A 144,179-nucleotide genomic window follows, 5' to 3' on the forward strand; every position below is an offset into this window, starting at 1 on the left:
TAAGACTGAACTAGACCTTAATGTAGATGCAAAATACAAGAAGAAAAGTGATGATTTATATATCCCAGCTGTGTGGAGGGAGCAACATGTGCAACTTCTAACTTCTATCCCCATACCATGACTCTTTGATTGGTAAGACACCTCTGCATAGCTTCCAAATGAAGATCATAAGGTGAGGGAGAATTGGGTTTCCAAATGGAAGACAATGATATGGATAAATTTTTAACATTTTAGTTAGGGTGTTTCTTGTTGCAATCAAATCGGTTTGCGGAGAAGTAACCTTCTTTTGATTGCTCTTTATTTTATGCTTAAAAGTTTGTAAGTTAAGGGAAAATTTGTAAAATAATTTGAAAGTGACTAATCATTATGTCATTCATAAAAATTGATATTGTTTTGTATGATTTTTTTAAGTTTAACACATGTGAAATGACATGGTTTTACCCTCATCCAAAGAAGAAATGTGTTACTTTCAAAATTCTAAATAAAATAAAGATCGGATTTTCCTTCAACCTGGCGCAAAGAGGAAATCCTTCACAAATGGCTATCATTGCTTTCAGATAAGTCATTACGAATAGTGAAGAGCATTTCAGACCTCCTAATGATCGAATTTTTATCCTATGCTGTAACTGCACGGTGCTGTACTGCATCGTGTGGCGTTGCAGAGGCCATGTACGCCATGTGGGGCCCGCTTTGCCACATGGCTTCTGTAGCGCCGCATGATGCAGTACAACACCGTGCTGTAACAGCAGAGGATAACGATTCTTAATGATCGCCCTAGATATATGGGTGAATCTTTCACCATGGGCAATAGAGATCTTTTCCCAAAAAATAAGGTTACTTCTTTTCCTTAATTTTTGTTACAATTTTTATCATTAGGCCTTTTCAAGAACTAACTGTTTTACACGATTTTCCAGTACATATGTGAAATGAAAAAGTGTTATCTTTGTTTACAGAATAAATGTATTATATTAAGGCAAATGTTAAGTTGTGTTATTGCGAGTTTGAAACATGAAAATAGCCTCTCTGCAAAGTGGGGTGTAAGGCTGCGTACATTAGCCGCTCCTAGACCCTGCAGTAGCGGGAGCCTCATGCACTGAGATGCTCTATTAAGGCAAAACAGTAAGATTACGACTTCTCTACCATTAACTTTAAAATTTGGTTCTGAAAAAGAGAAATTTCATTCGATTTGGAATAAGTTTTAGACTTGTTATTTCCACTTAAATCAAATTTTAACCGAATTATTGAGTCTGAATATGAACCAAATAAAACGAAATATAGCAAACAAATAGGAACCAAATAAAACCGTGCCAGTTTGTGTTTGAGACTTTGAGGTTATGAAAAGTATACGGTTTGATTTCGATGTTTATATACTATATCTTGAATTGAAAAGGACCGAAAAACTGGAACAAAAGATTTAGTTCGCAATACGTATAAATACGGATTGGTTGTATCATCCTTGGTCGGACGCTTTTACCCCCAAGATTCCAATACTTTTTGTTTTACTATTTTTGTCTTCCCTGGCTTTTGTATCAACGATCTGGTATTGGGCTGAGATTGGTATTAAACATGGCCGATTGGGTGAACTGTGGTTTCGGTCGGGCCTGATTGAGTCACTCCAATTCAAGGCCTTGCATTGTGACTGCCCAATTATATAATTGTGCCTGCATAGGGGATCTTTATCCTCTCAAGTTCCATGTCCGGTATAGTTCGTTCGGTTCCTCTCATAGGAGGGCAGAAATGATGACCTTACCCTTTGCCCGAACACACAGCTCGGGTGAGGTCTACCCCCCTCTTATTAGAGACACTAGGGAACTGTACCGGATAGAGAACCTGAGAGGATAATTTTCTGTTCCAGGCATGGACATGGTACAATTCGATCTATCCATTATTGGCCCATAATTGGAATATCAGTAATTGGGCTAAATGGTCTCTAAACGGGCTCGAACACCATATGCTTATGAACGGGCTCTAATGAGCTCATATGCTATATACTTGGGCTTATATATTCAGACATAGGCGGTTTAGATACTTGGTTGGTCGGATGGGTTTGATGGGTGGGGCAGATTTGATGGTAAGAGATCCAGGGTTTACTTAGATTCTGTAGTGGTGGGGTGTAATCAGGAATTTGTGTTGACAACTATATATATTCGGAAAATTATCTCCTCCACTTCCTTGCCCGTCCAATTCTTCAGTTTCTCTAATAGGGGGTAGTGGACCTCATCCAGATAGAGTGTTCGGGCAAAGATAGGGTGATCATTTCAACCCCCCCTAGTTAAAGAAACTGGGGAACTAGGCCGGGCAGAGAACTGGAGGAGATAAAGATCCAACAAACCCCATGGTTTCCATTGCGGTATCATGCTCATGATATGGTTCGGTGTTGTATCTTCTCGATCAGCTACCTATATATCTTCATGAACTCCCAGATTTTGAGTATGCAATGTTAATTACTATTAATTTGGGAAAGAGGAAGAAAAATAGGAGCTGACGAAGAAGATGCAACGCAGAACATATCTTGATGGCCGAGGCTTTCTCATCTTCTGTTTCCTAATTCTTCGTTGGATCATTCTGTTGGGTCCATGGAGAACTTAATGACTCATCAACCAGTGATCCCTTATGGGAAACATGTATGAATTTCTACTTATATTTTTCTGGTTCTCTGTATACCCTGCTTGCTTAGTAGGAGATAAAGTAAGATCTACTTCAATGGCTTCACCTGTTAGGTCTTGTTCCTCTGTTTTGGTGCAGGATGACCGGGGCGTTCTTTGGAGCCAGAAGCAAATGGCAAAGGAGGTAATAGAGCATGATAGTGGACATGGAGGCGGTGGTGATAGTGTGTGTATTCCACCAAATAGGTTAGGTTCCTACACTACTATTAATGCAGGGGAAATAGTGGAATATTGAAGGATGATAAAAGTTATTGGTCCAAAAGCCGTTGTGGAAAAATGTTCTTAATTAATTTAAGTTTTTCCTCAATTGGGCTTTTCCCATCCTATAGTTTGGCCGCCCATCTCTTGTTAGATGCTCATGATTTTTTCAAATTTCACGGGCTCGCTTTAAGAGTCTAAGGTGTCAAATTATGTATAACCTTAATTGTTTTGCTCTTTTAAGATAATACATGATTTTCCTCTAATGACGGTAATAATGTATATGGGAAAATGGGGGGCACAGGCCACCCCAGACACTGTGGAGGGTGAAATGCCTACCCTACCCCCATGAAAGGCAAAAATTCTGTCTTTGAGATGCCAGTGCACGTCCTCATTGGTTGCTACGCACACGTGGTCCCTGTAGGGGTTTCAATTTTGGACCAGAACCGACCCACCCAATAGTTTATTGGTCCGGTTCCAGATCTACCGATAAGTTATTGGCCCGGCTCCGGATCCACCAAGTAGGAACCAATGGAATCGGCATAATTGGAATAAATCCTTAAATCTATAAGACTCAAGATCATGAGAGCTAAGGTCAAACCCTTTTATTTTTTTAGTTTTTCAACTCTGGCTGTTACCACTTGTATCATATACTATTTTACCAAAGAATTAGCTATAAATTTTTAAGGTCCATTTGAGAATACTAACTTAAGAACATACCTTAAAATAATCTAAATTATGAGGGTGGTGGTGTTCCTACTTATTAATTAATATAAAATAAGAGGTAATATAGACTAATTATGTGATTTGAGGAAAAATATATGAAGTATATCTCATGTGATTGAAATTAGTGTCTTATTATATTATTATTAACTATATGTAGCATGTGTTAGAGAATTTTTATTTTAAAATTTTGATTAGACTGTTTGGATTGTTTAGGAGCTGGAACTGGCCCACCCATTAGTTAATGGCCCTAGATCTCAAGTTTGGAACCAATTAGCTTATTGGTCTGGTTTTAGTCCTGACCCCTCAGAACTAGAATCGTTAAGAAACCGGACCAATTACCCAGAACTGGACCAATTGACACCCCTAGGTCCCTGTGCACCCCACGGAGAACGTTTTCCACATGTATACTTGAAAAAATATGCATGAAAATAACATCTTTTGATGATAACATTATTAGGGGTGTCAAGCGATCGGTTTGATCGGGCATGAATTGATCTGTCTCATTTTCTGTGATGAAAACTGATTATTATGTTGAGGATCCACAATTAACTTTTGGGTTCTATAATCTATTAGTATTACACACAAGCCCTACGGAAGCTGTGACATGGTAGTGATCCATGGGTAAACAATTTCATCTGATTTCCATTGGCAGAAGAAGACAGCTAGCTGGTTCATGGCCGGAGAAAATCGACGGCAAATGAGGATGAGAAGCTAGTTGATGTCGTGAAGGGTCAAAACGGAATCTGTTGATATCGACAAAGGGTACCCGATCCAATACTAAGCATTAAAATCATATACTTAAATATATAGGAGAAAAAAGTAATATTAATTTCCAAATAGGTTGAGGTGATGAGGTCCTTAGGCTACATAACAGTCATGCTTATTTTTATGTGACTTCCACAAAATCAATCCCTGCCCCCAAGTGCCCAAGAGGTGAACCGAAAAATAGTCAGACATCTGAAGGCGCTTCTTAAGATGTTGTAATAAAGCCCCGTCTTGTTTAATCTCCGTAAGATATATAAGATATATGGTGCATGGCCTCTCAGAGACGATTGAGAGATAGAACTGTTAGAAATCTCCCCAATCCCTGATAATTCCAGTTTATTATTTTTATAATTGCCCGTACGTTGGACCCATTTTCCACAACCACCATAGGTACTAAGTGTCCATCATCTCACCAGCATTGGGTCAACAATCGGGATCCCTTACGGCCGAGCGGTCGGCATGTGGGCTCACCCAAACAGGGCATGGACCTCACCCAGGCAAGGTTCTCAAGTAGTGGGTACGTGGGGCAATCATTTTGCCCCTACCTGTGTGAAACCACACACTGGCCACTTGGCTGCCCGGCCATAGAGGATCCAAATCCTTGGGTCAATTGGTCCCTTCACCCCGTTTCTAGGCCTCTTTGATTTTTGGTTTTTGAGTAAACTCATTGTCCTAATTCCTTGGAGGGACGGTGTGGTTCTTTCTGAAAAATCCAGCAGATTTGGTGGGGTTTAGTAGATTCTGTAGTGGTTGGTTGAGAGTTGTTGTTGTTGTTGCGTTAAAAGAGGAAAGGGAATGCCGTTAACTTAATTGGCTGTTAATTACAAACCAATTCAGTGAGATAAGAATTGAAGCTGGACAGCATTCCATGTTGTCTATATATATAATAATTTAAGCTGGACAGTATTATTAATCACCCACACGCACAGCTCCCTGCGATTGAGTCTGCCTCTCGGCTTTCACCATCACCTTTCTTTCTTTCTAGCTACCATCACCAGAGATTGATCACCAGAGCCGCGCTCACCCATCGCCCCTCTGCTGCTGCTAAACTGTTGTTCATGATATGGTTTCATGTTCCATGTTCTTCCACTCCTTTTATCTTTTTAACTCCTATATATTTTTGGGAAAGAAAAGAAAATAGGAGCGGAAGAATATGAAACACAGAACATATCTTGATCCATCGATGTCCGAGGCTCCCAGATTTTTGGGTATACAATGTTAATTCATCCAATTCAATACCATTAATTAATTATTTGCTCTAACGATTTTTTTATTTTTTTTTATTTTTTGGGGGCAGGGCAATTAAATGGTTTTGATGCCCTAATTATTCGTTATATTTGGAATGGAATTTTTAAGGGTTTGAATATTTTGTTTGGGTAATTAATTAATTAGATTTTTACTATCTAATTAATTGCTTCTCGATCAAACTTGATTACATGGTAATCATCCCAATTTAGGGATCAATTAGAATAACTAATTACGAGGAGATATCTGAATTCTCCATATCTCATCTCATTATCACTGATCGAAGTTGTCAAGTTTTTTATTTTTATTTTTATTTTAATGTCAATCTATTTTCTTCTTTATTGATGGAATCTTGTTTGTGTAAAGAAGAGAAAAGGATGATAGAGAGGGATAAAAGGAATGGAAATTTAGAGGAAAACAACCAAAGTGAATTTGTTCTGCGACTTGTCACACAACTACGCAGTACCCATTTGGATTTTGATTTGGTTGGGGTGGGTTTGATGGGTTCGATGGGTTCGATGGTTTGGATTGGGGCCCGGGTTTGATGAGTGTGTCAGATTTGGATTTGGTGGGTAAGAGATGGAGGGTTTACTTAGATTAGATTCTGCATGTAGTGGTGGAGTACGTGTAATCAGGAGGCCGGGGAAGAGACATGATGAAGTGGTGTTGACAACTATATTATACTCACACCTACCTACCTACCATGATATACAGTTATACAGTTATACAGTTATACGGTTATGGGGTGGGGTTGGAATTTGGAAATAGAAATAATAATATTGTATAGGTTGGGAAGGAAGGAAGGAAGGAAAGATTAAGGAAGGAAGGAAGGAGGGATATAAATATATAATGCATGACCAAACAATTCAAACACCGCTGTTCCGTTCCGTTCCGTTGCCATTGCTCAAGATATGGTTTGGTGTTGTATCTTCTCGATCAGCTACTTACCTTCTATATCTTCAATTCCTAGATTAATTTGGGAAAAGAAAAAAGACAAAATAGGAGGTGAGGAGCTGATCAAGATGATGCAACACACAACATATCTTGATGGCCGAGGCTAGGCTGAGGGTTCCTCATCTTAATTTGTTTCCTAATCCTTCTTCTTCGTATTAATTGTGAGTAATTGCTGATCGAATTCAATACCAAATAATATTCTTCTATCTAATGATTTATGTTTTTTTCTTAGTTCTATTTTATATTTTGGGTACATGCAGTTTTTTTTGAATGATATATATTAATTAGCTAGCAGAATCTATATATGTTTATATATTATTATTAATCAAGAATACTAGCTATTAATATGTGGAAATTAAAAGGGTTTTCCCTTTCCCTATGAACTATAACGGAACAATGGCTTCAACGTACTGTTTAGGTCTTTAGGCTTCTCTGTTTTGTTTTTAGGATCTTGTCTCTAGCTGATTAATTTGGTGCAGGATGACTGGGCGTTCTTAATTTGGAGGCAGAGAAGCAAATGGGAAAATAAGGAGGTAATAGAATTGAATAGGAGAGAGAGAGAGAGAGAGAGAGCATTATCATGGACATGGAGTTGGTGATCATAGTGTGTGTATTCCAACAAATATGGTTCTGCTGCTGCTGCTAAACTAGTGCATGCTGTGAATTCCTTATAATTTCCAGGATATGCTTCCATGTTTCGTCTTCTTCACTCCTTTTATCTTTTGGGTTTAACTCCCAGATTTATATATATTTTTTGGGAATTAGAAAAGAAAATATATATATAGGAGCAGAAGAAGATGAAACAAACAACATTTCTTGATCGATCGATCGATGTACCAGACTGCAGCTTCCTCATACATCTTCTATTTCCTAATTAATTTCCTAATTCTGTGTCGTTAATTGATCCAATTCCATACCATATATTAAAAATCTGCTCTAATGATTTTTTTGTTTTTGTTTCTTTTTGGCAGGGGTGCCGCACATCATCAAATTAAGTGTTAATGCATATGAGGAACGATCTAATTAAGCTTCTCCTACGTACTATTATATCTTTTCCTATTCCATGTTAATCCTAATTAATTATTCGTTATATATTTAGATTGCATTTTTAACGCTTTGATTATTTTGTTTGGGTAACTCGATTTTAATTACTATCTTAATTGCTTCTCTAACTTGATTACATGCATGCTAATCATCACAATTTTAGGGATCAATTACAATAACTAATTCTTGGATTATTCTTGGATTATTCTTGAATCCTAATTAGGGTTTTCCTTTTCTCTGTAAACTAACGATAGGATCATGACTCCCTAATCAATCAATCAACCAACCAACCAAACAAGTCTGCAGAGTGTCAAAATTTCGATTGTTTCACAGGAACTCAGGTTACCGGCAAGGGTGGAACCCCACGAGACTATCTTGGACAAGATTCAAGACTCAAGATATATATATATATATAGAGAGAGAGAGAGGGATCTTACCTGACTTTCACCGGCAGAAGAAGACAGGCTGGCTCCTCGAGAAGATCAGCAACAGGCCGGGTGATGTCGTAAAGTTTCACAACAGAATCTATTGGTAGCTGTTTCTTACTGGACTATATCGGCTTGTTCAGTTCAGTCTGGTTGTCAACCGCTTCCATAATCCCCATCTCGAAACCAATCCAATAAAGTTCAGTTTGGTACAGGTTATTTTGTCATTTTTACCCGGTCGGGTTAGTATTTTGACACACCTATACATAATGATTTGTCACTTTCAATTTATTTTGAAATAATACCCCTGATTATAGAACTTTCATAAGTAAAATATTACCTAATTTTCACTGGCAAAAGAAGACGGCTGCCTCGTAGAGTAGATTGGCAGTAGGGTGATGTGGTGAAGGGTCAAATTGGAATTTATTGTAAGTTATCGATTTTTAATCGGGCTATATTGGGAAGATTGGTTTGATCAGATTTTCAACTGGTTCCACCACACCCCAGTTCAAAACCGATCCGATAAGATTCGGTTCGTTTCGATATTACCTAATTTTCACTGGTAAAAGAAGACGGCTGCCTCCTAGAGAAGATTGGCGACAGGGTGATGTCATGAAGGATCAAAATGGAACCTGTTGTAGTATCAATTTTTAATCGGGCTATATTGGTCAGATTGGTTTGATCCGGTTTTCAACCAGTTCCACAACACCCTAGTTCAAAACCGATCCGATAAGATTCTGTTTGTTTCGATTTTGGTTTTTTAGTCGTTCCATCGATTCAGGTTAAGTTTCATCATTTTCAAATTATTTTTGAAACCTAAATTTTCACATGGGATAATGCAACCTTCCTTTAACACACTTTTTTTTAAAATAAATTTTGATAGGTAAACACAAGTTATTAATTAATGTTAACTTGTCCATACCAAGGACTGTCTAATCAAAGGTACTGTTAAATCTTTTTTTTTTTTATTTTTTTATTTTGGTGGGAAGGTATTCTTAAATCAAATATCTAAAAATCAAGGTCTTCATGTAAAGGTGTCAAAATCAAATCGAAGCTGTAAACACAAGTTATCTATACTTGTATGTTAATATTATATTTGGATGAGATTTTGAACGGATTGAGTATTATGTTTGGATAAATTTTTTACTACTTTGATTCTCAATCAAACTTAATACATGAGAGAGAATCACAACAATTTTATCGGATCAAGAAAAAACTAATTCTTGGATTTTTGAATTAGTGACTTTGGATGAGCTCTTACATCTTTGCTAATCTCACAAAAAATGCAGGTGATGATCAAAGCCCATGCCAGAAGAGGGGTTTTCTTTGTGTGGATTCTCTTAACTAGGGATACATTTTTAGTTGTTTATGTAATAGGTTACATTAGCCACAAATAATGTGTTTGAATATTTTTTTCTTTTAATGGATAGCACATCGTGTTAGCTACTAAAGTTTTATAGCTCTTCTTTTCTTTATCATGGAACTCTTTTCATTTGTTATGATAAAGGTCAACATATTATTCATTCAAAAATTAATAAGTTAACCAATTTACTTGGTTTTATCCTAATTCTATCCCGTTTTAGATCATGTACCTTCTTGACGCAAATGGGCTTGGTGGGAAAAAATCAGCATCGGATGATACCATAGTTTGTTAGAGCCATTGTTTGAATAAGAGGGTTAATGGGGCAGTTCGGTTTGGGTTTTTTCGGTTTCAGTGTGAGTTTTTGGGAAGTTGAAGCCGAATCGATAAGGACTTTTCGGTTTGGATCGGTGTCGATTTGTGTTACCGGGTTCAACAACGTTCGGTTCAGTTTGGGCAGTGCTCAATTCCTTCATTAACCTTTTCAAATGGGCAGGGTAGGGTTCACTTTTTCCATTTTTTTGGGTTCGGTTTAGTTCAGTTCAGGTTCGTTCCTGTCGGTCGGGCAAATCGTGGCATCAGTTTAGCCTGTACCAAGCCATGAGCAAGTAGTATCAAAGCCCATAAACCAGGGAGGTTGGTGTGCCATCTCAACCAATTGCAGGGCCAAGCTCAACGCTCAACCTAAGGCTTTGACCCAGGCCTAACCCGACTCATGGGCTGAAAAGCGAAAAGCCAACCCAGACAGTAAATTAAAACTCAAAAACTTCTTTTTTGTCGTCCTGTTTTTGTGATTATTTGACCCAATTGATCCCAATTATATCCCAAGAATCACCTTAAAAACAAAAATCGAAAAATTATCTCCTCCAGTTCCCTATCTAGCCCAATTCCCCAGTGCCTATGATAAGGGGGTGCCCCATCCAATCAGAGTGTTCGGATAAGGGTAGGGTGTTCATTGCGCCCCCCTTATTACAGGAATTAGGGGAACTGAACCGAGCAAGGAACTGGAGTTGACAAAGATCCAGTGTGAACCTGAAAGCTTGCACCCAAGACCCTCCTAAGAGAATGGGCTTTAACGCTCCACAGTCCACACTACCAAGTGTTCTAGGCACTAGTTCATATTTGCCATTTTTTTAGTGAAGAAAACGTCACTTTAAAAAATCTTATTTTTGATTTCTAAAAAATCTAATTTTACATTATAAAAACTTATGGCATATACATCAAATATTAATATTTAATTAAAAAGATATGAATTGGTCCCATAATTTATGTGTGTATATTGTTGTTTTCTTGACGCAATGTTTTTAAAATCTAAACATTTAAAACTCTCATACCGTCTGTTTTCGTTTTTTTTCCGTTCTTGAAATGGTTAACCGTTTTTTTTATCGTTCCATTCGAAGTCTAAGCTATTTTAAACATGTCGTACCAAACAAAAAAAAATTACCGATCCCTTAGAACTGTGAGGCTAAGGTTGAGTTTGGATGCGAGGTGCATAAATTGGTTTTGTGGCTAGCAAATTAAACACAAGAGTTGTTGGGCTCCAAAAATCTGATCCAAACACAGCCTAAGAAAGCTTTCCCAGAAAGGAATAGCTGAATAACCAACTTGAGACATTTGAAACCAGGGAGGTTGGTGTGCCATCTTGTTAAAATCCAGCGAAGGATGGGTTCATGTGGAATTTGGAAGTGGTCTTGACTCTGTTGACCCAACCTTTTGAATAGTGGTTTACATTAGGTTAATTCCTAAGTTAATCTCCTGTTTAAGATATGATACTTGGCCATCAAGACATTGCATCACCTTAATTTCACCGAACATATCTAACCCAACCGCTTCCGCAAATAATTATCACCTCCAATTCGCTGCCCAGTCCAATTTCCTCCAATTCCTCAAGTAGGAGCAGAAATGACCACCTTACCCCACCTTGGGCAGTGTGTTCGGGCAGGGGGTAGGGTGGTCATTTTCACTCCTATGTAAGGAATTAGATGAATTGGAGCGGGCAGCGAATTGGAGGGGATAACGATTCACCGCTCCCATCGCCCTGCTGCTAAACTGCTGTGATTAATCTTTGGACAATGCAATAGTAATGCTCATGATTTGTTTCCTGGCATGTTTCGTCTTCTTTTGACTCCTTTTTCTTGAACTATCAAATTTTGGGTATGCAATAATATATGTATTCGGGAAAGATAAGAAAATAGGAGCAGAAGAAGAAGAAACACAGAACATATCTTGATGGCCGAGGCTTCTTGATCTTCTGTTTCCTAATTTCCTAATTCGTGTGGTTAATTGATCGAATTCAATACCATTAATTTGTTCAAATGATTTATTTTTTGTGGCAAGGCACTTAAATGATTTTGATGCATTTTTCCACACAAAAAATAAAAAATAAAAATACAATTATATCATCAAGTTTTAGATTGAAATATCATTGTGTGTTTGTGTTCTCTGCATATGAGAACGATCTAAGCTTCTTACTATTATATATTTTCTTTGCATGTTAAGCGTAATTATTCGTTATATTTGGATGTGATCTTAACAGTTTGATTATTTTGTTTGGCATGCGAGAAAATATTTTATTTTGTGACGAGGTCATGCTGAAATGTCCGGTTTTCCTATAAACTAACGACATGATCATGGTTTTCTTTAGCCGGGCCGGTTAGTCAAACTGATGCAGGCCAATTATTGACACCCAACTTAAAAGGGAAAACTCTAACCTGTCTCTAGTGAAGACCCCTTTGGCTGAACCATAGTCTAGGTCAACGGTCTTTAATATGGCCAACTCATATGGTGAGAGGCAAAAGGCCAGCTTAGCATGGTTTAAATTTGAAAATCTTGACCTCTAGTAATATATAAGACATAAAAGCAGAGGATTCTCTGCTTCAAATTATACTTTCTCCAATCAACCATAGTGGACTTGGACTGGACTCCGTTCTTAATTTGATTTCTACCTCATTTGGTTTTCCCCTTCCAATAGTTGCAGCTAATAAATAAATAAAAGGAGAGGCATGAGTATGTTGGCGGTATACCATAAGCTAGCACCTTATGTGTGTGTCTTTCTCCTCCCCCCTCCCCTTTTGAAATGACTCTCTTACCTCTTAAAGGCAGAAAGAGAGAGATAAACACATAGGATTCTAACTTTGGGTATACTGCTAACATACCTAGCCTTTTTTCATAGATAAATAAATTAAAAATATACACAAAAAAAAAAAAAAGTTTGGCTGCTAATTAGATTATGGGAGTCAAAATCTAAACCGAATTGGTCCGACCCAACACAACCCGATTGAGCTTAGTCCAAAGCGAATTGAACCCTTATTGGGCCGGGCTCGATTTACGATTTAGGCTACTATTCGATTTCGGCTAAATCATCGGGCCACGATTAGCCCGACCGATATGACCAAACCCAAACCAAACCAAAACTTGAACCCGACCCCCAAACCTTAAGAACACTATCTAATCCCTAGCGAAAACCAAACCTGACCCGGTTTTCAAACTGAACCAATTGTATGATAATACAAGATACACCGAACCTGAACTGAAACCGAAACTGGGCCAAAACCAAAAAGTCCTTATCAGTTCATTTTCCTTGAAATGCACACCACTGAAAAAACGAACCGAACCACCTGATTGACACCCTTAATTTAGGATGTACTATGTTATACGGTGGGTTGGAAATAGAAATATTGGACAGTAGGGCTGCAATAGGGTCAGATTGGGCCGGACTTTTCAAAACCCCGACCCAACCTTGACTCCCCTTAGTTGGGCCCAGGCCAGACTCGAACCTGACTCGAGGCTTAGAAAATCCAACCCTAAAACATCCTCAAGGTCGGGCTCGGCTGATCTTGATTGACCCTAATCATGGAGTGAGGGAAGGTAGAGATGCATGGACTGGATTGATTTGGACAACGTCTAGGAGAAAATTATCAATGTTACATAAAATAAAACTATTATTTTCATAAATAATATATTATAAGACAAAATATGTGTAACATTTAAAGTTTTTTTTTTTTTTTTTGGTAAACTGACATTTAAAGTTTATAATATATATAGTATATCAATATATATATATATATATATATATATTATAGTATAACTTAAAATAGTGTTCGATTGGGCCGGATCGAGCTCAGTCTGAGGCCTCAACCCTAACCTGACCTGACCGAACTCAGACTTGACCCGTCCTTAGGATTTGGTATCTCGTTCAGGCCCTGTCGAGGCTCAGGGCGAGCCAGGACGGATTCGGGCGACAGAGCCAAACTTGCAACCCTTTTGGATAGATTAGGAAGGATTATAGGAGAGTAGTGAAATCAGCTAGATTGAGGGGCAGAGCTGGCAAGGGGCTGTTACGCATGGCTGAGTCATGGGATGGGAGAGAATTGTTGCTGAGCGTTAAAAGAGGAAAGGAGGAGTGGCGTTGAGCTGGCATAGTTGAAGCTGGACAACATAAACAGTTTCCTGTAAATATATCCGGGATTCCACTTCCTTAATCTTTTGGAACTCCGCCTCCATTCCTCAGAAAATCCAATGCCGTAACTACATTAAGTAAACCCTTTATAACAGATTTCCTTTTATACTTTAATTGTCATCCGAAGCTATCGTAGTTGCCGCTGCTGCTACAAACCTTCTAATTACTACCTTCACTGCGATCAGATCTACCACCATCAATAACCATTACCGAGATCGATGATCACCTTCCCACCATCACCTTTCACCAAACAAACCCAGGGACAATAGTAACAAAGCTCATGATATGCCTTCCATGTTTCGTTTTCTTTTGAATTCCAATATCTTTGACTCCCAGATTTTAGTTATTATTTGGGAAAGAAAAGAAAATTGGATCAAAAGAAGATGAAACACAGAACATATCTTGATGATGGCTAGGCTGCTTCCTCATCTTCTGTTTCCTAGTTTCCTAATTTGTGTGGTTAAATTGATCGAATTTAAAAATTTTCTCTAATGATAATTTTTTTTTTTTTGCAGGGCACTTAAATGGTTTTGATGCATTAATTAATTCATAAAAAATAAATCAAAGGATAAAAACACCATTGTATTTTTTGTGTTCTGCATATGAGAACAAGCTAGGCTTCGATCTCTTACTTAATATATATATATATATATATATATATATATATATATATATATATATATATATATATTTTACATGTTAATCCTAATTATTCATTAAATATTTGGATGTGATTTTGAACCGTTTGAGTATTATGTTTGGGTAGATAATTTTTAATTATATATCTAGTTTTGGTGACTCCATTGGTAGTATTTGTCATGGTTCTAATTTATATTTTGTACATGCATTTTTTTGAATGATATATATTAATTAGCAGAATCTATATATGTTTATATGTTATTATTCAAGAATACTATCTATTGGGCTGAAAAGCGAAAAGCCAACCCAAGCCCTGTAGGGCTTTGGGTGGGTTCGGGGAAACCCTAGTTATGATGATAGTTAATTAAAACGGGTTTTAAAGACTTTTTTTGTCGTCCCTTTTTTGTGATTTTTTTTCCCAATTGATCCCAAATATGAAATATACCCCAAGAATCACCTTAAAAACAGAAAACATTTTAAATGAGTTTGTCTCTCTTTTTTTGTCTTTTTGTTGGAAGGTCCTATTCTATCCTATCCTATTGGGGAGGGAGAGGGGGAGGCAAGGGAGGTGTGAATCAGAAAATTATCTTCTCCAGTTCCCTGCCCGGCCTAGTTCTCCAGTGCCTGTAATAAGGGGAGTGGATCCCACCCAATCAAAGTGTTCGGGTAAGGGTAGGATGGTCATTGCGCCCCCCTTAATATAGGCACAGGGGGAACTGAGCCGAGCAGGGAACTGGAGGGGACAAAGATCTGGTGTGAACATAGAAGCTAGCACCCTATGTGTCTCTCTCTCTCTCCCCCCCCCCTTTGAAATGACTTCCTTTCCCTTAACTCTCAAAGGGCGGAAGAGAGAGATAGACACACTTGATGCTAACTTACGGTGTACCGTTAACATACCCAGCCTTTTCTCATAGATAAAATAAATAAAAAAAAGTACCCCAAAAAAAAAAAGTTTAACTACTAAATAGTTTATGGGTGCCAAAATCTAAAACAAACCGGTCTGACCTGACCCGATTGATTTTGATCCGAACCGAATCAAACCCTTATTGGACCAAGTTGGTTTATGGTTTAGGGTACTATTCGGTTTCGGCTCAATTTGGTCCAAAATTGACGTGCCATCAATTAACCCAACCGATAGGAACAAACCCGACCCCCAAACCTTAAGAACCCTACCTAATTCATACCTGATTTTCAAACCCAACCGACTGTACTAAACCCGATAACACAAGATAAATCGAACCTGAGCTGAAACCAAAACTGAGCCAAAATTGAAAATTCTTATCAGTTCGGTTTTCTTGAAACTCACACCACCGAAAAGACAGACCGAACCGTCGGATGGGACTCATGGGGGAGTGCGTTAAAAGAGGAAAGGGAGAGTGCCGTTGGCCCATTTTAAGATTACAATCTTCAATGGATACAAAATCTCGATGAAATTTTAAATGCTTTAATCTCGTGTTAACTCAATCACCATTTCTTTCTCCAAAGTCTGTAAAATCAATTGCTACAAACAACAAAACTATCTACCACTGCTCCTTCAGTGTGTATTTATTAGTATTCATTTCTCCTATTCTATCTCTCATTTTTCTATACCATAATGTTTTATGATATGCATCAATATTTATTGAAAAAAAGTCAAGTACTTGATACTATTTTGCTCATTGAGAAAGTCTCATTACCTTATTAAACCAAAATAATTTGGTCTCCAAACACTTAACAAATGCTTACACGTGCATTTGCTTATAATTAACATTATTTTGACAACACTAGGGTTTTTTTTTTTTTTTTTAAAGATACAAATTAGTTGAATTTTAAACTCCTACCACACAAAACAAAATGAAAAATAAAAGTAAAACTCTCTCTCTCTTTCTCTCCACCCAAATAGATCGGTAAAATAGTTAGTTTTGCCCAAAGGTGGAAAATAAGGTTTGCAAACTAAGGTATAAATATCAAACCCCCTTAAGCATTACTCCTTGAATCAACTCTACCAGGAATCCTCTGGATTGGGAATTGGGATCGAGTTTCACTCAAATAAGTTCAGGGCTTTGATCCCAGCCAGCTCATTTATCTTTCTTTTAATTTTGTAATTTTTTTTTTCTTTCAATTCCGATCAAATAACTAAGGGGACTAATGGGCTCAAGCAGGGATCTTGTGTTAATAACCTGTTCATTAGGCCTCCTTCTGTGGGGGCTGACGTCGGAAGAGTTTCGGTGGGTGAACCTACTGTGGCTCTAGAAGCAGCTCCAGCGAAATCCGAAAGTGAATCTATGGCGGCTTCAGAAGCAGCTCCAGAGAAACCCGGAAGTGAACCTACGGCGGCTCCAGAAGCAGCTCCTACGCCTGGAAGTGAACCTACGGCCCCAGAAGCAACTCCAACAATGCCTGGAACGACTTCACAAGGTACAGTGTTCGATATCACCAAGTATGGAGCAATTGATGATGGAAAGACGGATAATAATAAGGTACAATATTTTTCCCGTATAGGATACATAATCCAATCGACTTGATTGGCAATGGATGGCATCGCGACCAATTTTTTGGAAAACATACAATGAGATGGCATCGCGACCAATTTTGGAAAACGTACGATGAGATGGCATAGTGACCAATTTTTTGTAAATGTACGATGAGATGGCATCGTGACGAATTTTGTTTTGAAAATATACGATGAGACGGCATCGTAACCGAAAAGATGGGGTAATCGAGTGATCGAGCCATATGTGAGTATAGTAGGGATCGAAAAACCACCGGAGATTGAACTATACGTGAGTATAGAGGAGATCAGAGGACCATGGGAGGTCGAACCATACACGAGTATAGCGGGGATCGGAAGACCACGGGAAGTTGGACTGCACGCGTATATAGCAAAAATTAGGAGACCACGGGTGGTCGGACTATATGCGGGTATAGCAAAAATCAAACAACGGGAGATCGATCAATATGCAAGTATAACGGAGATCAGGAGACCACAGGAGGTCAGACTATATGTGAGTATAAAAGAGCTTAGGAGACCACGGGAGGTCGGGTTATATGCGAGTGCAATGGAAATTAGGAGATCACGGGAGGTCAAACTATAACGGAGATCAGAAGACCATGGGAGCTAAGACTATACGCGAGTATAGCTGAGATTTGGGAGATCACTGGAGGTCGATCTATACACTAGTCTAGCAAAAATCAAGAGACCACGGGAGGTCGGACTACTCGCGAGTATAGTGAAGATCGAAAGACCACGGGAAGTCACAATATACGCAAGTATAGTGGAAATTAGGAGACCACGGGAGGTCTAATTATATGCTGGTATAGTTAAAATTAGAAGACCACGGGAGGTCGGACTACACGCGAGTCAAGAGACCATGGGATGTCGGTCTATATGCGATTATAGTGGAAATCAAGAGACCACGAGGGGTCGGACTACACGAGAGTATAGTGGAAATCGGGAGACCACGAGATGTCGGTCTATGCGCGAGTATAGCGAAAATCAAGAGACCACAGGAGGTCAGACTATACGCGAGTATAGTGGAGATCGGACTATACGCGAGTATAATGGAGAACGGAAGACCACGGGAAGTGAGACTATACGCGAGTATAGTGGAAATCAGGAGACCACAGGAGGTCTGGCTATACGCGGGTATAGTGGAAATTAGAAGACCACGTGAGGTCAAAATACACGCGAGTATAGTGAAAATTGGGAGACCACGGGAGATCGATCTATACGTGAGTATAGCGGTATACGTGAGTATAGCAGTATATGTGAGTATAACAAAAATCAAGAAACCACGGGAGGTCGGACTACACGCGAGTATAATGGAAATCGGGAGACCACGGGAGGTTGATCTATACGCGAGTATAGCAAAAATCAAGAGACCACGGAAGGTCAGACTACACGCTAGTATAGTGGTGATCGAGAGGCCATAAGAGGTTGGACTATACGTGAATATAGCAAAAATTAGGAGACCACGGGAGGTCAGGCTATACGTGAGTATAGTGGAAGTTAGGAGACCACAGGAGGTCAAACTACATGCGAGTATAGTGGAAATCAGGAGACCACAGGAGATTAGCCAGTATAGCAGAAATCAAGAGACCACGGGAGGTCGAACTACACACAAGTATAGCGAAAATCAAAGACCAAGGTGAGTCGATCTATACGCGAGTATAGTGGAAATCAAGAGACCACAGGACGTAGGTCTATACGCGAGTATAGTGAGGATAAAAAAAAGACAATGATTAACTTGTACACGAGTACAAGGGGATCAAATTTGTAGGGCAGTCAAATTATACATGAGTATAGTGGGTTTAATGAATGATCAGGCTATACACGAGTATAATAGAGATTAATACGATCAAGTTACACAAGAGTGCAGAATTTTTAAAGGTCATTGATGAATTCAGTAGTGGTCGAATAATCAAAGATTTGGTCAATCCAAGCATGAGTGTGGTGGGAGTTAAATAATATGAGATCTAGTGAACTAGTTTTGCAAGATTATTGATTCTAGAAGAAGCTACAAGTTGGTGTACAAGTGGATGATTCTAGGAGAAACTACTATTAGCACAACGGATCTACATTCACAGGGCCCAAAGGGACTAGGTGTCACATGAGTCAGTGGTAGACCTTATAATTATCGGTCATATCATGACCTGTTATATAACATGATTATACAATATAAATAAAGCATTCTCTTCAAGGTTTCTCTCATTCTAAGAGAGATCTCCATCGGTGTTTGTACTCTGTTAGCTACAAGTTGTTGGTGCACAAGTGGTGTACAAGTGGATCAGTTAGTATTAGCTATATAAGTTGTAATCAGTTAGTAGCTCCATTAGTTAGTTGTTATATTGTTGGTTTGGGGTAACTCAATAGCTTATAAATAACTCTTATAAGTCATTAGAAGGAGTTGATGAAAATATAGATTTCTCTTCCTCTGTTTAACAGGATCTTCTTCTTCTACCTTCCTCCTAGGAGTTGAGCTGTTGTTCAACTATTCTCTTCTCTTTCCCTATTCTCATCAATTAAACACTAAACAAAATAAAAAAAACACTAAGCACTACTCTGACCCACTCATTTTCTTAAATATCTGTGCAACACCAAACGCCCTTCAAGATGCAAGCTGAATTTGCAGATCAGAAAGTTTAAAATCAGTCCATTCTTGCTTACGATCTTCAAGGGGAAGACTGCAATGGAGAACCCTCTCACACAACCTAGGAAAGTCAGCTTCTAATAGGTTGTCGTCTTTGAAGAACTGTGTTGCACATTCCCTTATATCAATGTAGTGCTTTGCTTTAGGATTTGCCTTGAGGCCTTTCTTTGTTATAAGCACCTCTATCTACCTTTCTATATTCACACCAACAAACAATGTTTTATGATTATTGAAAAATGACTGTAGAGGGGTACAGATTTTTTCATACTCATTAAAACAATATATAAGACACCTTGTGCCCACTGCCAATATCAATATTACTGGTAGTTTGTATTTTTTATGATCCGGGGCTGTAAACTTATGATGGACTGTAATTTCAACCACAATGCGTTTCGCTTTTACATGTAAATGGAGTGCGTGTCTTACCCACTTCTTCACTTGCTTCACATTGGTTGGAACGGTTGTAGAAAGCTCAATTCCGACAAAAAGCGAATACACAGGAGGTTCTTCTTTAAGCTTTAGCTCTTCTTTAAGCTTTGGCAGATTGAGGTTCGGTTCTTCTTCTTTAAGCTTTGGCTCTTCTTTAAGCTTTGGCAAATTGAGGTTCGGTTCTTCTTCTTCAAGCTTTTGCTCTTCTTCAAGCTTTGGCAGATTGAGGTTCAGATCTTCTTCTTCAAGCTTTGGCTCTTCTTCAGGCTTTGGCAGAGGGTTGGATGGAAGAGCCTTGCATAGAAAAGGCTTGGGTAACAAAGGCTTCGGAAGAAGCTTCTCTTGTTTTGCTAGAAGACGAACACCAAGCCCAAACTTAGTGGGTTTGAGGCATAATGGGAAGGATGATAAAATAGACATCATCTACAAAGAGATAATGGGAAGGATGATAAACTTAGTGGGTTTGAGGTTCGGATCTTCTTCTTCAAACTTAGTGGCTCTGGAATACCATCTCGGTCGCCCCAACCTGTCTATATATATACCAGTTATGAGTCTTATGACTAAGCACACTATATCGGTACTGAATACAGATTTGGTATGGTACAGGTATCTCAACATTGCATAGTGTAGACACTGAAATTTTGTCACTACCTTTGCCAAGGATGACGATAGGACACGGACGATGGGCGACGCATTTTTCCCTTCCTAGAATCCAAAAGACCTGGCCCATGGGCCCAAACACCTCCTGGAACCCAAAATGACTCATTTAGGCCCAAAAGATGAGATAAGGGGGACCACACTGTCCATGGCACCGTGGACAGTGTCCCACGGCCCTGTGGAAGTCCCCCACGGCAATGGTGTACGGAGCCACGCCGTCGCGGGGGTTTTTGAACGTTAGCCTACTAAGGTCGCCCACGGCGCCGTGAAGGACCTATCTGGGCCAGGATTGTGGGGCACCCCCCTATAAATAGGAGGGTCCCCCTCCCCTCATTTGATGGATTTTCAAGGGTAGGGAGACCCTCCTAGTGTGAGATTCATCCCTCTTTGTGCCAATTTTTCCTATTGAAAGCATCCATTAAAGTGAGGTTTTCATGTGTGGGTATATTCTTCGATTACCCGCAACTCCTTTCTTTCGAGTTTGTTATCCCGCCTATGCACCGATAGCAAATAGAACCCCCTATTACAACCGTCCTTCTGTCCGTTTGCTGACAACCAAGCCATCTAAAAGAGTCGTTACTCTGTCCGAAGAAGCTAGTGTCGGTCCATTTGTTCGTCTCCCTTGAGCCAAGGGACTACCAAGATTTGAGGTATATCGTCTTAAAGGTATACTTACTGCATTTTCATTGTTACAATGTAGTCCTTAATGTTTCACTGTTTTAATGTACACATTGTTGATATAAGCATAGCATACGTAATGTAGCCTCGCCATAGTGGAAAGGAGAATATTTGTCATTTAGTAGCATCTATAATAGAAAGACCGGCTTCCGTCGGGCAAGATGGGTGTCTAACACCTTCCCATGCTTGTAACCTGACCCCTTACCTGAATCTCTGACCAGACCATGTGGAGCACAATAGTCCGATTCCGTCCACAGCAGATAGGGCTACACCTATTGGGTCCTAGGCCCTAATCCTAGGTGGCGACTCATTATTTTTTTATATTTTATGATGCATGACACCAACCCCATGATGATGTGTCAAAATGATACCCCACCAAAACCAATAGCCTGTCGCCAACAAGGCTGTGGAATCCTCATCACAGGAGGACCACGGTACTCACACGTAGCTCGACCCTTACCGATATCGTATTGAATATGGATTTTGTACAGGTACCTTATACCAATACCATATCAAATCGGTATTAAAATAGATACAGTATGTGGTGTATTTTTAGAATTATGGTCCACATAACGATATCAAATATTGATTTGGTATGTATCTTATATCTATATAGAACCGAATAAATTTGGTATTCAATATGTCGATAATTCGGTACAGAAACGGTTTTGATACTCAATACACATTAACACCCTTGGTTATGACTTATTATTAGTTATGTTACGGTTTTGATACTCAATACACATACGGATCGTGATCGTCTAAGGCCTGCTGCCCGTAGCGGCTATAACAGCGCACTAATGAGGCGTGGCATAATGACCGCCTTACCCCTGCTAGGGCAAGGCGCTCGGGCCACAACAAAACTGTTGAGCTTTGGCAGTGTTTGAGGTGTACTTCATGTAACCCATGCATGTCTGGGCAACTCGGCAGTAGAGGATCTGAATCCTTGGGGAGGAGCCAGAAAAGTTGGCTCTGGCTCCTTCCCCTCTTGTCTATATGGGAGCTCAAAAGAACCTCTTCTTTGAATCCTTGTGAGAGTCCGACATTCTCTTTTCTCCTAGTTGACTTAATGTCCAATTTTCTATCCTTGTATGCATCAAATTAGGGAAGAAGCAAAGTGTAAAAGGGAAAGTAAATAATGGACGAATATTACACCAATTCCATTAAATAAAATAAATTAATTATTTTAATTAACAAATTAATCACAATACAAAATTACATAATAACCCTTTATTGTGAACCTTTGGCTTAATTGGCAATTAATATATTATTTATTCACCAAAAATTATATTTTCTTTGCCAAATCTATCAGATTCCAACTTAATTGGGTAAAGTTATGCAAAAGTTGAAATATTGACCGTATTCATAAATTACCATGTATGAAACATTTCACCAAAAGTAAAATATTTCAATTAAAAATAATTTGTTTCGGTATTCATTTAGCTTTGTGTTACTGTTACAATTTTAGGGTTCTGGGTTTAGGAGTGTTATCACTAGCTTTCAGGCTTTAGGCTGATTCTGTCGATTCTAGCTGAATTTGACTAAATCAAAATCGGCTGAGGTTTTAGCCAAATCATTTTTTATCTTCCCTTGAAACTACGTACAAGTTTCCTGCACCTCCTATTCATCCAGCCTTTCACTTCCACCTCCTCACAACTCTTACTTTACAAAAACACATTTCAAGTAAGAAATTCATCTCTCTCAATACCTTATACAAATTAAAATCAAGCTGTAGTTCTTCTTTTGTTATTTTTTTTAATTTCATGTATTTGTTTTTATGTTTACACATGCACATACACACAAATGCTTCAAAAACTCTAATCGTAGGCCAGAGGAGATTACTCATACTATTATCAATGACATCTTCCTTCGATTCTCGAACATTAAAAACAATGTTACATACATTAACTGCATTTGAAATTTCTGCGAGGGTATTCAAGTTAACTTCCGTGTTAGAAGACATACTTTCCATCACTAGGTGGCCCCTTTCTAATTGGGTAACCCTAAATTGTGATGGCTTCATTTGTGGAAACCTCAGAGACATGTTTTTGCCCTAGCATGAGTACTCAGTCTCGAATTACCCTTTGGATTGAAAATTTCACCATTCATACATACATCATTCAAGCTTGGCACATGGGCATATCCCACGTCATCGTCTGTTCTGACTCTCTTATAGCCATTAAAGGCATCAATAATGAGCATCAATCACATTAAACTGCTTGACACCTTTTAAAGGTCACCTTTGTGTGTGTGTGTGTGTGTGTCATGCATGCGTGCGTGCTTGCGTGCGTGCGTGTGTGTGTGTGTGCGCGTGCGTATGTGCATGTGTGTGCATTCATGCGTGCGTACATACGTGCTTGTGTGCGTGCGTGTGTGTGTGTGTGTGTGTGTGTGTGCAACCTAAACACAAATTGTTAATATGGAAGAATGCACAGAGATACTATTAACAAACAGCTACTATCTCTATCCTCCATGGATGTGTGTGTGAGCAAGGTAACAAATCGTGTGCAACCTAAACACAAATTATTAATATGGAAGAATGTACAGAGATACTGTTAACAAACAGCTACTATCTCTGTCCTCTATGGATAGATCTATGAACTGACAAAGGTTAGTTGCTCTAATGTAGCCAATGGAAAATAAGTTGTTACAACCAAAGTTTTAGTATTAGGAATCAGATCATGATCAGTCTCGACCGATAACAATTCAATACTGATTCAGATCGCCTTGAATTGGGCTAGATCGGATGGATGCAATCAATGGCTCAGTATATCCTTATCTCATTTAATCATATATCCCTGGAAATGAACAGGAGTATATCCTTCGAATGCCCAATCAGCTTAATTAACACATTAAATCAATTTTTGTTTTATTGTTGAATTAGGGTAACTCAAGTTAGTTATAACAGATTTTTTAATTGGCTGAGCAAAGAAAATAAGGAGCGGGCAAAACTATTACGGTGACTCTGTCTCCTACACCAAACAAAGATTTGAGTGTCTTCCCAATGGAGTTCCTCCTTTTTTTATTTCAAATCTGACGGTTACTTTAGATTGTCAACATGTTGGCAAACCTCTTCAGTATAGTACGTGCAACTCTATATCTTCCACTTGAGAAAGATAAACTGAGGAAGTTGTGGCCCAATCCAAAATATGAAGGGCTCCATATATCATTATCTCATTAAATCAGATTTTGAAAAATGAATAGGGATATATTCTTCTAATGTCCAATCAGCTCATTTAACACATTAAATCAAATTTTGTTTTAAATTAAGGTATAACTCAAATTATTTATAACAAGCGGTAAAAGAAAACTTTTTTAAAAATATATTGATTTTTAATTGATTGAAATAAGATATAAAAGAACTCAAATTTAATAGTGAGATTGATTTCTTCTATTGAGATTTTGTTAATTAGAGGCTTGATCTGTTGATTGGATTGGAAGCAATCCTCAGCCACAACTATGGGATCGGCTACACCCTTTACCTCCCATATTTGTAAGGGGATGGACCGACGGGTGCCCGATCGAACCCGACACATTTAAGCCCGTTTATGAACCGCTTGTTTTATCCCAATTACCCATAAATTTTCTATTTTATTCCAAATATACCTTTTCTTAATTTCTTTGATTAATTTAATCATCTTACATTATTGAGGCTATAAATAAAAGACTATGAGCCAAGTAAAAACATACAATTTATTGTATATTATTGTACTATGAAGTTGATGGGCCAAAAATTGACAGAACACCTATTCAAGGCCATTTATATTGTTCGAAATGCCATTATATGTATTTTCATTTAGATTGAGGGTCATAGAGCTCCAAATAAATTTGAGATTTTACTTATAGATGTGCATTAGCCCAATGAGAAACATACTCTCAAGTAAGTTCTTGTTTATTCACAAAGAATTGAATCTCATTAGGAACTACATGGACCAAACTTGCACAGTACGATTGTACCACATTTAATATGAGTCCGTTTATAGGCTTGTTTAGCCCGTTTATGACCCATTTAGTACAAGTCTGATTATAGATTGATACCAACTGACCGTTTGTAAATGGGAACATGCTTAGCCTATAAGGACTGATTAGCAAGCCTATCATGCATGGTACATGATCCTAAAGTAGAGGGAACCAATTACGCCCGACCGAAACTCGCCTGAACCGAACGATTGACACCCCTATTAGGAGGTGATTTGGTTGGGAGGGGTTTGATGGGTTCGATGATTTGGATGGGCGAGTTTGATGGGTTCGATGGATTGGAAGGGGCAGGTTTGATGGGTGGGGCAGATTTGGTGGTAAGAGAGGGTTTACTTGGAGAGTGTAATCAGGAGGGAGAGATATGATGAACTGGTGATAGGTTGTAATCGGGAAGAGCTGGAAGAGGCTGAGCTGGCAAGGGTGCATTGCACGTATGTAACCAACCATTCACCCATAAGTTTCCATTTTCGCCCCCATTTAGCCACTGAACCCACCTTCGAATGCCTCCCATTAAACCTCCTGCATCACCTTTTACCGAACAAACAAACCCGGCCAGCGGCTCATAGCATCTGTTTATACACACTCATGGTACGCTTTCAATGTTGGTTTCTTCTTCAGCTTCCTTTAATTTCAACTTCCAGATTTTGGAAAAGAAATAAAATGGAAGCAGAAGAAGAACCAACACAGAGAGCATATCTTGATGATGGCGAGTCTTCTTCTTGTCGGCAAGATCAAGAGAAGAAGAGCAAAGAGAGTGCTAAGATAGATATGGTGGAGAAGCACGATATTCGATCAAGGGTAAATTTGACCTCCCTCATCAAGTTTTAAATTAAAATTCCATTTGTGTTTTCGTGTGTTGAGCATCTGAGAATTAAATGATCTAATAAGCTTCTCCTAGTATATTATATCTTTAATTTCCATCCTAACAATCTGTCAAAGTCATGCTTTCTACGTGACTATCAGGCTGACACATGTCAAACCTAGAGAACTACACCTAAGATTACATGAAGTTGAGATTACCGTCTATAAAAAGGCAGTACACTCCGATCCAGTAAATCAAAACTATAAATGGACACGCCCAACCCAGGTAAAAGGAACTCTCTTAGCTCATTTTTCAAATTCTTAACTTTAGGGAGTTATTTGTTGCAGAGGTTTGACTTAGGCATCGGAGTGTACTAATTGGTTCAGGCCGGCACTCTCTTGTCTGATGTTGTCTATCTGCACAGGTTAGCCCGACTAGGTGGACCGCACCTCAGATTCTACTGCAACAAGTAAGTAGATTTTTACTATCTTAATTGCTTCTCAACTTTGATTACCTGATAACCATCACAATTTTAGGGATCAAGAAAAACAAAATTCTTGGATTCTTGCAGATGATTATTGAATCCTAATTAGGGTTTTCCTTTTCTCTGTGAGCTAAGGATATGATCATCAAGAACATGTACGAATGTGCTATTGCAGAGTGTAGAAGACTCCCTAATCAACCAACCAAACAAGTCCACAGAGACGACAATGGCTTCAACGTACTATCTTGGACAAGATTCAAGACTCAAGAGAGAGAGAGAGAGAGAGATCTTACCTGACTTTCACCAGCAGAAGAAGATGGTTGGCTCCTTGAGAAGATCAGCGGCAGGGTGATGTCGTAAAGGTTCAAAACCGAATCTATTGGTATCGGTTTCTTATCGGGCTATGTCAGCTTGTTCGGTTCAGTCTGGTTGTCAACCGCTTCCATAATCCCCATTTCGAAACCGATCCAATACGGTTCAACTTGGTACAGGTTATTTTGTCATTTTTACTCAGTCGAGTTAGGATTTTGACAACCCTATACATAATGATATGTCACTTTCACTTTATTTCGAAACGGTGTATACCCTTGATTATAGAACTTTCGAAAGTAAGATATTACCTGATTTTCACTGGCAAAAGAGGACAGCTGCCTCCTAGACTAGATTGGCGGCTGGGTGATGTCGTGAAGGGTCAAAATGGAATTTGTTGTAAGTTATTGATTTTAATCGGGCTTTATTGGACAGATTGGTTTGATCCGATTTTCAACCGGTTCCACAACACTCTAGTTCAAAACCGATCCGATAAGATTTGGTTCGTTTCAATTTTGGATTTTTTAGTCATTGCATCGGTTTGGGTTAAGTTTCATCATTTTCAAATTATTTTTTAAACCTAAATTATCACATGGGATAATGCAACCTTTAACACACTTTTTTTTTTTAATTAGTTTTGATAGGTAAGGACAAATTATTAATGTTAACTTGTCCGTATTAAGGACTGTCTAATCAAAGATACTGTTAAATAAATTATCTGGAAATCAAGGGCAAATTATTTTAATTTGTCAAAATCAAATCGAAACTGTAAACACAAGTTATTTATACTTGTATGTTAATCCTTAACTTGGTTATATTTGGATGGGATTTAGAACGGATTGAGTGTTATGTTTGGATAAATTTTTTATTACTTTGATTCTCAATCAAACTTGATACACGAGAGAGAATCACCACAATTTTATCGGATCAAGAAAAACTAATTCTTGGATTCTTGAATTAGTAACTTTGGATGAGTTCTTAGATCTTTGCTAATCTCACAAAATATGTAGGTGATGATCAAAGCCCATGCCAGAAGAGGGGTTTTCTTTGTGTGGATTCTCTTAATTAGGGACACATTTTCAGGTGTTTATGTAATAGGTTATATCAGCCACGGACAATGTGTTTGAGTATATATTTCTTCTTAATGGATAGCCCATCATGTATGTTAGCTCTTTTTTTTCTTTATTATGGAACTCGTTTCTTTTGTTATGGTAATGGTGAAAATCAGTAAGTTAACCAATTTACCTGGTTTTATCTTTATTCTATTCTGTTTTAGGTCATTTACCTTCTTGACCTAAATGATCTTGGTGGGAAAAAATCAGTATCGGATGGTACCATAGTTTGTTAGAGTCATTGATTTGTTTGAATACGAGTGTCAATCGATGGTTCGGTTTTGGTTTTTCGGTTTAAGTATGAGTTTCAAGGAAATTGAAACCAAATCGATAAGGACTTTTTGGTTTCAGTTTCGGTTTGGGTCGGTGTCGATTTGTGTTACCGGGTTCAATATGGTTCGGTTCAGTTTGGGCATGGCTCAATTCCTTCATTAACCTTTTCAAATGGGCAGGGTAAGGATCACTTTTTCCATTTTTTCAGGTTCAGTTTGGTTCAATTCGGTTTCGTTCCCATCGGTCAAGCTAATAGGGGACCGTCGATTTAGCCTGAACCGAGCCGTAAGCAAATATTATCAAAGCCCGTAAACCAGGGAGGTTGGTGTGCCATCTCAACCAATTGCAGGGCCAAGCTCAACTTGAGACTTTAACCCAGGCCAATTGTAGGGCCTGGAAATCCCAACCAAACCCGAACCATAGGCTGAAAGGCGAAAAGCCAACCCAAACCCTGTAGGGCTTTGGGTGGGCTTGGGGAAACCCTAGTTAGGACCCTAGTTAATTAAAGGGGAAATTTCTTAAATCCATTTGATAAGAAAAATAATTACAATATAAGTGGGTTTTAAATTCATTTTATATTCATTAATCTTAATTTTGAAAAGATTTACTTAATCGTTAGAGTTAGTCATTGGTCATGCCACCTAAAAAGAAAAACCTAGTAAACTTCCAAAATTACCCCAACGTCACCTTAGCAACACTCTTCGGCTTCTATTCACCCATGTTCCCCTTATTACTGGCACAGGGGGACCTGGAGGGAACAAAGATCTGGTGTGAACCTAGAAGCTAGCACCCTGTGTGTCTCTCTTCCCCCCCCCCCCCTCCTTTGAAATGACTTCCTTTCCCTTATCTCTCAAAGGGAGGAAGAGAGCGATACACACATTTGACGCTAACTTACAGTGTACCACTAACATACCCAGCTTTTTCTCATAGATAAAATAAATAAAAAACGCATCAAAAAAAAAAAAGTTTAATTACTAAATAGTTTATGGGTACCAAAATCTAAAACAAACCAGTCCGATCTGATCCAATTGATTTTGATCCAAACCGAATTGAACCCTTATTGGGTCCGATTCAGTTTATGATTTAGGATACTATTCGGTTGGCTCAATTTGGTCTAAATCGACGTGCCATCAATTAACCCAACCGATAGGACCAAACCCGACCCCCAAACCTTAAAAACCCTACCTAATCCATACCTGATTTTCAAGCCCAACCGACTGTATTAAACCCGATAACACAAGATAAATCGAACCCGAACTGAAACCAAAACTGAGACGAAACTGAAAATTCTTATCAGTTCAGTTTCCTTGAAACTCACACCACCGAAAAGACAGATCGACCCGCCGGATGGGACTCATGGGGGAGTGCCGTTAAAAGAGGAAAGGGAGAGTGGCGTTGAGCTGGCAGAGTTGAAGCTGGACAACCTAAACAGTTTCCTGTAAATATTCCGGAAATCCTCCCCCATTCCTTAGGAAATCCAATGCCGTAACGGCGTAACTACTTAACTTAACTCTGTAAACAGATTTCCTTTTATACTTTTATTTGTCATCTGAACCTATCGTAGTTGCCGCTGCTGCTACAAACCTTCCACTACCTTCATTGCGATCAGATCTAATCTACCACCATCAACAACCATTACCGAGATCGATCACCTTTCATCAAACAAACCCAGGGACGATAGTAACAACCCTCATGATATGCCTTCCATGTTTCGTTTTCTTTTGAATTCCAATATCTTTGACTCCCAGATTTTTTTTGGTAAAGAAAAGAAAATTGGATCAAAAGAAGATGAAACACAGAACATATCTTGATCGATGATGGCCGAGCGGCAGTTTCCTGATCCATCTTCTATTTCGTAATTTCCTAATTCCTGTGGTTAATTGATCGAATTCAATACTGCTCTAATTAAAAAAAAAATTTATTGCAGGGCACCTGGTTTTGATGCATTAATATTTATTCAATAAAAAAATACCACGATTGTTCATGGATGGAGGTTTTCACAGAAATACGGACAATTAAAAATAATATAGTCAAAGATCTTTGGTTGTAACTTTGATCATCTGTTTTTTTTTTTTTTTTTTTTTTTTGAAAAAATCATTTTGAACATGGATTCCATGAGTATAAAATTATAAACTAAAATCTTTGACAAAATAATGTAAATTAATTTGTTTTCAAATCATTTTTCAATAAAATACAGAGATTTTCATAATTAAAAAATACCTAATTGTGAAACCTAGGCCAATTTCAAGATGGTTTGACAAACTTTGACCCAATCAACCATTTCAAGGGCATTTCAGTAATTTATTAGATCCTCCTCCTTAAGTTCCATAAAACAATTCTTGATTGGGGCAATTACTATCACTACCTTACACTTAGCCTATATTTATTAAAACTACGTTACTTTAAACTTCTTTACTAATACTACCCTGGTTTTAAACTTTTACATCTCCTTCCACTCTCATGTTTTTAAATACCCAGATTGCCTTTCCTTTTCACCTAGTAACAAGCTAATCTATTCAACCTACCATTCTTCTTCTATTTTTTACTATTTTTATCATTAAAATAGTAAAAAATAAAAGCCCCTTCTTCTCTCTCCCATTTTTATTCCATTCGGTTTTTTTTTTTTCTTCAATTTTTCTATTTAATTAATTTGTTATTCAGCATTTCATCCTCATCATTCTTCTTCAAACAGATAATGGTTCTAAGTATCGGTATCGTATCGCCCGTATTGCGTGATACATACCGATTTTGCTAGTCACCAATACTGATATCATGTCGATACTGTATCGGTAGCACAATACGAATAAGGGGTAAAATGGTCAAAAAACTCATTTTTTAAGGAGATTCAGGGGTAATTTTATCCGATACAACCGATCCAGGCCGATACCGTATCGATTTTGAAGAATGGTGAGGATGAAATATTGAATTAAAAATTAATTAAATAGAAAAATTGAAGAAAAAAAAACAAAAAACGAATGGAGTTAAAAACGAAAGAGAGAAGAAGCAGGTGGGTGCTTTCATTTTTTACTATTTTAATGATAAAAATAGTAAAAAATAGAAAAAGAATGGTAGGTTAAATAGATTAGTAGGTTATTAGGTGAAACGGATGGACAATCTTGGTATTTAAAAACATGAGGATAGAAAGAGATGTAGAAGTTTAAAAGCAGGGTACTATCAAAAAATAAGTTTAAGGTAGGATAGTTTTAGTAAATATAGGCTAAGTGTAGGGTAGTAATGGTAATTTTCCCTTCCTGATTTCAAATAAGATTCCATAAGACCTCTAAAATGAGAGGTATATATAATAATATAATAATAATTTGTAGTAAACAAATATTTCAGGTTGTGGTTTATTTGTATTAACTTGGATAGATCTTCTCGATCATTGTTTTTTAGTGGGTTATAATCAGCTTGAGGTGTGCCATTTTGTAATTTATCAATTGTTCTATCATGTTTAAGACATTAATATGTGGATTAATAGTGAAAATCCTTGCACATATGGAGAGGATTTCTTATTGTATTTTATGTTTTAAAAAAATAGTTTCAAAACTTTTCTTTTTTGAAATGTTCTTTTTCAAATATAAGTTTCAAATATGAAAAACTCTTTCCCTCCACTGTATTTTGATTTTGTTAGAAACACTTGTATATGTGTGTGCATGGTGGTTTGAACCAAGGACCTTTTGTATAAACTTGTAAGGACACTTGGAAAGGCTTGAGTACCTCTTCAAGTTTAGTCCCACATTGGTTAGGGATAAGTAGAAAAGTGAACTAATATGAGCTCATGTAGCTTACAAGGGACATAGGGTTCTAAGGGAAGTCTCCCTGGTCCCATGTGAGGTTGGGGTCCAGGGTGCTTTTCACACGCACACACGCCGAGCCGAGCCTGGTCAAGGTTGAGGCAAGGCAGGGCTTGTGGACCTATATATATAAATAGGCTTTGGGCTTCAAAGCATACAATTCGTGCAAGTATTTTCTTATACTCTTCAAACAGTGTGTTCTCTGCATTCTGTTTGTTTCTTTTCTTCTTCTTCTTCCTTTCTGGTTACTGAGTAATTACCTTCGGGTACTCTGTATTGTAATCACTTTTGGGTGCTACCAATTGTGATTGAAGTAGTTTTATCTTGGAGGTAGAACGCCAAGGTCAACCCAGATCTGCACATATAGGGGGCGTTCCACACCTTAAGGAAAGTACTCTCTATACGACTCCACTTGTGTTCCTGTTTGCTGTTTTGGAATAAATAAGAAGACAATCATCGTTGTACTGTAAATTGTTTTATTTTTATATTTATTTTGATATTTCATTCGGGTATATATATATATATTTATATACAAGCAGATTCTGTCAAGTCTCATACCGATTGCCTAGAATCCTATTTCTAGTAGTCACACTTGTTGTAACTATTAGTAACTATTATATGGTTACTCCATTCGTGGAGGCATCATCCAAGCTTGGCACATGGACATCTCCGACATCATGATGTGTGATACCGGGATCGGTCACGGCCGATATTGAACCAATACCCATTTGGATCGGACAAAATCGGTCTATATTGGTAACAAATTACCAAAAAATAAGATTTTGTTGGATTGGTTTTCATATCGGCTAGTCCGCTAGTATTGGTAAAAAAAAATAGATTATGAAAAGTAAAAGTAAATCAAAAAAAATTGCGGCCGATATCGATCCGATCCTGAGATTACAAACCATTTTAGAATCATAATGACTGATACTGACCAATCTCTGATCCCAAAACTCGGGTGATCCGATCGAGTTGACCGATCCAAGGAACGATCCACTAATATTGGGTAGGATTGGTCATTATTCGAGATTGGTCTAGGCCGATACCGATTCGATCTAGACGATTTTGACCGATCCAATCCGAGATTACGAACCATGTGTTAAGGAAAAAAGAAACCATCTTATACCCAAATGCGCAGCGGAATGGATTGATTCAGGTTCTTTTGCATCCCAAAAATACCAAACAATACAAACCATAACTATAATAAAATCAGAGAGGTTTGCTAACCTGAAGATCTTCAAGTATTGCTCCTCCTCTAGACTACTTGACACCTTTTAAAGGTCATCTTTAAACTCTCTCATCACTTCATCAAGCTTAAATTTCATTTTTTGTATAGACAGCCTCCCCCATTGGAAGAATGCACAGAAATACTGTTAACAAACAGCTACCATCTTTGTTCTCCATGGTTAGATCTATGAACTGACAAAGGTTAGTTGCTCTAATGTAGCCAATGGAAAATAAGTTGTTACAACCAAAGTTTTAGTATTAAGAATCAGATCATGATCAGTCTCAGCCGATAACGATTCAATACTGATTCGGATCGCCTTGAATTGGGCTGGATCGGATGGATATGCAATCAATGGCTCCGTATATCCTTATCTCATTTATTAATCATATATCCCTGGAAATGAAAAAGAATAATGGCCAATCAGCACAATTAACACATTAAATCAAATTTTCTTTTATTGTTGAATTAGGGTAGCTCAGGTTAGTTATAACAGATTTTTTTAATTGGCTGAACAAAGAAAATAAGGGCCGGACAAAACTAATACGTATGGTGACTCTTTCCCCTACACCAAGTAGAGACTTGAGTGTCTTCCCAATGGAGCTCCTCCTCTTCTTGTTTCAACTTTGACAATTACTTTAGATTGTCAACATGTTGAATTTCCTCTTCAGTATTGCGCAACTCTAGATCTTCCACTTGAGAAAGATAAACTGATTGTGTGCCAATCCTAAATATAAAGGACTCCATATATTATTATCTCATTAAATAAGATTTATATTCTTCTAATGTCCAATCAGCTTATCTAACACATTAAATCATTTTTTTAAATTACGGTATAGCTCATATTAGTTATAATAGACGGTAAAGGAAAAACTTTCTAAAAATTATATTGATTTTTAATCGGTCGAAATAGGATTTAAGAGAACTCAAATTTAATAGCGAGATTGATTTCTTCTATTGAGATTTTGTTAATTAGAAGCTTGATCTGTCGATGGGATTGGAAGCAATCCTCAGCCACAACCATGGGATCGGCTACACTCTTTACCTCCCATATTTGCAAGGGAATGGATCGATGGTTGCCCAACCAAGCCTGACACGTTAAAAGACTGACACATTTAATTAAGCCCGTTTATGGACCGTTTGTTTTATTTCAATTACCCCATAAAGTCTCTATTTTATCTCAAATATACATTTTCTTAATCTCTGTGATTAATTTATCATCTTACATTACAGAAATTATAAATAAAAGACTATGAACCGAGTAAAAAACATAGAATTTATTGTATATTATTGTACTATAAAGTTGATGGGCCAAATAACAGAGCACATATTCAAGGCCATTTATTTTGTTCCAAATGTCATTATTTGTATTTTCATTGAGATTGAGGGTCATAGAGCTCCAAATAAATTTGACATTTACTTATGGATGTCCATTAGCTGAGTGAGGAACATACTCTCAAGTAAATTCTTGTTTCATCAAAAAGAATTGAATCTCGTTAGCAACTATAAGGACAAAACTTGCATAGTATGATTGTAGTACATTTAGTATGAGCCTGTTTATAACCCGTTTAGTACAGGCCCAATTATAGACTGATACTCGACCGATCGTTCATAAATGGGACCATGCTTAGCCTATGAGGATTGATTAACGGGCCAATCACGGTGCAAGATCCTAAAGTAGAGAGAACCAACTAGCTAGGCCGCCCGATAGAAACCGGCCTGAACCGAACGATTGACACCCCTATTAGGAGGTGATTTGGTTGGGAGGGGTTTGATGGGTTGGATGATTTGGATGGGGCGGGTTTGATGAATTTTTCTCCTCTCAGGTTCCCTGCCCGGTCAGGTTCGTAGGTTCTTGTCATAGGGAGGACGGGAATGATGCCCTCACCCCACCCGGGTAGTGTGTTCGGGCAGGGGGTGAGGTCGTCATTTCCGATGCCTTATGAGAGGAACCTATGAACCTGACCAGGCAGGGAACCTGAGAGGAGTTAAGTCCGGGTTTGATGGGTTCGGTGTCTTGGAAAGGGCGGGTTTGATGGGTGGGGGCAGATTTGGTGGTAAGAGAGGGTTTAGTTGGAGTGTAATCAGGAGGGAGAGATATGATGAACTGGTGATATATAGGTTGTAATCGGGAAGAGCTTGAAAATTGGGATTGGGTTGGAAATAGAAGGTTGGGATAAGGTTGGGAAGGAATGAAGGAGGGATATAATTGGAGAGTCGTGAAGAGGCTGCATGAGCTGGCAAGGGCGCATCACTGCACGTATGTAACCAACCATTCACCCATTAGTTTCCATTTTCACCCCCATTTAGCCACTGAACTCTCCTTCGAATGCCTCCCATTAGACCTGCTCCATCACCTGCTTTTACCGAACAAACCCAGCGGCTCATAGCATCTGTTTACACTCATGGTACGCTTTCATGTTGGTTTCTTCTTCAGCTTCCTACAATTTTAACTTCCAGATTTTGGAAAAGAAATAAAAGGGAAGCAGAAGAAGAACCAACACAGAGAGCATATCTTGATGGCCGGCGAGGCTTCTTCTTATTTACTAATTCGTGTCGGCAAGATCAAGAGAAGAAGAGCAAAGAGAGTGCAAGATAGATATGGTGGAGAAGCACCATATTCGATCAAGGGTAAATTTGACCTCCCTCAATCAAGTTTTAAATTAAAATTCCATTAATTTATGTTTTCGTGTTGTGCATATGAGAATTAAATGAGGGTAGATTTTTTACTCTCAAATTTGATTACATGAGAATCACCACAATTTTAAGGGTCAAGCAAAAACTATTTCTTTGATTCTTCCAGATGATTATTGAATCCTGGCGAGAATCAATAACTTTGTATAAGTTCTTGTTTAATTTAACTTAAACTTCCACTGAGAGTTCCATTGGTTTTTCCAGTCCCAAACATGGTTTGAGGAATCGATGTCAGTGGAGACCGATACTAATTCCTGATTGACCCGTATTGGTAGATCGATATGTTACAAGGGTAAAAATGTAAAAAAAAAAAAAAAAAAAAAAACTGATTTTTTGAAGACAAAAACAGGGTAAATTTGTCTAATCCAAATCGATGCGGACAGATCCAGGTCAACATGTTAGGGATGTAAACGGATCAGATTCGGCTCGGATAGTGCTATATCCGCATCCGCATCCGATTAGCTTTCGGATGGATTCGGATAGTGCTAAACGGATACGGATATGGATATGGATCGAATATTTCGTCCGTTTACATGTAAATATAGCTTTTCGGATAACTATAGTCTATCCGTATCCGTATCTGTTTAGCTTTCGGACAAATTCGAATAGTACTAAACGGATATGAACACAAATACGGAAACGGATTTATTCATTTACAGCCCTAAAACATATATGCTATCTTGTTAAAATCCAGCGAAGGATAGTTTCATGTTGGTATGTAGAAGTGGTCTTAAGTCTTAACCGAGTTGACCCAACCTTTTTTAGTTTCATAGACAAATGTGAAACTGGAAGTTTTTGTGCTCCTTACTTGGGACTGAAGCTTCCAATCTAGTTGTTGTAGAAGTAGAAGAAGAAGAAACAAAGTATTTGAAAATTCACAACTCTTAAAACTGAAATCTAATTTTAATCGTTCATTTGAGTCGTTGGAAAGCTCTTTTCTACTTTCTAATGGTTATTAAAATTAAAAACCCATTTCACCAAAAAAAAATAAATTAAAAACCCATTTAATTAAAAGTGAATTGCAAAAATTATTTTGAATATGGATTCCATGAGTAAAAATGAAATCTTTGATAACATATTAAGTAAATTGAGGGTGAGAGAAGGCTCCCTGGGCCTCTAGAGCCTACACGCTTGCACCAGCTAATGGAAGCACACATGCAATCATTGATCTAGATGGAATTTCTACCTTTTCATGGGGGTAGGACGGTATTTTTCCATGAAACAAGACAATACCGTGTCTAGGTGCAGTGGCTAAACGGCCAGGTAGCACTCTTTTTTACCGTAAATTGATTATGAAACATAGACCAATTTCAAGATTGTTTGAATAATTTTGGCCAAGTCATCCATACCAAGGCATTTTGGTAATATACTAGATCATCCTCCTTAAGTTCCTTGAAATGATTCTGATTTCATATGAGATTACGTAATACCTCTAAAACTATAAAATGAGCCACACCCATTTATCATGGATGTGCAAGTATTGATGTGATAAAATGAGGTGTTTATAATAATATAATAATTTATACTAAAATAATATTTCAGGTTGTGGTTCATTTGTACAACTTGGATATATCTTCTCGTTGTTTCTTAGCAGGCTGTGCATCTTTTTTCTTATTTCCATCTTTCATCCGTCATCTTTCATTTGTTTTTTTATTTTTTATTTTTCAGTCTCTTTTTCCATTTCTTCATTTTTCCTTTTTCTGTTCAAGCTTTATTCTTTTTTTTATTCATCCATGTAACCGACCCCATTAAGTTGGGATAAAACTGACTTTGTTGTTGTTCTTGTTGTAATTGACCAAAGGATGATGATGTATACCTATCTACCCTTACAATGAAAATCCTTGCACATGTGAGAGGAAAATTATCACCTCCAGTTTGCTGACCGGCCCAGTCCCCCAGTTCCTCTAATAGGGGGATGGTGGATCCCACCCGGGCAGGGTGTTTGGGCATGGGTAGAGAGGTCATTTCAGCCCCCTTTGTTAGAGGAACTGGGGAACTGGGCCGGTCAGCAAACTGGAGGTGATAAAGATCCCATGTGAGAAGGGTTTCTTCTAGGGGAGAAGGTTCGCTATTATTTGTACTTGAGTGGATTTTAGATGTTTAATTAATTATAAGGGATGATGTTTTTTGCTTGGGAGTGCACGGGAGCACAGGCTGCACCCAGACACATGGGGTGGGATGGATGCGTCATTTCGGTGAATCGAGGGGTGGGCCAATCCTTTTTCCCACCCCTATATGTCTGGGCACATCTTGCACCCCCAGTGTAGAAAACATTTTCCCTAATTATAAATTGATGTTTAACGTGAATTCATGTCACACAAGCAAAATGATTCAGGTCCTTTGACTATGCATGTAAGAGATCCCAAGTTCTTCAAGCCCCACTAACAACATTTTATTCACCCAAAAAAAGGGGAGAAAAACATACATTCATTGGATAAAAAAACAAAAGGTTATACCGAAATATATAGAATTTCTTGTACAAAGAATTCTTAACTAATAGTAGAATTTTAAATCACACTCTTCTAGAAAAGCTAACTTTGATTTAAATTCAAAAACACTCAATTAAATTAAAAAGAGAGAGGATAGATAAATATTATGAAATAAAACACAACAATTCAAGTGTTCTACAAAAGGGTATCATTTCTTAATAAGGGACTGGATTTGTATTTTATGATTTTGGGAACTGCTTGTTCTATTTCCAGGTGCCATTAGAGTTGCAGAGAGCTCTCAAGAGAGGGAATGTGAAGATAGTGAAGTAAGTGAACTTGGAAAATTTGCTCGATTGGGGAATTTCGTATCCTTGCCGTTGAGCGGGTTGTTGTTTCATCCGAATCTCAAATGAGTTTGTTTCACTGATCTGGGGCAAACAATTAAGAGCCGCACAATCGTTTTTGTGGACTTGTCACTTTCTAAAGGAAGCACTGTCATGCACTGTCAGATCTAAAAATTTGAGAGGATTTTTATCCCAAATACCCAAGGTCTATACTTAACTTTTCCAATCATTTATGAGGGAGAGAATTTTCCACTTTGCCTTCGAATTTTTTTGGTTGACGTGCTTGACTTGATTTCCAAAAGAATAAAGGATGTACCCAGTGCACAAGACTCCCACCACTATGGAGTTTGGGGAGGATCATAATGTACGCAATCTTACCCTTGCTTTCACAGAGAGGCTGTTTCTTCACTCAAACCCGTGACCGCTTGATCACAATAGAGCAACCTTATTGTTAAAAGACCGAAGTAAGAATCCTCCAATGTATTCAAAAGACCGAAGGTGAGAATCCTCCAATGTATTGCACCACTTACATAGGCCACCACACATGCCAAGATATGCTCATGAAGGCCCCCAAATTTTTCATGGATGGCATTCCTATACAGGATTTTCTACTGAGCTTTGAATCAAACCCTTCAACCAAACCAAAGCAGCTTCCCTTCTACTCATCCATCTCCTCTATCAAACAAGAACACAAGGAGGAAGAAGAAGCCTTTATTATAGATCCAAAGACCCATCATAACGACCAATCATCCTTGGAATATTTCCAATGGTCAGATCTACCATCAGTTAATGAGTCATCTAGACCAACATCATTAGCATTGTTGCCTTCAACTCCAGAGTCAGAGAATTATTCGGAGATGTTTCAGGCAGGTATTCATGTACCACCACCACCAGCTCTCACACATCGAAGAGTTGCAATGGCAGTTTCAGTTCCTCTTTTCCATTGGAGCCGATATGACGACCTGGGAAGTATCATCCCTTGAAGTATTAAAGGTATCTAGAGATGAGGGTAATATTATCTTTTTATTGTATTTCTACTACCGTCAACCAATATGGGTACGATTGATAGAATCTTTAATTATTACGGGAGACGATTGTTATTAGTTAATATGCAACGGAGGGGAGTGTTATTGTAAGAAAGTACAAGGGAGGAGAGTGTAATTTACTCTTAATTTTACGATTGTGAGAAGTGATAAGTATCGTTTATTTTAATTTTTCTTGTTTGAAAATTATGAACTCAGTTTATAGGTTCCTCCGACTAGACGAGAAGGGTATTTCGTGATCTTCAACAATAGAGGGTAGTAGATAATGTTAATATTCACTCTTTTCATAATTCAATCATAGCATTAAATCATCGGGATGAAGAGATTCTCTCTTCATCTACAATGAAGAAAAATTAAATCCTATAATTGATGGGATAAAGAACGTCACTTGGGCGCGCATCGCATGTTGCCCTTTCACCTAAAAACAGGCGCATGTGAAATGATCATCACACCCTTGATCATTTTTGTCATTTTAAGGATCAATTAATTTCTTTTTATATAAGAAAACACAAATAGTACAGAAGTATGAAGGGTTTCTTTAGGAGGAAAATTATTCTCTCCAATTCCCTAAAGCTCGGCAGTGCGGCAGTGCTAGGTGGAGATGCCGACACATGGTAGCTTGGATATCCAACAGTCTGAACTCATTGACTACGTTGAGCTCAGACCGTTGGATGTCCGAACTGCCACATATCGGCATCTCTACATAGCACTGCCGCACTGCCGAGTTTTAGGAATTGGAGGGGATAATAATCCTCTTTTGGAAACCCAACAGAACTTGGGTTTTGAAATTAAATTTGGGGCTGATATTCATTGTGCTGCAGTATAGCCAGCACCCAGACATATGGACTTACCATTCAGGGGGCAGGGTGATCATTTCACCCATCTCATATGTCTGGGCGCATCCTGGCACAGAAAACAATAACATTCTCCCTTAAATTTGAATTCAAAATTCAAAGGTCCACACGGAGTACTAGGAAATATGTACCGTTCTTCAATTGTTATCTGTGTCGTTTATTTCTTGGAAAAAAGTCTGAGGTGACAGCATGGGCTATGCCAACATCTCTCTCTCCTCTTTGCAGTTATTTACAAATCGTATCTCCTGGTTTGACTCCCCAACACTGCAAGCTCAAAAAACCTTCGCCTTTTTGGGAGAAAAGTTCTAAAAAATTCTCTGTGGAGGAGTATCACCATGAAATGATCACCCTACCCTTATAAAAGGAAAAAATCATACCCCCATTATGCTAATGTCCATATTCTCATTTGCCCTCGTGCATGCACAAGGCTCACGTTCTCCTATAGAGAATGTTAGCCTCCATTTTTTTTCACAAATGTTCTCTATCTTTATTTGGGAAGGCTTTTCCTATTATGTAGCAAAGGTTATGCAGGCATGTGAGAGCCAATGAGTACCTCTTATTGGTCCAATAAATAGATAACACAGAGGTCATTTCATGGGGGAGGGGGAAGAGAGATAGAGAGAAGAGGTGTTAACATAGCGTATACTCACCGGATAGGAAACATTCTCTCTTTTATTTTTAAAGTGAATGAAATGACGTACACATTGCCAATGGACAATGGTACATGCCGTCTCACATTTTCTCTCCTCCACGTGGGCGGCGTATAGATTCCTCTTTTTTTTTTTTATTTGGACAACCTTTATGTGTATCATATCACAAAAGAAATTATATAAATATACTATTTGTACTTATACATAATTTTAAAAATACTATATTGTTATAAATATGCAAGTATGTTTAATACCAATAAATTACAGAACATCCAGACATGTGATTCAATTGAATTTGTACTCTCATAGCTATTTTATTGTGAGAGACATTCTTAAGTAATTGTCAATTTAAATACCGGGATTCTATTATTTTGCACCATAAAACTAAATTGATTCATTGAAATTCTGCTAAGGGAAAGGTAATCTGAGCAAATGGTATAAAGGAGTGCACCAATAAAATGTGATGAATGGAATTGTATGTAGGAGGACAAAAAGATCATTTCATGTGAAAATGAAAAAATAGACACAGAGATGCCTGCCTCTAGTCCCCATGGTTTGAGGTATTGGATTGGATCGGCCGATTTTGGTTGGATCGGATCGATATCGGCTGAGACCGATCTCGATATCGATCCAATCTAACGGTATGGATAGGGGTAAAAATCTAAAAAAAATCCAGATTTTTTAATAAAAAAAACAGGGACAAGAGTGCCATATTTGCCCGAGTTTGAACGATCCCGATCTGTATTGGCCGATCCAATTCCAATCCGATCCAATTCAACTGATACCAAGATTACGAACCATGCTAGTCCCTGGTGACTCATAACATTTTCCCTTTTGTTAATTATATGTCCCTTGCATGTGATTGAAATTGATGGTTATAGTGACAACCATACCTAGAGGGGGAGTGAGAGCTACTTGTAGAATTTGTGAAAGGGGACCTCACGACTCATAGAAATCAGTAAAGACCACAATAATGAAGTGTGGGTCCCACACCCTATGGAGGGTTCAGATTTGTCCCCACCCATCCCAATGTGGGTAGGAGATCTGAACTCAATTATGAGCTTCTAGACTTCAACAACCATGGAATACCCAATTACTCAAGTTGAAATTAAATTTGACTACATAACACTGCCTAGTTAGTGTCTATATTTTGAAGGGAAAAAAAAGGGAATTAAAAAGAACCCCAAAAAGCAGTGTGAAATGACCATCCTCTCCCCATGAAAGGTGAAAATCTCACCTTTGTTGATGCTTTTGTGCATGTTCCCATTGGTCTTTGTGTTAGCGTAGGGGTCATGTTACCTTCCAAAGAACCATTTTTCAAAAAAATCTGATTCTTTCATGATATAAATAGGTTAAATCGACCTATAACCCAAGTAAAATTCTATCCATTAAAAGGAAGAAAATTGAAGTTTTTTTTGTAATGAGCTCCAACATCTCCTATATCATACTTTTCAGTTTAGATTCAAGTTTCACCTCTTTTGTTTCAGGTAGATGAGGTGACCTGAGCTCACTACGAATAGTATGAGTGGAAGGATCCTTTAATGTTGATTAATGCTCTATGTTGTGCTAATGCATTTGAAAGGAAAGAAGACAAAAATCATGTATCAGGTTTGGCTTATAAATGCATGGATATGGTGGTATTAGCCTCTCACTTTTTATATATAAATTGAGCAAGAGATCTCTATTTGGTCACATGGTCTCTACACAAGCATCTGGGCCAATGAAGGAGCACGTCTAGGTATCTACATAGCAGGGGGCAAAGGGTCATTTCACGGTGCCCCGTGAGAGGGTGTAGGAAACACCACCAAGTAGAGATCTTTTTCTCATACAAAATTTATGAGACATTTTAAAAGCATTTGTAGAACTTGGTGAAGAAAAAATTGTCTTTACTTGAGATCCTCACCTTAATGTGAGCCAAGTGCATTTAGGTCAAAATTTGAGAGGACAATGACACAACAAAATTTGTCTTCTATCGCTCATATCTTCTTACATGCTATCCCTCTGTTATTTCTACCTCGTCTTTATCCAATGATGTAGACAATTGGAGATTTTTCTTTTTCTTTTTTTTGGTGCAAAAAAACGATTCATTATGCCGAAACAAGAAGGGTGACAATTGGAGATGTTCAATCTCTAAAGATGGTAGATTTTCTACAAGATTAGTAGTCGAATTTATCCACTCTACTTTGAGGCCATCCATACAATCTAGAAACTCTTGTTGGTGATACTTTCTTTGAAAAGTTTCTATTCACCTAAAATTTTAAATGTTTTTTTGGCGTGTTTTATATGCAGGAATCCCAATCAAAGCGACTCTTTCAAAATGAATCCAGATCGATTCCCATTGTGTGTTTTGTGGATCTTGTGTCGAATCCATTTGACATATCTTTCTTTCATGTGATTAGTTTAAACATATTTGGGTGGCAGGCCCTTTGAGATTGAGAACGAAGTATCTCTCCCACTCCTCTCTGGATCGACTTTGCATCTCTTTCTTCTTTCATAAACAATTTGATAAGATTTCAATTAGATGGTTTTTTTCGGTTTTTATTATAACATGTTATTTCATTTGGCACCTTAGAAATAAGGTGATCCATGACTCTGTTAAACTTGATCCTATATCGGACTATCGGTCCTTAAGAATATTGAAACTTGGTTAAAAGATTTGAATATTCTACCCCCTTCCCCATCTATTCATTATGATGTTCTTACCTCTGATAGGTGTGGAAGTTCTTTATTATTTTGCTTGGAATTATTGCTTATATAACACCATCCTATTATGATTTGCGTACGGACAATTAATTCTTCCTTGAAGAGATCAAGATGAATGTATACTATTATGTTGGAAAGACATCTACTTTTAATAGCTGCAAGTTATTTGGAGACTAACCATTTTTTGGAACCAGAGCTATTTGGACTTGCACACGGACTCGCCCAATCTTCACAAAAAGGCTATAAGATCAAGGAAATTTGATGTTGCAACAAGGAACTTCTTGGTATAATTCTGTCTCCAATTACTAAAGGAGTATGGCCTTGGAGTCTAATCCCTCTTTTGATGAAAGTGATGGAGTCAAATTTAGGCATACCCATCACCACCACCAAGAATATTAATATTTTGGAGTTCACTAATTTTATAAAATGACATGCGATTGAATATAAACACTTTCTTTTATTATAATATGACAGGCATTGTAGAAACACTTTCTTCCTTTTTCATTTAATATCAACCTTTTTCTTCTTTCATTAAAAATAAAAAAGGTAAAGTCTCACGTAGCCTCATCCCAAAAGGTTAACCAACATGTATAAATCTATTGTAGCCCAGGTAAACCTCAAACAGAGGAACATTAGCTGTTCCAAACTTTGCCCCAGTTATAGGTATGGTTTAAGCAGTTCTCTTTCCATGGATGAAGGGAAATTCGATTCTAAAATTTTCTTAGAATAGTGTAATTTTAATTTATCCATCTCCTATCTTATCTGGTTCTCTGTGCCAAAAGATCCTAACTGACATGTTTATATTAGAAATGTGAATGGTGTCCCTCCTATATTATGTGAAATTATTAAAATAAAATTTAAATGGAGAAGTGTTCTTTGCCCGGAAGCGTGGCTCCTATGTCTATGTGAGACCCAATCAACGCTTCCCCTTTGGTTCAATCTATATGGGGACAGAGAAGTCATTTTACAGAGGAGAGGAGGAGAGAACAAACAAAAGGGTGCAAGCATGAGAGCCACGCTCTGAAGAGGAACTTTATCCCATTATAAATTTACATGCTTTTTATTTTATGGGAAAATAACGTTACCTGGTCACGTGACCCGTGTGGCTCCTGTGCCTAGACACAACATCACACGAAAGTACCGTGCTACCCCAATGGAAAGACGAAAATCTTGCTCAAGGTGATGCTTGCACATGCATTCTCATTGGCTAACGCGTGTGGGTTTTCAATTTTTGGTTTTGTTTTTTGCAAATAGGAATTTTATTGCAAAGGGGGGCAAGAGGAACACCCAACATCCTTAGAGCAAAGCTCAAGGAGTGAGGGAAAGGAAATTGGCCAAGTAATCTGACTTGCCACAGACATAGCCTTTCGAGCTAGAGAGTGCGCTACAAGGTTAGCATCTCTAGAAACATGTGAGAAAATACAAGTAATAAACTTAGAACTAAGGGCATGGATATCGTGGAGGATGCTGCGGAGCGAGATCAGAGGCAAGCGAAAAGGGTCTCCAAGGAGGGAGATTAGCTCCAGGTTGTCTGATTCTATAATGACCCGAGTAAAGTTACCCCTTCTCATTGCCCAGTGCACGTACAGGCTCTAGAGGCCTAGGCATCGAATGGTACGCTGTCAAGGTGCTCAGCTCTCTTTTTATGGAAAAGACCTATTAGCCCTCCTGTGTTCAGACCTGTGATTGGTGTATACCATTACCTTACCGAAAACTGACAGCATACCCAACTTTCTCCCTTTATTTATGTATTTGATTTGATTTTGAAATGAGGATTTTTAGGATTTAGACAAAACGCGCCTTGCCCTATACCCCACATACTGCCTTCCCTAGATGCAATTCCTCCAACTTTATTGACCTAATCCAACCCAATAACCAGGTTCACAAGTCGACTTGATCTGTAGAATTTAACCCATTACCCTAATTTTTCTTGCCTATATCTATCTATCTATTAATAATGAAGAGGAAGAAAGTGACATTTTCTTGCACCCAAAAAAAAATTAAAATGTAGAAGATCGAATGAAAAGGATTTGATCTTACCATGGCCCAGCTCCAAAAGACTCAACCACCACCTTAAAATAATTAAATTGTGAGTTTCTTATGAAATCCAATTCCAAATTCCAAATTCCAAATTCCAAATTCCAATCTTCGTCTTTAAGCAAATTTGACTGCAAGTGGTGGGATCTTAAACAAATTACAAATTGAATAAACCCACAATCTAGAAAGCTCAAAGAGAAAGAGACAGAAAGAGCTAAGAAACTTCCCGGATTTTCATATTCTTGAATCCTCCTCAGATGACACGGCAGAAACGTTTTACCCCTGAACGAGTGCAATGTGGAAAACTAGAAGTAGTGACCCACTTTGTTGTTGTTGTTCGTGTGTCGTGCAGGAAAAGTTAGAGGGAGACTGACTCTCAGAGAGAACCGAAAACAAAAGGTGGTAACCGGGGGAAGAACTAATTCCATCTCAGAAACTATTCCTGCATTTGGAAGCGTTTCCTCTCAAATGCTGATATTACAGTTTGTTTTCCTTTTGTCGAGAAGACCCTTTGATGATGTGGGTTCACGTTCCTGAGATCGCTTTGTTGAAGGTACATATAGTTGGATTGTTGTTATGGGTTCCAGTCCTGTTGTGGGTAGCAGCGGTAGCAGCAACAGTAGTATTTGCTGCGACATGAGCATGAAGTGTTGGTGCAGATGGAGATGGGATCACTGTTTCCTCTCCTCCACTTTTATCTTCTTCTTCTGCTCTTTTCTTCTATTAGGATCCACTGCCACCTTTTTCGCTTGGCTTACTTTCCCACCTTATGAACGCCCGGCTCTCTATTCGCTTGGATGTCAAGAAGATAATGAAGGATCATGGTCGATCGGCATCTACTATGGGGACTCACCCTTTTCTTTGAAACCCATTGAGTCTGTAAGTCCTCTCTGTTTATTTTTCTACTCTACTATTTTTGATTTTTTTTTGCTTTCCTATTTAGTTATTTATTTGTTTCTGGGTTTGATTGGATTTTCGTTCTTGTTTTCTGTCTGGGTTTTGGTCATTGGCTCTTTGGGTGGTGAATTTATTTGTTGATTCGGTATCGGGAACAGAAGAATGTGTTTAACGATGAGAGCGCGGCTTGGCCTATTGCAAACCCTGTAGTTACATGCGCTTCCTTGTCAGGTGCTGGTTTCCCTAGCAATTTTGTGGCTGATCCTTTTCTCCTTGTTCAGGTATTTATTTCCCTCTCAGGCTCTTCACTTTCCTTTCCTTTCCTTGGCCCCTTAAATTGTCAATGTTGCTTGTTTAATTATTTTGTTTCCTTCTCGGGGGGGCGGGGGGTCCTTTTTTTCCCAGTTACTGCAACTGATTAGTCTCTGGGGTGCATTAAGATTTCATCGTTTTCTGCAACTTTTTTAAGGAGCGATTTGCTGTTGGCAGATGTTTCCCTCTTCAATTCGTCTAGGAGTCAGGAGTGTCACTGTATATAGAGAGTACGATTGATTTTTAAAATTTTTAATTTTTCCTGGTTTCTGGTTTCTTGTTCTGTCTCCCATACATGATTCTGAATCAACCCACTTCCTGATGAGTGGTAGTTTTTTCTGATTTTTCAAACCTCATAAGGTACTTGTGGATTGTTGTGTACTACAAGTGTCTCAATTTACTACCACCCTTCCCTCCCCAACCCACCTCTGCATAATGGAATGAAGAGAGTAGAAAAGAAAATATGTAGAAGTTCTTGTTTCCCAGATGCTTTGATATGGATTTCTGGGTGTAAATAAAGGTTAGGGTTTCAACTTGTTGGAAGAGAAACGTGCGGCATGAGGATCCCAATTACTTGAGATTACAAGCCCAACATGTAGGCTTTCAATCAAAACCTTCTCTAATGACACCATGGGATTCTCGTCAGGTTTCCTTTGAGGAAGTTCCACACTCCAAGACCAGGGATTGTGATGGATGTCCCTTAGAGATACCTGCACACGGAAGAGGGACGGAGAGAGAAAACAGAGAGAGAGAGAGAGAGAGAGCCGCAGAGTCAGAGAGCGCCCCCCCCCTTGGAGCGGCTGCTCATATAAATAGGGGGGAGGGGCGAACCAGCTAGGGTTCCCCACAGCGGCCCCCTTCTGTTTGGGCGCTCATATTGGGCTAACCCCAATGTAACACTGGGTAAATCAAGTGTTATGAGAGGCTGTGCTGGAAGGACATGATAGATTTTCTTATGTAGGTTGTTCGAGTATTGTATTGAACAGAACATACTTCCATGCATATAAACCATAAGGAAAAAAAAATTGTAGTGCTGACGGAAAGCCAGACCCATTCAATGTACGTGAATATTGGTGGCTGTTATCTCTTCATGTAGTTCCCATGAAAAGCTTAAACAAAGTAGCTTTCTTTTTCTTACTGATATCAAAGTTCTTGCCTTTAGATGCTATGGGACAATCATCCAGTTCGAAGGCTAAATATCGGTCACTATTAATTATCCAGTTATAAGGCTAAATATCATTCACTATGTAGTTCTATTTGATCCTTGAGTGAGATTCTTCTCACTTACAAATGCATAGAAGGGATGAGATCATTTGGTAGAAGGATGTGGTGTGTAAAGTGGACCTTAAAAAAACATGCAACCTTGTTAATTGGGGCTTCTTAAACTATGCCTTGGAATGCATGGGATTTGGGAGTCAGTGGATGAGATGGATGAAGGGTTTCTCTCCCCTATGCACTCATCCATCATCATTAATGTGTCGTTCAAAGGCAAAAAAGAAGTTAGGCAAGGGAATCCTTTTGTTTCCCTTCTTCTTTATGATGGTTGGGGATGTCCTGGGAAGATTGTTGGAATGGAGAAGGAGCTGAATCTGATATAACAGTTCACATTGTTCAGGGGATTGTAGAGGTATCATACCTCCAAAATGCAGACCATATTATTATATTCCACAAAGCTCAAGCTGAATATGTCCAAAATCAAGAGGTTACTCTAAATGCTTTGAATCATTGTAGGAATGGAGATTAATTTGGATTCTTGCTTGGTAACAGGGATAAATATGAATATTGAGGTATGGGCTATTTTGTGGAGGTTCTTGGTTGCAAGGTGGAGTTGCCATATTTGGGGTTCCCTTTATGGTAGGCCTAAATCCTTGGATTCTTGGAACCTTGTGATGGATAAATTCTCTAAAAGAGAGGCATGTAGAAAGAGGAACCACATATTGAGTAGAATTGGATCTATAAATTTTCCTTGTGCCCCAATCGTTTGGGGAAACTGTCTTTTCTGCTGGCATTCCATGCCCTTAAGAAAGTAGTGAGGAATTTTATCCAAAAACAGAAGTTAGAGAAATGACAAAGGGTCTATCTTTATGTTTTTCACATAAAAAAAAACACCCTATGAAGGGCCTTTTGTGCAAGCGATTTGGGATATAGTTTGTTATCCAAAAAGAATTGGGTGAGTATTGGGAATTTTCTTCGAAGGAATGTTACGCTTTTGGCCTAGTGGCTGTGGAATTTCCCTATTGAACCCCACGACATTTGGTACAATTTTGAGAGCAAAGTATGGAGTTCACATGAATGATTTGCATTTTGCTACATGGATAGAATTACTTTGTTATGTCCATGAAGGAGCATAATTCAAATCCTTGCTAAGCTTGTACATCCATTCAATATTTTGTTGTCAGTGGAGATAAGCTTACGTTTCAGAGGATGGAGTTGCATCGCCCCTGTCAGATTTCTAATTTGTTTATTGCCTTTAATTATAGTGACAAGTCTTTTAGTTAGTGTTTTCTGCTGGTCTATGTTGAGGTTTTGGTATTCTCATATTTTTTGAGAAACTTGGAGGTAGAGGATGTCATATTACAACTTATCGACACTGTTCTTCTGTCATCTAAATATCAATACTTGGTGTGGTTTCGAGTCTAGAATAGAATCTAGAGGGCACAAAGTAATGTAGTCCTAGAATAGGAGATAATCCTACTAGGAGCCAGGTGAAATCAGATTCTGATCAGGTCTGCTGTTCGGGGCAGATTTGGGGCTGTTTAGGGCTAACCTAGGGTTTAGGCTAGGGTTATTGGTGAAAGTAATATAGGGTAATGATCAGCAGGTTTAGGGGGCTATTTTGATATAAAAAAATTAGGATTTTGGATCAGTTTAAAATTCCTGCAGAATTAGGGTTAGGGTTTCGGGTTTTAGAAACTAGGAAACAACCAAAAACTAGGGTTTTGAGTGGGCTGTGAGGTCTGGGCTTGGGATCGAATTTAGGGGACTGTGGGAGGGAGGTTCAGTCCAAATATGGGAGGGTTTTGATGGTTGGTTAGGTCTAGACAGGTTTTAGGGTTTTAGGTCTCAATGGTGATGAAGGGGATTAGGGTTTCTAATGGATAAGTGAGGCTGCAACTGAGACCGAGTGGGAGAGGTACTGTAATGGATCTGTGGCTAGAGTTTAAGTGTAAACTGATGAGGGAATAGGGCTGTAAAGACTATAGATGAAGCTAGGGTTATGGGATCGATTGGGGAAGGAGAAGGAATGAAAAAAACACAGAAATTAAAACTCAAACTCACACTGGAATCCACCGGCAGTAGCTTGAATGTTTGAAGGATGAAACCACCTTCGAAGAGAGATCCTCCCAGCCGTCACGGCGTAAAGAGTCGCAGGAATCCTCCCACCCTTCCACCTTAAAGTCCACAAGGATGCACACTCACACAGGGGAGCAAGGAACAGCAGCAATGGCAGCCACAAAATCTGTTTTTTATTAATCAAAATTCGTGTGGGGGAGCCTCCCACGGTTGCTTTATTTATAATTAAAGGCCAAAGGCCAAGTCCTAATACAATCTAACTTCCTCTTCACTTAAAATCGTGGGAGAGATCTAATGACAATCAAATTACTAATTTAAAACAGTAAAATATCCTAACTACCCCTAATAACTTAAAATAAGAGAATCTAACTTAAAAACAACTAATTTAAAGTAGATCCCATGTTAGCCAATAGGATATAAGGACCTATTGACCAATAGGAACACTTCACTTAAATTGGACCAATTGAACCAATTGGATGCAACCAATTTTAAACCGGTTCAATCTAAAAATAGGAAAATAAACTAAGTATTGGGCTAATCCCGTATGCAACCTATATGCCCCTAGTTTAGGCTCATTAAAGTGGCCTAATACATAAAAAACCCTTGGGAACAAAGGCCCAACATATATATAACCCAACCCTAGGCCTATTTCTAAAGAAATAAGCCCTATTTGGTGATCATTCTGCATCACAAAGGCTGGATCCACACTAATAACCAGTATCAGGTTGAAAAGCTTGAAGACTAAGGGGAAAATCCTGGTTTTAATGCAGTTCTGTAGGAAACTTAGTTATTCTGGTTGCCAAACTGTAACTGATACTGAGTAAATACTTATGAAATTTCAGAAACAGAAGGGGAAACTAGAGTCTGGAGAAATTCAACTGTAACTTGTTAAAGACTTGCTAGTCTGAACTGTAACTTTGGGCAAAGGGATCGTTATAACCTAAAGAGATATTCTAAACCAGAAAGCACAGTTTTATATGAGATTAGAAGGCACGATTGGACTGGTAATAGGAAAACCAGAAAACAAACTAAGAAAATCAGACCTGTTGATAGGAGTAGAATAACAATAAGCTGTAGACAGAATTCTAGAGAGAATGCAAATAGAAGATTAGCGACAAAGTTTTAGAGCAAATTAGTTGGTATTGGATGAGATATTTCAGATTTAAGCAAGCTGAAACTTGACCAAAAAATAGAGGTTCCACCTGGTATAGAAAAAGAAAACAAAAGCAAGAGGGAAGAAAAATAGGATAGAAGTGATAAGGCATAAAACCAGCTCACCAATCGAAAGCTGCCACGTGGCCGAGCCGAGGACAGTCCGATAACCGAACCGAGCCGTGCGGAGTCGGGCCGACCCGACCACCGACAGATCTGACATTCCGTCTCCTGTGTGCCGAGCACCCGCGCCGCGGAGCGCCACCCAGGTCGGCCAAGGGCCCCAGGGCTGACCTCACATCAGTAGGCCGAGGCCACGGCCACCCCAGGGCCGAGCTCTGAGGCCGACCACCGGGGCCGACCATCGAGGCCGACCACTGAGGCCGAGCCCTCCACCGAAGCTATCTTAACGGCCCGCCAGAAATCGCGGGGCCACGTCAGCACCATCCGGGAATCGCGGGATAAGGATCGAGCCACAATCCCCAACGCGATACAGAATAACACTTTGACATGGACTCTTACCTTAAAGAGAGGGTCCGACCCCGAAAATAACTCTCCACTCTGCATAGAAGAGCCTTACCAAAGAAGGACTCCTACCATACTAGGACTCTCCCAACCGCCTCACCCACACTCTATAAATACTCAGGTATGGAGCTCTGTTGCTTAGATTACTTTTTACTAGCTGTTACGCTGTTGCACTGGAGACCTGACTTGTGCATCGGAGAGTCCTAGGCCGGAGCCACACCAGCTCTCTTGCGCTTACTCGGTTTTTTGCAGGCTCATCCGTGGGCGATCCGGGTGACGGAGGTTTTCACACTCAACAAATTTGGCGCCGTCTGTGGGAACGACGTCAACTAGTCATCGTCGTTTCTGCCAATCCAAGGAGCGAAGACAATGATGGTGCAAACAAGATCAGGACAGCACGGCTCCGCCTCCCGCGGGGATGAGTCGCAACCTGATAGGCAAGCGAGACGTTCGCCACCCCCTGAAACGTCGCGGCAAGGCGCGATCGGAAGACCCCCATGAGGGGAAGGAGCGCGGGTGCCGCGGCTAACCCGATTCCCCCGGTGGATGGTGGGAATGGCGGAAGTGTGTTGGACACGACGGCAGAAGGACGACCGAGGGCCGATCCGAACCATCCAGGGTAGAATTTGCCGCTGCTACCACCCGTGTCAGAAAGTTTGGATCTGGAAGCCCCGGCGAACAACTGACAAGTCATGGTCGTTCAGCTTCAACTGCTGCACACTAACAAGATGTTGCGAACTCTCATGGGACAGATGGCCCAGGGCGGGTTGCTAGGCCAGCCACCAGTCGCACCCCCCTGGGCACCAGTGCTCATCGAGGGAAACTTGCAGCAGAATGCTGGTCGGCGTCGGGCCGAGCCAAGCCGAGCAGCCTCGTCTCATCCACCCCGTCGGAAAACTTCTCCCCCGCGTCCCAACAGGAGTGCTCGGCGGGATGAGCATGAGCATCGTCGGAGCTTGAGGACCGGGCGAGAGATCAAACCAGTGGCATTGGGAGCGAGAAGATCGGTATTTTCAGGCCGGCTCGGAGACGACGGACAGCAGAGGGCACACCTAGAACAATAGGAGGTAGCCCCCCGGCGCCGAAGCCCGCCTCTCCGAGAAGAGCAGCCGAGAAGCCCCCGCGGGTCCAATTTCCAGGTGGAAAGAAGAATAAGGAGGGGTGATGCTGACCGAGCCGACCAGAATGGCCGACCTCAACGGGATGACTGAGCGAGCCGATTCCGAGCTGAAGGACAAAATGGCCGACCTCGGCCGAATGAACAAGACAATTTGCACCAGGTGGATTAGCTGAACGGCCGAGCACCTGAAACTGAGCTGGAAAAGCGGCTACGAGACTTGGCGGAGCAGGTAGAGGGATTGAAGAAACAGGCGACCCCGGACACCTATTCACTGATCGGACTACAAAAATAAAGGTGATATCCAAAGCTGCAATAAACTATAGAATCATAAAGCTAATGAGTTACACTATGAAACTTTGAGAGAAGGTTATTGAAGCATGTTTGAGAAGAGAGACTCATATCTTGATTAACCAATTTGTCTTTATGCCAGGTAGATCCACCATAGAAGCTATCTACTTATTGAGGAGGCTTGTGGAAAGATATAGAGATAACAAGAAGGATCTCCATATGGTCTTTATCGACCTGGAAAAAGTCTATGATCAAGAGTCTAGAGATATAATCCAACATGTTCTAGTGAAGAGAGGGGTGTCAAGTAAATGGATGTCATTAAAGATATGTATGGGGGAGTGGTAACTAGTGTGAAATCTGTGGGAGGTTAGGGCAAGGAATTTCCAATTACGGTTGGATTACATTAGGGCTTAGTCTTAAGTCCTTACCTTTTTGCACTTGTCATGGGCGATATAACCAAGAACATTCAAGACGAGGTCCCATGTTGTATGCTCTTCGCCGATGATATTGTTTTGGTGGATGAGACAAAATTAGGGATTAACTCTAAGTTAGAACTTTGGAGGTCAACCTTGGAAACAAGAGGCTTTAAGATTAGTAGAATGAAAATGGAATATATGATGTGTAATTTTAGTCACACTATGATGGATATTGATATGGTGCGAATTGAGGAAAGAGAAATACCGCAAAGTGACTATTTTGGATATCTGGGGTCAATCATAAATAAAGAAGGTGACATATAAGATGATGTTTCACAGAGCAGTAAAGTGGGATGGATGAAGTGGAGAGGTGTGCCCAGAGTGTTGTGTGACTGACATATTCCTTTAAAGCTTAAAGGAAAGCTCTATAGGATTGTTGTTCGACCGGTATGATGTATGGGGCAGAATGTTGGGCAGTTAAGAAGTGTCATATTGATAAGCTTTGTGTAGCAGAGATGAGGATGTTAAGATGGATGAGTGGAAAAACAAGGATAAAGAACGGAATGAACATATTACATATAAGAGCATTCTTGGCAGTTGTGCCGATCTATGACAAGTTCCGAGAGAGTCGTTTAAGGTGGTATGGTCATATTCTATGGAGGCCTATGGACGCCCCTGTAAGGAGGAGCATAGTTGTCACGGCGTCACGACGATCCAAGTCGGTGGAGGGGTGTCACGTCGATATATCGACATGGCGAGCATGTCGACCATGTTTTATTTTTTATTTTCTCTATTTTTAATGTTTTAATAGATGTATACTCAAGCCATGTTTTATTTTTTCTCTATTGTTTCTCAAGTTTAAGAAGAAAATTCAGAAATCGAAGAGGGAAAGAAGAAATCGAAAGAAATCGAAGAGGGAAAGAAGAAATCGAAGACAAGAAGAAGAAATCAAAGAGGGAAAGAGAGACAGGAAGAAGAAATCAAAGAGGGACGCCATGGCGTAGGTCGCCATGCAACCTTCTCCAGTGCCAGGACGCCATGGTGACGCCATGACAACTATGAGGAGGAGTGATATGATTCCGATTGAAGGAGCTAAAGAGCTAGGGGCAGACCTAAAATGACCATAGGAGAAGTGGTGAGGAAGGACATGCATAGTCTAGGTCTTGTTCCAAGTATGACCTCGGAGAGAGCCACTTGGAGGACAAGGAGCCATGTAGCAGACCCCATTTAGCTGAGATTCTTCCGATGTGCTGGGCTGTGCCTCTTACCTCTTACTATCTTTCATTTTTTTTATGGATCCATGTAGCCGACCCCATTAAGTTGGGATAAGGCTGAGTTTGTTGTTGTTGTTGTAGTATATGTATATATATATATACATGATAGTAGGGAGGGAGCTGCTATCGGTTGCTAATGCTCTAGCAGTCTTTCTCTTCTTCTTCCTCAATCTCTCTCTCTCTCTCTCTCTGTCTCTACTTGCAGGTACTGGTTCCAGAGTCTGGGATTGTCACAGCCATATTGATTTCTGTGGTATAAAGGAGATATCGACCAGTTTTATTTAGAGGGGATATTTTCCAGATCTCGTGAGCCCCAGTGTGAAGACCAGTTTCTGCTGCTATAAACTAGCGTTCCAGTAGATAGATTTCAATTAGTTTTTGTTTCTATTTAGGATTTATTCAGTTATGTAATTGGACTGCAATCTAAGATTAGTTTCCATTATTATTGGGATTTTATTTTGAAGCGTTTCTAAAAGATTTGGCTTAGGATGTAATGGATTATAAATAAAGGATAGCTGCTGGATTTCAGCGGCCAACGATTTGAGAAAAACTGAATTTGGGTTTTGAGAAACCAATGATGGCTGTGGGATACTGTTGAGAGGTGAGATACCTATGCCATAAGAGGGTAAGAGGCCCAAAGGAGAGAGTGAGAGACTTGATCCAATCCTTTATCCCCTTTTATCTTCATTTTTTTTTTCAGTCTCTATTTTTATACCCTGCGGTATTACTGTGGTATAAATGGTCTGATTCCTTGCTCTGCTGCCGCATCAGTTGCTGGCTAGAGGAGACAAGTAGATACTTTGCAGTTCTGTTTTCCATGATGTTTTGCTGGGATTTTCAGACCCCTCGAGCTGCAGATCTAGCCTTCAACCGGTGCTATAGTTTTGGCAGTCAATTACAAACCATATATCCTCCCTTCAACAGTGACCTCATGTTCATCTAATGGCTTGATATTGCTATAATAAGATCCTACTTGGGGTTAAGTTCCTCGAGTCCTAGCCTTACATTACCCCCTGAGTAACATACCTAGGAGGTTGCTCCATATAAACCTCCTCCTCCAGATCTCCATATAGAAAAAATCAGATTTAGAATCAGAATTAAACAGGTTCAAGATTTAGAAACTCTTAAGGAATTAGTTTCCCAAATAGCAAGTTGCTGGAAAAAAGAACTCAGATTTAGTAACTTCAGGAACACAGTAGCTAAACCATAGAATAACAAGTGAAAATCCAAATTAGAAAATAAGAATGGAATTAATGACTAGGGAAGGATAATTAGTAGGTGAGTTTCAAAAACAGAAACTAGTGGAAAATTTAGAAATCAAAGTGAAACACTGCTGCCGCAGACTCAAGGGTATGTAAGGACTGCCCTTAACATGTGGAATCGATGGGAGAGAAAGATGAAATTGTCAACACTTGAACCTGCTTTGAAGAACTTGAAAAGAAGAAGAAAGAAGTAAGGAAGGAGATGTTAGGCTTCTCACCTAACTGTGGAGAAAGAATCTTACTAACTCCAGCCTTGGCATCCCACCAAGGTTTCCCTACTGCATGCCACAGTAGAGCAGTTTTGGATCCCACAAAACCATGCTCTGTCTCTCACAAAATTCACAAGCTCAAGACTAAATAATTTAGCAAAATGTTTGTAGTGGTTATGATCCCTACTCTTTATTTATAACTCCATCTAAATAAGCAAAATAGGAAACCTCTATGTATGGTAGGGAGAATCACTGACAACCTAAGTCTTCTTCAAAATAGAAACTATTCTTGAACTTTGACAAAATGGAAACTAACTACTTAATCCCATATAGGACTTGAATCCCTAATATTTTGGCTTATAGAATTTTTCCATTACAGTAGTAAACCCGAAAATATTAAAAGCCTATGGCCCATTCTTGGTTCAGTTTGATGGCTTTGTATGCTGCTGGCCTTCTTGTTCTTCTGAACTGCATCACTTCCTCTACGGTATTTATGCATTTCCGTATATTTCAATCATAGTTGTCATGGCGTCCTGGCGCTGGAGAGGGCTGCATGGCGACCTACGCCATGGCGACCCTCTTTGATTTCTTCCTCCCGACTCTCTTTCCCTCTTCGATTTCTTCTTCCTGTCTTCGATTTCTTCTTCCCTCTTCGATTTCTTCTTCCTGTCTTCTTTCCCTCTTCGATTTCTTCTTTCCCTCTTCGATTTCTTCTTCGATTTCTGAATTTTCTTCTTAAAACTTGAGAAACAATAGAGAAAAAATAAAACATGGCTTGAGTATACATCTATTAACACATTAAAAATAGAGAAAATAAAAATAAAACATGGTCGACATGCTCGCCATGGCAACGCCATGGCGGGCGACATGTCGATATATCGATGTGACACCCCTCCACCGACTTGGATCGCCGTGACGCCGTGACAACTATGATTTCAATTACTAAACCATATTGAGTCCATTTCTCTGGGAAATTCCCCTTCCATAAAAAAGCATGCTACCCTGAGATTATGTGCAACTACAAGTCTACAAAATCAAATTGGTTAAATTCATTGCCTCCTCTCTCCCCCCTCCCCCCTTCAAAAATGAGAAGTTAAATCCAATTTTTGAGGGGGGGAAAATGAAATAGGGGAAAAGAATCTGCGACTGGTACTAAATTTTGAATCAAATTGTTAAATCCAATTTTGATTCTGTAATTTTCCTGAGTCAAAAACAGTTGGTAAAAAGTTTTCTTAGGGGAAGAAAAAAAAATGATAAAAGGTTTTTAATGACATGAATTCTTTATGATAAATTTTAGTGCCTTAAGCATAGTATCTGAGATTGATGTAGAATTGCGTAATCATATTCAGCTATGACAAAAAGTGACAAAAAAGAGAAGAAAAAAAAGGATATAGAATGATACACTAAATAAAATTCTTTCTTTTTTCTAGATAAACAAATTCCCTATCTTACCATCTTTAAAACCTCAGATGTCTTTAATTATTGCTCTTCTTTCTTCCTCTCATCAACTTTTCCCGTCCTTGCTTATGTTTAAAAATCTGAAGCTATTTAATCTTATGAATGAATTAGCTCTAGGTCTTTGGTCATATGTAATTTCATTTGTGCCTTTTCTGATACATTTCTTAACACCTCTTGCAACTGAACTGCCAATGTGATTCAGGGGGATACACTTTATTTGTTTTATGAGACCAAGAACTCTGTCACCTTGCAAGGAGACATTGGGGTTGCAAAAAGTATGGATAAGGGTGCAACATGGCAGCAATTAGGCATTGCCTTGGATGAGGATTGGCATCTTTCTTATCCTTATGTTTTCAGCTACCATGATCAAGTAAGATGAGAGCCTTTGGGTTATTTGTCTTAATTGCCTGGCTCTTGTTTTTCAACTCTTGATAACACTGAGGTTTTGTATTGGCAGATATACATGATGCCTGAGAGCAGTCAGAAAGGGGAGCTCCGCCTCTATCGAGCTATTAACTTTCCTCTGCAGTGGACACTGGACAGGGTTATCATGAAGAAGCCCCTAGTGGATTCCTTTATTATAAACTATAAAGGTAATTACTGGCTCTTTGGGTCAGATCACAGTGGTTTTGGTGCGAAGAAGAATGGAGAGTTGGAAATCTGGTATGGTAACTCACCACTGGGTCCTTGGAAACCACACAAGCAGAACCCTATTTACAACACTGATAAGAGCTTGGGTGCTCGGAATGGAGGCAGGCCATTTATTTACAATGGAAACCTCTACCGCATTGGTCAAGATTGTGGTGAAACATATGGGCGGCGAGCGCGTGTCTTCAAGGTGGAGATTCTGAATAAGGATGAATACAAGGAAGTTGAAGTTCCACTGGGCATAGAAGAGGCTAAGAAGGGCCGAAATGCTTGGAATGGTGCTCGTTACCATCACCTAGATGTGCAACAGCTAAGCTCGGGAGAGTGGGTTGGGGTAATGGATGGAGATCGGGTTCCTTCCGGAGATTCTGTTCATAGATTCATCCTTGGTTCTGTTGCAGTGGCGGTTGTAGTTGTACTCATTGTACTAGTAGGGATGTTGCTGGGTGCTGTTAAGTGTATTTTACCCCTGAGCTGGTGTCCCCATAGCTCAATGAAGAGAAGTGATGCTTTCTCAACCTGGGAGTGGGAGCGCTCACATTTGTTCTCTGCCAAGCTGAGGCGATTCTTTACTCGTGTGAACAGAACAAGTACAATTATCAGAGGCCGGATAAAGCCCAACACTTGTGCTGGAAAATTTGTTCTCTCCTTAATATTTGTGGTAGGAATGGCACTAACATGCGTGGGGATCAGATATATATACGGTGGCAATGGTGCAGAAGAAGCCTACCCATATAAGGGTTCCAATTCGCAGTTTACACTTCTAACGATGACTTATGATGCTCGTCTATGGAATTTGAAGATGTATGTGAAACATTATTCAAGGTGTTCATCAGTAAAGGAGATTGTTGTGGTGTGGAACAAAGGGCCACCTCCTGAACAAAGTGAGTTGGACTCTGTTGTGCCAGTTAGAATCAGAGTAGAGAAGCAGAACTCGCTGAACAATCGATTCAAAGTGGACCCACTGATAAAAACGCGGGCTGTTCTTGAGCTTGATGATGACATCATGATGCCATGTGATGATATTGAACGAGGGTTCAGAGTGTGGCGGGAGCATCCTGATAGGATAGTTGGGTTCTATCCACGTCTCATTAATAGGAGTCCATTGAAGTACAGGGATGAGAAGTATGCCCGAACTCGTAAGGGGTATAACATGATATTGACAGGGGCTGCTTTTATTGATAGCAAAGTAGCATTTGAGAGGTACTGGAATGAAGCAGCAAAGTCAGGGAGGGGGTTGGTAAATAAGTATTTCAACTGTGAGGATGTGCTTCTGAATTTCTTGTATGCAAATGCCAGCTCGTCACAGACTGTGGAGTATGTAAAGCCAGCATGGGCAATTGACACATCAAAGTTCTCTGGGGCTGCAATCAGCCGGAACACACAGGTGCACTACCAAATAAGAAGTAAATGCCTTCTTAAGTTCTCGGAGATGTACGGGAGTCTGGCAGATCGGAAGCAGGAATTCAATGGTCGGAAAGATGGTTGGGATGTATAGAAGTATTCTAATAGCAGGTCATTAACCACCCTTTTTTTTGCCATTTTTGTTTCATATTCCTTTTCCTTGTAGTTTTGCCGTCATTTTTCTTTTGTAAACTTTTCTTTTTCTTTTTTTTATTTCCCTCTAGCCAATTGTGGGTTTGGGCTATATATATATAGCTTAGGTGTAAGCAAGAAGAATCTATAGGTGTTTTGGCGAATTTGCAACTCTTGACTTATAATTCAGGTTATTAGGGTAAATACTATGTATGATTGGAGTGGGCTAAACCCTAAACCCTAAACGACAAGAAGGTTGTTACTAAAAAAAACTGGTCGTTTTGAGGATCTGCAAAAAACTAGGACTGATGTGAAGCAATTACTTCAACTGGAGTCCAACCAATGTGGATTCAGGTGGTTTCTTTATGGTAAGCATATCTGGAGAGGTTTTGCATGTTTAGGGCTGATGCTACAAATCCAATCCTTGGATAGATAGATAGATCCAAGTGAAAGATCTACTCAAAAGGACTTTGGGCTATTAGGATAAGATACATGATATACAGTTGCAAAAATATCATTTTGTGATGTACAGTAGTGGGGGTTTTTTTTTTTTTTTTTCAGTATAAATTTGAACTCATTTTACACTTCTTATCTTGCTTTGTTGGGGCTAAAACTTGACCAGAGACATTGGGTGTGGTGCTCTCTATTTCTGTTCTCCAATGGATATTTCAACTCTAATGAGGCTTCAAATATCAAAATATAAAGCTGGTTAGCTTGATTAGATAAACTTATCTGGCCAGCCTAAAAATCTGCCTCGTGGCATGTTAGATGGGGTTCAAATTTGTGGACAGGTTGATCCCTAGGTCCTTGACTCACATACCAAGTTTCAGCAAAAATTGAGTCAAGTAGTAAAATAGAGCTTTGAAAGTCCAGGACAATGGGAGAGTGCATAGTAGCAGCTTTCAGCTTAGAAATTAGCTACATCCACTGATCCATTGCTGCTACAAGCCGAAGGAGTTGATTGGAGGAAGGATTAAACTATGGAGAGTTTTCTTTCATCTCATAATAAAGGAAACGCCAACCCATCTAGGGTTGTAGGGTCTTTATTGATGGTGGCAACGGAGTGAATTGCCATTAATATGCCAGATAAAAATTTCATGCAAACGAATTTCGATGACGGTAACATGGGAGAGAAGGTTACCTAGAAGTTACAGATGGTGAGTTCCTCCAAAGGAATGTAACATTCAATGATGATCTCTGTCAAATGCTCCCTCTTTAATGGTTGTAACCCAAGCTTGAAGAGACACACTCTCTCTCTCTCTCTCTCCCATACTAAAGGATAGTCATTAAAATTATTCTTAATTGAACAAAAGGATAATTCTACAATGGTGTAGCCAAAAAAATCCTTAACGGTAGAAAATTTTTATTACATTTTTCCCCCTACAATCTTTTTTTTTTTTTTTTTTTTTTTTTTTGGGGTTTTATGTTAGTTCCCCCACACAACTAAAATTCACAATGGACTTTGCAGGAATGGAGTTAAATTACTACCATAAACTATAATCCATTGCACATTAATATACGAATATAATGACCAATGACTTGACCCAAAAATTTCAAAAACACTTTTCAAATGATATTTATTTAATATACTAATAAAATAAATTTCCTTTTTGCAAACTCTTTACAAAGCGAGTATCCAGCCCCAGATTTTGACAAGTTACAATTAGACAACTCACTCACTTGGATGTTCTTCCTAAAAGGGCAATGGAAACTATATTGAACATCATTCACATTCACATTCATACGTTGCATGTTGAGCGAATCAATATATAGTCAGTCTTGTCGGTAGGCATCAACCATTAGCACACCATTGACGTACAACGCATAAATATAACAATAAATGCCTCTTAGGTAAAGGAAGAAAATTGTTGTAATAATATATTGTAAATATTATTGAAAGGAATGTAAACTTATCTGTAGAAGGAAAGTGCTTTCCTCCACAATATCAAAACGAATTAGAACTGAGATGATGAAAGTTGATACGTACCAATGGGCACTTTCCTTAAGACCATAGATGCCCCTATCAGCGCAACTAGGTATATGTGAATTGGCGTCCAAGATACAACAACCTAATGACTTATGATAGTAGTGGTGTACTCCCTTATTGCAAACCCCTTGGAGTCCTATAGGGTTGTGTTCAAACTCACAAAGGAAAAATAGAGATAACGATAGTACATGAAGGAAACCAATGTGTAATTGTATCGAGGAAAAGAAAGGCACGAACTAGAGAGAGAGGGAGCTTTGTGAGAGTTGTCACTTCATAATGACCTTTCTAAGGCGAGCGGCACCCTTTATTTATAGAGGTGAAAGATCCCTTGAAAGTGCCTTTACAAAAGGGTTAAGCCCTTCAAGAAACTAACAGTTACCAGCATCATTTCAGGGTGGCCAACGTTGATGATTGGCCAACCAATGCCGACGTGAGCAGCCCGTGCACTGGATAGAGAGCAAGACAGGTCGGTAGGGGGTCTAACAAGCTCCGACATTTCACAGCCTTGCCCAGCCCCGTCCCAACACGACACGACATGACCCAGCTTGACACACATGATAAGCATCCTGGACCACCCCAGACATGAGGAAGAAGAGATACCTCTCTTCAAGGAACACTATCCTTAGATTCATATTCCTACATATTAACCATTTGACACTCTCGTCCACTTTTAATGTGAGACACATCTTTCCATACAAAAAATTCCTTTCTCAAAAACAATTCCCAAAACTCAAAAGCTTGTGTGAGGGAAACACAAAAAGCCAAAACAACAAAATATTTTGAAACTTATTTTAGTACATTATTTTCCAACAAAAACAACGATTAGATATTCCAAATTGACGATGAACCATTTAAGAGTCTCACAGATCAATGTTTAACACACAAATGTGTCCACCTCTATATTTTCATGTCTATCACTATTGGAGAAATATACAATATGACAACCTTAGAACAAATTACTTAAATCTATCCATAGTTGTGAACAAGTAAATGATAACTTTTAGGTTATTATACATAAAATGATAATTAAGCATATAATCATAAATTATAATTAATTAATTTAATCAAATTAAATAGGGTTTGATAGACACACATCATATCTCATAAATTCTAACATTATTACTTCCCTCTGTATGTTGGAATCACATCATCTACCTGAAACCCCGGCCATAACTCGCCCCATGTGTTTGGGCGCAACCTGCACCCTGATGCACTCCCAGACAAAGAACTTGTGCCCATATAAGGGATATAGATTAAGTATCATATTTATATTTAATACATTTCATTGATTGAACATATGGGAGGGTTTTCATGCAAGACCACATAAGAAGGGATCCTTATCCCCTCCAGTTCCCTGCCCGGCCCAGTTCCCCTAGTGCCTGTAATTTGCTTAGGTGGGGTCCACCCCCTGTATTACAGGCATTGGGGGAATTGGGTCGGGCCGAGAATTGGAGGTGATAATTTTCCCATAAGAAGGGGAGAGGGTTACGATGCATCAAATAGTGGGCTTTTAGTCATTTCAGCCCCCAATTGTCCCATTCAACCGTGCACGGTGTACGATCATGCACCAAATCTTTTTCTTATAAAAAATTTTATTTACATTTTGTATGAGAAATATCATAAAATGATAAAAAACAGGACAAAGCCTGACCCACCTTGAGCCCAGCCGGGCTGGGCCTGGACTAAGGCTGAAATATCCCAACTCTGGAAGGGAAATATACTATATAGAATGAGCAATTTGACATTTTCAACTGCAACTGTGGCCTTGGAAAGTTCTCTTTATGAACTTCCATGGCCAGGTAAGGTAGGTCTAGGTATGGGCAGGCAGGTTGGAGACACAATGTGGTCCACCACGTACGGCCAGAAATCTCGGAGTTCGGATGTTGGAATCCATGGCCGAAGAGCTAAGAACTGTCGATCGAACAGACAAATACTTTCTATAGGTATAGAATAACAAGACCTTACTATAATACGATTCCTCATTTCCTTGGTAAGATTTGAAGATTAGTAGAATTTTAAGATCTACTGCGATTATTTCCTCTCGTATCCGCTTTGACTGGGCATGGACATTCTCAAGTTTAGGGTTTTCTTACCTGGAAATTTTACCAAAAAAAGGAAAAACAGAAAGAAACTACTATTTGAGAGCCAGAGCCAAAGAGAGAGAAAGATGGAGAGAAGCACAGGTGGCGGAAGAGGACTTGGTTTTTGTTTCCCAATCATGAGCAGCGAGCGTCGGACCAAGCGAGCGAGCGAGCTTTTAGGGTTGGGAAAATGACCTCCATCATTCATTCCCATGTGCTTCCCGTCCCCATAATACCTCCCATGTCATCACTCATCCATCCATATCCATTCATCGTTTATTTATTATTATTATTCTTTTAAAAATAAAAAAAAAGAATTACAAGAATTCGAATGGAAAAACCATATTTTTAAGGATTTAAGCAAAAAAAGGAAAGAGAACAAATACTTCTTCTTCTACTCTTTCTCATCGTCACCATTTTTTTTATTTTGTTCTTTCTTCTGTTTCTGTTTCTTATTATTCTCTTTCCTTCACAGATTCTGAAGGGTGAAGCTGTTGCTGCTTAAAAATGAAAAACAAATAAATGTTGGTGTTAGGAAAGGCGGAAAAAAAATAATAAAGGCTGAGAAGTATTTTTTTGGGGGGTGTAAGAGACAGAGAGAGAAGCTGAGAAGTGGCAGATGGAACACGAGAGCTTTTTTATCGCTTTATCAGGCAGGCAAAGAAGGGAATCTGATGGGTTATTGTGGTGTTCTCGTTGACCGTCTTCCCTTCGTTGGAGGCCGTGACGTAGAAGCAGCCCCTCCTCTCGCCCACTCCTCGCAAAAGAAGAGGTTCTCTTCTTCTCTCCTTTCTAGAGAGACAGAGTAATTAATTTAAAGAGTGAGAAAGAGAGAGAGAGAAAGAGAGGCATAGGTTGATAGGGTGGTGAGATGTTGGCATTGGTTGTTGGTGAAGGTGGCAGAGCAGCAGCTGAAACAACAATGGAGAAGGATTTCGACTCCAAGCTTCGTCTTCAGAACTCTAACTCTTCCGTTCAGCGATCTAAGAGCTTCGCGTTTAGGGCCCCTCAAGAGAATTTTACCATCCAAGACTTCGAATTGGGAAAGATCTATGGCGTCGGTTCTTATTCCAAGGTTTCCTCTCTTTTTCTCTCTATTTGATTATAATTGGCTTGATTTGTGGGTAATCTCTAATGGTCCTCTCTTGATGAAATATTGTGTTGGTATCTTCACCCCTGCGCCCCCCCCCCCCTCCCCCCTCTCCCCCACCCACACACACACCCACCTTTTTATTAGGTACCAAGGAATAAGAAGAAAAAACCTACTTCTTTTGTTAGTCTTTGATGAATTCAGGTTTCTAGTGAGAAAATCCATTATCGGCGCCTGCAACTACGACCATATGCCTATGACCAAACCATTCATTTTTTTTGGGTGGGTGGATGGGAGAGGAGGCGGACACTCCATGGTTTCCATGATCTATCCAGTTACACCAGCAGGTTTTGAAGATTCCACCTTGAAGTAACAACAAACCAATTGCCTTTTGCCATTGCTCTGCATTTTTATTTTTTTTTGGGTGGGTGGACGGGTGAAGGATCCATAAGCTTAATATGATACTGCCCTCCTGGTGGTATGCATGATCAGTTTGACATCATTTTGTGTCTCATGGAATCGTGGAAGGAAAAATAAAATGGTTGGGAAGGTTTCCACCAAAGTCTGATAAGATTTTATAATGAGATGGAGGCTAAAGGAACTGGGATTGAAGTATTTTCTAGCGGTTGCTGCCTGGAAGGAAATTCAAATCTATATTTAGATTGGTTAATATAGGTTATGTGGCCTTTGAATTACCTACATTTCCCAATCTTGATAAAATTTGAAACTTCTAGATCTTATCTAGGTTTTCAGGATTTGCTAAATATCAATTATTTTTAGCTATAGGTCATAGAAGGGCTGTCTACTAATTTCACCATAACGGCTTGTTCGAAATCATGATAGCCAATTCATATTCAATTTTCGAGATTTAAGGAGTCAATTCAATTCACAGTTTTTAGGAAAGATGAATTAAGACATCATTAAAATTGTTATTTGAACTCTCAATAAACCTTAGGCAGTCCCTGTTCCTTGGAGGAACCAAATAAATGACTACTGGAATTGGGATCTTGGGCATAAAGATTCCACTAACTTGTAAAAGTGGGACTAAACCTTGGGGATGCAGTAATAAATCTAAAAAATTATTCCATCGAACATAATCTCAACATTTAATGTGTATTTCTGAATAATCTCATTTTTCAATGAGTGCTACTCTACTGTTAAGTTTGTTTCTCCAAAAGATCAGAAAAGCAGTACTGAAATCACTAGCAATTTTCATGGAACATCGCTTGGGTTGAAGAAAAGTATTCAATGGGCTAAACTTTAACTTTAATGCATCTTATGAAGTTTGAAATCTCATTCCAACCAGAAATCTTTTAAGCCCATATCCTTCGCCAAAGAGATCTCTTCGGTGTCTTCGCCCAACCTTCTGAGATTTGGAACTAATGTTCTTACCAAAGGAATCACTCTAACCGCCTGCTTATGAATTACCATCCACCATTTTTCTGCATTTCCTATTTCTTAAATTATATGGACATCATGAACCCTTATTATGAGTATTGTGCTTGTGAAGGTATTCTTACCTATTGTAGTCCTCATTCCTCAATTCCAGGGTGGCCACTGAACTTTGGAGAATTTAAATGCTTTCCCATTTCTAATGTGGTGACTTGGAATTTTCATTGCTCCTTCCCAAAAGTAAATTGTTTGTTAATCCTGAAACCTGTTATAATGTTGGATCATTGGCTGCTGTTTAGATGCGTCGGCTAAAGTGTTTGATCCCACTTATTGTGATATTTTATGGTTTATTTTTTTTTTGAATTTTAGTGTGAATATTTAGTAATCTGTGATCAGGTTGTTAGGGCAAAGAAGAAGGACACAGGAAATGTATATGCTTTGAAGATTATGGACAAAAAATTCATCACAAAAGAAAATAAGACATCATATGTGAAGCTGGAACGTATTGTTCTTGATCAGTTAGACCATTCTGGCATTGTCCGGCTATTCTTTACATTTCAAGACACCTTTTCTCTGTGTAGGTATTTTTGTTTTTTTAATTTAATAAATATTTCATGTTTTCCATGCTTGATTTAACTTCTACTACTTTCTTTCTGAACCAATGTCTTTGTTTCAAATGGACCTAAGCTTGTTTACTTTGTAATATTTGGTTACTTTTTCCCTTTACTTTATAATCTGATTGTCCTGATTCATTGTTTTTTGAAGATATGGCGCTTGAATCTTGTGAAGGTGGAGAACTTTTTGATCAAATAACCAGGGTAAATAAATTTAATATACTGTGAAGCATTTATTTCTTCCATTATTTTGATGCCTGCCGTTTTTGTCCTTCCATGGCATCTGATTAACTTTCAATGGATGCAGAAAGGTCATCTGTCAGAGGATGAAGCTCGCTTTTATGCAGCAGAAGTTGTGGACGCTCTTGAGTACATACATGGTGTGGGATTGATCCATCGAGACATTAAGGTACTTCCAGTTACTTGTTCATTCTGTCTCATGGCATGTTGAGCAGGCTAACATTTTTTTTTTTTAATGACAGCCAGAGAACTTGCTACTTACTGCAGAAGGACATATTAAAATTGCAGATTTTGGTAGTGTAAAGCCTATGCAAGATAGCCGAATTACTGTCCTTCCAAATGCATCATCGGGTAAGGTTATCATATTATCCTGAGGAAATCATTTAAACTGAATTGTTTGAGTGATGGTTTAATATTTCCTTATGCACCATACAGATGATAAGGCTTGCACCTTTGTGGGAACAGCTGCATATGTCCCACCTGAAGTACTTAATTCTTCCCCAGCAACTTTTGGGTAAGGGACACTGTGGACATGCACACTACATATCAGAAGTTTTAATTTTTAGAAACTGAATAAAACTATTCTTTTTCTTCATATATATATATATAATAAAATCTCCTTTTATATAGAAAATATGGTTTATATGACATTTAATGTATTTACTTATGTCAAAAACAGAAATGATCTTTGGGCTCTCGGATGCACTATATATCAGATGCTTTCAGGAACTTCTCCATTCAAAGATGCTAGTGAATGGCTTATTTTTCAAAGAATTATAGCCAGAGATATTAGATTTCCAGACTACTTCTCTGTAGAAGCTAAAGATCTTATTGATAGATTAATGGTAAGTCACAAGTTATTTGCAGATTGGGTTTGATTTCAGTTTGAACTCGTTAAAGCCCATGGCCTAGAGTTTTAATCCTGAACCAATACTTATTGTCTATTTCACACCCCCCCCCCCCCCCAAACAGGGGCGTTGTGGGGGGGGGGGGGGGGAATAGGAAAGAAGACCATGATATTTGGTATATTGTTGTGGAAAGCTTGCTTTTACTGACCAGCCTTAGCAATCATACCCTGAACATATTTTCTGTAACTTTTTATTGTTTTACATTGGGATTTTTTTTTTTACTATAATTTCAAAGCTACTTTTAGGAAGTAGTATTCTACTATTCTTTTTTTGTCATATTTGTGAACCATAGGTTGTACTGCTGTTTGAGGCTTTTAGCAATGTTGCTTGAAAGGTCTTTTTTACTTACTCATCTGTCATCACATTTTGCTACTTCTTTTATGCTTTTGCCATTCCTCATTGAATCTGTATAATAAGATCTGTCTCCGAAGATACGGTGCCCCCATATTCCATTCACACTGTAGTTAACAAGTTAGCCTTATAGAGAATCCAGTTAGCCAGAGAGAAACCAGAATCAAAGCACACAAGCTGATTTGGCTATGAGTGTCTAAGACAACTTATCCAGAGACGAGATGCTATTAACCAAACTTCTGAACTCAATAATACGTATCCTAACCTGGTTAAATTAATGCAGAATGTAGGTATTAGTTCAAAGTTATAAAAGGAAATATGATGAGAGAAGAGAAGAGAAAGGAATAATAAGAAGAAGAGTACGTAGGAATGCTTGGGGAGAGAATCGATTTCTCCCCTATTTTTACTAACTTGTGGATGCCATGTAAAATTACATCAATACACCCACACGAACATAAGAGTACCTAGGGAGGTAAAAAGTTAAATACATACAAGCTTATTTAACAAATTACCCACAAGTAGAAGGGCCAAGCCCAGGCCCAGGCCCAGGTCCAGCTAAGGGATTCCAGCCCATTAATGGGCTTAGTTCAGCCCATCTGTGGGCTTCGTAGTTAGCTTGTAAGATTTAATTTAAGTTTTCCTAGTTGAACTATGTTTCTTTTCCTTTCTCTGTTATGCTTTGTAATTAGCAATAGGTATATTCTCATAGTCAGACTAGGATCTGATTTCCTAGTCAGATTAGGGATGGATTTATTTTTGCTTTTATATAAGCTTGTAGAGCCAGGAGCTCCATACGATTGAAGAATAATTGGAGTTTGTTTCTTCGACCTAACTGTGCAATTCAGTCATGGTGTGAAGAGCCCTTAGGACAGTGGGATTCTGGTCCAGTAGGTGGGAAGCCTTGGTTATCTTCTTAGTTTTTTCTAATACTTTGTTTTATTACAATTAACGTACTGGTTTATCATCCCATCGATTGGCATACTGTTCTTAGATTTCATTCTTTGATTTGCTTTAAATATCATCCTTAAATCTGTTCCTGGTGTTTCAACTTCATTAAATCCTGATTAATACAACTTGCAATAACCCTGTTTTTAGCCTGCTTTCTGTCAAGTTTGTTTTTTCACCTGAGACAGTTTTACTTGTCAGTTTCAGTTGAGGCTTTGGGATATTAAAGGGTACTCCCTTACTGACTTACGACCAGGATTTTATCCTGATCTGAGTTCTTATTTTAGAGTTATCAAAATCTCCTGTTTCAGCAACTGTTCTATTTCAGATTTGAAGAATCCTAAATTAATTTTAATCCAGCCTTTTGATTTGATTTACATTTTGGGATTTGATTCAATGCCCTAAGAGTGAAACTCGATTTGAATTTCACCTTGATTTGAGCTCCTGATTTGATTTAATTTGAATTCACCTATCTGCTGAATTTCAGTTTCAGATTTAAACTTTCCTAATTACTTTTAATCCAACTGTTAGATCCTTAACATCTTCTGAAGGATATCTCTACTAGTTATTTGTGATTGTTTCCTAAAGTTTGACCTTCATCTGAGAAGGTTGACTTTTTGGCTTGGGTTCATTTGGGTTCATATAAGGGTTGTGTTTAGCCTGAACCTGTTGAATTATTTATCCACCCATGTCCCCCTTTGGATAGTCCGCCGTGTTAGAGCTCCTGTTTAATAAACATATTGTTTCCTCCCTTTCCTACAAGGTTGGCCTTTTAGAGGAAGCGGTTCCGACATGGTATCAGAGCAGGCAGGGGTCACGGTATCGAGTCCCCCTGGGAGCGGGCAGGTGTTGAATTATTTATCCACCCGTGTCCCCCTTTGGATAGTCCGCCGTGTTAGAGCTCCTGTTTAATAAACATATTGTTTCCTCCCTTTCCTACAAGGTCGGTCTTTTAGAGGAAGCGGTTCCGACACTAGGGTTCATCCAACCTTACTCCTCCTCAAAAGACCATAAAGAAACAATTTATAATATACAATGACTACCATAAATATAGACCAAGTCCAGAACCAAATCCCCTTAATTTGGAACCAAAATAAATTGAACCACCTAATTACCTATTGGACAGAATATGGAAGTCCTCACTGAATACTATCTTCAAATCATGAACTTAGGACTAAAAAAGGTTTTAAAAAAAAATTTAAAACCTTTTGGTTGCTAAGAAATAGGGGAAATTCTGATGAGCCTTTTTATGTACCCCACTGTGATATCAGGCCCTTCATCCTTCCCGAAGTACCTGTGATATGCATAACATGACTTGGGGTCTCGGTATGGGGATGTGTATTGGATCCTTAAAAGCCGTACTTTTTGTTTATCTAATTTATATTTTGGATGTAATAATTATTAGGGAAAAGGCTCTCTGAGCCGCTGAGGCAGGGTACACTAGCACCTCTGTATCGATCTCTCTTTCCTCCTAACATGAAATGACATCGCTGCCCTTCCATATACCATACTGTTTTGTCGCACCTCATTGGTACACTCCTCTTTGCCGCTTGCTCAGAGAACCCTCTCCCTAATTTGTAGATGCACGCAATATAAACTGTGAACTTGTATTATTACAAGTCATTGTTCTTTTAACCTGACACATGCAGCATAAACTGGGAACTTGTATTATTTCAAGTCGTCGTTCTTTTAACCTTAAACACATGCAGCAAAACTGTGAACTTGTATTATTACCAGTTATTGTTTTTTTAACCTTAACCACTGGTATTTTTAGTACACTACCCCCTATTTAGTTCTAAATATCATGTCGTAAATCGAATTGCATGCTAGATTGTTAACTTGTTTGCTCCTTCAACACTTTATAATTTTCATGTATGGTGTTTTCATGTGCTCATACCATGTGTGGAATCCATATTAGCTCAGACTCCCTGTTCTAAGATTTAATACTCTAATATATCAGACTTCTACTCACATACATACCCATGCCAAAATCCACATGACGTTAATATACCATTTAGAATCTGTCTTTTTTTGGGGGGTGGGGGTGCAGTGTCAAGTTTTATGTGTCTTTTCCCTCCCACATTGGATTTGGATTTTGCGAGGTTTTCTTTGTCCTGTTTCACCAAAATTTCGTATTAAGGTATAAATGGAAGAGCTTGCATTTGTTTTTTAGTCTTGAAACAGTTGAATCTTCATGGGGTTTCCAACCAAGGTGTAATCCCTTCTTTTTATAAGTCTCACCTCTAGTATGACACTTCCCTTATTTGCTTTATATTTCTCGAAGTTAATGCTTAGTCCATTATTCACAATGGTCCACTTTTTTGGCTTAGGATTTATTCTGTAAGCATTTTATATTTTGCCTTATGGTACATTAGAGTTAGTTTCAAAGACCTTTCTGCTTGGGTCATTATCCAAACAATTAAAACGAAATTATAGAGTTATGATATATAATTAGTTGTAGGTTTAATGAACTTTGCTGCATTAATACAGGATATAAATCCAAGCAAAAGACCAGGGGCTGGATCTGATGGCTACGCTGCACTCAAGATGCATCCATTTTTCAGGGGAATCGACTGGGAAAATTTAAGAAACCAGACTCCTCCAAAACTTGCTTTGGAGTCTAACGTATGATACTGTTTTTGAACAACTATATTGAAAAGGGGTACACGTTTACCTTTCTTGAACTTAGGGCACCTAGCAACTGCTAGGTGTCCGAAAGTGATTGAAAGTGCATGTTTGCATTCTTTTTAGTTTCAGACTGCTGAGGCTGATGATGTTCAGGAATCTTCGTGGAACTCTTCGCATGTTGGGGATGGTTCAATGAGAGCTATCGAGGGGACTGGTGGAGCAACGTCGTCTTCTGAAGCAACTAGTCATGTGACCAGACTTGCTTCCATTGACTCCTTTGATTCCAGATGGTATTCTCCCATCATGTTGCTTTTTTTGTTTTTTCTTTGGGGTTTCTAGTTTATTGACATATTACATGTTCTATTTGAGGTTTTTCAAGTTACAAGCAACTACATATGTAGATCCACCTGAATGGATGTCAAGAATCAACATATATGATTAGATTCTTTGCACCTTTGTTTTTCACTTCTGCCAAATTTCTCCTTCTTTGGTGCATGTAGCTTGGTATCCACGAGTTCAGTATAAAATTCACCAACAGGTGGGTGGGGGCATGAACATAATATTGAGGTGGTATGTAACTTATAGCTCTATTATCTTTTTCCTTTTTCTTTTGCCTGCCCCCTCCTGCCAATTGCCAAACCCTGCTCCAGGAGGGGAAAAAAAAGAAGAAAAAAAAGGGAAAAAGGTAAGAGGATCAGCCCCTTCCCCCCCCCCCCCCCCCAAAAAAAAAAAAAAAACATTTATTCTGTTTTAGTAGATTTTCTAGCTTTGCATAAACGCATTCATTTTCTTTATCTTGTTACCAAATCCAGCTTTGCTTAAACGCATTCGTTTGCTTTATCTTGTTACCAAATCCAGCTTTGCTTAAACGCAATTGTTTGCTTTATCTTGTTAACAGGCAGCAGTTTCTGGATCCTGGGGAGTCTGTTATTATGATTTCAATGGTGAAGAAAATACGAAAGCTAACAAACAAGAAGGTGCAGCTTATCCTCACTGACAAACCAAAATTGATTTATGTGGATCCTTCAAAGATGACAGTAAAAGGGGTCAAAGGGAACATAATATGGTCCGATAACCCCAATGACCTCAGCATCCAAGTATCAAGTGCTTCAAACTTCAAGATTTGTACAGTAAGATACTTTCTTATGTCAAAATTTGTACAGTAAGATTCTGTCTTATGTCTTTCTTTCTTCCCATGAATTTTCTGTCCACTTCATCTGAATTCGGTTTGTGGAATGTTCAGCCAAAGAAGGTGATGTCATTTGACGATGCAAAACAAAGAGCTTATCAATGGAAGAAAGCAATTGAGGGACTTCAGAACCGGTAATTTCTGGTTGGTGGCTTTAAGAACATATTCTTTGGATGACAGGAGATTGAGGAGGAACATAGGGATCCATAAAGGATCAGGTGCTTCAGAGAATTTCCTTCCTTTTTTTATTTGAAGAGAAATAGAGTTGCGGTGTTGCCATTTTAAGATGTACCCCGCCGCCCCCCCCTTTCCCTCTCCAAATTGTGGCAAGGGCCAGGACAGGTTTGCTAGAATCCATCAATATATGGTTTCATCACCAGAAGCTATCACCAGAAGCTCTCACCAGAAGCTCTCATCATGCATTGTTGGGGGTTGGGGAGGGATTGTGTACATCTAGGTGACTCATCGTCTATTGTAGTCGAAAGATTTTTGCCAGCAATGAAAATTTCTTTGCTTTGAAAACATTCATGTAATACAAGTTGAGCTTTTTATATTTCTCTGTTGAGCTCTTGGGGATCTACACTAGGATGCGTCAATTCCAATTGCTTGCTAATTCATGTGTGTGCTTGATATGACATTGCTTTTACATAAGATGGACTTAAAAAAAAAGGCATACCCAGTGCACAAGGCTCCCGCAGTTTCTCACCACAGCGGGGTCTGGGGAGGGTCATAATGTATGCAACCGTATCCTTGCTATCATAGAGGCTGTTTTCAGACCTGAACTTGCGACCACCTGGTCACAATGGAACAACCTTGCCGTTACATAAGATGGACTCATGACTTAAAATTGTCAGCCGATTACTTCTCATCCTAAAGCCAATCTAATGGATGCATTCTTTGCATTCCTTCCCGAACTGGTTAGAACTCTCTGCAGACTTGGGTGAACGTATGGATTTGTAATGGTAATTTACAGATTGCGGATTTGGCGCAGGGTCTATTTGGGTGGTATAATGTTTGTCTTACTGTGCATCTTTTTGTGTTTATTAGTTATCGTTTGATTATGTGTAATCAGCTATTGTGTTGTTAAGCAGCAATGGGTTCTTGTCAATCATCTCCTGTCAGTGGGTGAGAGACAATGATCTGCTAAGAAGAATTGGAAATTTAGGCTGTGTTTGGTATGCATTCTTGGAATAGACATTGCTTTTTCAAGCATAGAATCTATTCTAAAAATATATACCAAACACAACCTTAATTTGATAAGAATTGTGAATTCAGATGGCCATCCTGCCTCATCTGCAAAAAATAAAAATAATAATAAGTTTTCGTTTGTCGGGTAAAGGGACTGACCCCAGGTGTAATCACGTAGGATGAACCGGGTAATCAAAATTGGTATAAAGCTGGATGTAAAATGATGTTGGGCCTATCATGTACATATATATATAGGTGTGTTACTATGGGGGTTGAGTTTACAAAACATCAGCTGACATTAAATATTTGCCACCTAGTAGCTCCAACGTGTTAAAATTTGATGGATAGGTTGACCCCAAGGTTCTTTGATCACATTTCAAGTTTCAGTTCAATCAGAGTTCACCAAGTGGCAAAACAAATTATAAAACTTTAAGAATACAAAGAAGGTACGGATCCACATCCTCTACTTCCATCGGTGTACTTCCATCCTACTTCCACGACTTCTCAGCACGCCATCTGTCTTTTTGACCATCCAACGGCTTGTATTGAATTAAATTAAAAAATATTTTAATTCTGAAGAGACTCTCTTTAAAACGGTTTAAACCCCTAAACCAAACCCACTAATCGAACCAGATTTCACTCAAATTAAACCCACTTCTAACCGAACCATTTTCACTCAAACTAAACCCATCTCCATTTCACTCATCCCCATTTCATTTAGAACGAAAAGCCCTCAAACAAGATGTTGCAGAACCTCTCCATCGCTCCATCATCTGGCTACCAAACTGAGACGGAAAATGGCTCCATCTTCGACCGACGATAATAAACAGAAGGAAAACTCAACATAACCTTACTGGCTCATTGGAAAGAGCTTAATTCCTGAACCACTCTCAGGCTTCAGTCCATTAGAGCTCTAGAGTCTTTATTTCTTACCGAGCGAAACGCGAATTAGCACTTGGGTTGTTGGATTGTAAAAGGAATTAAAAATGCAAAATCAAAGATGAGACGAGGAGCAGCAGCAGGAGAAGAAGAACGGTCTACCGCAAACCGCCTCAGACCTGTTCATATAGGGTAAAATGGATAAAAGAAAGAACAAAATCAAAAATCAAAGCAGATGATGAAAAAAAATACAGAACACTGTAAATAAAATCTCCATCAAGTATTTTCTTGTTTCTTGAATTCTGGGTTTAGTTCATCAACCATAACAGGGTAGTTGGGGCTGGAGAGATTTTCACGGTTTCACCTCATTTGGATCTGTTTCTGTGCTTCTCTGCTTGCATTTCCATTCGTCTCAAATTTTCTTATCTGGGTTTTCTTTCTTTCTTCTCATTTTACTGTTTCCTTGAGTTACCATCTAAGCTATTTCCTTTTTCTGCTTTTTACCTTTTTGATGTGTTGAATTTTTTTCTCGTTCTCTGTTTTTTTCTCCATCCTCATCCAGATAATTGTTCATCTTTTCTGATCACAACTTTCTATTGAAATTTCTTAGGCTTTTGTTTTGTTTCTGCCCAGTTGTTTCCATCATACTTTATTTGGGTTCTCTTCATCTCTTTTATTAACAATTTGAAGATTACGTACGGTGTTCTTCAATCTCCACCATTCTTGTCAAGGTCTTGGCAAACGATGAGGGCTTCTCTTAGACCTCAGCTCAGACTCGTTGCTTCCCAGAACCCCATTATAGTCGACAGTTTCGTTGTTTTAAAAAAAGGAAAAAAAAAAAAATGTAATCTTCCAAGCTCCTCTCTGATTTTGTTCGCCGGAAATTTCAAGTCCTCTCTTCCGTCGGAGACGATATCACGACCTAGTTAGGGTTCAGCGGTTCATCCCTTGGAGGTTGCGAGATTCACCCAGTAGACCCTTCTTCTCCTGCTGCTCGTTTCATCTTTGAGCCAGTCGGGTTGGGTTGTTTAGGGGTTAAGGGTTTGGTTCAAAGGTTTCATCTGGTTTTGAAAGCATTTTGAATTTTTTTGAATGGTTTCATTTCTAGACGTTGGATGGCTGTCAAGCCACGTGGCATACTGAAAAATCGTAGAAGTAGGATGGAAGTATAGCAGATGGAAGTAGAGGATGTGGATCCAAGAAGGTACATGAGTAAGTAGTGCATGGACTATTTGTTGTCGGGTGCGATTTCAGAGACTACCAAATCAAGTGAAATAAACCCCTTACCCTACCTGCCTAGGCTAAACAGAATTAAAATCTCTTCCCTTAACTGTGAAAAGAGAAGTGCGTAAGGCAGGTGAACCGGTTTACTTGCAGTGCTCCTTGGAGATTAGAAGCTATAATAAATCTCCTCTTTTTCTTTTGTAGGATAAAAATTGCTCCTTTTACTTGCATATTAGGGGCCTTCCACTGGGTTTTTCAGTCCTTTTATTTTTTTCTATACGATGGAAATGTTGTTTAGGTTTCTTGGAGTGTACAAGGAGCTTAATATGTTTCAAGGTGTTAAGTGGCTCGCAGTGCGCCTGAAGTTATGCATCTCCTTTTTGCTAACGATACTTTATTTTCTATCGTATCAAGAGAGAGGATATGCTGACCATAAAAGTCACTGTAGATTTTTTTTTGTTTTCTGGTTTGTCAGTGTAACTTATCAATTTTAGTAAAAGTGAAGTGTATTTTAGTAGGAATGTTCTCATAGAAGAACAGAGGTCTTTTAAGTACGGTTTTGGGCATTAAAATAATGTCAAAGTATGTTAATTACTTGGGAACTAAGCTCTTTCATCCTAGAGCTAAATCTAAAGGGTTGAAATATTTAATTGATAGAGTGGAGAACCGTTTGACAACATGAGAAGCAAGTTTGTTAACTTATGCGGGTAGAAGTGCAAATCCAATGCCTTATTTTCTATGGGAAAAATATCTCTACTTGGTGGTGTTTTCTCCACCCTCTCACAAGGTACTGTGAGATGATGCCTCTGCCCCCTGGGTAGACACCCAGACATGCTCACCCATTGGCCCAGATGCTTGTGTAGAAACCATGCGACCAAGTAGAGATCTCTTGCCCATTTTCTATACCCCCATACTAGATGCAATGCTTTTCTTTTCCGATAAGTGTTTATGACAAATTAAACTCTATTTGCTTGGAAGAATGTCTGCTTGCCTAAGCACTTTAGTGGTCTCGGTCTAAGGAAGTCTAAAACTCATAATAAAACCTATTAGTCAAACTGGCTTGGAGGTTGTTGAACACTGACAATGGTCTCTATCTTTAATCTTGAAGGCTAAGTACTTCAATTCTAAGTCCCTGTTAGATGTTTTGGTTCATAGAAATAGAGGTCTTGGATGTGAAATAGTATGGTTAAAGTATTACCAATCCTTAAGGAAATCGGGTGTATTAGAGTTGGAAATGGGAGGAGTACTATATTTTGGAAGGCTACCTAGATTCCTTCTGGGGAAGGATTCTGCTAATCTCATGTTGCTCCTTCTAATAGATCGGATGTTAGAGTAAAAGTGTTCATCATGATTCTTGGAATCTTCCTCCTTTCAGTAGTATCCTGCCTTATGATTATGTGTTTGCTATTAGTAATATGGGAAGTAGTTTTCTGTACGGGAGTGTAGCCTATGCCAGTACTCTCATGTGTCTATCTCTATCCTCCTCAAAACAAAGGGGCAAAGATGTCTTTTCATATGGGGAGGAGAGAGATAGACTCATGAGAATGTTGGCGTAGGCCACACTCCCAGACAAAGTTCTTTTTCCCTAGTAATATAGTCTTACAATCTTTTACATGTTAGAAATGATTGTTGATTATTCCACAAAAGGACGATCATTCAAGAAATTTGGGGACTAAGTGGGTCGTATGCGATATTAAGTATTCCTATCATTTATTTGAAGTCAGCACATAAAGGTTTGTTTTGTGAAGGATGACTCATTATGATACATGAAAGGAAGTATTTTTTGTATAGACATATACCGCCATGATTCATGGGTTGAAGCTTTCATTTCAATAGTAAAATACTCCTTAAGAGTTAAGATCTATATGATCATACATTAAGCCTATAACTTATACCGTTTACTTGGCATGTGATAATATAGGTCAGGTGGGAGAATGTAAGTTGATATGGCCTACATTATTACATCAGTAACCGTTGTTTACGCAATTGTGTGGGAGTTTCCATAACCACTGGTAACCTCCTTGATGAGAGGGAGTACCCAATTGAGTTATAAAATGGACAACGGATTTCTGGCTTCATCTGACAAGATTGCAGAAGAACCTAGACTCCGAATTTGCAAAGTTACGTTGGACAGCATGAAAATTTGCCCTGTGCACGCCCTTCATGAAAGCATCAATTAGGTGGGTATTTCAGCCTTTCATGGGGCGGGCAGTCATTTCACCACCCCCTCTATGTCTGGAACAGCACACTCCCCCATAAAATTCTTTTTCTTTTCTTTAGATAGGGGTGAGAATCGCCAGAAAGAATATACAAAACCTCAGCCATGGAGAGTAGTACTCTGATACAGTATTGGACTAGTGATGGGGAATGGAGTGAATAACAATGAGGTTCTTCACCTTATTCCTTCACCAACCAATGCAATTTGGCCATGGACCCTTGTGCCGCTTCTTTTGAAGGTCTTAGAGTGTATTGTAGGAATCCCTATCTCTCTAACCAATGATAAACAGTATTTTATGTTTTGTTAAACTTTTATCTCAATATCCTGTGAGCGGAAGGCGTAATATTGTATTTTATGGAGACATTATAGACATACTACTATCCAAAAAAAACAAAAAAACAAAACAGTGAATAATGTCATATCACTATTTTAGCTATCGGTGACAGGGAGTGGGGACTGGCCTATATTTAGTGCCGCAGTGCAGTACTCTGGTGCAAAGACCTAAGGCAGCCAATTAAGCTTTGGATATGTATTGGAATCCGTGTGTTTTGAAACATACTTACAACCCAACCAGGAATCCCAGATGTATTGACACTACTGAATTTTTTTTAGTTTAATGGCATCAGAGTTGAGCTGTGTCGCACATATCTCGGCGCATGCCTAAGGATGTATGTGGCACAGTCCAACGGCTGGCAGCACCCTGGACGTGTTAGGCTCCCTGGAGACGAGCTAAATTATCAGGAGATAAAGTGTTTGGCGTCACCAAACTGATATAGCTAGGCTGGCATTGGAGTGTACCTAAAAAGAAGAAGAAAGGAGGAGAAGCAGATCCAAGAAGTACTGAAACTGGTAATGAAAGGTTAGCAGTCCTAATCAATCTTTGGATGAGCAGTTCAGAGTTCAAATTGGTTCCAAATTTAGTGTTTTGCTCTTTGTGATGATACTATGAACAAGGGAAATTGCTCTTAATTTTTAAGGATAATCAGGCAATACAGCCCAGTAAGGTGGCAAAGCTAGATTGTAATCATCTACATTGAAGAGATGGTTGCACTCTTCTATCTCATGATGGTCTGGGTAAATATTTGTTCTTCTTGTTTCAGCTACTTCTGCTACTATGCCATCAGCTGACTTATTAGTGTTGTTGTTGTTGATGTTGCTGGAATTGCAAATCACAGTTGCTGTACTCTCCACTCTTTCTTCAGGGAAGATTTCTGTATAACCTGTGGAGCCTTGCTTCATTGCTGCTGCTAACCTAGCTTTCAGTCTTATAACCTACACAGTTACACAGTTTGGAAACATTTATAACAGAACCCCATAAGAAAGAAAAACAAGTAATCTGAAATTATTATCAAAATCTAGATTACACTTGACTGCTTGGATCAAAACCGCTCACTGAACCACTTCATGTCCAAAACAGAAATGGTTGGAGCCTATCAAAGGCGATCAAAACCAAATAAATACGTTTGAGATTTGGAACATAAAACTAGATTGAACCATACTGGCCCTTTACTATAATCTGAAAAATAAAAGAGCTTTCTCCGCACGAGGCTCCTACTATTGCAGGGTTGGGAGAGTCAAATTTAGGCAACCTTACCTCCTGTTGGAGGAGAAGTTGTTTCAAAAGTGTCAAACTGGTAACCAACAGGTTGCAATAGCACAACTTAATTGTTGTGCTAAGGCTCAAATTCGGCTCTCCTCCAGCCATGGAGGGAGCTGGAAGATCCAGCCCAATCAAAACAGGGATGTTTGGGTCATTTTGCAGGAGCACCAGACCCAAATACCCCTGTTTTGATTGGGCTGGATCTTCCAGCTCTCGCCACGGCTGGAGGAAAGCCAGGTCCCCAATTATGTTTGTCCAATCATCTCTGGATGTGAATAGCCTGATATAGAGACTTAATAGGTACTTGGGCTCCCTCTCCTTAACAGCTATTTTAAGGATGAATTCTATCAAATCCCTAACACGAGGGAAAGCTGAGATTTCAAAATATGGCGAGAGAGAGAGAGAGAGAGAGAGAGAGAGAGAGAGAGAACCTCTTCTTGGAGTTTCTGCTTTTCTCTAGAGATGGATTCATAGTCGAGCTTAAGGGCATCATAGACGTGCTGTAGCTGCTTTGTCTTCCACCTGGCACGCCTGTTTTGGAACCAAACAGCAACCTGACGAGGCTGAAGCCCAAGCTCCATTGCCAACTTCATCTTCCTCTCAGGTTCCAGCTTTATCTCTTCCTGGAAACTTCTCTCTAACATCTCTATCTGATCATTCCTCAACCTTTTCTTATTCCTCTCCATGTTTGTCTTCTTATCATCACAACTCCTCTTCTCACTCGACTGCCTTTCCGACCTCAACTGATCTGCTTCTGAACCAAACTTCACTTCCTCTGCTCCTACCAGATCAAAACACAAAGTTAGATACACATTGAGAGACAGACAGAGAGAGAGAGAGAGAGAAAGAGAGAGAATTCCATGACCCACCTGGAAATGGAACATAGTCATAGTTGTAAAAGAGAGTGAAGGTGGGCTGTGCTGGTTGGGATGTAAACGGTTTATTAAAGCTTCCACTCCGGGCCATTTCTTGTTTGTCCTCCTTGGCCTATCTCCCTATTAGAGCAAAATTTAGCTTTATCTATATTCTTCTATAATAGCAAGCCTAAAGAGACAATCTATCGAACAGGTTTTGGAAGTTGAGGATGAGAGATTAAGATGTTAAATAGATGGATATATGGAGGGAATGAGACTGAGACACGGCAAAGGAGAGAATCCCCCCAGAGCCAGAGAGGTGGTCAGGGTTGGGGGAGCAAAAAAGGTCCATAGCTTCTGAGAATACATAGTACTGTACCTTGTGGTCTGAGAAGAACTATGACTTTTACCTGAGTTCCTATTTTTCTTTCTTTCCTTTATCTGCTGTTGTTCACGCGAGCGAGCGAGAGAGAGAGAGAGAGATCTTAGCACAAGTCGCCATCTGGTCCCCTGTTCCCCAAAGCTCCAAGCTCCACTGGACCTTCTCTCTCTCTCTCTCTCTCTCTCTCTCTCTCTCTCTCAAAACCATTACTTATTAGAATTAAGGGGTGAAAGGAAGAAGCTGGGCTCATCCTAAAATTGTAGATTATTGATCCAAAAATAGTGGGGGACAAAATGTGTCAGTGAATACAGAAGCATCTCACTCTGTCCTTCTCTTCTATTTATGAACCTTCAGTAATGCTCTCTCTCTCTCTCTCTAAAATTTGTGGTTGTTAAAGAGTTTTATTCTTTCTTTGGTGCAAGGATGTTAAGAGTTTTGGATCCCAATGAATGAGAATTCAATACAAAAAACTGGGAAGGTGGAGGTTTCCTTGAATCAAGAGGCATAAGGGCAACAGACCCTTAATTAGTTGAAATTTCAGAAGGGGTTGAAGGGTAGAGTAGAGAGTGGGGACTAAGGAAATATATATATATGAGATCTCATTTTCAAATCTGTAATGTGAGTTGGGACCATCCATGCATGGTTTCTTAACTCAGCTGCTACTCAATTAAATTGCCCAATTGACAACTCTCTCCTGGCTTTTACAGATCTTGGCATATTGTCAGTTAAGAGTTTGTATAAATAGAATAAGAGAACCCTATTAGGGTTGGGACTCCACATGTGATACCAATAGAAGATGCTATTAAAAGACTCAAGATAATAAGCTCATCTACATTGCTCAACCTGTTAGAGGAAGTGAGTATCCAAATTTGGCAAACAGGTTGTTGGACTCGAGATATTTTTCCTTGTATTTCAAATGTTACATTGGACTACCTTCTCAGGCAAAGTTCTACAATTTAATGTTTTCAAAGCGGATTGATGGCCTAAATATCTGCTACTTGACAAACTGGATCCAGATATGTTTCGTAAAAAGAATAATCTTCTTCTTTGAGAATCATCGAAAATGAAAAGTGTTCAATTGAAACATGAAAACATGACTGAATTGATCCTAGTTGCTTTTCGAACAGAGTGGAAGAAAAGAGGAGATTCTCGAACAATAAAAAGGATCCAATGACTTTGAAAAAATTGAATGGGGACCTGTACAAAGTGAAAATCTCATGAACAGCTCTATAGAGTGACAGTAAGGATGATTTATTTGTCAAATTTTTCACTATCACCCCTAAAAAAAAAACTCTGCCTTATGTAAAGTTGTGATAGTAGAATAAACCTCTGGATTTGAAATCATTGTTTATATACCTGATATTAGCCATAATTCACAAGAATGTTCTGTAGTCTTAGTAGGAGGAATGGTTAATGATTTACCTAGCTTTTATTCCTTGGAGATAAAGAGGGTGGCTCATCTTCTTAGATATATATTTTTTTATATATGTGTGTCCATCACATCTATTTTATATTGAATTTATCAATTCACGTTGATATGTTATGTCTGATGGTTATCCTAGGTATGATGTAAAGTGTTCACAACTAGGAACATAATTGGACATTTTGTTGTCACACCATATATTCTCCGAATGTGTTGCAAAATATAATTGTGAGCATTCATATGGTATGTGTGTTGAATGTGATCATATGAGATTCTTGTATGAAATAACGCTAGTTGTTTGAGCAACAAGAATCTCTGGTAGTTGTTTTGTCCCTATATATAAGAGATCTTTACCATTGCAATTGTGCATTATGCATATGTGGTGTACCAAAGATTAATGCTTACATTGACTACATATTGGTGTACGCTCAGCGTATAGTGCTCCATTGTAGATGAAAGAGATGTTCAACAAGATATCCACTTCCTAAAAAGGAGAATATCTCAAGAGAGTTGTTTGACTTATTTAAAAATATTTTATATTCGTTTCCATACAGTAAAACGCTATAATATTGGTTGTTCGACTGATTAAGGATTTCGGCGATGTAAATTTCCATACAATAAGTCCATTATGTGATGTTATACAGTAGAGACTAAAATTGTAATAAAAATTTATATCAATTGGGAGTTAAATGGTTACATCTTACATGCATTGTCCTATGTGTTATAACCGACAAGTTGTGAGATCGCCATTTTGAATCACACCACTTGGTCCGATCACAAACCGTTCGATTAAAAGATGCTTTTTTAAGAATATGATGGATATGTGAAACCCTAGTAACTCTCATGAATTAAGAATTCAAAATTGAGTGAGGATTACAGAGGGAGAAAGAGATACTATCTTCTTCGTTAGGGTTTCACCATTGAAGGAGCTTCTTCCATTGGGCAGTCGTAGGAATAAGTGTTGCTTTTCATTAGAGGATTTGCCTTCGTGAATCTCAAGGTATTCCTAACCCCTATTTGTTCGGATTGTTTTGAAAGCTCTCCAATGCGCATAGGGATCAAGTCCCAAAAATATTTACATGGCAACTTCCACCACCAACACTCTAATTGAAAAAAAAAAAATGACAGATTCCAGGTATACGAGAAGTATAATTTATAGCTTCCTTACACTTTTCAATCGCATTTTGACTAACGGGTAGGAAGGAATCAACATATGTGTTCTACTTAACACAATCTCGGCGAAAGCCACACCTCAGAAGAACAATTTTTGAATCACTAATAGGAAAGAAAGGTACCTCCCCTCTCCACCTAGTAGGAGGTCGATGCTAAAAAAAAAAAAACAGTGAACCCTTGTTTTGGTGTCAGAGCCAGATAGCGATGCATACATGCAGATAAAATTTCAGTATAAACTATGCAAAAATGAAAATTTCCCATATAGTTCATTGTTATTTCGTGAGGCATTCTACATCGATGTAAGGGTGTTAATCAGTTAGTTTCCAATTTTTTGGTTCAGTTTCGGTTTGGTTCAGATACAATATGTATAAATCAAAATTGAACCAAATCTGGTTGATTTATTCGATCTTATTCTGTTTCATTCGGTTCATACACGGTCTCAATAATTCGATTCAAATTCGATTTAAATGGAAATAACTTGCTGAAACAAATAAAGTTGATAAGAAAATTACAACCTATAGAAAATACACTCCTATAATGTCAAATCTAATTAATGTCTTTCATCCTTTTTTAGACAACTCAACAAACAAACCCATATAGATAATTTCACACATCTGAAAACAACTTGTAATTTAAATGACCTGATATATCCTCCATGTTAATTAAGTACTTTCCCGAATTAAACATAATTTAGTTGACATCCTTCGTTAATTTCCCTTTTTTTTTTTTTTTTTATATTGGTTTCCATTGTTGATCTTTAGATGAATCTGAACGACAATACAAAAAAGCAAAGAAACAAAAAAAAAAGGGAGTTGCGTGTCTGCCTTTCCTTTGCTGGTAGAAGAACTCTTTCCTCCTTTTCTATTGTTAGTACGAGAGACAGTCTGCTAAAAGCACGTCCAGAGAAAGGCAAAAAGGTTAAGAAAAACGCCCGTGCATGCCTTGAGACAGAAAGGCACCCTAACCCTCCCCTTAATCCTCGCTAAAAAGTTCACTTCTTTTCCTGTTTACCATCAACTTCTGTGTTGTCTCTCTTGCACAGTTGCTCACTTTATTAAGGGAGAATGTTTTCTATGCCGCAGAGCAGGCTACACCCAGGCCCATGGGTAGTCTGTATAGGGGGGGCAAAGTGATCATTGCGCCCACCCCCATGTGCCTGGGCACAGCTTGCGCTGTGGCACAGAGAACAGCACCCATTTTATTAATTAGAAAGCTCGGTCAAGGAGGGAGAGTTTCTGTTGGCTTCCCCCCCCCCCCCCCTTGTTTCCTTCTACTACTTGATTGTGTTTTGATTTTCATCTTTATCAGATTTGTAGCCCACCCCCTTGAGTTCGATCATGTTCCCATGTGGGAGGAGGGGGACAGATCTCACCCTCTATGGGGCATAGGATTCACCTCTGGCATATAAGACCCACACCCTATGGAAGGTATAAGATCTATCGATCCCCACCTGTCCCCATATGGAGACGGATCCAAAGAGACCCCCTAAGCCTATAACTTTTACTCTCTTTTTTTTTTCAACTCGTTGAAGAGTTTCAATATTTAAAATATGATAAACAAGAAAAATTTTCTATGGGAAAGTGTACCGCCCACGCTCAAAAATAGAGAAAGGTAAAATGATCACCCCACCCCCTATGAAATGCAGAAATCCCACCTCCCATGATGCTTCCGTGCGTACTCTCATTCTCCCCCTATAGTAAATTATTATTGTCATAAAAGTGAGAGCATTCATCCCCCACACCGCCAGTGTGGGAGGAATCTCCCATACCACACTAATGGCAATGAGGAGTATTGTATCATCCACATAAAGCCCATATGGTTAGGAGCTTAGGATAAGAGAGAAAACAATTAAAAAGAAACCCATATGAGAGGCAATGGTACACTTGTAGCTTGGGAAACATTTTCCTTTAAAAAAATGTATTGAATAAAAGTTTTTTTTTACATTTTCTGTTTGAAGAGAAAAAATCATTTGAGCAGTCTACTTTGATAAGCTTGTCAATGTGACTTCTGGATAGATAGTACATGGTCTTGATTAGTCACATGTCAAATGTCAAAGCCAAAGTCGAAATATAATTAAACATCCTCATGTGTATTTCATGTCCATGTATGCCAACCATATTACTCCAATCACTACTATGCATTCTCCCATGGTCCTGAATTTTCAAATCCCTATTTTGCCAATTGGCAAACTCTATTTGATCTAAAACTTTACACGTGAATCAAGAAGAACCTTTGGGTTTACCTGTCCACAAAATTTGGTTTTCATCAGATTTACCACATGATTGATACTTAGATCTCCTTGATAAGGTTATTAAGGTAGCGCATTTTGAAAAGTTTAACCAATAAATATATTTTTTTTAAAATTACTAACAAAAATTATTAGTTTTATAGCATTAGTCATATCTAAGTATATTTAATTTAGGGTGCATCTTATTGTCATCAAAATGGTAAAGTAAAAAGGTGTAATCTTTTTTTTTTATTAGTCCTTATTTTATTCCCAAAGTTATTTAATGTAAGTGTAAAAATGTGGTTTCAGAATAATTTGAAAATGATTTGTCATTATGTAATTATTAAAAGCTGCACATTTTTTGAATAAGCATGTGAAATTAAAGAAATACCCTTATTAAAAAAAATTATCATACCAAAAGTTATAAGAAAGTAAGGCTACTCCTTGTTTTTTTCCGTCAACCTTGGTTACAAGTTTTTCTTTAATTTATTTGTTACTGTAAGTATCACCATTACCTTTTGAATGAGCACTCTTTTTTCTATTGTACAGGTAAAGAATCTGAGTAACCTAATTGAGTAGAATATTATGGTTTTTTTTTTCTTGCCCAATGCTCTATTTGTTTGGATGGACAATGGCTGGAAGAAAAACAAAAAACCAAAAAAAAAAAAACATAAATTTACTCCTTAAAAAAATTATCATCCAATTTTGGTAAATGAAATGGGTCCTGCTATATGTATCCCATGTTTACATCCAAACAATAAAGCCTAAAGCTAGGTTGTTTCCAAGTAAAAACCACATGAAAGGAAACTTTTTTAATATAATTTTAATTTTTTCAATTATATTTTACTTGCTACATGTAAAGGATTTTACCTAGAAACAATAAGAATTCTATCTGAAAATTAGGGAGAAGGGTCAACATGTTGCATGTTTATATTGGCATCTTCCATGCCAAGCCAAAAACTGAGAGGTGAATTCGTTAAATGTCGATGTGCGAAATTGAGGGCCAACATTTTTAATGAAGAGAAAGAGGAGAGAGTGTCCGTCTTTGTGATAGGTCGTGTACAACAAACAACATGATCTTCTTTTTCCCTAAAAACTATTGCAAGAAATGAGTGTAAATTTTAAGTGAACAAATTGGTACTTTTTGGTTTTCTTCAATAACTTTGTATCCTTCTACTAAATTCCCAAGATTGGTCACAATATGTTTAAATTTTTAGGGTTCCAGATATATGGGCTATATATGTACACGTACATAACTGTGCGTTTTTTTTTTTTTTGGTTTTCTTCAATAACTTTGTATCCTTCTATTAAATTCCCAAGATAGGTCACAATATGTTTAAATTTTTAGGGTTCCAGATATGTGGGCAATATATGTACACGTACATAACTGTGTGTGTGTTTTTTTTTTGGTCAGAATATAACTATGTGTGTTTACCTTTATATGTTTTCGGAGTATATGTTCTTTAGCTGAAATACAAAACCTGAATTATTCAACATATTTATAATGTTTTATCTTTGGAAATGTCTGACAGACACCTCTTTTGGTGTATTTAGAATATATATAAGCTTCTTTTGAGTGTCCCTTGTCTTATTCGCAACCGTTCTTTAGATCATATTTAAGAACAAATCCTAGACAAGGTATTCTGATGCGACGTTAAATGTTATTGAGATGCATCGACACAACATTTGGAGAATGTTAAAGCAGAGACTATGGGAACCCCAAGCAAGCTCAGGAAACCCTGTAGCGTCGTGGTAGTGGTGGTGGCTGCCACTCTCTTGCTATCGGAGAATCTCCTTCCTCCGCAGCTCCATCATCTTCCGATGTGAGTTTAAGTGCTGAGTCAACACAAATTTCAGGCTAGCAATGGGGCAGTACTTCATGACCAACTGACCCGACTTGTAACATACACTATGCATGTTGTATAACGTCATATCCCTTTAAGCCTCAATGGCACCGTGCAGGATTTTCATCCTCTCAAGTGCTGTGCACTGCCTAATAGGGAACTGAAGGGGGCAAAATCCGTACACCACACTTAAGAATCCAAACATAAAACCATGGGCAGTGACATGTTTTTATCCTTTCAAATGTTGGGTGAACGGTTGGATTCTCAAGTGTGGTGCACTGGGCACACTTGAGAGGATAAATTTCCATCCCGTGCATCATACGGTATCTTCTCCTATGCAAAATGCATGTACTTGCACACCACCTGACAATGATGGAGGAGACGACTGCTCTGCCATCATTACTAACTCTAAATATGGAATGATTTGGACTTAATAATAAAATCATATGTGGTAATGATTATAAAAAAAAAATTATGATTGAAAATTTCACTTTCTTCCCTTCAATTTCTCTTGCAAGACAAAGAGAGTCATGAAAAAAAAAAGAGAAAAGGCTTGAAAATAAGTCATGTGAGTTTTCTCATAAATAAAAACATGTGGATTTTAGGGTGGGAGAAATTCTATTAAACATAGATGGTCGATTGACAACGAAGTTGTTGGGGATCTGGCTCTGCTCCAGCCGTGGCGGGAGGGAGGATCCAGCCCAATCAGAAAAGGGTTGTTTGGAAGATTATTTGGGGCCCTACTGTGAAACGACAAGATTTTAGCATCATAGAAAGAAAGAATCTATTATATACTAAGAGAGCATGAAAAAAGGGTTACAAATTATTTTACAACTTCAGGTCTTAGTAAAACACAAAATCCTTTTCTATTGATATTTTTACTTGATATTTAAAAATAAAGTTTATTTTAAACAAAAGTAAATCTTAATCATATTTTTATGAATCGAGTTTTCCTTCAACTACAGTGAATGGGAATCCATTTACCATGGGGTTTAGATGCATGCAAGGGATACCAAGAGGGTATTTTGGGAAATATACTAAAACCCTGTAGAGATTTATGAACCCTAGGTTGGTATAGTGAACGTTACAACCCGGTGCAGGAAATCTTCTATTTTTATTCTATAATATTTTGCTACAAAATAACCTAATTATACAAGGGGTAGAACTCATCAAAAGAACTCACCTTGATAAGCACTCAAATATTTTGTCATGACAGATATGATTGGACTCAAATTTTGCAAACAAGTAAACCCCAAGGTCCCCTGCTCAAATGTAAAATATAGTTTAAACAGAATATGCCAAGTGGAAGAATAGATGTTTGAAAATCAGGGGTACGGAAAAGTGCATAATAGTAGTTCGAATACTATAGCATGCATGTACATACATTGGGATGTCTGCCAATAGGCCCAATACACACGCCATTTGATTGAATTACACTGAAATTTGACATGTGACTAATCCAATGAATTAATTAGTTACCTTTGTTTGGTAACACAACACCACTCTACTGGAGATGCTATTTCAAACAACTTCAAGTAAATGAATTTTCAACAGTTCCTCTTGCTTCTTCCTTTGAACTCTCCTGCCAAAACTTAACCCTCTCCCATTTCCCAATTGATTCTCAAGAAGACTAAGTAACAAACAGATAGGGAATGCACCAGAGATCACTCATCTGTTCTTTGCCAATGATACCCTTTTGGTTTGCAGGTCAATTTTAGAGGATGTTACCACCCTTAAATCCATTCTTTCACTCTTTGAAGATCTATCCCGTCAACAAATCAATTTCTTGAAGAGCAACATTTACTTTAGTGGTAACACTCTTGACACATTGAGAAACTCCATTAAGCAAGACCTTAGAATTAATGAGATGGATTCAAAAATCGAAGTATTTAGGATCCTTCTTGTTTCCCTCTTGTTTCAAAAATTAATACCATAATCACATTGTTCTACATATGCAGAATCGCTTATCAGATTGGAAATGCAACCTTCTCTCTAATGCAGGTCAAAGTATTCTGATTAAATCAGTTCTCAATTTCATATCTTCTTATCTCATGTCATGGTTCCTCTTCCCCAAAATATCTATAAAGAGATTGACTACATAAATGCATCGTTTTGGAAGGAAAAAAAGAATCTGAGAGAAGCCTTAATCTTATCTCAGGATCATCTTGTTGCATTCCTAAATCTATGGGTGGATTAGGATTCCGCAAATCTCGTATCCATAATAAAACCTTCCTTTTAAATCTCAGTTGGCAACTCATCTCCCAACCTGATGCTTTATGGGCAAAGCTCCTAAAAGCCAAATACTTTCCTTCATCTTCCTTACTTGATTCCCCTCAAACCATTGCGCGTAGGGATCTTGGGTTTGGAACAGTCTACACTCCATCATTCCTGACCTGCATACCATGATCCTGTTGAAAAGTAAGCAATGGGAGGTCTATTAACATCTGGTTCCTAGATTCCTTCCCTATAAAACTTCGAAGTCCCAACACCCAAACCCCCCCCCCCTACCTCTCTTCTGTCAATTCACACCCAACCATTCTTATGGTTGAAGATCTTCTCTTTCATAGAGAATGGAATCAGACCCTGATCCGTAGCAGCTTCCCTGGGAGTATAGCTGAAGTTATAATATCTATCCATATTAGTAACCATTCCTATAATGATTTCCCCTTTACCCCTCTCACCATGAAGGCAGTAGCCTCCTACCTTTCCAAGTGTCACAATCACTCATAATTGTGATAGAAAAGTTTGGAAGATTATTTGGGGCCTCAAAATCCACCCAAAATTTAAGATGTTTGCTTGGAAAATTTTAAAGGTAGAATCCCAACCCTCCTAAATTATCTTTTCTCCCAAATACCAGTGTAACTTGCAAATTTTGCAACTCTGCCTCTGAATCAAATTAGCACCTCTGTCTCCTGCGGTTTCTCCAAAAGAATCTGGGCCTGAGGACCCCTTGGATTGTGCACAGAATTTCTCCATGCTAACAACCTTTATGATCTAATTACTTCCTTCATCCATTAACCAAACACCGACCATAAAGACATTAATCTAATTCTAGGCGTTACTTCGATTGTACATTTTATTTCATGTGGCTATCTAGGAACACTTCCAAAAAGCCCAACCAAAGCCATACCACATTCTCACTCTCATTAACCGCTACACAGCCTTCTGACACCGTTATCTCAGATGGGAGTATCGACCACCAAACAAAAGGTGGTTGGAAAGCTGTACTTATATCTAACAATCATATTATCCCTGCCCACATGAAATTTGCCCATACATGTTCAGCCCGGGAAACTGAGGCTAGAGGAATCAAACAAGGAGTCACTGGTGCATTATCAATGGGAAGACAAGGAGTAGAAATATGGGCGGACTCTAAAGAACTGGTCAACTGGCTTCTACAGCCAGACCGGCATCTTTGGCCATGGAAACTCTTCTCTTTGCTTTATGATATTCAGTCTATTATTAGTAATTTCTCTTCGGTTTGTATTTAAGAAGATGGACAGGAACTGAATCTTATTGCTCACAAGATTGCTCTTACAGAGAGATACTATGGTCAGTCTTTACCTTTCTTCACAGAGAGAGGGAAGACAGTGGACCTAGTCGAATAAATCCTCTCAAAGTTTGAGAAAGTGAAGAAAAGGTATCACCTAGCCCCTTTCCTCTTAGATTTAGAAACAGGCGCGCCTGCTTCCCTACCCCCAACTTCTTCGTCCAATGCAAGAAACAGGGGTTACTCCTTGTTCGGATACCAACACAGATCTGAGTATTGGCCACAAAGTGGAGCATTATTTAATAAATGCCTGATACGGCCCGATCTGTATCATATCAGTATCGTTATTGGCAGTGACAGATATGGCCACTGACAACAATATTGATGCCTATAAACCTGGGTGAGACACCTGCTTACCTTTTTTTTCATCCTTCTTTGGAGTAATGTTATGCCATTCAAGATGTAAAGTCAGCATAAGTTTCAGACCCTAAAAAAGAAAGAACCTATAATGATTCCAACTCCCTCTCCCCAGAACCACCCAACCACAACCCCCTCCCCCCCCAAAGAAAATAGAAATTAATTGCTTTGCTGAAAAACCTATTTCAGAAGAAAAACTTGCAACTCAGGATGCAGATTGGAGTTGAACCAGAGACATTAAACTAGGCTAGAATCAACAGAGAAATCTGTTTTTTAAGTCAGAATCGATTTCAGAAACAATTCCAACAATCAGTTCAAGTTGAACTAGCCTCCAAGTCCAGAGCAGGATCTGATTCAAGGATCAATGACAAAACAAAGTAACAAATTAAAATTTTCTGCAAAAAAATTTGATTGACAATAAACCAGCTGAGGAATTGGAAAGGATTCATAGGATCAAAAGAAAATTTATCCGAATTGATTGAAAAAGAACAGGAGAAGACTGTTGATCATCAACAGCATGTAGGCAAGGCCATCAGAACCATACCAAGGAAGTATTCTCCACAAGAGTCATAAAGGTATGAACCATTCCATTAATTTAAAATAAACTGATAATAATGCTAATAATAGCGCTTTTTTTTTCTCCACTCTCCCCACCCCTTATTTTTTTCTTAAGAGCTTTTATTGGACGAATTCCTTCTCTAACTTTAAATCCAACTCCTAAGAAGAATCACTACTACAGTTAAATAAGCCCTAATTAAAACTGAAACTAATCCCAAATCGTTTTCTAATCAAATCCAATTTGACCTAATCCCCAACAGGACTCAGACATAAACCAATTGGGCCCTGAAATAAGTAATAATGCTATTTTCCATCTGCACCAATTGCCTTACAATATTGCTGCTCGGTTCTTGTTATACCATGGCATTCCTGAACCTTCACCAAAATGACCCAAATTAATTAACCAAACCTCAATTGAGTGTATCCTAAATTATACCATGTGATTCCTGAACCTGTGATTATTTGAAACCAGAGTCAATTCCGTTGATTTACACTCCATGTAGTAAACATTGCAAATCCGACAGTACATATTTTTCACAAATTCATATTATTATGAAATAAGAACAGAAACATACCTCAAATGCATCCCAACTAAGACAATGTATATACTTAAGAGAACATTCCTGCAATCCTGCGGCAAAGCGAACTCATTAACTGAGCATATTCTCTTTATCTTATCTGGAACACTAACAAAATAAACAAGAATGGATCAAATACAATGAGAAGAAAGAGATGTTACACAACTACAAGGACAAGCAAATTAGAAAAAGGGAAAGTAAAGACACACAAGATGACATTCTCCAAACACCAAATCCTTCACAAGTATGAGCTGTATCACACATCCATATTAGGATCTAGGCAATACATCGTGTGCTGGCTGTTGCTACATGAAAGCTTTTCTTCTCTCTTCAATTACTAGGGAGAATAAACACTGAATCTACACAGAGCCCACCTTTGGAATGTGTACAATCAATCTGCTTCATGGAAAATCTGACTTCTGTTGCATCTTCTGAATCTCTGACAGTAAACTCACCTACCTTGTACTCTATCCAATACCCACGCTTGTGGTTGCCATTTGCATCATCCATTTCAGATTCATCCAAACAGCAATTACATGCTGCTTGCTGACCATCTGAAGTAGACAGTTCAAAACGTACAGGCTTTATATCCCAACCATGAGTGTGTTCAAAACTACAGACACGTCGACCCAGTCGTTTGAAAAATTTTCCAAGATGAATCCTGAATGACACAGTGTATACACCGGCTGGGAAAGGAAACTTGACCAAGCCATCTACTTCAAACCACCATACTTGCTGCAAAAAGGCCACTACATGGAACCTGAAAATGAATTGGCAATACAACGGCAAGTCAGCCATGTAACAAACTCCTAGACAACCCAGAATAACACAGAAGGAAAGATAATATATTCCAAACTGATAAATATTGTTGGCCATTAAATTCAATGGAGTAAGATACAGAAGGAACACATGAACATAAAAAGCAACGATCAGTCGAGTGATAAAATGACACAGCTTTTGATAAATGACAAAATGTCAAGTCACTTTCAATTATTTTTTAAAACCTTTTTATACCCCCGACTTAAAGAACTTTTTAGGAATAAGACAAAGGGCAATTACACGAATGTGTCAAGTTCTACATACACCTATAGAGGTGTCATCGAGACAGTCCCTTTTCAAAATATTCACATGATGTGCATGGAAATGGTGAGTTGGCCAACCCGTTTTCATCTTTACCAATTTCATGGCATCTATAGGTCCTACTCCACTCAGTTTGGCCTTCTCCAAGGAGGAAACTTGTGGAAAGACTGACTCGTGGCAATTCTTTAGATTTTACATGAGATTATTCAAAGACACTACCACTCTAGATAAAACCATTAAAATGGTCTATTGGGATGCTAGATTAAATCTTCAAAAAGGATATACCAATTGATTGTATGGAGTATAGACAATAGGCTCTGGGGCTGGATTGTTAATTCATTCTCTAGTGCATTGTATAATTCTACCTCATGCTTCACACCCAGCAAGTAACCAGAAAAAAGAGAGTTGCATTTGGATCTAACAGTTCTTTTTTATCTAAATATTCATTTAAAGTTCTTTACTCAAACCCTCAAAGAAATCTCTTAAGACCATCTGGAAGCCCATTGTTCTCGTCAAATCAAACCATTAGTTTTGTGGAGGTTACTCATAAACAACAACAAAGAACATAACAATGGAGTATTTATATCCATATTTGCTATACACGTGCATGGCAACAGAGAGCCAGCAAAGTGTGCAAACAAAATCCTATGTTCAAACCCTCAAGAGGAGTACCTCTTTCCATTCCAGATCATCTGAATTCCACTGTCCCTCCCTAAGTTAAAGCACTTTGCAGACAGGAGGTTTATAGTGAAAAGTTACCCAAGGGAATGCAACAGCAAAGGTGAAAGTACAGTTGTCTCTCTCCATGGCTTTGCTCAGTGTGCATGGGGTGCTGGAGTTGGCCAACCAGTTCTTCACCCAGAGTGAATTTGTGGCATCAATGTGGACTTCTCATTTCTATACCTTTTATTCTCGGGCTTCTTTTTTTTTTTTTTCTCTTTTTGTCTAGTAAATTGTTAGTAGATAATGTGAAGATGGTCTCTGTAAGCAAACATTCACCGCTTTCGCTGAAGGGGAAGTTCTTGTGGGTGTTGATTCAGGGCCTTCCTTTGGAACATATGGAAAGCAATGAGAGGCAAGGCTGTTCAGAGACATTTAAAGATCTAGGCCATGCCTCATCAACAAAATCATTATCAAAGAGGTCCATTTGGTTACTAAAGTGAAACTTTCAAGGACATTCCCATTTATACTTAACAAAACAATATACCTATCGTTAGTGATGTTGAAGGCTGGGAATGAAGCAAACACTTCATCTTCCTAATGTCTTCTCCAGTTGTAGCTCATTGATCTCGAAGAAAATAACAATTAAGCTTAACTTTGGTGGCACTCCAGGTCGATCATGGATATAGGCAAGTATAAATATCCATCTAAAAGGACACATAATGTAACTGTGACAAACCCAGAACCTGGAACCAGTACCTGCATGTGAAAGAGAGAGGAGAGAAGAGAGAAAGAGATTGAGGGAGAAGAAGAGAAGGGACTGTCATGAATAACAGCCGATAGCTTGGGACACAGTCCCCCTCATCGTATATTTATAGAATCAAAACTAATTACAAAGGGAAGTTCAATCTAGTCTAACTCTAATTTAGGGAAGAATACGACCAAAGATAAAGATAACAACTAATCACGATAGGGACAAACCCCCTTATCATGACACATATCTGAACACTCCCCCTCAAACTTGGAACAACATGAATAGAAATTAAAAGCAACACCAGTCTTGAATAGCAGCAGAGACACCAGTGAGCACGGAGAGAATTTCATTCAAGTAGCAATATCAACTCCAGCACACCAATCATTAGCAACATCGATAGACAACAAATATTGTGTCGAATAAACCCCACATAACCATCAACAACGAACAAAATATGCTGTAGTGAGCATTAATCCACAATCCAAAATATCATATCAGTGATGAGCACATTTATGTGTGAAATCTTAGGGCATAAAGCATATATTTTACCACATTGGACAAAGTTACTCGGTGCTTTCTTGTGCTTTTCAGGGTTTAGGTGAATTCTTGTAAAATGGAGAAGATAATGCTAAGAAAATGTTTTTAAGCTGTTTAGAGGTGTTAATGGCTTGGATGCGTAGCCCATCGAGTCAGCTTCGCAACGGTTCAAACGGCACTTGATTCCGAGTTGAAACGAAGAAGTTACGGCCATTTCCGTAACGAAACACGAAAATGGTCTATAGGGGTTTATTTATAATTATTGTAACCCAGGGACAAAGTCAAGCGAAAGTTTGGATTCCAAGGGCCTTAACGCAATAACCAGAAGTTACATTTCCTGTACCCGAAAGATTCCATTTGGAGGGCTCTGGACAATCCAACTTCAACTTGAGATATCTTGGGCTCCCGAACTCCAAATTGGACGAAATTTGGGTCTATTTTGGGTGATTTTTTGTAAGGAACACAATGGTGAGGCCTATATAAGCACCCCATGCTCCACGTTTTCTGAAGGACAGAATGAGTATTTTATTTATTCTTGAAGGAATCCTAGTCATCACCCTTTCTCTCTCTCTCCTCCAACTTCTCAAAGGCACTTCTGGAATTCTACTTGGGATAAATTTATTTTGAAAGATATTCTCTCACCTATGGAAAGTTTAAAAGTCAAAGATGCTTTGATTTTATTGCTTGGAGAAGATATCTACAAAGAAAAGGAAGCACTTGTTAGAATTAAAAGTTTACTTTTCTAGAAATAGAAGGTCTATGTAAACAATCTTCTCTTCTTCTTCTTTCTATTTTTTTCTTTTTTTTCTTAGGATTCAAGGCATTGTAAAAGAGGAAGGAGAAGAGAATATTCTCTTTTCTTAGGGAATATTTCTCCTACACTTCCCTCTTCTCTCTTCTCCTCTCTTCTCCTCTCTTCCCCCTATAAATACCCCTTTTGCCCTTTGGCTTGTAACAAGTTAGTTTTTTAGTTCAGTTTTTAGTTAGTTTCTAATTCAATTTTAATTCAGTTTTTAGTGTAATTTTTTGTTCATTTACTTAGTAAAATTTTCTCTTCTTTTCCTATTTTTGGCTTTAGTTCTTAGTTTGATTTCATAAGATTAGCTCTTTCAAGTTCTTAATTTTGCTTTCATAAGATTAGTTAATGGTTGTAATAGGATTAATTTATGCTTTAATGTCTTCAATATGGTTGTAATAGTTTCAGTTTTAAGCTTCCTAGTCTAAGCTCCTATGTTGATGACAAGACTTGGAGATTTAGAAGAGGAGGCCATGGTAAGTTCATGCAATTATTCATTCAAGCTTCTTCAATTAATCCGATTCAAGCACATCTAGGTTTGCATTCTCTAAACTCTCAATTGCATTCTCCCTCTCCTCTATCTCATTCTTCTCCCTCTATTTTTTTTATTTTTCTTATGTGGTTGTTTTGTTTATGTGGATATGGATGTGTGGCTGCATTTTTTATTACTTCCAACTTGCGTTAGTATAGGATTTTATTTTTAATTACTCTCAATTTGCGTTAGTTTGATAGGTTAGATGTTCATGTGTTAGGACGCCAACTTAATCCCGTAGATACGTAATTTGTTAGATGCTTGTGAGTTAGGATCCGTTAGTTTAATCATCATTAATTTAGTGCTTAAATTAATTTGGTTCACTTTGCATTACTTTTAAGTTAGTTAAATAGAATGGCGTATATCTCCTCGTGTTCGACCCGTAGCTACGATTGACCCGTACGCTTGCGGTTTTATTTTAACTCAAACAATCAGCACAAGCAACATCATAAACTCTTCACAAGGAAGGCAGGTAGTAATCTGGTAAAAAAGACAGATAAAAGGTCAAGCATCCAACAACTACATCATAAGCTCTTCTCTAGGATGGTAGGTAATAAGATTCACAAAGAAGACAAAATAAAAGTGCAAAAATAGATGCACTTATGAGCCCCACATAGAGGTCACATACAAAATTGCAGCATAGGTCGTTGTGAACCACTGGAAAAAGTGCAGTATAGGTTATTGTGAACCAATAACAGCATCAGGTTGTTGGAGACCAAATAACTCAACATCAGGTAGCTATGAACCACTCAACATAAGTTTACTGTGAACCACTCAATATAAGGTTGTTATGAATCACTCAACATAAGGTTGTTGTAGACCAGACAAATTGAATTTGCATTGTGGCAGAATACCATCGTCATAGATAAAATTGTTGTCGAGGACACAAGAAGATGACGCAAACAAATAATAATTTTCAATTGATGACTTGAGTAAAGGAAGTAATAAAGAATATTCCACCATCATAAGGCAGCAATAACCAACATCACATAAGCCCTATAATCAAGAGCAACCGCAAATAAGATCACAATAAAATAATATTCAATCTCCCCCTCACGGTAGCCAATAAAATACTAGATGGGCAAGCAAATCTGCTCAAATAATCTCCAATAATAGCAATAACAACCATCACTCCATGCAAGTATCCTCGACACGTCAGTGTGGGTGTCAATTGTTGGGTCAGTCTCACCTTTGTAGGAGTTCAGCTGTTGGAGGATCTCACTATTGACCACCAAGGTAAAGATAGGATAGAATCTGCAAATTGGTGGCGATCCCAGGGTTTGGAAACCCTATTCAAAATCACTATGGACCCACCATAGCAAGAGAACATTAAAGACAAACGTTTAATGGCAAAATAGTAAATAAGTTGAAAGTCCTAATAGGCATAGTTCGAAAACTTGTTTCGTTTCGGTGTTTCGGGCTAATCAAAATATCCGGGCGAAATTTTGCATTTTTCTGTTATGTTTCGGTAGGTCATTTCGGTGGGTTTTAGGCCAAGTTAAGACCGGAAACTTCATGGAAACCGTATTTTAGGCTATATAAACACATTTAAATGTTCAAATTGCAAAAATAGTCACCCAAAATGGTGTTTTGGATTTGCACCATTGATTGGAATGTATGGTCGAATCCTAATGTATAACTTAGTTAATCACACATACACATTGTTTAAGACAAAGTACTAGAGGACATAATAATTTAATGATTAATAAGCAATTTAAACAAGTAAATTGACTTGGAAGTTGGAAACATAAAGTGAATGACTTTTAAGTCATAACTTAAGTCATAATATTAAGTACAATAAATAAATAACAAGTTAAGAAAATGATATCAATATGACAATATCCCCAAAGTCCAATACAAGTCAAGTAGGCATCTAGTGACTCAAATGTTTACAAATATTCTAATAATAATTACTCTGACGTCCAGGATCGACCCCACTCATAGTCCGATGGAGCCGAAGTGCATTGTTCTCCGACTGCAGGACATATGAATGCCACGTCATAGTATGAGAGAAGTGAAAGGACGAAGAACAAGGAGAAGTGAAAGGATGAAAATCAAGGAGAAAAAAACCCAAAAAACCAGAGCTTGTTAAGTCTCAACCGAAATTTTGACCGAGACTAACGAGTTTTGGTATTTATAAAGCTACTTTTGAAAAAGGAATCTCGATATCTCGTGAGATTTTGATTTTGTCTCGAGATATCGCGAGAAGGTCGAAATTTCGATCGAGTTTTTGCATTTTTTTTATTCGAGCTGCTGTTTCGTTTCGGTCAGGTCGAGATACTCGAAATATTTGAGATCTCAACCGAGATTTCGGGAGATTTAGTACTATGCTAATAGGATGGCACTACCTTAATATTGGAAGATCAACTAGGAAACACAAGGGGATTGCAACATATGGGGGGAAGGACAAACTTGGAAACTAAATAAAAAATAAAGATAAAGTGGAAATAAAGGGCGCTAGAGGGGTACAAAAGGAAAATAACCTTTTGGACACACCAACATGGATGACATAGAGAGGGAGTAAATTTTGGTAAAAAAAAAGGAGGGACTTACTGTGGGAAGAGATGGTGTTGCTGATAAATATCCAGCGGGTGCTGCTTGTGTCGTTTAGGCAAATCAGTAGGGGAAAATATAGGGCAGAAGGGAAGGAGGAAGAATAAAGAAAGGGAAATAGAGAGATTGATAGGGGAGGATGATGGATCCTTTGCCTCTGATACCAAATTGGTGAAGGGCTGGTTAGGAGAAGGGGAGAATTCTAAGACGAGTCTCAGAGTTGCAGGGGAGGGGAAGAAATCACACAATCACACATTCATGCAGAGCAAAACCCAATACTTTTCTATTCAATTCTGTGTGTCTAACGTTAGGTACATGCAATTATATAAAGGAAAATAACAAGACTCCCAATTAGAATCTAAAACTGAAAAATAACATGCAAACCAACTCTAAAACTAAGTAGCCTATTCCTACATATCAAACTCAAACAAATAAAAGGCTTAAAGAATAACTAAACTACTTCCAACCCTTATTGGAACAAATACCCGGGTTAGACCGGTTTTGTTTGGGTTTGGCCGTTTGGGATTCCAAACTCAATCATGCTGATCCAACCAGTCAAGTGCTACTGCATCACAATTAGATGGGATAAGGTTTGGTTTTGAGTTGGAGTTTAATTTTCAAGAGGGGGGGGGAGGGGAAAGTCTGAAGTTACTAAAGAAAATAATGATAGGATCATAGGTCATACTGTCCAATATGACAGATCCCTCACCGTTCCACCTTAGCTAGCTCATCAGCCAAAAAGATTCTATATCAAGAATTCATGGTGCTTTCCTCCATAATAGTTTGCCTTTGTCTATCTACAGGTCACATTTCTGTCCCCTCAGTATTCTCTCTTTCTCATCCAATAAAATATCCATCATGAGCCATCAAAACAGAACTGTGGGCGAAGATCATTGAAACCCATTTGAGAAGAGAGACTCATATCTCAATGAATCAATTTGGCTTTATGCCAGGTAGATCCACGACAGAGACTATCTACTTGTTGAGGCTCATGGAAAGATATAGAGATTGCAAGAAGGATCTCCATATGGTCTTTATCGACCTAGAGAAAGCCTATAACCGAGCCCCTAGAGATCTAATCCAACATGTTCTAGTGAAGAGAGGGGTGGCGAGTAAATATGTGGATGCCATTAAAGATATGTATGAGGGTGTGGTGACTAATGTGAGACCTGTGGGAGGTCAAGGCAAGGAATTCCCAATTACGATTGGGTTACATCAAGGATCAGCCTTAAGCCCTTACCTTTTTGTGCTTATTATGGACGATCTAACCAAGAGCATTCAAGACAAGGTCCCTTGGTGTATGCTCTTTGCTGATGATATCGTTTAGGTAGATGAGACAAAAGAAGGGATTAACTCTAAGTTAGAGCTTTGGAGATCAACCTTGGAAACATAGTTGTCATGGCGTCGCCATGGCGACGCCATGGCGTCCTGGCACTGGAGAGGGCTGCATGGCGACCTACGCCATGGCGACCCTCTTTGATTTCTTCTTCCTGACTCTCTTTCCCTCTTCGATTTCTTCTTCCTGTCTTCGATTTCTTCTTCCCTCTTCGATTTCTTCTTCGATTTCTTCTTCTGTCTTCTTTCCCTCTTCGATTTCTTCTTCGTCTTCTTTCCCTCTTCGATTTCTTCTTCGATTTCTGAATTTTCTTCTTAAAACTTGAGAAACAATAGAGAAAAAATAAAACATGGCTTGAGTATACATCTATTAACACATTAAAAATAGAGAAAATAAAAATAAAACATGGTCGACATGCTCGCCATGGCAACGCCATGGCGGGCGACATGTCGATATATCGACGTGACACCCCTCCACCGACTTGGATCGCGTGACGCCGTGACAACTATGCTTGGAAACAAGAGGCTTCAAGATTAGTAGAACGAAGACGGAGTATATTATGTGTAATTTTAGTCACACTATGATGGATTCTAATATGGTGCAAAGTGAGGAAAGAGAGATACCTCAAAGTGACTATTTTAGATATCTGGGGTCAATCATAAATAAAGAAGGTGACATAGAGGATGATGTTACATAGAGAATTAAAGTGGGATGGTAGAAATGGAAAGGTGCGTCTGGACTGTTGTGCAACCGACATATTCCTTTAAAGCTTACAGGAAAGTTCTATAGGATTGTTGTACGACCGGCCATGATGTATGGGGCAGAATGTTGGGCAGTTAAAAAGTGTTATATTTATAAGCTTTGTGTAGCAGAGATGAGAATGTTAAGATGGATGCATAGTTGTCATGGCGTCCCAAGGCGGTAGAGAAGGTCCAAAATCAAGGCGGCACCAACTAGCTGGCCAAGGCGTCCGACGCCTTGACAACTATGGATGGATATGTGGGAAAACAAGGAAGGATAAAGTACAGAATGAACATACAAGAGCAGACTTGGGAGTTGCCCCGATCAAAGACAAACTCCGAAAGAATCGTTTAAGATGGTTTGGTCATATTCACCGGAGGTCTAGGGATGCCCCAATAAGAAGTGATATGATTTCGATTGAAGGTGCTAAAAGAGCTAGGGGCAGACCTAAAATGACCATAGGCGAAGTAGTGAGAAAGGATATGCATAGCTTAGATCTTGTACCAAGTATGACCTCTGACAGAGCCTATTGGAGGGCAAGGATCCATGTAGTAGACCCCATCTAGCTAAGTTTCTCCTGACATGCTGGGCTGTGCCTCTTCCTTCTTACTATCTTTCATCTTTGATTTTTCTATTTATTTCCCATTTTTCATTTGTCTTTTTCTTTCCTCATTCCTCATCTCTTTCCCCATCCCTCTTTTCCCATCTTTTCTTTCCCTTTTTGGCTTTAACTCTGTTTTCCATACTTTGTTATGTTTGGATCCATGTATAAGTTGGGATAAGGCTGAGTTTGTTGTTGTTTTTGTTGCATGAGCCATCAAAACAAGAAGGGCCACACACACAGACACAGAGAGAGAGAGAGATCAGTGAAATGACATACAAGTGATGGCTTTTGCCCATACTAAGGGCACCTTCAGACTAGCTCCAGTTTTTGTCCCAGAATCAGTAGCCGGTCCAAAAAAGCAGTATGCTTGGGTAGCTTCTTCACCCTGGGTCTAGAAGCCACGGGCCCATAAGCCACAATCCAGGAGATGGAGGGCAGGGGCCACCTCAACCCTCTTGAGCCCATCAAAGGCATAAAACTAAAGAATCTGGCAGGAAGCTTCTTCCACTCCTAGGCAAGATTTTTAAATCTACTTCTCCAACATCAGAATCAGGATCTAAGATCCTATCCGGATCCAAGGATATGAGAAGCAGGAGCTTAGCCAAACATGCTCTATGAAATACATTTGGAAAATAACCAGAAAGTTACCCCAAAGTTTCCCAAATTCCCAATACAAGTCAAGTAGTCATCAAGTGAACTCAAATGTCTACAAATATTCTAATAATAATTAATCCACCGTCCAAGATCGACCCCACTCATAGTCCGATGGAGCCGATGTGCATTATTCTCCGACTGTAGGACATATGAATGACACGTCATAGTCTGGGAGAAGAAACGAGTGTAGTCATTCACAGTTGCCATGTAAATTGCATCATCAACATGCTAAAGGTAACTATTGTTGCAGTTATTAGCCAGGGAAGTACTGGTCTCTCTTTCCCAACTCCGGCGTAGATGCGGCGAAGATTCGATGAACAAACAAAAAATCAGCAAGAATGAGTAAAGAATGAAGCAAAAGGACCAAAAACTCGAAAAAATGCAGTCTTGTGAGCTCTTGGTCGAAATTTTGACCGAGAGTCACGAGACATGGTATATTTATAACGTGACTTTGTAACATCTTGCCGAAATATCGGCGAGATGTTATAAAAGCTCAAAATATCTGTCGAAATATTGCATTTTTTGGTATCGAACTTGCATTTCGTTTCGAGCAGGTCGAGATACTCGAAATTCTCGAGATCTCGACCGAAATATAACAAGTTTTTGTACTATGGGCGATGATTCCTTCAATCTGAATCAAATCACTCCTCCGTACTGGAGCATCCAAAGGCCTCCGTTGAACATGGCCATGCCACCTCAAACGACTTTCTCGTAGCTTATCATGTATCGGAGCAACTCCCAAATCAGCTCTAATATGATCATTCCTTACTTTATCCTTCCTAGTTTTGCCACTCATCCATCTCAACATCCTCATAACCCAGTCTGGAAACCCAGGCCCAGAAGAACCAGATTCAAACCTGGGTTATGGTCTATTTAGAGATATTTAGTATATCGGTTTCTCCATCTCAACACAGCCACTGTACCAAACAGCATCCATTGATCCAAAATGAGCCAAACAAATAGCTCCAAGTCAAAGGACAGAAACTGGGGAACGCTTGGCATAGAGGTCGAGGATGATAGTTAATAATGCTTGTCCACTTCAATCTGAACCTGGTTAGAGCAAGCACAAAGAGAAGGTGTAACGCGAGGATCGTAGATTCGACCGACATATGCAACTTCTGCAGCAATGTCAGTTTCTCCATCTCAACACAGCCACTGTAATTAGATTTATCTTTATTTGAGTTATTTTTTAATTCTTTTTATTATGTATGCTTGCTTAGACATCGATCAGCAGTAGGAGATTGAGTCCAATTTAGTGTCAAATTCTGTGCTCAGATTCCAGTAAGGTATAGGCAGTTTTGAGTCCATATATGTTATGTAAGGCCTCAATTCTAAGATTATTGGATTGAGTGAAATTTTATAGTTTCGTGAGCCGCTAAGAGCTGCTGTTCTTGCTGGTACTGAGCCAATATTACCCCCTCGTCACTCTCACTCTGCTTACTTGATTCAGGTCAGGAATTTCCTTTTCTCAGGTGCGATTGTTCTTTCATCATTCATTCATTCTTTTTTTCTTACTTGTTTGTTCTACCACTTTCCTCTCATATTTCTTCTCCATCCAAGTTGATTTTGAACACTGCAGCAGTTCCTCTTCTTTTCTAACGCTAGCGGTAACATGAATCTGAGATGAATGACTTGCCGATCCATCATAGTCAGTTTACTCTGAGATTATGGGCGTCAATTCACCACCTTAGGGCGCCCAAACCCTAGGTGCTTGTTCCCAAATTCACTCTATTGTGAGATCATAGCTGCAACCGGGGCTGGGTTTGAGTTTTACCGCAAGGGGAAATTTCAAAGAATTGTATTCTGTTGTCTGATCCAATATTTGGTTGGTTATTGCCTTCATTCAATAGGGCCATGGACTGTGATTCATTACCTGAAATCTCAAGTTAATTCGTGGTCTTGTGAGTGAGATCTCCCATTCGAAATCAAGTTTGGTTTACCACTGGGGAGTCATTCGTGAGGTTGAAGATGGATCCCTAAATTACCAATAAGGACAGAATCCATCCTAATTACACAAAGCTCCGTTCTTTTATATTTGGGCGTACCCAGTGACAAGGCTCCCGCAACTGCGGGGCCTGGGGAGGGTCATAACGTACGCAGCCTAACCCCTGCTTTCGCAGAGAGGCTGTTTCCACACTCGAACCTGTGACCACTTGGTCACAATGGAGCAGCCTTTACCATTGCACCAAGGCCCACCCTCCCCTTTCTCTTATATTGGTTTCGGTTATATTCCAGGATTTACTGAAATTCCCATTTAATCCTTCCCTCCAATCTTATTTTTCATTTGGTCCTTGTTTCTATTCACCTTACCCAAACAGGTCACAAACTGTTCTGGATATTTACGAAACTTCCACTAATCATTCAATTTGACTTATTTGTCACTTGAGGACCCATAGTGACCAAAATTGGGGTTTTGGAACCCAAGGTTGCATTATAGGACTGTAAATCAGATTAGAGAAATTTAATTATCAGATCAAAGATAGTTCTGATTTGGCTCAAACACTGGTCGAAGGCCTATTTCAGATTGATAAACAGTTCTGCAAAGTTTGATTAAAATCATATGGCCAGATTCCAAGTTACGAGGGTTTCCTACTTGGAATAGGAAACTGAAGAACCAGGCAGGAACAGAATTCGATTGCAGGATGTTAATGGCTTAAAACAGAGATCATAGTCTGAAATAATATCAGTAATAGCCAGAGGACAGATCTAGAAACAAGTATTGAAATCAGATTCAGAAAACTGAGAACTAGAAGAAGTAAAGTAGCAGTAGGACTCCAAGTTTGAATGAAAAGCTCAGATTTTGAAACCATATTCAGACTAGAACTTAAACCAGCAATCAGAATAGATAGAAAGATAGTATTAACTTCAGGAAACAGAAACTAAAAAAAAAACGAGAGAAAAGATATGTGCAGGGTTTAGAAGTTTCAGATCTGACCTGTTAACTGTTGGCGAAAAGAAAAGGGAAGAGACGGTATGAATCAGGACTCCCACCTGATCCTCTAAGCTGGCATCCCACCAAACTCAAGTTTGGAATCCCACCAAGCCTTCTACTGAATCACCACAGCAGAAAAGAACTTTGAATCTCACAGAACCAAAAGGCAAAAGCCATTTTTCATTCATCAAATTTGTGTGCCTTAATGGCTGGTTATATAGATACACACACACACACACAGAAAGAGAGACTCAAAATATGATTCCTGACATGACTAGAAATAGCCTAAACCAACTTGCAATCAGATTAGTTACTGAATTGACCAATAAAAGACTTAAAATAACTCCAAAACTGACTCAAAAACCTCCAGCTGCGTTCGGAGTTCCTAAACCAACTAGGACTTGACATAATTATCTATGCATAACAAGACTGGACTCATAGATTACTAATCTAGCCTCAACTAGGACACACACAAAAATAATCAAAATAGGAAAAGAAACTGAAAATATAACTCTACTTAAATAGAACTTCATAGACTACCGAAAAATGGAACTCCGTAGTAGAATGGGTATAGGATTACTAGAGAAACTAGGAATTCTGAAATTTGTGAAACCGCAAGCTATTCTTCTTCCCCTGGCATTGCTACTGGTGCCTAGATACTGCGTCACTTCTGCTTTGACGCCTCAAGGCAGGCATTATGGAAAACACCAAGAGGCTTATGGTACACACCAAAGATTTCAAGTCCATGATGTGCATGTATCATCATATCCTTACCATTATCCCCAGGATATAATTTTGGGTTAATGAAGCCTATAGGACCCCAGTATTTCATGGTTTCGAGGCAAGCCCATGATAAGAATGCCTCAAACTATGAAAAGCTGAGCAAATGCTTTACAATACAAAATAATGTCATTGCCATCATAGTAATACTTACAATTTATCTTTTAAAATCATTAATAGAGCACCTCAGTTGTCATGAATCTCTTCAATATCATTTGTTTTGTCAGGTATTTTCTTTCATATTTGATCTTTGACCTTCCTAATTTGTAGAAGAATGCCATATAATTTATGCACTTGTATATTTAAAAGCTATGCTTTCAATGCTCATGCCTTTAGCATCTGAAAAAACAGAAAAGACCCCCTTCAGAAAACCAACAAAGAATCGAACACTCCCCCAGGGATGGGGGGTGGAGGGACCCACAGGTAATCAACCAACCCATGATCCACTTCAAAGAGGAAACACATATTTGTAAGCTGCATAACCCATCAATCGCTGGCCCACCATGAGAAATGTATACAAGGCAATCATACAAAGGAACAAAATACAAAGCTCGCATTGGGATGCCCTACAACTTTCTAGTTTGTAGCTGGAAATTTCTTGGAGGTGTCAATTTTAAATCTTAACCTGACTAGCCAATTCACCTAAATCCACCCTATCTCGCCTACCATCTGTACTTCATACTAACTCAACATGGCAAGTATTCAAAAACTCCTTCGTTATCTTCCCTAGATCTATATTCTACAACTTGCATTAGACAGCTTCATCCATAATCTTTAAAGACAAAGAGGGGGGGAGGGGATAGAGAGAAGCATGCATTCTGTTGCCAACCAGCATCCTTCCATCACACCAAATGATATTAACTTTTTGCTACTATCATTAGCATCTTAATTAAGGGCATCTACACCAGAAGACTTGAAAAGGGCTCCTCATAGATGGATTGTAGGACTGGCATATGTTTAAATGACCTCTTTCTAGCTAAGAGGATCTTCTGATCAACCTACAAGAGTAGAACCCACCATTAAGCTTCACTATTGTCAACTTCCAAAATCATCATTAATGTCAACATTACAGCAGCCAACATTCCAAAGGCAATAATGACCAATCTGGAGATAAGAAAGTTAAAGAGCGATAAGTAATACATGCCTCCATGTGATCATCCCCCCCCCCCCAAGGGGGGGGGGGGGGGGGAATGATTTGCCATCATCTTCACCCTGCCTACCACCAAATACAATAAGCTTTACATGACCCACAAACATTAAAAAAAAATGTCCATTTCCTTCCACACTGCCTGACAAATGGAAAGAAGTAAAGGTTCCACAACATCATACTACCACCTCAAAAAACTCCCAATTTTCAATCATCGGGGATTATTAAAATAAAAAAAAGGGCAAAGGATGGGCACACTGCCCATGGTACATGCCTTTGCACAAACACTGACACTCTCTTTCCCCGGTATGATGTACCAAAACCCAACGAAATGCATTCTCCACCCCCCCTAATTGGCTTGGCACCTCAAAAACTCCCAATTTTCAATCATCGGGGATTATTAAAATAAAAAAAGGGCAAAGGATGGGCACACTGCCCATGGTACATGCCTTTGCACAAACACTGACACTCTCTTTCCCCGGTATGATGTACCAAAACCCAACGAAATGCATTCTCCACCCCCCCTAATTGGCTTGGCATGTAAGATGCCAATATACCCTGCCCGCGTGTTGATTCCTCTCCCGTAAAAAAAATACCTTAAGTAATTCAGCCTATGCCCAAAAAGGATATTAACACTGGAACCAACTTTGTCCTTTCCATGTAGGATCATACAATGAAGAAGAAGATGATCTACAGTTCATCCTATTCCTTGTAGAGCATGCAAGCATTCTTCACAAAGTTTCTTCAATCAAGAAAGTAACCGTCATAGAGGGGCATTAAAACCACCACAAGTTGCTTAAATTAACCAATTCCCACAATTCTTAGCAAGCTGCACTTACCAGGCAAAAAAAGGACTACCCCAGGACATAATAAGAAAAGCTCCCGAATTGGAAAGGTCAATAGAGGCAGCATATAAACCATGAGAAACTAGCCTCACTGCCCATCAGGGAAATAGGGGCTACAAATAACTACTAAACTCCAGACAGGTATATGGGGTTTGTACTCCCAAAAAAAAAATTTAAGTAAAAATATAAACACTAAACAAGTAAGAAGAAACCATGAACTGTATATTCGTACCTAAATAAATAAGCCTTATACGTTTTCAAAATCAGCAATACAACTCCCATATTACTAACTGTTGAATAAAGTTCAAAAAAAAGGGGGAATCCAACTTAAGAAATTCAACAGAAAGACGGAGTAGCATAAATACTCACAAAAACTGAAATTTCGCAAAAAAAAAAAAAAATTTATACGAAATGCACTCTACAAGTGAAGTAGAGTTCATTAGCACCGGATTTATAGACGTAAACAAACCTAGACTCTTCAGTAGGAATCCAGTTCCAGTATCTCCGATCTTCAATCCCAGTTATAGCCAGGGCTTTCGCCGAGATCGACATACAAACACCCCCAGTAACCTTATCCACCCAAACCTCCTGCAGAAGAAACCCACATCAAAAAAAAAAAAACGAAAATCATCCCACTGGTTCAAACCCTAAGCTGAAAAGCTAGGATGGACCGAATAGGAATTGAAGAAAGAAGAGAAAAGGGAGAACCTTGTTGCCGTCGTCGAAAGGGATGGGACGAGAGATGAGGGCAAAGATATCTTTCTTGCATAGATTCTGGTATCGGTCAGAGGGAAACAAATCGAGGAGGTGCTGGTACTTAGGGGGCAATTTGGCTTCCCAGACGGAATCAGAAGAAGCAGCACCCCGAAAGGCCCAGTTGAGGCGAGCGAGGTTGCATATCTCTTGCGGCGTCAAGTGCATGAATACATAGGCCACGCAACTCTCTGGTATGTCTCCCAGACCGGGACGATCGGTGCAGCCATTCGCCCCTTCCGTCAAGTTGGAGAGCGTTGCCCCCATTTTACTCTTCCCTTCCCCCTCTCTCTGTCCTTCTACCCTCACTTCACCTTCATCTCCATCTCTGTACTACAAACGCTGAACTCCAGCTTCTGCCGGTGGTGATGGTGGTGGTTGCAGAGGCGCCGCCGCTGGTGCTGCTGGTGCTGCTGGTGCTGAAAGGTTGCGATTATGGGAGTGAAACGATACCAGAAAAGAACAGAGGAGAAGAGTTTGTTTTTGTTTTCTGAGGCATTCCTCAGCCTTAACTTTAAAGTCTCGTCAACACCCGCGTTAGAGAGAAGCCCCCGGCATTTTATATTCGATTTCGTCTCTTCCCCGCCGTAGAAAAGAAGCGACGAACAGGAGGAAGAAGTGTAGCTTAGGCCGGCGTAACCTTAACGTTCCAGGCCTTCATTGTTCGATTGTGTGACGCGTGTCTGATGTAAGAATTTGGGACCTGTTTATTTTGTAGGTTTCCACCTGAAATATTGTTTGAGCGATAAATCAGCATCTTTGTATGACTGTCTCATTCCAACTGTATTTCACCAAAAAATAAATAAAAAATTCCAACTGTATTGCGTGGAACTTGGAAGTGAGTGCTCAGGGGACATTCAAGGGTTGGACGGTGTCGTACATATTTTAGAACACACTTAAGGATGTGTGTAGCACAGCAATGCTGGGCTCTTTGGAGAGGAGCTTAAACTCGTGGAAGGTGGGATCTCAACACCACTAAAGAGTGGGATTTTGAGAAAAGGTGCATGAAATGACCGACGTACCCACTGACATTGAAAATGACTAGGGGTGCAGCCATTTTGCATCCCCCTGTGTTAGGGTGCAGAGACGGTGTGTTGACGCAACCGGGTGGTATTCTTTCTCCCTTAAAAAAGGGAATTGTTCTCTGGTCCTGAAGTGTGACCAACCAAATGAGATGGTCTTTTTGCTCACCCATGTGAGAGGAGGTAGGGGGAAGTGACCAAAGAGTGTTCTTTCTCGGTTTCTCCTATTCTTTTTATATGAAAAAAAAAAAAAAAAAAAGAGAGAGAGAGAGACAGACAGACATATGGGGTGTTAAACAGTTCGGTGCAATTTTTTTAGATGAAACCGAGACCAAACCATTTAATAAACGATTTTCACATGTTGAAACTAAAACCATTTATAAAAGGTTTTATAAGGTTTTTGAATTTTTTTTTTATTCAAACGGTTATTTTCCATTACATATCTTTTAAATTTTTATTGAAATGGCTGTATGAATTGTTTTTTTTTTTCTTTAAATAATTTTGTATCATTACACATTTAATTATTATTTGTTTTTTTTTTTTGTTTTGGTAAGATTATTATTTGTTGTTACCACTGATGGTTAATTATTGTCATTATATATTACTAATATTTGTTTTGATTTAAATGGTTTTCTTAACGGATTACCATCAATTTTAAATAGTTCTGTTCAATTTAAACTCTTTAACTAAATAGTCTCAGTTTTAAAACTAAAACTGAATCATTTATTAAACACATATTTTCGATGTAAACGCTCGATTCGTTTCAATTTGATTTTGACACCCTTATTGACAATAAAAAAAAAACACACACACACACACATCGGAGTGTTGTCGTAGGCCAAGCTCTTGAACAGAGATCTTTTTGCATTAACCCCTACACTAGTTTGGGGCCAATAAGAACACAACAGCTTCCTATATTTTTGGACATAGGTGCCACAACCTAATAAGGATTTGGCAGAAGTTTTGATACACGGGGTGGGGGGCTTTATGGTCATTTGGGATGGGCATTTATGCCCAACTGGCGGTGCTTCATATAGGCCGTGTATATGCACGACTGTGTATCAAAACTTTTGCCTTTATTTATTTAAAAAAAAAAAAAAGGATGATAAGGTGACGACATGACTCCTATGTCGTGAGTCCCGACTCCAGACATAGATGGGGAGGATTTTTTGTTTTCTTAAGGAGTGGGCGGGCGGTCATTTCAGGGGCTATGTCCAGGACTCTGGGCACACACTGCCCGCATATGGTTTTTAACAAAGTCCTTTTCCCTATTAATATGGGAAAATGTTTTCAACAGTGGGGCGCATCATACACATTGGGTGGGTGAATGACCGGCCCACCCATGTGTCTCGACCTAGCCTGCGTCTAGTGTGCTCCAAGACTCAGAACATCGCCCCTATCAACTTTTAAGAAAGAAAATTCTTAGGGGAAGGTATTGGTACAGGTTAGATTCCGTGCATTAATACATTCAATAGGGGGGTTTTATGAGCATTTGGGATTGGCATTCTGGCGGTACTTCATACAGATCGTGTAAATATTGAAACTGCGATCTAGGAAACTGGATCAGTGGGTCCTGATCCTTTATTTATGTGGCTCGTGTAACGTAGGTCGCCACACATCAGCCTTTACGACATGATCCGTTGGACCTGCACGAGTCCATTCAAAGAAAAAGTGCGAATAGGAATACACTCTGCACCGGCAGCACAGTTTCTGGCTGGCATATTCGGATATTCCCATAGATAACGAATTCACGCCTGTCCAATCCATTGGAGTGGCTAATGGCTATAGAAAACCCATTTTCAAATCCTATTCATAATTAACGGTTCAAATGAACAACCAATCTAGATGGAGAATTTAAGCTATGTTTGGTTGCTATGTTTAGTTGCCAAGAAATAGATAGAAAAGAAAAGAAAATATTCAATTATTTTTTTTTTGAATATGAGAACACACATAAATCAATCATTGTGTCATATGACACAATAATTGCTTGAGGTGTCTCTCTCTTCAAATTCAAAAATATTTGAAATATTTAGATCCATTTTGCCAACCAAACATAGCGTAAATAGTTTTTATTAATTTTTTTTAATGAGACTTTGGGGTCGAGTGAGTCAATCAATTGATCTGGTCGAGTAATCTCGATTTTGGATGCTTCAAGTTGGTGTCTGGTAAATTGGAATTGAATCGGCCTCATTCTATTTTCAGCTTTAAATAACTTAAAATCAATTGGAATCAAATCAATTCAGACCAATTCCGATTTGATTTGGATCAAAATCGCCAGAGATTTGATCTCCGAGTCCAATTTTTAAAACCATGAAGTTAAGGTATAAAATGAAGACAGGAGAGTCAACCCCAAGTTGCCTTGTTAGAGACTAGAGTGCACCACTTGTACTGAGCAGATCGGCAATCGTAAACGACTAACGTCGCCATCCCCCGACCATCATGGCATCATCTCTAAATATCCTATTAGGGCTAATTACTATAACTCCCTTATTTTGTTTCATATTTGCTCAAACTCTTCTATCCCAAATTTTTTTTATTAATTCAAAATCCCTATAGTATCATGGTTTCTTCACCCCCCCCTCCCCTCCAACAGCCTCCTCCCCTCTAGCAACCCCCTCACATGCCATTTGCATTTCTGCTCCACCCCCACCTTCTCCCTTTGCCCTATCGGTTGGTTCGATCGGTTAGGTTTTGGTCCGATCAATTTTGGATTTTTATCGGGTTCTTAACGTGCTCTTCTCTGTCCATTATCGATTCAATTTCAGTTTTTCATATATAGAAAATAATATAATATAATATAAAAACAATTTATTATTATTCTTATTATCAAGCTTCGATCAATCTAGTCAGTTTTCTATTTGGTGTTGGCTCCAAAAACCCTAACGTGAACACGGCCAATATAGGGTTCAGTTCGGTTTTTTTGATCGATCCAACCGGTCCGGGTTGATTTTGACACCCTACCCTAGACAAACCTTCACTCCCGCCCTTTGCATCTCCCTCCTCTGCCCCACCCTCACCCTTTACATCCCCCTCCTCGCCTCCTCAATCCTCCCCCCCAACCATCTCCCTCCCCCTGCTCAGGTAGGTCATTGTTCCTACAAACAAGACTATCATTGTGGAAGTGTAGCTCAATGGTTGCTGCAGGGAAGAAGTGGCGTGTGCTGGGGAAGAGTGAATAACAACAGAGACAATAAGAAAATAGATAAAAATAAGTTGGTTAACCCTTTTGAGTTGGCGTGTGTGTTTGACCAAAAAAATATATGGCTTGCCTCCGGTGGTGGGGCTTTAGTCCCACGTCGGATGGGTGGGGTGTATGTTTATTTGCAATATTCCATGGCTAAATTCTCTATATTGCCAGCTAATAGAACCCTATCCATCTTTCCTATTATTACCTCAGTCCTTCCCTCCCCCTTCCCCCCCCCCCCCCCCCCCCAACCAAAAAAAACAAAAAAACTATTCAATGTCATGGTAGTTTAACAAAATAGTCAAGCATTAGTTCCACGTGCAATACATTATTCTAAAATCCACATTGACTTGCAAGTTTAACCAAGTTGTATTAGAACTTTAGAAGTAGGCATCAAATTTCTTCCTTGTTCTCCTGTCATACCTTAGTGTTTTTTTGTGTGAAAATCGATGGTTAAATTAAAATTGGAGGGACGATTTGGTCTTTTCTTTTTTGGTATTGATTTGCTCAACTATGAAAGAAACAATTTTGGGAAAATTATTCTATCATACTTTTAACTTTAAAGCATTTTCATTATGTACATATTTTTTTTATAACATAGACTAATTATTTGACATATTGAAATTGGATATGTAATTTTCAGTTGTATTTGGTGGTTCAATTATATTGCACACACACTAGGTGCTGACTTTCTTCCTTATTTTTTAAAATTGGTTTTGACTTTTTAAAAAGTCACTTGTTAGAATTTTCAGATTTTTTTAAACCTCTGTAATAATGCATGAGAGTGAATGATTGATTTACATTTTTCGCCGTTTATAGATGATGATGATGTAAATTGTAAATCAATGACATAAATGAAGATTACGCAACACAAGGCCAAAATCTTCAAATTTGTTATTGGAAAAAAAAAAACCCCTCTCAAGTTGCATGTAGCCTGCGCTTGAACACCAGACCATGTAAAATGATGCACCCGTCCCCCTAATGAAAAAATTTCTACCCCCATTGATGCTCTTGCACGTGTCCTCATTGACCCCACGATTGCCACACAACCTGGCTGCGATCTTCAGCCTATTTGTTATTTAGATAAGAATCAAAAGTGATTTCCAGACCTTCTTAAACAAATTTAAATCAAAGAAGCCATTTAAGTATAATTGGATTTGGTTCTTCGACAGGACCCAGGAGAACTGTATTCTAAAAACCTTATGCTATGTTTGGATGTCGAAGAAAAGAAGAAAAAAAATGCATAATAAGACAAAAATGATGATAACACAATAATTGATTTATGTGTCTATTTTTTTTCTGAACTTTAAAAATTTTTGAATCTTTTCTTTTCAGTGATATAGTATTAGTCAAGACCTGCAGACTAATTTAAAAACAACTAAACAAGTGGTGGATGAAAACAAAAAAATTCCATACATAAATGCTTTTGCATGTCCATCAACCAGAGAAGAAATTGTGGCCAATAAACAAATATCAAGTAACCAAATGATCTCAACCAGCCAATCTTGAACCCTTCTATAGAAACAAAATGAAAAATCCATCCAATGTTAAAGACCATATGGTCAAATTCCAGCCACAAACATTAATGAGGTTAACCTAGAAATTTTCAAAAGTCTAAAACAAATTATGATTATTGTCATCTTGTGAGCTATGGAAAGAAACTAAAAAAAAAAAAAAGAGAGATGACTGGTTAGGGGAAAAAAAGAGAGATGAGTGGTTAGGAGAAAGGATCCTCTCAGCCATAAAAGCATCCAAATTCAGAGATAGAATTCAAACTAAAGTATAAACCTCACCAACAAGACAAACATGGTAGAAGGGACAACTAATATCTTCTCATCTCCATTGGATGGATTAGTTTCCAAAACCTTTGATATGGATTTGCTATAGTGAAGTGCACAAAGTCACCAACCATTCTAAGTGTCAATTCTCCATTATAACTCCTTTGTCTATAAACATCACATCACAACGTCGTCCTTGAAATTAACCTTTCACCTTTTCTTAAAGACTGGTAGTTTTGGAACTGTATTGTCATTATATAATAAAGTTATTCCACTAATGTGTTGTTACTCCCAATTTCCAATTTCTTTGCATCTATACTTCATTGCTATCAATAAATAAAGTTGCTCCACTATCTTATTACTTGCATGGCTTGTGGAGTCATCCTTTCTTCTTCTAGTATTTCAAATTGAGGTGAAGTCTGAACCATAATGTATAACTATCTTGATTATTTGTAAATAAAATTTTTACAACTTATTGATTGACACTAACCCTAGACCCTTGCCCCTGAGAAATAAAGAAATACTTTCTGCTCGAGCTCCATCATATCTTATTTACAACTCAATAAAATAGGGGTTGTAGTGGAATAGAACAAACTATGTCGAGCCAAGAGCATCATTATTCCTTTAAAAAATGGTGGATGTAAGAATCCACAATCGATCATGTCCTTCAACTTCAAGTCACACGTTGCTTTCTACCATATCATTTCAAACGAAATTTTACCATAACATTCCTCGAATTTGATTGATCAACATTAGAAAAAATAAAGTTGAGATACAATAGAGAAGGGTTCCCCATGAGGCCAGTGTTGGGGGAATCTTCCACACCACATGGGAATCACATGGTTGGGGTAAAAAGTAGAAAATAAAAAAAAATTATATGAGAGGGTTTTTTTTTTTCGATGAAGTGAAATCCAATATATTAAAACATAAAATGTACATTAAAAGAAGACTTAGAATTATGGCCTCATAGGCTAAGTTATGAGCTGAATGGATATAAGACCTTGGCTGTTTAATAATGGATACGGACTTAAACTAAAACTAGTTTTAATATAAAATAAGCAAATGAAAAACCTTCCATGGCCAGGGGCGAGTTTTCACATCTGTCAACCAATTGGTTAGCTCTAAAGAGTCCGTTCAAATCGTTAGCTTTCTGAATCCCAGTAAAAGCGCCTCTTCAATACCCTTGTTTGAGTCCTCTGAGTTCTGTTTCTTGTGCATTTCCTGCAGTCAACCAATTGGTTAGCTCTAAAGAGTCCGTACAAATCGTTAGCTTTCTGCATCCCAGTAAAAGCGCATCTTCAATACCCTTTGTTTGAGTCCTCTGAGTTCTGTTTCTTGTGCATTCCCTGCATTTCCAAGTTCATTGAAGTTGCAATAAATTGGTGATAAGAAATAATAAATGACCCCCACCCTCCATGCAATGTTGTATGATCAAAACTTGTTAAGAAAACAACGCCCAGAATGGTGATTTGCAGAAGAAAAACAAAAATAGAGAGAGCACACACAATGCACAACACAGAGATTTACGTGGTTCACCTCCAAGATGGAAGCTACGTCCACGGCCGAGTAGTAGAACAAGTTTCACTATTTTCTCTAAAAAATATTACAAACCCTCATAACCCTATCTCAAAGAGATAAGAACAATATATAGGAAAACCCTAACCCCATAAAGTACACAAATACCCCTAGTTCAAAAATTGCCAAAAAACTTGAGCTGAACCAAAACATAACACATGGCTCAAAAGTACTCATTTCGAAGATCTCGATGAGCCCAACACAACTCTAACCTTTGGCATAGAGCCCCACCATTTTTTCGGCATTCCGAGATCGTTTTGAGACCAAAACGACCCTCTGAAGGTCTCAACCGCACTTTTTAAACCAAATTAGGCTTCACCAACAACAAAACTATCATCAGTCATGAGGATAGATGTTTCAGTTGTATTCAACTCAAGAAAAAATGAGATCGGAAGTGGAGGTGACTGGATAGTGGATTGTGTTGATAGAGTACTATGAAATTGGTCCTCTTTATCAAACGAGTTGAGTTGGAGATCTCTTTCCCATCTTTGGATTTGTCTCATGATTAAGATGGGACATATAGGGTCTTTACAAAAGACAACATTATTTCTGTTAAGCCAAAGGAAATACATGAAAATGGCAATGATGCAGAGTATTTTATTGCCTTCAGATTTGGATATATGCGCTCAGTTTTAGCTGTGTCTATAGCTTCTGATCAAGAGAAGTGGTTGTGACCCATCCCCTAGTCTGGATGACCCAGTCAATGGCATGTGAGATCGAATCAATTTTCGCTCCTTGATTTTGGATACCGTATATTCATACCTTGTGTTTATCATGCTCTCTATCTATTTTATGTATCTTGATTTCCTTTGCTTGGCATGAATGAATAGCTTTCTTTCTACAAAAAAAAAAAAAAAAAAAGATTATTCCCTTGAAGATGTTCCATTCGAATCCCAAGTGAACCAGTAGCCCAAATACGTTTCGAAAAGGGGCATGAGAGAAAAATGTGCCAGATGCTCTCAGATGATTCATAACAGATGGGACATGTATCGAGGTTGGGGTTAAGTTTGACCAATTTATCCCCAGTTGATAGGCCATCCATGAGGACTTTCCAAATGATTTGGGATGAAGTCAGAGTTTCTAGATTCTGCTCGATAGCTTGTTAGTAGGGCACATGGCGGTAGATGGATTGTAAAGTTGGGTGACTACACATTTAGTGGATAAGATACTGATAGAAAACACTTATATCAAAAGAAGGAGAGGACGGAGAGATAGCCTGAGTCGAATGAGAAAGCTCTGGCCAGTTAATACCTGACTGACTGAAATCGTATCACAAAATTGAATGATTTGGACTGTCCATTTCACCTCTATTTATAGTGGTGGATGTGCCCCTTCAAGACACCTCATGGAATAGATGTGTCCATTGACATGAGTGGATAGGATTAAAAGATTCTAATCGAAGCACTTATATATAAGTGTCTCTTGAAGATACCCCATGGTGTAGGTGTGTATCTTGGAGATACCCCATGGTGTAGATGTGTCTCTTGGATCAATGGATTAGATTAAAAGATTACAATCCAAGTGCTATGAAAGCACCTATACAAATGGATATGTCTCTTTGAAAATACATGTCCCTTGACCAAAAAATCAGGCCAACATTGAACCAAATAATGACCCAAAACCGTCCATACAATTATTGAAAAAATTCCAACAGATACCAAACTGACTAACGGAGGTAAAGAGTTGGTCATTATGCATAGAATGTGAAAGGGGAATGGATATAGTTAACTGGTTAATATTTGAGGAGAAAGAATAAACTATGAGGGTTTTATTCCATGATCTTCCATTTATAAGGTCATTGACAAAGTTGTACCATGAATGGGGGGATATGGTAGGGGGTATGGAAAAGCCTTGGAGGTTGGGTATCCATGGGTTTGTCCAGATATTGACATTATGTCCTGTACCGACTCGCTAGAAAATGATTTTTCGAAGCTCCAGTAAAATTGCTCGGATGTTATTTCATGTCCAGGAACCTGTTCGACATGAGAGGGATGTTTTGAGGAGAGATTTGTTGGAAAACTATTTGGCATGGAGAACATTCATCCATAAATTACCCGGATATGAAAGAAATCGCCAACCAAGTTTAAGGAGGAGGGCTTTGTCATGCACAGAGTTAGTTCTGATGCCTAAACTCCTCACCCATTTTGGTCGACAGATTTTTTACCATGAGATATGACAAAAGCCTTTGTTGTTGGTACGCCCTCTCCAAAAGGATGCACAAATTGAATCAAGTGAGGTGCATAAGGATTTAGGAAAGAGGAAACAAAACATTTGCAATGTTGTGATAGAGTTTAGGACGACTTTAATAGGAATTGTTTGTCCTGCTTGGGATAGAAGGTTGCATTTCCAATCATTGAGTTTAGGGAAAATTACAAAAAAAAAAACCCTATAGTTTGAAAAATTACACCGATCCCCTTCAAAATTACATCCACCTCCCCTTTGAAGGGGGATTGGTATAATTTTTTCAAACTACAAGAATGGTAAATGTAATTTTCCCTTGAGTTTATTATGTATACGGTGGAGAAAGATTGTTTAACATGAGTTTTTGGAACAATGAGGAAAAAGGAAAGTACCTAGGTATTTTGAATTCTCTTCCATTTGGGAAACACCTAGGGTTTTACGGATTGAGTTTTGGAGGATGGTAGGGGTGTGGCATTGAAGAAAATACCACTTTTGGAGAGGTTGAATTGTTGTCCGGACAGATCTTCAAAAAGTTTCATATAGTTTTTAGACTATCAACATCGTCGAGAGTGGCACGACAAAACATAAGTATATCATTCGTAAAAAGGAGTTGAGTGATTTTCAGGGGCTATTCTAGCAATTTTAATTCCCTTATGAAGATTTGAATCCATGTAGGCCTGTAAAAGTCTAGAGAGTCATTCCATGGTAATGATGAAAAGATAGGGACTGAACGGACACCCTTGATAGAGACCTCGAGAAGGCTCGAAGAATTTGAAACAGTTATTGTCAAGTTTGATGGAGTAGGAACAAACAAGAAGAGTAGAGATTGAATTGATCAACTTTGTGTCAAATCCTAAGAATTGAAAAAGAGCTTTGAGAAACACCCCCCCCATTCAATCCTCGTAGGCTTTTGACAACTTGAGGGCTAGATAACCAGTCTTCCCTCGTTTTTATTTCTTAGATGGTGGAAAATTTCTTGTGCAATGATGAGATTGTCACTAATTTGACGTCCTTTTGATGTAAGCTGATTGTAATGGGGAAATGATATCTGGATGGAGGGGTTTGAGCCTATTAACCAAAATTTTGTTATGATTTTATACGAGACATTGCATAAGTTAATAAGTCTAAAATCGTCCACCCAACAAGAAGATTTTTCTTGAGAGGATGGAAGAGGTGAAAACTTGAGTGACCAAGTCGATGATATCATTTCAAACAATGTCCCAGCATTGGTGATAGAAAGATACCATCTCCGTCTGGAAGCTTTTAAGGGCTCCAATGTTGAAGATTGTATTTTTTATTTCACCTTCAAAGGAACAAGCCGAAAGAGTGGTAATGGTCGTACGGGAGACGATTGGATTGAAAAGACTTTCAACAAAGGAGGGGTCGAGAGGGAGGGAGGATGAGAGAGCCGATAATAGTACACTGGCTCTGTGGAGAACTTTTTCCCAAAATATAGTCACCACCCACTTCTACCAAGTTGCCGCAAAGGCAACTCACATCATATTCTCAATTAAATGCTCATTTTCAAGGTTGCTATTAGCACTGCTACACGGTATCCCTACAGGTTGTTGTGAGGTTCCAAGAAGCTAGACATCAAATTGCCTTTCACTCAATGCAATATACGTGTCTTCCCCTCCCCTCTCCTCTCTCCTTCACCACTCTTGTAATAGTAATCATCCATTATAAGACATCTAGACATCCAAGGTATTCATGTAAATAAATGATGGTAGATATATCTAAGGAGAAAAGTTCTCTATTGGGGAATACACCAACCACGTCTAGACGCAGAAGGGGCAAAATGATCATCCCATCCCCAATGAAAGGTGGAATCCTACCCCCATGATGTCAATGTGTGTGCTCTCAATGGCACATGCTTCTTCACAGACAATGTCGGCCCTAATATGTAATTAGAAAAAGTGATTTTCTTATCGATACTCTCATGGTGTCAAATAATTTGTAACCATATTTTCTGATCTTTTGAGTATGACACAATTTTTCTAATGAGTGTAATTGAGTCATTTCACTTGTGCATTCGTAAGATGTGCATGACAATGACATCTTTTGATGATGCAATAGTGATAAACCACTTTCAATTTATTTTTCAAAAATATTTTATATTTCAATCTTAAACAACTTTTGAGAATAAGACAACGGACAAATATAAGAAGATATCAAGTTCTAAATACACCTATAGAGGTGTTGTTCAGACATTCCCTAAGTAAAATACCTTACATATTTTTCCTACTCGCAAAGTTTGGAAGAATCACCACCTACAGATGAGGCAAACATCTTCTTCATTATTTATTTCAAACCCATGATAAATGCTGAATATGTGCTGTGAATAGATTCTATCTCTCTCTCTCTCTCTCTCTCTCACACACACACACACACAAAATGATATCTCTGCCTTTATGTATGAAACCATTTTGTTACTCTCCTCATTGATGCGCTCTTTAAGCCATATCGCTTGCTTAGAGAACTTTCTCCCATAAACTATATAGTAACCAAGGATTTTCATCCTTGGGCAGTGCACCACACTTAAGAATCCAATTGTAAAAACATGGGTAGTGGCGTCTTTTTATCCTTTCAAGTGTTGGATGGACGGTTGGATTCTTTAGTGTGGTGCAGTAGACAATGCACTGCACTTGAGAGGATAAATTTCCAGTAACCAACTATTTTGTGCACCAGTTCTCCACAATAACTGCTTTGTCCACAAACATATCCCATCACTATCTAATAATCAAATGTATCAAGATCAATTTATCTTTGTATCATTACTTGCATGCCTTGTGGTGTCCTCCTCTCTAGTTTTTTCAAATTAAAATATGGGAAAAAGTTCCCCACAACCTCAAAGTGCAGCTTTCCTCTCACATGCCTTGTGGAGCCATGTGAATGATATCTTTTTAGAACAATCAATAGTGTGGCATCCAAATTCCTCCCCACACTGGCAATGTGAGGAACCCTTACCCTTAAAATATAGTAAGCATGTTGGTTATTCTTTGAAGTTGATTGATCATTGTTGGGGAAGTTAAGGCGGTAACTGATTAACTGTCAATCTGTCATGGATACTATATTCATATTTGGAAAAATAAAGGAACTAATTGGTTTGTACTAAATGTTTATATTCCAAAAGGACCAAGTTTTTATGTACGATTGTGTACATGTAAGGTAGTGCCTTTCAACCAATGAATGAGAGTTGGGGAGTGGGGAGTGGGGAGGGAGGGAGGGGGGGGGGGGAAGTGTAATTATGCATTTCCTCTCTTTTTCATTCAATCGATTGAAAGCACGACTGTGCATAAAACCTTTTACCTTTCAAAACTTTTAAATCTGGTAGGTTGTTTTGTTTGTTTTTAAATTAGGGGAAAGTTTTCATACATGGTCGTGTAACCCATAAATGTGAGAAGGTGGGAGTTTCAAGATAATAATTAATGAGTGGGGATTTATGACTTTTCCAACTCTTTGTGAGAGACCCTCTCACATACACGGCTTACACTGCTGTGTATGAAACCTTTCCCTTTTAAATTAATAAGGTTTTGTAAGACTTCAAATTTAAGGCCCAAGCTTTAGATGAGATATCCTGGCCTGACCTTGGTCCAGCCCGACTGGAACTAGGCTGAGCCCTAGGGATCCAGGGCAAGGACTGAGTTTTCCAAAACCCATCCTAGCCCAGCCTGGTTGCACCCTTATTGAAACCCACAATCCTATGCTTTAATATATGGTCATGTTGATCGATATATCGATGTCATCGATATCGATATGATACCAATATGGATCAGAAGTATCGATAAAAAAGTGATGGTTTTTGAAATTAAGCCAGATACGATTTGATCCATATCAGCATCGTATCAGTATCGATAGTGGCCGATACAGCCACCGATGGCGATACCTATAACCTTGTTCCCTATACATTTCATCTTATCCGCTCAACTCTTAACATGAAGGAGTAGTTGGGCTTAATTAAGGCCTTGCCACCAGCTTGAGAAAGTTCTTTATCATGAATGATTAAAAACACCAGAAGTTGGGCCAGGCTTAAACCCAAGCCTGACCAACTAAGAATGGATTCAGAGTTCAGACTAAATGTCCTTATTATGTCCTTAGCCAACTTGTTCCCTGTACCTTTCCCCATACCAACCTAATCGGAAGTGCAACCCCACAACATAAATGTCCTTAATTATTATGTCCTTAGCCAACTTATTAAAATTCTAACTACTAAATGTTTAGCCTTACAAAAAAAAAAAAACTACTAAATGAATAGCTAAATGAATAGCTAAATCAGTTGATAAGGTCACATTTTTTATTTTTTTGGGTGCAAGGTCCCCACGAGGAGACAAAGGACAAGACCCACAAGGGCCTCCACTTCTTGGAAAACTGAGTAAAGTGGTGCATGCCATACGGGAGGAGTGCCTCAAACATGAGACGTCGAACCCCAGGCCATCACTATCACAAATGTCACCAACCACCAGGCCAAATCCTGTGTCCGTTGATAAGGTCACATGAGGTGAGCGAGGAGAGGTTTGTTTATGGGATGGGGTTCCTTTATCCAAAATGATTTAATGAAAGAAAGGGTAAGAGATCAATGTCTGGTCATGTAGCACCAGCATTAGTGTGGAGGTCAATGAGAGCACACACAAGAGCATCAACATAGATTCATTTTTTTTTATTTCATTGGGAGGGGGGGTTACTTTCGCTCGCTCCTATGTCTAGGTGCAAGAGCCATGCGACCAAGTAACGTTCTTTTTCTCAAAATAGAAGGTGAAATTTCATACACATGACTATGTATAAACATGGCCAACATTTCAATTGTTGGATAAGAAAATTTTATTCTTATACACCTGATCTGACGCCTGAAGACCGTGTTAGTTGGTCACAAAAAAAATGGTACCCATGTAACAAAGAAATGTGACGTTTCTAAAAATCACTAGACAAATTTGAACCATCAATTTTTATAAATTTTTATTTAAATCATCTATTCCCACTCAAAGTTGGGAGAGTGCATATTGTTTGGGGTATTGGTACACATGTATGGACATACTGACATACATGGGATGTATGCCAATATAAAAGCTAATTGATTGAATGAGAGTGTAATATTTGACATGTGACTAATCTAGATCATGTCCTCTCTATCTAACAATCGAAATGGATACATCAAGCATCCACATAGTAAAGTACATACTTTGCGATTGAAAACATAATAGAATCTTGTGATAATAATAATTCACCAAAAAAAAAAAAAAATTTTGTGATGAGCTCACTATCCACTTTGACCCTGATCATGATATTATGTGCTGAAGCTTCTTTTGGAATAAAGTTCTCTTTCTTGGCGTGTTAGATTGGACATTACTCGTTACCAAAAGATTGGACATTACTGATTCTAAGCGTTTTTTCAAGCTCTTATTACAAGAAAGGCATATATCCTCATTGAAGCGTGAAGCCTATATATGGCTCTCAATTGTAAAACTGTTCCTTTAACAACCCCCCACCCCCAACAAAAAAATTTGTAAACCTGATCCTTGCGTTAATGAATAGTTCATTGTTAGTGGGGACACAAGCCCTTAATCAGGCTTTAATTTATGCTTATCAATATATTCAATATGTGAAAGCTGAATCTGATCCCCCCTTGACATTGTTAATTTATTAATGAAAAAAAGATTGTTGCATGGTCGAGTGGAGTCTATGCCCAGAGACCTCAGACATAAGCGCACGCAAAATTACCATCACACTCTTGTGAAATAAAAAAATATCGTTTATGTTGATGTCCTTATGTGTGCTCTCATTGCCCTTGCACTAATGCAAGGGCCATGCAACCAAGCCGTGATCTCTTACCCTTAATTAAATCAACTCAAGTAAGGTCCTTAGTTTCTTTGTGAAAAGTTAGGTAGCTTCTACTATTGCTCAATGTTAATGTCAAATTTCTATAGAAAATTGTTAGACTGATTTATTCCTACACCAATGAGCAAGGATTTAGTTCAAAGTATCGGCATTGAATTTGTGGCCGGTGATATCCATACTGATGATACCAACATGTATTGGCTGTATCTGATCGATATGAGATCAAAACAGTACTTTCTCAACACCAAATATATATATATATATATATATGAGGTTCATAATGTATTAACTGATCCATATCGATCATGCATTTGTACTAGTCTCGGCCAATAACTATACAAATCGGTTGATACGACCCATCTGATAGAGATACCTAAAACCGTGCAAAGGATGCCTCATTGTTATCTTTTCATCGCAATGGCGAAAATTAACCCCTTAACTTAGTTTGGTTTTCCCATCTTTTGCTATAACTTATTGGTTTTATTCCTTGAGCTTGGTGACACCTCAATATCTGTATTTAGAATTTTACATATTCTTTTACTTATATCTTGTCTAGTTCCGAAAAGTGCCCAAAGTTAAGAGTGTAAAAGGATTTTCAAAAATAATTTGAAAGTGAAATTTTTTTTTGGTACATAAGTGACATATTATGCCATTATCAATAGGTGTCATTGCATGCACATATTTCGTCATTTTGAGTATACATGTGAAATTGACAATATATACCCTCATTGGAAAAAATTGTGTGTAAAACTATAAAGATAAAAAATAATGTCAATAAGAGAAGGACAAAGTCTTCCCTCCACCCATAGACGATGGTTTACCCACCATCCTAGGGTTCACAAACCCCTCCTAGGGTTTTTGTATGTTCCAGAATACCCTCAAGATGCCCATTCCCGCTCCTCGGTGAATGGAATCCCATTCATTGTGTGTAGGGGGGCAAACAAGTCATTACAATGGTTTAAAAATGTTTTTTTTTTGTTTAATGGTTCTAAATGGATGGAATATGAAGTGGATTTAGGTATGGATCGTATTGATATCCATCTAAATATTTAAATATCAATTCTGATATATATATATATTTCTGATATTATTGTACCATTTTGTGTTATATACTTTCTAGACAAAAATAATGCAATTAGATACAAATCAAATTCGGATAAGGAGAGAGTTTTTCATTATCATTCACCCTGATGTGATCCTATGATTGCACTCATAGGCAAGTGACTTTCATCATTAACTCCGGCTCGTATTAGATAAAATGGAAGACACTTTTTTCAATTCAATCCAAAGGTGAAATGTCATGACTTAAGATGTTCTCTCTTCACCATGGGTCAAAGGAATCTTGATCCTCTAAAATAATATCCAATACATTGACACTTCGTATGTTGTTACGAATGCCAAGACCTTTAATAAAATGAAATGAGAAGATTCTCTAAGGAAGCGTCATAGGAAGCACACCAATAAAGGGCAATGAAACACTTTCATATAAAGGGGGGGGGGGGGAGGGGTGGGGTTAGAAAGATCATTTCAAGTGAAGAGGAGAGAGAAAGAGAGTGTACGTGTGTGATGGTATTAAGGGTGTCAAATTGAAATTGAAAACCAAAACCAAAACTGGACTGAAGAAGCTTAATCAAACCAAGTAAATTCGATTTTGAAATATAATATCCCAATTTGGCTCAGTTTCCAGGATAGAAATCATTGGTTAGAACCAAATTGGGAAACTATAATATCTAGTTAATATAATATATTGTAACATATTAATAAATTAATGGGATAAAGGTTATTTGAGCCTAAGGCGTACACTGTGCCCTCTTTTCAGGGATTACTATATATTCTTTTTAAGAAATAGAAATGAATACTTGTTTAAATAATCAATGTGAGAGGGTGTAGAGTACTTGCTTGCTTCGAGAACCATCTCCCTAAATTAATATATTAATATATTATAGTATATCTTATTACATATATAATATATTAATATTTTATAATAATACTGCATTATAGTATATGAACCAAAAACAGGAACTGAACCGTGTAAGAACTGAACACTAGAACCAAATAAGAACAAAACCGAACAGTTTCGATTTGAGTATTGATTTTCATAACCAATTTAATTCTTGGTTTGGCTTCAATTCGTACCAACATTCTCTTGGACTGAATTGAAGCCAAACCAAGAATTAAATTGGTTATGAAAATCAATACTCAAATCGAAACTATTCGGTTTTGTTCTTATTTGATTCTAGTGTTCAGTTCTTACACGGTTCAGATCCTGTTTTTGGTTCATATACTATAATGCAGTATCTTGGACTGAATTGAAACCAAACCAACTTACAGCCTTAACTGTCTACCCTTGCAGGCGGCTTAGTCAAGCTTTTCTCTAAATGAATAATACTTTAACGCTACAACAAAATAACTTATCACTATCAATCCCATTAGAACAACACACAGTTGGTCCCATGGTCTAAATGTGTGTGCGCCCCTTGGTTTGAACGGTGACTAGTGAAGTTCTTTGCACCAAAATGGGTACAGGATTCCTACACGGGAGATTCCTCTTATCGAGCCTATCCCATAGGGAGTGGGGTGTTTTGGGTCATTTTAGATGGACATTTATGTCCACCTATCTGGCCTCCATGCAGGCCGTGCGTGAGAACTTCTGCCCCAAAAAATATAGACTTTTAAAAGTCTCAACAAGATTAAATAGTTTTTGAATGGATGACAATTTGCAATATCGTTATCCCCTCCAATTCCTCACATGGGGGTAGAAATGACCACCCTATCCCTGCCTGAAAACACTGCCTAAGGTGGGATCCACTCCCTCCTATTAGAGGAATTGGAGGAATTGGAGATGCCCGCGAATTGAAGATGATAATTATTCCTATAGACTCTGTACTCTGTACTCACTGCCTTGTCCCAAAAGAATATACGCTCTCATAATTACGAGGTTTGGAAAAGATCATAATATGCGAAACTTTACCGCTGTTTTTATAAAGAAGGTTTTTCGTAATTGAACTCATGAGCATAAGGTCACAATATTACAACCTTAGTGTTGCAGCAGGGCCCGCCCTCACTCTCCGTCTTGTCCCAATCACTCAAAAATGTTTCCAGTCTGGCTGATGCTAGACAGATCCTCGGACCTTTAATGTTGAGGCAGTTGAGGGCCTGAAGCCCCTAGCGTGCGTTTGATTAAATAAAACCTACGTGAGGTGGGTAGGTGGACCAAATATGCGTATGCCAAGAGTCAAGAGTAGACTATTCTAGATGACCACGACCTATTTTACCGAAAAAATCTACAGTACTATATATGTTATTACTAATAATATTTGTCAACTCTTGACTTTGATTCTATTTTGATTTACTTAAAAAATAATTAATATACTTCTATTTTCAGCTTGTTATATTTTATGTCTACATTATATAATTAGGGAGAAATGTTTCCCCGCCCGATTCTTCTACTCATGCTCCCATTGATCTTTAACGCACTCAAGAACCACGCTCTTTCACAGGAAACACTTTCACTATAATTAGTTACATGGTCATAAAGTGAATATAGAATCCATCCAAACCAGACATTAACGAAAGAGTATATTACTTGGGCGAGTGTGATATACTGCCCTTGAGTCCAGACACAGGGGCGGGTGAAAGGATCCCACGCCCCTAAGAAATTCTTCCTTTCCATAGGGGTGCAATGATCATTCGCTTTTGATATCATTTTTTTAATATTTTACTCCCAATTTTTTGCATAGACTCTAAGGTCTCCTAGTCGCATGTAATGCAAATTCTGCAAGTGCTGAAATCTTACATGTGATCTGGAGGCCTTAAGTACCGTTTGTATGATGGGCAAAAAGGAGTGAGAAAGAAAAAGTTATGGATCCTATGTGTAATGGAATCGAAGGACAAAAAAGAAAGGAAAAGAAAGGATAGTAAAAATATAATAATATAATTCATATCCTCACTTTTTCTATAAAATCCTACTGAATATGGTAGGATTTTAAATAAAGATTGAGTGAGATAATTCTTTTGCTACATAAACAAACAAAACATTTAATGCATAGTGTGTGTTATTTTACCACACTATGCAAACAAATAACTTTGGTTTTTGAAATTAGGAGAGGGATAAGCACAACGCCCGCGTATGGAAAACTAGCAGGCGACACTAATGGGGGTGTGGGATGAGATACCATACAATAGGGGCAGGTGGATCATTTCAAAGGGGAAGAGAGAGAGAGACATAATGAAAACTAGCTTACGGTTCACCGACAATGTGCCTAGCCTTTTCTCTTTGGAATTTTATGAAAACCTTCCAAGTATCCTACTTTTATTCCCATCCCACTTTTTTAGTTTTTTTCCATCAAACAAAGAATGCCTTGGATCTTCCTCTTCAAATTACAAACTTCTTTTAAAAGATGTGAAATATTTTGTATAAGCTAAATATTTTCTGTGCTAGGGGTGCAGGATGCACCCAGACACATGGGGGTTGGCGAAATGACCGCCCCACCCCCTGAATGGTCGCTCCATGTGTCTGGGTGCAACCTATGTTGTTGGTGAAGCCTGATTTGGTCTAGAAAGTGCGGTTGAGACCTTCGGAGGACCGTTTCAGCCTCAAAACGATCTCGGAATGCCGAAAAATGGCGGGGCTCCAAGCCACTGGCGTGGAGTTGTGTTGGGCTCGTCGAGATCTTCGAAATGAGTGCTTTTGAACCATGTGTTATGTTTTGGTCCGACTCTGGTTTTTTGAAAATTTTTTGGGCTAGGGGCATTTGTGTACTTTATGAGATTAGAGCTTCCCTATATAATGTTCTTAACTCTTTGAGATAGGGTTATGAGGGTTTGTAATATTTTCAGAGAAAATAGTGAAACCTGTTCTGCTGCTCGACCGTGGATGTAACTTCCATTTTGAAGGGGAACCACGTAAATCTCTGTGTTGTGCGTTGTGTGTTCTCTCTCTATTTTCGTTTTTCTTCTGCAAATCGCCATTCTAGACGTTGTTTTCTTAACAACCTACACTCCCAGGCAGAGAACAATTGCCCATTATTTTTTATAGGAGATGGATGGGTATGCTAGCACCCTATGTGTCTATCTCTCTCTTCCCCACTTTGGAATGATTGCCTTACCCCTCAAAGGGTGGAAGAGAACCAGTAACTTTGGTTGGTCTAATGGTTAACACTACCTGCTGTTACCTTGGAAACCAAGGATCAAGTATTGGTGCTTCCTCTCTCTTCAAGGGTGGAAGAGAGAGATAGACGCATAAGGTGCTAGCATATCCAGTCTTTTCCTTTTTTTTTTTTTTTATGAGAAAATTATTCGCCTTCCAAAAATATATTTCACCAAGGTGATATGAAGCCTTTGGTTAACATGGGTTAGGTATTTTTGAGGAATTTCATTCTCTCAAGTACGGTGCACTACCCAATGCATCTTTAAAGTGCATTGGGCAGTTACCATTACTAAGGGTGTCAATTGGTGCGGTTCTGGTTATTCGATTTGGCTGCGGTGCGGTTTACATTTTGATAAGGTGAAATCAAAATCGAACTGGATAGAAATCAGCCTAAATCAGAATCGTTTTTCTTATGGTCCGATTTTACTGGTTTCTATTCGGTTTTTCGTTATCCAATTCACAACTGGTTTACATGCGATTTGTATAGTGTCGTTTTGGGAAATAGTAATGAAAACAACATCGGTTTTCAAGGTCTTTATATTCTAGTGTTTCCCCATTCCCTAACGATCTCTCTCACTCATCATATTTCCCATGCTTATTTGATAACAAAAAAAACAAAACAAAAAAAAGAAAAAGTCTCCCATCTTCACTTGTCCTTCTTTTCTTTTCCTATTTTTTGTTTTTTCATTTTTTTTTTCTTCGTCACTCTCACATGATAAACAAATTATTTCTTCTATTAGAAAGTAGGGTTTTGTTAATCCATTTTAACATCATCCATCATTTTTAATTCATACTTGAACAAATATAATATATAGTTAATCCAAGACATTTTACTTATTTTATGTTTCAAGTATGATGCAATGATTATGTTTATTAAAGTAATTATTATATTAATTAATCCAATTGATGTATGAGTTAGTAATTGAGTAAGATGTATGATTTTTTTGGTTTATTATTCGGTTTAGAATCGCATTTTTGCGATGCAAATCAAAATCGAACCAGAAAGAGAACCTATAAAATTAAAACCGGATCATTTTTCTTGCGGCATGGTTCGATTCGATCGTAAACGGTCGGTTTCGGTTCCATTTTGACACCCTTAACCATTACACTTGGGAGCATAAAAATCCAAATCTCAAGTGCGGTGCACTAATTTTATTTTTGTAGGGGTGGGAGGTAATTTTGGGCACTCATGTGGTGGGCGCAGGGCCACACGACTAGACAACATTCTTTTAATCAGAGGGAAATTATTCAAATACCCTTAAGAATGTTTTTTTCTCTTATTATAAATTGATGGGGTGGGTGATTTTTTTTCCCTCCATTTTGTAACAAGTAACTCAAGGCTAGACCCACCCTAATTTACTGGGTAGACCGAATCAAACTGAGCCCATATAAAACCCGTGTTATAAAACCCCAGGTTGGACCCACCCTAATTTTACTGGATAAACCGGATAAACCCGGGCCCATGTAAACCCCGAAGCAAACATTTTAAGTTGTGAAACAGTTTGGATTAAGGTCCCATTTGGTAATACTTCTGGAGACTGCTTTTGGTGTTCTTTTGCTCTACGGGAGCACATATAGAATAGAAATGCGTTTGGAATACATGGTCCAATCTTGTCTTCTCCAGGAGTGGATCGGTTCAAAAAACATGAGAAGATCAAGAATTGAGAAATACAAAATTGAAGCTTCTTCGATTCTTCAGCACAAGTTAAAGATCAAAAGGATAAAAACCTAAAAGCTACTCCCGATAAAATACTCGAGTGAAAAGGTTCTCCTCTCACGCCATTCTCTTCCACGAGCTCCACAGAACCCTTGCAACATCTGCTTTCCTCTCTAGCTGGACCCTCTCTGCAACTACAAAGGTCTCTGCGACTATGAAGGTGACTCTCTCTCTCTCTCTCTCTCTCAAGCAGAATCTCTGAGATTTCAGGGAGTTATTACAATCGGAAAATTCTGAAATGAAACCCTTAGGTTAGGATTTCTTCCATGGAAAAGAAAAAGAAATCTAAAACCTGCATTTTTCCTTTATTTCTCTCTAGAAAAGAAAAAGAAACAAAGAAGAAAACCCATGGGAAAAAAATAAGAAATCCAAAATACTACTTCAAGTAAACATTTCAAAATCTAGATTTCTGAACATCAAATCTGATTCTTATAATTTTGTTGTTACTGTTTATTCATTAGTTGAATTCAATTCTGGAACCTAAAATACTACCATTAGGACCCTGTTTTAGGGGAATCAATAGAACAATTAGAAGAAATACAAAAGAGAAAGATAAGATGGAAGAAGGTTAGAGGAAGAATTGCCATAGCAGCAAAACTGACAAAAGAGCATTATGTTGTGATTTTGCTTCCATATTCCATATTTCATGTGATGTGCGCAAATAGCATACGCATATCCACAAGTAATATATATTAATCATAATTATTATGAATTAATAATAAACATAGTGACATTTATGTAATTTTTTTGTATAAAAAAAATGATTTTGTAAAATGTCTGTCAAACATTGTTTCTACTCTTTTTCTATTCGTAGAGCATTTTTATAATAGTTTTACCAAATACTGATTCTCTTCCATGAGAATATTCTCACATCAAGAAATAAAAAAAGAACATTCTTCCAAAACGAAATTATTACCAAACAGGACCTAAGTGGTTAAAGAGTCTAAACTTGAGACGTTTTAAACGTGATGTGATCGTCTTCACATGTATCCCACCTGTACAAATTCAACATCACAGGTGATAAGACATCTTCCGTGCCTCCAGTTAGATTTCTTTTACCGTCGAAGTTGAAAAAGTCTCTCTCTAACCTGACCGGTTGAACCTCCGGGTTATAGATTGGAAATTGGCCTAACAACGGTTGATCCAGTATCTCTGAAAGAGCAGTGGACCAGATGAGTGGTGGTTCGATTTTTCACCGAACCGTGGTAGAGATATTTTTTCCATAATATAATAATCGGACTCTTTGGCTCTTGACTCCTGACAACACTAAACGCGGGTTCTAGTAGCGTACAAATCTCCTTACTAAGTATGGAAAAGAAATTATAAGCGTCGGTGCTTGGTGATCTTACAAACGCGTTTCCTGGGTCTTTCACTCTCTCTACTCTGTCGCAAAATTACGAAAACGCTCATTATCGAATCCTTCAAACGTTATCCGTAATCCATTATCCATTCGTAGTGGCAACTGACGTTAATAAATAAACATTACGGGGGTAAATAATTACTCGACAAGACCCACGTGAGGATAGGTGACGTACAGCTCATAGATTTCGGAGCGACTCACATGCACATATGGAAAATGGAAATAATGGAAGAGTGGGGTTACTCGTTACTGAATCAAGACACTCAAGACAGAGCAGAGGCTACGCTCACTCCACGTAACCGACTTTCCCTCTCTCTTCTTTAAATAGCCACACCTTCTTCCGACGAACGTGACCTTTCCCTTTCTTTCTCTTTTTCTTATTTTCACATTTTCTTCTTCTGCTTCTCCAATCCGTGGGTTTCATTCTTCCGGACAGTGTAAAAGGGTGAGTGTTACAGAGAGATCTCAAAATGGCTGCAATGGCGAGAGTAGACCTTGACGGAAATCCAATTAAGCCGATAACTATTTGCATGATAGGCGCTGGAGGTTTCATCGGTTCTCACCTGTGTGAAAAATTGATGGCAGAGACTCCTCACAAGGTCTTAGCGGTTGATGTTTACAACGATAAAATCAAACATCTTTTAGAGCCTTCAACTTTACCTTGGGCCGATCGGATCCAGTTTCACCGTATCAATATCAAGCATGATTCCAGGCTTGAAGGACTCATTAGGATGGCAGATCTGGTGTGTAATGTTCTTCTTTTTTGTTCTTTCTCTCGCACAATCTTTATTTCTTCCCTATTTTACTTGTTGAAATCTGTTTGATTATAGAATAGATCTTCTGTCCCCTTACCCTTACCCTTACCCTACATCTCCTCTGTCTATACTTGTTCTGAATTTCTTTTAGTTAATGCGCTGTCTTGCTTTGTAGACGATTAATCTAGCGGCGATTTGTACTCCGGCGGATTACAATACTCGTCCTCTTGACACAATCTACAGCAATTTCATCGATGCGTTACCTATTGTAAGTGTTTCGGATTTCGTAGAATGATATGTATCAGTCTCTTTTCTGTTCCTTCTTGTTCCTTTTGCCTTTTCTTGTCTTGAGCAACTGAGTGACGTTGATGGATTTGAATTGATTGTTCAGGTGAAGTATTGCTCGGAAAACAACAAACGCCTCATTCACTTTTCTACCTGTGAAGTGTACGGGAAAACGATTGGAAGCTTCCTTCCTAAGGATCATCCTTTGCGAAATGTAATCTTCTTTTACTTTTGTCATCTTATCTTCTTGTCGGTATTTCATTTCTAGAAATTAGATCTATGTTCTTTTGATAGCTAATTCTATCTTACAGTGGATTTATGTGGTTTTGATGTCTTTTATCTTTCTTCACATCACAAGTTGTTCGTACGTCAATTTAGGTTATTATCTTCTACTTCAGATTTTAGGTTGTAGTTAATAGTCGTGGCGTGAGTTTTTTTTTTTTTTTTTAATAATTACTTTAATTAATCAGCCAGAACATTGTAAAATGTGGCTCTTAATGTCATCATTTGCCTTCCGCCATTGTTTATTTCATTGTTTATCTGTTATCGATTATGCTGGAGCGTTGTTTTCAAGTCGATGATATTTGGTTCATGTTCCACGTGTAGATCTAATAACTTGTTGCGACTTCTACCACTACTTTCCTTTCATGTTATATGTTCCTTTTCCAATGTGGAATGTTTATGTCTGTACTCCTACAGTCATACGGTTTGAGCATTCGGATGAATCCCTACTGTTATGACCGTGTTGATTAACTTAATTGATTTTGATTGCGCAATGCAAGTACTTTTGTATCACCAGCGATGGAGGAGTTGCCTTGAATGATGGGTGAGACGTGACATAATTTTGTTGGAGAGCTGTATTTGGACTTAGTGACCTGCAATTTTTAGTAGTTTAGAAATGAAAAGTGTGGGGGGTTTGCAATCCTATTATTCTGATATCTCCTTTTCTTCTAACCTCAGAGGAGCCTTCTACATCTGCCTCCTCTGTTTTTCATTTATCATGGCCAAGTGACCTGCAATTTTTGGATTCGAGTGTTTGACTCGTCATGGATGGCCTTGGCGCAACGGTAAGGTTGCTCACTTTGTCACGGGTTCGCAACGTTTGGATATAATTGATTATATTAGGAAATGAAATAATATACTATATTTGGAGAAGTGAAAAAAAATAAGTGTCATGCATGAGAAGAAAGGCATTGACACTGCAAACACTTTTACCCAGCTTCATTTGTAGTTGAATTTTTAAGGCTTCATGCTTTGGGATTGAAAGTTGGAATTTTATCTTTGTGAGTATCATGAGATCATTTAGTTTCAAAATTTTGACCATGTAACTGGTGGAGGAAGAAGACTGGTTAATCTGTGATTGGAAGGAAACATTACCCTCGGAGACTTAACAATTATCCATTAATATTTCTTGAGGAGGAAAGCTTATTACAAGAAAGATGCATCTTGTAGCTTCTGTTGTCTTATTGTGTATCCGGTCATGTAATTAGTTTTTACTCAAAATATAGGAATCTTGTAATAACTGCCAAGTGGAGTCTGTAATGCTTTAGACATGAAACCACTATTAATTCAAGTTGGGTTTTCTGTATATCGGTATTGATTATAACTGTAGGAGTGTCACCATGTTACCTGTTCTTAATTAATGATGTGGAAAGCATCTTTTATCTATAGAAAGTGGTCTTCTCCCTGATAAAAGATGCTTACGTAATAGGCAGAAAATCATCAATGAGTTGAGGAGTTTCTAATTGCTAGTTTGCTACTGATATTGGTTTCTGAATGCATGTGGAACCTGTGGAGAGCCCAGATCACTTTCATGTCACACTATGATAAAGTATAAATATAATAGACCTATTAGGTGCAACAACAACAACAACAACAACAACAACAACAACAACAAACTCAACCTTATCCCTACTTAATGGGGTCGGCCACATGGATCCAAACACAAAAAAGTAAAACTGAGTTAAAAAAGAGAGGGAAGAAGCCCAACCCAACATGACAGGAGAATCTCAGCTAAGTGGGGTCTGCAACATGGATCCTTGTCCTCTAATAGGCCCTATCCGAAGTCATACTTGGTACAAGACCTAGGCTATGCATGTCCTTCCTCACCACTTATCCTATGGTCATTTTTGGCTTGCCCCTAGCTCTTTTAGCTGCTTTAATCGCGATCACATCACTCCTCCTTATTGGGGCATCCCTAGGCCTCCTTTGAATATGACCATACCACCTTAAATGACTCTCTCGGAGCTTGTCACTGATCGGGGCGACTCCCACGTCTGCTCTAATATGTTCATTCCGTATTTTATCCTAACTTGTTTTTCCATACATCCATCTTAATATCCTCATCTCTGCTACACCAAACTTATCAATATGACCCTTCTTAACTGCCCAACATTCTGCCCCGTACATCATAGTCGATCGTACAACAGTCCTATAGAACTTTCCTTTAAGCTTTAAAGGAATACGTCGATCGCACAACACTCCAGATGTACCTCTCCACTTCATCCATACCATTTGAATTCTCTGTGAGACGTCATCCTCTATGCCACCTTCTTTACTTATGATTGGTCCCAGCTATCTAAAATATTCACTTTGTGGTATCTCTCTATCCTCAATTGGCACCACATCGGTATCCATTAGGGTGTGACTAAAGTTACGCATACATCATAGACCTGTGAGGTGGAACAGTAATAATTCAGTAATAATCACAATTATCTGTCATTAGTCTTAGAGGCATAAGTGATGTTCCTCATGTTTGCCTTTTGTGTTGAGGTAGGCTTTTGTGCTTAAGGTTGTCTTCTAACCAGTTTCCTTTTAAGCATTCTCCTGTAATGCTTCTGACATGCAACCACTATTCAATTTGGATTTTCTGTGTATCAGCATTGATTATAACTGTAGGAGTGCCACCATGTTACCTGTTTTGATTTGTGATGTGGAAAGCATCTTTATCTTTAGAAAGTTTTCTTTTCTCCTGATAAAAGATGCTTACAGTAATAGGCATAAAATCATCTATGATATTTGTTTTTGGTTGATGTGGAACCTGTGGAGAGCCCTGAGAACCTTCATGTCACACAATGAAAAATAATGAATATGATAAAACTGTGAAAGCCAACCCTATTTAGTTGGGATAAGGCGCAGTAGTTGTTGTATGATAGAACTGTGAGGTGGAACAGTAGTAGATCAGTAATGATCACAATTATTTCTCATTAATCTTGAGGCATTAGTAATGTGCCTCATGTTTGTTTTGCATTGAGGTAGGCTTTGTTGCTTAAGATTGTCTATCTAAGCATTTTATTTGTTATCATAAGGGTGAAGACAAGTGTCAACTATGACTCAGAGTCGGAGGATTTTAATTTTTGAGTTGCATTTCATCGAGATAATCCAACAGTCTATGGATTAATGGTTTTGATGATGTATTCTACTTAGTCCATCTAAACTTGGGCTTTATCCTTGGTGGTGTTCCCCCACCACACACCAAGTCTCATTTTCCTTTTTGTATCGTTGATGTTTGTTCTTGTTTTATATCATTTCCAACATCAAATGACAAATCCCTTTAAATATTGTCTCGTTGAGATTTTTAGACTTTTCTTTTGATCTTGTCTAGTAGAATGGGGGTTTGTTATAATGATGGAAAGATGGCTCTTCTGCAACACTATTCTCGGGGGGTACCTTGCTATTGAACACAGATTATTTTTGTCATTAATCAGTTATTATTGCTGCAAGTTTCACCATATACTGTATGTTTAGTTGGTATGCCCTTGTGGCATTATGGTTTAGGCTTTCATTTCCCCCCCCCCCCCTCCTTTTTTTTCTTTAATTGTTGGATCTATATGGATCGATGTTTTGAACTTTTGGTTTTTGCCATAGTTGAGTGACCTTTTTAGCATGGATCTTTGGGAAGTCTGGTATGAATCACAATCTTCAGTGTTTAATAAATGGCCTTAATGATTTTTAGACAGGTGGAAACTTTCATGTTCTAGGTTGGGCTTCTGAACTTTGAGACTAGATATGTCATTGTACATGACCTGGGTGAAATTTTATGGTAGTAAATGCTTTCTCATGTTTGTGTTGTATAGAATATTGTTCTGATATTAAATCATATACCCTCTCTCCCCCCCACGGCCCCACCGCCTAAACAAATATATAAATTAATAAATATGTAGATGGTAGGGTGGGTATCTGAGTTTGTGGATAAACATTGGCCTGACTGCTGCATCATCCAGTGAGATGCATCATCCATTTATTGACAATGAGCTTCAATTCATTGTTGTTTTTATGATGAAACAGGACCCTGAATTCTATGTCCTCAAAGAAGATGCATCTCCCTGCATATTTGGCTCTATTGAGAAGCAAAGGTGGTCCTATGCATGTGCAAAGCAACTGATTGAGAGGCTTATATATGGTGGGCATCCATAATATTTTGTTCCTAGATGCAATTTCTTGTATTATGCTATTATATGCTTTCCTAACTTCTGTACTGATTACAGCTGAGGGTGCGGAAAATGGTCTTGAGTTCACTATCGTGAGACCATTTAACTGGATTGGTCCAAGGATGGATTTCATTCCTGGCATTGATGGTCCAAGTGAGGGTGTTCCAAGAGTTTTAGCATGCTTCAGTAATGTAAGTTCTGTTTCAGTCATATACCATTACGATGCATGGTTAATAGTGTTGCAACTGTTTTAACTTTCTAGACTGTTTTACCTGTAGAATCTCCTGCGTGGTGAACCACTCAAGCTTGTGGATGGCGGACAGTCGCAAAGAACCTTTGTTTACATCAAGGATGCAATTGAAGCTGTTCTGTTGATGATTGTATGCTATCAGCCTTCTCTCTCTCTTATCTATCTTTTTTACATTGTCAGTTGCAGTAGTTGACTTTTTTTTTGTTTTTAAAATTTGAAGGAAAATTCAGTAAGGGCCAATGGGCAGATTTTCAATGTCGGCAACCCTAACAATGAAGTTACAGTGAGGCAACTTGCAGAGATGATGACAGAGGTAAATAGCCAAGCAGTTATATTTTCTTTCTTATTCTACTTCTCGAAGTCTGAACTGGATAGATGTAATTTACCACCCCCCCCCCCCCACCCCCCAAAAAAAAAAAAAAACAAAACTGGATAGATGTAGCCACTCCCCAGTAGTTCCAGCATCCTACTGGTCCTGTTATTCTTAAACTTCTTACGTCACATACTTCCTTATGTGATAAGAACTTCACCCATGAACGCATCATTCCAACTTTCCTTAACCCCCTAGGAGTTCCGCGTCCCATTACCCATTGGTTGCTTGACCTTCTTGCTCCCAATTTCAGTTCTGAACCCCTTCTCTGGTGAGATAAAAGCCCTCGCTTTTGCACCATCCAACTCGATGCTTCACATAAGATCATTCGGGTCAAACCCATTCTCTATCTTAAGGCTGATATTGAGGAATTTGACAAACAAATCCCTGAATTACTTGCTCTCGGACTTATTGAACCCTCAACTAGTCCTCATTCCTGTCACGCTTTTATGGTTCGCAATCATGTAGAAATAAAACGTGGCAAAGCTCGTATGGTTATAAACTACAAACGTTTAAATCAAAACATCATTTTTTACGGATATTTTATCCCTCGAAAAGATGTTCTCATCCACCGTGCCAAACATGTCTCTATTTACAATAAATTCGCTTGTAAATCTGGCTTCTGGCAAATTAAGCTAACTGAAGAATCCAAGCCTCTAACTGTTTTCTCCACTCCTTTTAATCGTCATTACCGATGGACGGTTATGCCTTTCGATCTTTGCATTGCCCCACAAGTTTTCTAACGTTGGATTGATTCTATCTTTGGCGACCTTGATGTTGCATCCCTTATTCCGTGTTCTGTAAATTTTATTCTCCCTAATTTTTGCAGGTATATGCCAAGGTAAGTGGAGAACCTACTTTGGATAAACCAACCATCGATGTAAGCTCTAAAGAATTCTATGGTGAAGGATACGATGACAGTGACAAGCGAATCCCTGACATGACAATAATCAACAGGCAACTCGGTACTTTTTCTTTCGTTCCCTGTCCTTTCATTGGTTGGTATTATAGGTTTAGCATAATCGTCACAGAATTTGGTGATCTGGTGGTGCAGGTTGGAACCCCAAGACATCACTGTGGGATTTGCTGGAATCAACCCTTACCTATCAACACAGGACATATGCTGAGGCTATTAAGCGGGCCATTGCAAAGCCTGTTGCATCAACCAGCTAAACATGTTCTATTCATTTTGGGAGCGGAATCCCACTCCGAGGGTGTTCGATTCTTTTGAAAGCAAACGGTACACATATTTAAGTGGTTCGTATATAATATGAATTTTTTTTGTTGGGAGCATAGGGAGTCAAGTATAGATCAGAAAAAAGTTGTAATTCTACATAAATCTTTAAATCAATAGAGACCAGAGTAGGACCAGAGTAGTTGATAGACCCATATTACTGAATTGCTACTAGAGCGCAAGCATGATTTCTGTATTGGGTAGCATGGTATGTGCTGAAGCCTTTTTTCTCTTCTTCAAAGGGTTTGCTTTGGTCTCTCCACTTGCTCTGTTTTTCTGGGTCGGAGATGTGCTGTAAGTTTTGTTTCTTGCCTTTCTTCTTACTGTGTTTTTTAGAAAAAGAAAAAACACTCTTTCAAGGTTATTAAGCCTTTGTTTATTATTAATGTTTCCCACATACTTGTAACACAAATCTAAATATTTTTTTAGCTGGAAAATGGTTTTGGTAGTTATAGAATGGCACAATGCCACAATGGCACATTCTAACACAAGAAAAATGAGGGAGTTGGTCCCCGAATTTTTTTTGTGTACGGTTCCTGACTGGTGCGGTTCCCTAGTTTCTCTCACAAGAGGGTGGATCCCACCTGGGCAGATTGTTCGGTCAGGTGTTTCAAGTGGATCCCACTCCCCTCTTGTGAGAGGAACTAGGGAACCGCACCGGGCAGGGAACCGTAGACAATAACGACTCGTTAGTCCCCACCCTGTAAAAAAATTAAAGTCTGGATTCCCCCAATATGCCAATATGTCACAGAATCAGTTACCTGTTACGATATATAATCTCTGATTGCCTAGTCTCTACCCAGGAGCTTAACAGGGAAACATTGTTTTTGTAAAAGCTTGGCAGTGTGAATTAAAAATCTTTTAAGAGGAGATCTAATCTGTATCAAAATAAAGCTCTTATAACACTCATTTAAGAAGCTCAAATGCAACAGTATTGGAGTATGTAATATTAGACGATCTATAGCTTACACTAAAGGTTCTTGCTATAATCAGCAAATTAAAAGCAACTAAATAGATAGAACCTTGACAATACAACACAACAAAGATGTAGGGAGCAAGGATTTGTGGCAAACTCGATACAAAACCAGTGCCAGCCAATATCAGTCGCTGAACTACGACTGGGTAAAGACCATAGCTCAAAATGGCGAATATTAAGGCGTTTATGTTCGATTACTTAAGTTGCATGGGGAAGAATAAAGTTTTGACAATCCGAAGGATGACGGGAAGGTGTATAAGCGTTTATGGACGGCTAAAAAAACTGTAAAGATGATGGAAATATAAGCTAGGATATCTGATTTAATGAGTGAAATTTAATCAGGGTGGATGTTTGTTTTGGTGAAATAACTAGGCGTTTATTGACGGCTAAAAAATGTAAAGATGATGGAAATATAGGGTAGGATTTCTGATTTAATATGAGTGAAATTTAACCAGGGTAGGATTGAGTCCCCCACACATGAAGCGTTACACGGGGTGGGGGAGGCTTTGTGTGACCGGGGTTTTCCCTAGGGTCTGAACCGTAAAAAAGCATTGTTCTTTTTTTTTTATAATATAAAGAAAAAAATAAAAACTAAAGAAAAGATAAATGTCAGGTCCATAGAGAAAAGTCTCACCCTGGTTCGTGCTTACTTTGATGACAAGCTTAATCAAAAAAGTAGTATAAAAAAAGTAGTGAAGTCCCAATATCCCTAATATTATCAAACAAGAAAATTTTAGTAAGAAATTGTAAATGATTCAGAATATGAAAAGTGTTCCAAAGGTGGTGGTGTAGTTTGTTTGTTTGTTTGTTTTTTTTTTTTACCGGAATATTATTTGGGACCAGGGCTGGCCCTTGGCAATTTATTAAATCTCCAAAATATAATGACCAATAATTATAAGGGGGGGAGGGGGAAATAACCCGCCTTACTCCAACCCAAGGATACAAAAGAATCTCACACTCTCTTCCAAAAAGAATCTGCACACTCAAAACCCTGTATCCACAAAAGAATACTATGTACGAATTACAGGTAAACCCGCGGCATCCTCCCATATAATTTTCCTTAGTTTTGTCGGTGTATCCGCCCAGTCAATGAAAGTAGTACTGGACACCGAATCACAGGCATAATTGGTTAACCAATCTGCTACTCTGTTTCCTTCTCTAAATGTGAAAGTAACCATCGGCCGGAGGGCTTGAATCTCCTTCCACACTTGTACATCGACTCATCCTTTAGACAGCGCAAAAGTGAGGCCTTCAAATAGTCCTCTGGCTCCAACTTCAATGTAATTAAGGGTATTGGTGTTGCCTAACTGTACCAATACAAAGTTGTTGTCCATCAAAATTCCCCAAACCCATCTAGTTCTATTTATTTCCTGCTAAAATGTCCTACACATAGTAATTGGA

At 38.6% G+C, this 144,179-nt stretch overlaps 5 protein-coding genes and 1 long non-coding RNA gene across 9 annotated transcripts; 4 read left to right on the forward strand and 2 right to left on the reverse strand.

Moving 5' to 3' along the window:
• The first annotated feature begins 46,371 nt into the window (after positions 1-46,371).
• On the forward strand, positions 46,372-60,657 carry LOC122671384 (glucosamine inositolphosphorylceramide transferase 1). Its single transcript, XM_043868559.1, has 4 exons — positions 46,372-46,984; positions 47,161-47,283; positions 58,515-58,682; positions 58,770-60,657. The coding sequence occupies exons 1-4, from the start codon at positions 46,682-46,684 to the stop codon at positions 60,456-60,458; spliced, it is 2,283 nt and encodes a 760-aa protein (XP_043724494.1). The 5' UTR covers positions 46,372-46,681; the 3' UTR covers positions 60,459-60,657.
• LOC122671386 lies at positions 49,443-51,355 on the forward strand. Its single transcript, XR_006334341.1, has 2 exons — positions 49,443-49,976; positions 51,304-51,355. It is a non-coding gene; the product is annotated as an uncharacterized LOC122671386 (long non-coding RNA).
• Positions 60,658-65,164: 4,507 nt separating the features above from the next.
• On the forward strand, positions 65,165-74,309 carry LOC122671385 (3-phosphoinositide-dependent protein kinase 2-like). 3 transcript variants are annotated; one of them, XM_043868561.1, is made up of 11 exons: positions 65,168-65,639; positions 67,443-67,623; positions 67,812-67,864; positions 67,968-68,069; positions 68,143-68,251; positions 68,336-68,414; positions 68,580-68,745; positions 72,595-72,729; positions 72,862-73,022; positions 73,631-73,862; positions 73,976-74,309. In XM_043868561.1, the coding sequence occupies exons 1-11, from the start codon at positions 65,436-65,438 to the stop codon at positions 74,057-74,059; spliced, it is 1,506 nt and encodes a 501-aa protein (XP_043724496.1). In that variant the 5' UTR covers positions 65,168-65,435; the 3' UTR covers positions 74,060-74,309. The 3 variants fall into 3 exon arrangements, with proteins under 3 accessions (XP_043724498.1, XP_043724496.1, XP_043724497.1); XM_043868562.1 differs by having other exon boundaries at positions 72,886-73,022; XM_043868563.1 differs by lacking the exons at positions 73,631-73,862; positions 73,976-74,309 and having other exon boundaries at positions 65,165-65,639; positions 72,595-72,766; positions 72,886-73,009.
• A 6,062-nt stretch (positions 74,310-80,371) lies between these two features.
• On the reverse strand, positions 80,372-82,028 carry LOC122672612 (putative homeobox-leucine zipper protein ATHB-51). The gene is made up of 2 exons (XM_043870075.1): positions 81,462-82,028; positions 80,372-80,702 (listed from the first exon to the last, which is right to left on the reverse strand). Exons 1-2 carry the CDS (start codon positions 81,918-81,920, stop codon positions 80,403-80,405), a joined length of 759 nt encoding a protein of 252 aa, XP_043726010.1. The 5' UTR covers positions 81,921-82,028; the 3' UTR covers positions 80,372-80,402.
• Positions 82,029-94,048: 12,020 nt separating this feature from the next.
• Positions 94,049-111,106, reverse strand: LOC122672002 (F-box protein PP2-A15-like). Its single transcript, XM_043869510.1, has 3 exons — positions 110,636-111,106; positions 110,397-110,515; positions 94,049-94,736 (listed from the first exon to the last, which is right to left on the reverse strand). Exons 1-3 carry the CDS (start codon positions 110,945-110,947, stop codon positions 94,307-94,309), a joined length of 861 nt encoding a protein of 286 aa, XP_043725445.1. The 5' UTR covers positions 110,948-111,106; the 3' UTR covers positions 94,049-94,306.
• A 23,766-nt stretch (positions 111,107-134,872) lies between these two features.
• Positions 134,873-141,861, forward strand: LOC122671592 (UDP-D-apiose/UDP-D-xylose synthase 2-like). Of its 2 annotated transcripts, XM_043868895.1 has the most exons (10): positions 134,873-135,221; positions 135,409-135,501; positions 135,625-135,732; positions 139,806-139,920; positions 140,006-140,139; positions 140,227-140,328; positions 140,419-140,511; positions 141,398-141,533; positions 141,623-141,748; positions 141,780-141,861. In XM_043868895.1, the coding sequence occupies exons 1-9, from the start codon at positions 134,949-134,951 to the stop codon at positions 141,739-141,741; spliced, it is 1,173 nt and encodes a 390-aa protein (XP_043724830.1). In that variant the 5' UTR covers positions 134,873-134,948; the 3' UTR covers positions 141,742-141,748; positions 141,780-141,861. The 2 variants fall into 2 exon arrangements, with proteins under 2 accessions (XP_043724830.1, XP_043724829.1); XM_043868894.1 differs by having other exon boundaries at positions 141,623-141,861.
• The last annotated feature ends 2,318 nt before the right edge of the window (positions 141,862-144,179 follow it).

The sequence above is a fragment of the Telopea speciosissima genome, chromosome 8 (assembly GCF_018873765.1).
Source record: "Telopea speciosissima isolate NSW1024214 ecotype Mountain lineage chromosome 8, Tspe_v1, whole genome shotgun sequence".
Lineage (NCBI taxonomy): Eukaryota > Viridiplantae > Streptophyta > Magnoliopsida > Proteales > Proteaceae > Telopea > Telopea speciosissima.

Excerpts from the sequence above, each read along its gene's own strand:
- LOC122671385 (XM_043868561.1), top strand. The coding sequence starts at position 65,436 with ATGTTGGCATTGGTTGTTGGTGAAGGTGGCAGAGCAGCAGCTGAAACA. Across the intron at positions 67,624-67,811 it reads TCAAGACACCTTTTCTCTGT|ATATGGCGCTTGAATCTTGT; the intron begins GTAGGTATTTTT and ends TGTTTTTTGAAG. Across the intron at positions 68,746-72,594 it reads ATCTTATTGATAGATTAATG|GATATAAATCCAAGCAAAAG; the intron begins GTAAGTCACAAG and ends GCATTAATACAG.
- LOC122671384 (XM_043868559.1), top strand. The coding sequence starts at position 46,682 with ATGGGTTCCAGTCCTGTTGTGGGTAGCAGCGGTAGCAGCAACAGTAGT. Across the intron at positions 47,284-58,514 it reads ATCCTTTTCTCCTTGTTCAG|GGGGATACACTTTATTTGTT; the intron begins GTATTTATTTCC and ends AATGTGATTCAG. Across the intron at positions 58,683-58,769 it reads TTTTCAGCTACCATGATCAA|ATATACATGATGCCTGAGAG; the intron begins GTAAGATGAGAG and ends TTGTATTGGCAG.
- LOC122672612 (XM_043870075.1), bottom strand. The coding sequence starts at position 81,920 with ATGACTATGTTCCATTTCCAGGTGGGTCATGGAATTCTCTCTCTTTCT. Across the intron at positions 80,703-81,461 it reads AGCAGAAACTCCAAGAAGAG|GTTATAAGACTGAAAGCTAG; the intron begins GTTCTCTCTCTC and ends GTAACTGTGTAG.
- LOC122671592 (XM_043868894.1), top strand. The coding sequence starts at position 134,949 with ATGGCTGCAATGGCGAGAGTAGACCTTGACGGAAATCCAATTAAGCCG. Across the intron at positions 140,140-140,226 it reads TTTTAGCATGCTTCAGTAAT|AATCTCCTGCGTGGTGAACC; the intron begins GTAAGTTCTGTT and ends TTTTACCTGTAG. Across the intron at positions 140,512-141,397 it reads TTGCAGAGATGATGACAGAG|GTATATGCCAAGGTAAGTGG; the intron begins GTAAATAGCCAA and ends TAATTTTTGCAG.
- LOC122672002 (XM_043869510.1), bottom strand. The coding sequence starts at position 110,947 with ATGGGGGCAACGCTCTCCAACTTGACGGAAGGGGCGAATGGCTGCACC. Across the intron at positions 110,516-110,635 it reads CTTTCGACGACGGCAACAAG|GAGGTTTGGGTGGATAAGGT; the intron begins GTTCTCCCTTTT and ends TTTCTTCTGCAG. Across the intron at positions 94,737-110,396 it reads ATTCCTACTGAAGAGTCTAG|GTTCCATGTAGTGGCCTTTT; the intron begins GTTTGTTTACGT and ends ATTCATTTTCAG.